The sequence below is a fragment of the Neodiprion pinetum genome, chromosome 7 (genome assembly GCF_021155775.2).
Source record: "Neodiprion pinetum isolate iyNeoPine1 chromosome 7, iyNeoPine1.2, whole genome shotgun sequence".
NCBI classification, from domain to species: domain Eukaryota; kingdom Metazoa; phylum Arthropoda; class Insecta; order Hymenoptera; family Diprionidae; genus Neodiprion; species Neodiprion pinetum.
In genome coordinates, this window is record NC_060238.1 from 4,494,836 (window position 1) to 4,598,947 (window position 104,112).

General features: G+C 36.1%; 6 protein-coding genes and 1 long non-coding RNA gene across 14 annotated transcripts; 3 read left to right on the forward strand and 4 right to left on the reverse strand.

Moving 5' to 3' along the window:
* Positions 1 to 3,514: 3,514 nt before the first annotated feature.
* Positions 3,515 to 8,735, reverse strand: LOC124223305 (F-box/LRR-repeat protein 18-like). The gene is made up of 8 exons (XM_046635127.2): positions 8,581 to 8,735; positions 8,263 to 8,406; positions 7,115 to 7,740; positions 6,595 to 6,818; positions 6,106 to 6,247; positions 5,363 to 5,477; positions 4,243 to 4,716; positions 3,515 to 4,071 (listed from the first exon to the last, which is right to left on the reverse strand). Exons 1-8 carry the CDS (start codon positions 8,589 to 8,591, stop codon positions 3,912 to 3,914), a joined length of 1,896 nt encoding a protein of 631 aa, XP_046491083.1. The 5' UTR covers positions 8,592 to 8,735; the 3' UTR covers positions 3,515 to 3,911.
* Positions 8,736 to 9,625: 890 nt separating this feature from the next.
* On the forward strand, positions 9,626 to 14,927 carry LOC124223624 (biorientation of chromosomes in cell division protein 1-like 1). The gene is made up of 3 exons (XM_046635824.2): positions 9,626 to 9,942; positions 10,375 to 14,225; positions 14,764 to 14,927. Exons 1-3 carry the CDS (start codon positions 9,808 to 9,810, stop codon positions 14,864 to 14,866), a joined length of 4,089 nt encoding a protein of 1,362 aa, XP_046491780.1. The 5' UTR covers positions 9,626 to 9,807; the 3' UTR covers positions 14,867 to 14,927.
* Positions 14,928 to 21,359: 6,432 nt separating this feature from the next.
* Positions 21,360 to 31,922, forward strand: LOC124223625 (mitoferrin-1). Of its 2 annotated transcripts, XM_046635826.1 has the most exons (6): positions 22,100 to 22,240; positions 22,311 to 22,489; positions 24,833 to 25,115; positions 25,375 to 25,599; positions 25,679 to 25,889; positions 27,439 to 31,922. In XM_046635826.1, the coding sequence occupies exons 3-6, from the start codon at positions 24,839 to 24,841 to the stop codon at positions 27,629 to 27,631; spliced, it is 906 nt and encodes a 301-aa protein (XP_046491782.1). In that variant the 5' UTR covers positions 22,100 to 22,240; positions 22,311 to 22,489; positions 24,833 to 24,838; the 3' UTR covers positions 27,632 to 31,922. The 2 variants fall into 2 exon arrangements, with proteins under 2 accessions (XP_046491781.1, XP_046491782.1); XM_046635825.2 differs by lacking the exon at positions 22,311 to 22,489 and having other exon boundaries at positions 21,360 to 22,240.
* On the reverse strand, positions 21,710 to 23,474 carry LOC138191277 (uncharacterized). Its single transcript, XR_011177686.1, has 2 exons — positions 22,494 to 23,474; positions 21,710 to 22,371 (listed from the first exon to the last, which is right to left on the reverse strand). It is a non-coding gene; the product is annotated as an uncharacterized lncRNA (long non-coding RNA).
* Positions 28,745 to 49,329, reverse strand: mbc (myoblast city). Of its 5 annotated transcripts, none has more exons than XM_046635816.2 (23): positions 49,173 to 49,329; positions 47,798 to 48,039; positions 46,935 to 47,680; positions 46,611 to 46,764; positions 46,286 to 46,456; positions 45,807 to 46,187; positions 45,499 to 45,714; positions 44,556 to 44,878; positions 43,842 to 44,190; positions 42,823 to 42,921; positions 42,328 to 42,518; positions 41,806 to 42,156; positions 41,264 to 41,540; positions 40,903 to 41,150; positions 39,897 to 40,028; positions 39,543 to 39,822; positions 39,225 to 39,448; positions 38,769 to 39,080; positions 38,341 to 38,650; positions 37,969 to 38,078; positions 37,269 to 37,394; positions 35,412 to 35,667; positions 28,745 to 34,936 (listed from the first exon to the last, which is right to left on the reverse strand). In XM_046635816.2, exons 1-23 carry the CDS (start codon positions 49,213 to 49,215, stop codon positions 34,472 to 34,474), a joined length of 6,006 nt encoding a protein of 2,001 aa, XP_046491772.1. In that variant the 5' UTR covers positions 49,216 to 49,329; the 3' UTR covers positions 28,745 to 34,471. The 5 variants fall into 5 exon arrangements, with proteins under 5 accessions (XP_046491772.1, XP_046491775.1, XP_046491776.1 ...); XM_046635822.2 differs by lacking the exon at positions 28,745 to 34,936 and adding an exon at positions 36,182 to 36,211 and having other exon boundaries at positions 35,536 to 35,667; XM_046635819.2 differs by lacking the exon at positions 42,823 to 42,921.
* On the forward strand, positions 32,259 to 33,301 carry LOC124223626 (protein SPMIP1). Its single transcript, XM_046635828.2, has 3 exons — positions 32,259 to 32,528; positions 32,731 to 32,888; positions 32,981 to 33,301. Exons 1-3 carry the CDS (start codon positions 32,259 to 32,261, stop codon positions 33,210 to 33,212), a joined length of 660 nt encoding a protein of 219 aa, XP_046491784.1. The 3' UTR covers positions 33,213 to 33,301.
* A 3,352-nt stretch (positions 49,330 to 52,681) lies between the features above and the next one.
* Positions 52,682 to 90,775, reverse strand: LOC124223299 (probable G-protein coupled receptor No18). 3 transcript variants are annotated; one of them, XM_069137834.1, is made up of 8 exons: positions 90,575 to 90,775; positions 89,067 to 89,372; positions 61,743 to 62,026; positions 60,860 to 60,997; positions 57,693 to 57,805; positions 56,608 to 56,941; positions 55,430 to 55,739; positions 52,682 to 54,328 (listed from the first exon to the last, which is right to left on the reverse strand). In XM_069137834.1, the coding sequence occupies exons 3-8, from the start codon at positions 61,917 to 61,919 to the stop codon at positions 54,153 to 54,155; spliced, it is 1,248 nt and encodes a 415-aa protein (XP_068993935.1). In that variant the 5' UTR covers positions 61,920 to 62,026; positions 89,067 to 89,372; positions 90,575 to 90,775; the 3' UTR covers positions 52,682 to 54,152. The 3 variants fall into 3 exon arrangements, with proteins under 3 accessions (XP_068993935.1, XP_068993936.1, XP_046491077.1); XM_069137835.1 differs by lacking the exon at positions 90,575 to 90,775 and having other exon boundaries at positions 89,228 to 89,466; XM_046635121.2 differs by lacking the exon at positions 90,575 to 90,775 and having other exon boundaries at positions 89,067 to 89,466.
* Between the last annotated feature and the right edge of the window lie 13,337 nt (positions 90,776 to 104,112).

Below are 104,112 nucleotides of genomic sequence, written 5' to 3' on the forward strand. Positions count from 1 at the left end.
TAAGTTTTGACAATATTTGATTAGTGTATTCGATCTGAAACCTCAACCGATACACCGCGTTGTAAAATTCACCCCGAATATAAACGAAACTAGAATGCTATACGAGCGGAACAAATAATGTTCGATCGATCTCCATTTCAGGTAAACACTACATTGTAATTTCAGGCTGCATCATTTAACGGCGGGTGAAAAGATACGAAAAACTAGCGCGACATATCCGAACAGTTGTCTGATAATTTTTTTTTTTCTGCAAGATCGACAGGCCATAAAATTCCGTAAGAGAAACGAAATCAGTAGACGTTGAAAAGATACCTGGCAAGTAAGAATCATATCGATGACGTACCTGTTCATCTTCGTGGAGAGGCAATCGGAACACCTTCGACGTCTGTTCTGTATGTTCGTCTGATGAATGAATACAATTCTGTCCAGTTTAAACCAAGACTGCTGATGTAACCGCAGGTCGTCTCTGTCAGTTGGAACAAGATTCCGTTAGTTTATTGAATCTCCAATGTCAATGGGTGAACCGCGTCGTAAAATTCTCTACAAATTCAAACAAAAATATAATGATAACGTGAGAGATGAACGATGTGCGATCGCTTTCCATTTCAGGTGAACAGTACATCGTAATTTCAGGTTGCATTATTCAACAAGGCGTGCAAAGGTACGGAAAAATTAGCTCGAGGTATCCGAACAGTTGTCTGATAAAACTTTGTCTCCGCAACATCGACTGGCCATAAAAATCCATAAGAAAAACGGTATCATTTGGCCATGAAAATATAACCGGCAAGAAAGAATCATATGGATGACGTACCTGTTTATCTTCACGGAGAGGCATTCGGTACACCTTCGACGTTTGTTCTGTATGCTCGTCTGATGAATGAATACAATTCTGTCCAGTTCAAACCATGACTGCTGTTGTAGCTGCAGGTCGTCTCTGTAAGTTGGAACAAGATTTTGTTAGCGTATTGAATCTCCAATGTCAATGGGTACACCGCGTCGTAAAATTCTCTACAAATTCAAATAAAAATATAATAATAATGTGAGGGATGAACGATGTGCGATCGCTTTCCATCTCAGGTGAACACTACATCGTAATTACAGGTTGCATTATTCAACAAGGCGTGGAAAAGTACGGAAAATTGGCTCGAAGCATCCAAACACTCGTCTGATAAATTTTTTTCTCCACCACAGTACACGCTGTAAAACAGTGGATCGCGAATCGACTGGCCATAAAATTTTGAAAGAAAACTGAACCTATTTCCAAATTCGAAGAAAATCTCGCAGCCTACACCACAATTCTACTTTCAAACAATATTCTGATAAACTTATGCCATCACCAATGAATACAGGCGTCAAAATAGTCTTACTCGATGATAACCGCTATTCGTAACAACCGACGCCAACACTCTTTCTCACTCACGTACGCAAATTGCAACGAATATTCACTTCATTCTTAATATAGTGATTGGTAATTCGCCACTCGATTACTACGTAGATCGTAGCAATTCTCTTCGTGCAAACAAATGTTGGATTGAAACTCACTCAACGGCGACTGCGAATAGAAGTCCCAGAAAATTCGAAGCTCGCGTAGCAACTGTCTGTTCTGAGAATTCGGTGACGGATGACGCTGACGAATTGAGAAGTAGAAATATTTGAGTATCGGACCAATCGGAGACTCGCCTTCTCCCGCCGGTTTCTGATTGGCGGAAATTGAACCCTGCCGCAATGTACCGCACTGTGTTTTTTTTTTCTCGACTTGCCGCTCAAATCGGGCGCAGCCATATTGAGAAAAAATGTGAATGACGCTTTTTACATTTTTCTTGATATATCCGAACGATAAATTGAGTTGTCGTTAATTATATCGATCAAACTGTCAACTAGAAAATTATCACTGTATTTTGCTATTTTCCGACTGATGTCTGATAACTATCCTCCGCGACAGTACACGATGTAAAACAATGGATCGCGAATCGGCTTGCCATAAAATTCCGTAATAAAACTGAACCTACGGAGTAATTCGAAGAAAATCTCACAACCTACACCACAACTCTGCTTTTAAACGATATTTTGATAAACTTACCATAACAGATGAACACAGACGTCAAAATTGTCTGACTCGATAATAAATGCAATTCGTAACAACTGACACCAAAACTTTTTTTCACTCACATACGCGAATTACAACGAATATTTACCATAGTTGTTATATCGTCATTCGTCATTCGCCACTACATTATTTCGTAGATCGTAGCAATTCTTTTAATGCAAGCAAATGTTGGACTGACACTCACTCAACTGCGACTGCGAATAGAAGTCTCAGAAAATTCGAAGCTCGCGTAGCAACTGCTTGTTCCGAGAATTCGGTGACGGTTGACGCTGACGAATCGAGAAGTAGAAATATTTGAATATCAGACCAATCGGAGAGTTGCCTCCTCCCGCCGGTTTCTGATTGGCGGAAATTGAACCCATCCGCGATGCTACTGTGCAGTGTTTTTTTTCTCGACTTGCCGCTCAATTCCGAGCAGCCATATTGAGAAAAAATGAGAATGACGCTTTTTAGATTTTTCTTGCACATATCAGAATGATGAATTAAACGACAAATAACACGAGACGATTTGTTGCCAGCTAAATCCGAACGATACATTGTATTTTGCTATTTTCGAACTACCTATCAAACCAACATTGTATACATCTTGCAAACAATGCTAACAATCACGGCCAACTCCAAACGAAATACGTTCGTAGTTGAATCAGACGGATGAGTATATTACGTGAGGTTGATCGAAATGAGTCTCGTTAATAAATGGATCATCCTGTGCAATATCTAGGCCATTAAACGACCATTTAGAAGTGTCACGACAGCTAATCAGGCCTGTTTCGCCCCGCGAAAAGTAGCAGTCAGAACCTGGTTTTGATCGCGATTCGAATCTTTCATCAGGTTTGATACGATCACACAAAGAGAACCAAACGTACCTTGTAGCAGTGATGGACTCTCCAATGCCAATCTTTCTATTTGCCGGGCTCCGTGATCTTCGGGGTTCGCTGCATGATTAACCATCGAACGCGATCCGCGGATTTAATTTAGGGGTAGAGCCTGGTCACTGCGCTGAGAAGGCCGGCGACTGCAATCCTCCCCCCGCCGTGGCGTACTTTTTTTTGCACTTCTCGGAAGCTCATCACGCCACCGACTAGCAACAGTGTCGGTGTAGCGTCACTTGTTACATCTCCCGCCTAACAATTGCGCAATACGTGACGGTCGCTCAGCAGTGCCCTACACTTACCAACTTGATCGGTCACAATGTTGACAGATTCGTTTTTTTTTTTTTTGTGCACACTATAGTGTACAATTTTGATTTTCGTTTTTTACGATTTTTCCGAGATACACAGCATATTAAATAGTTGTCAAGGATACGAAATAGGAGTAAAATATCCTGAAAAATTGATTACCGCTATTTATTTTGTAGAATTATTCTCACATTTCAAGAAATACGCAAAATTGGAAGAAAAAATTCAATTCCTGAAACATGCCCAAAATATCTCAAAACCGTCGAATAAGTATTTTTTCACTTAAATAAAGGCACTCTGAGTCAATATTTTCATTTTAAAGTGAACAGGTTTAAATCCGACACGCTAGGTAACTTCTGAGAAATGTAAAGAAGCCTTTCTTGTAGATTAACAAAGAAATTGATCATGATTTTTGCAATTAGAAAGAAAAAAAAGAATAGAGAAAATTTTAAGATAACGGAAAAAAACACAGTTATGAAATGGATATAAAGTTAAGATGTTATTTTGGCATTAAATAAATTGACAAGTACCTCTAATTTACTATACAACATCCAAAAATGATTGGTACATTTTTTTCCTGACAACTAATGACAAATAATAATAAAGATATATAATTAAGAATTCCTTCAACTATTTAGGCGGTATAGCGAGTCGACATAGGTGAACGGAAGTAGTAAATCTTTGTGACAGTGATGAAGATCAAAGTTGAGAACGTGATTTTTGCCAGGACCGCTGCATTTAATGACATCAAACTGGAAACTCGGGCGACTTAATTCAACCTTTAAACTGTAAAAAAAAGGATAATATTAGTTCATAAATATACCACATATTATTCAAGCCCATAACTTTAACATTGATAATTGGACTTGTCCCGTCAAATAAATTAATAAATTTAAAAAAATGTATCAAACAGAGTATTTGAATTATATCAAATGTCCAAAAAATTGCTGTCATCACCTCTGTAAAGTCGATTTCAATTCATCACAAGCATCATCAGCCAACCCTTTATATTGGCACACAAACAATACCAGTTCACGAGATCGTATTAACTTTTCAATGAAAGGTATCAAGTTTGGTGACTTTCTTGATCTGCCCAAGCTTTTGAGACAAACTCTTCTGAGCTTGAGATTTTTGGAGAGAGTTTCGAATAAACGAGGTATTTGACACAAGTTGCTCTGTTCAATCGAGAAGTCTTTCAAGTTGTGGCAAAATGTCAGCATTTGCATCAACTCTTTTGTGTAACAGCAGGTTGGTTGCGGCCCCAAATTTACTAGCCTTAATTTCTCTAAATTTTTACACTGTGCGGCTATTTCCACGAGGAAATGACCATTTTTGATCGGGATTTTCACCAGGTGCAAACTTGTAAGGTGTCTCCAACCTGCGATCATGCGAAGCGCGGCCAGATCCCACAATTGTGCGTCCTCTAGTATTCTGAAATTATAACATATATTAGTGAAATGTTCTCATGTATTTCACGTTTATTTTATATAGGTACCAAATTACAATGTAGACTAAAATCAAAATGATAATAAAAGTGAGAATTGTTGAGTACACACGATAAATGCGCCATGTTCCCCATTTGCAGGATCAGAATCAGCGATTTTTTGCCACATGTATAAATGACTTTCGCAAACTGCATTTTTTTTATCTAGGACTTTGATGAAAGTTAAATCATACTTCATCTCTAATAATTCTAATTTCGTTTGACATAAGACAGAATTTATACTGATATGCAACCATTGCCCAAAATGATTGTGGAGTTCAAATGATGTAGATTTCACGATAATATTTTACTAATCCATTCTAATCCAAGATCTCAAAACAGTGTTTCCCTTATAAATTTAAGCGCAGTTGAAAATGATCTAACGTTATTATTGGAATCAGCTTTGTAGTACAGTTTCAAAAAATACCTTTTCACCCTTTGATATTTAGTTCACGAATTCAACTAACGCTCGTGTACAGAATAAAAATGCAAATATCGAAAACGTCAAAATTCATGAGAGTCGAGAAGTGTTATTCATGGTAACATTGGCTACTGCTACTACTTTAAATTATCTGTTTAGTCAACATTAATTACCCAGCATTTATCGTCAATGCTTTTACATTTGGAGTATTTTCCACTATTGCATGGAAACATGAAGTTTCTGGTTCTAAATCCTCGTCCTCAGAATCTTTATATTTTCGCTTCATACCTGTTATCATCAATTTTGATAAGGACCCCAAAGTCGACCATGATGGCATGAAAATAAATTATAAAAAAAGGAGAATATTATTTCTCTAAGTCAAGTTTTCAAGTATCATAGCACTAGCTAAAGTTAACAATGGCATGGTCACAACACTCAGAACTTTTCAGACCATTTAACCCTTTCAGTCACAGAAGCCACTATCAGTAGCACGCTTTTTTTCCTTTGTTGTATAATTTTTTTATATTCCATTCCAATATATTCTGACAAACTGAATCACGTGACTGAAAGTCAAGTCTATGCGGAAAAGTATAAAAAATGGATGCGAATACTAGTGAAATTCATCATTTAAGTCACTGTAAAAGAATCAGGAGATAAATTTCAGCGGTCAATAAGTGAAGTATCTTTGAATCTTTATCTTTACGTTGATAGATCAAACGTGATTCAATCTTTCAATTCATTTCAACTAGTTGAGAAGGAGCATTTTCAATTTGACAAATTACCAGGCTCCTGTAATTGAAGTGTATCATCATTGGAGTATTTTCGAATATAACAAAGATTACTTAAAATTCAGTTTGAAAAAAGCCATGTAAATATTTAAATATAATTATTCACACAATGGAAGTGAGCTACTTACGATTACTTATTATTATGTTGGACAAAACAAGTTCCGTCAAACTTGGAAACATTAATAATACCAAATACAGCTGGGAATTCTGCTCTATGCTCTGGTTCACGTTCATGTAATAAATTGGTTGGCTTGGATTTTCAAGCAAGAGCTGTAATGTTTAGAAGGTTTCAATTACCAAATCATAGTACGAAAAAAATAAAGTGATTCAAGAGATCATGGATGAAAATAATAATTTTTCTTGTCAATGCAAGTAAAAATAATATCTGTTACAGCCAAAGTAGCGGAGGTTTCATTGTGATCGAAAAAAATTACTCAAAATGCGAATAATAAATATTTTTGTGCTGTTGATTACAGTTTTTCACGCAATAGATTGTATTACACAAATTTTACTGGACATCTCTATCAGTCATCATTAAGCCTTTGATTCATTTGCACTACTTTTTGTAATTAATTGACAAGGTTTATTTTCAACGAGTCCGAAACTTATAACTTTACCTTTACATCCTGAATTCTTGGCAAGAACTGATCTGGACCGTTATTTTTAGACAGAAAGCAGTTCCTGTTCAAGATTGTATGTTTGGAAATCCTCATCAATTCCTCCAGTATGGTTTCAAAACTTATGCACTTTTCAACTTTCGACATCGTTCGCACAGTTTCCCAAGCAGAAGCAGTGTGAATAATGTTCTCGCTTAGGTACTTAGAAATTTTAATGTCATTTTCTGTGAAAAACGAAAAGTCATTCAATAGAATCGGATCATGAGTATGTGAGTATGTGTTGGCCTATTTGCCAAATTGGTAGATCACATATCAACAACAAGTTTGTACTTTACAATAAATTTAATTATGAATGTGCAATATTCAAATAATCTTGGATCAATCCTGAACCCCTCTCCTTTGAAATTTCGATTGAATTGATTGTACTTTTCCTGCAGTTCGGAGAACTATTGCCGAGATTTCAAATGAGTTTTCAAGATAGCTCTTGTCGTACATCAAGTACAGTAATTTGGATACGTACCGTAGTAAAAGTAACGCGTGTTTCCGAAATCACCTTTACTAAGCCTTATCCATCGTTCAGGGTTTGGCACCATAGCTAAGATGATTTGTTCAAGACAATCCGTATCACATCCAATACATGCTATTAATCGGAGTTTGTGCATGATTTTTGGTATTCTTAGCCAAATACATTGACATTCAGAGTCTAAAGTAAAGTATGTCTGTACCAAACGGAGTTCTTCCAAATGAATTATTCCGTTGAACGACCTGATGAGGTGCCACTTGTCATTTACATTGCACAATCTTATGGACAAGTGGGTAAGTCTTCTTAATGATTCTACCAATATTACGTGATACAGTATTTCGTTTTTACATTCAGTCGGCCAAGTGATAGATATTTTTTTCAGCCTCTCTAAAGAGTGCAACAGATTGAAAAATTGCTTGCAATCTTGAAATTGAACAGTTGACATGTCGAGTTCGATGAGATTTTTTGCCTCGGAGATACTTTTCAATATCTCCTCTGGCTCTGGGCAGTACATGCCTGCAACATTCAAGCGCCGTATATGTTGACATATCTGTTTGTTGAAGACATATGAGTTCACATCTGATTCTGTTGTGAGATATCCATCTTTGGAGAAGTCTAAATTCCTGAAAATAAAAAAAAATCTTTTAAAACTCACATTCACACAAAACTCATACCTTCTTATTATGTAATATTTACATCTTAGAGATTAAACACATTAAACGTATGTATGGCCAAATATCGAAATCCATGAATCTCAAATGTGCAAGAGGCCTTGACAGCCCCATTCTACACACAATTCTGAACAAAAACACTCCAACACATTTTCATTTGAAACAAAAATAAAGAAATTTCATGGAAAATCGTGATAGCAAATTCGTAGAAATCATGCCATTTCTTAATTTCTGTGTCAAATGAAAATGTATTGAAGTGTTTGTGTTCAGAATTGCGTACAGAATGGAGCCATTAAGCCCTTTTTCGCGTTTGAGATACGTGGGCTTTGATATTTGGAGGTATGTACCTCAACGTTGAAATCGACCATAGCATCCCCTTAGAGTAATGACGACCGATTCAGGTACGCAAATAAACGTACAAGTGATGTAAGAAAAAATATTCTGTAGCCAAAATTGCATGCACATTTTACTCACCTCAACGCCCGTTTGTCATTCAACACAAGTGTATGAAGTCTCCTACAGGAATATGCCAGAGGCAACCTCTCTCGGATATTTAAGCTTGAAATAATTTTCATTAAAATTTCGTCTGGAAGATATAAAATGTTCCAAACTTCCGTCCTGAAAAAAGAAACTAAATAATCATTTCATCAAAGTCGATCAAAAACCTACGCCTAATAGTCACATATTCCGACGTTGAAACAAATGTCATCCACTAATTTTCTAAGATCAATTCTCACACATAAACCGTCGCGAGTGCATTGAATCATTAATCGGCTCTCTTCACGCACATACCTGCAACTCATTTTCACGTCTAAAGTCCGTTTTGGACCGCGTCTAACATTAAAAACAATAATTTCACTCGAGCACGATTACGTTCACATACTCGTCTCGTCACAGGCAGTTATTAGTGCGAAAACCAAACAGAATACCTGCTGAGCTCTGTCTCGCCAATTTCAGACTGGTCACTTTGAAACGAGCCGGTAGCCGATTGTTTTGATCCTTGGCTAACCAATGACAAGACGCTATTTCGGCATAAGCTTTACCGCGAAACGTAGCATTCCAATATTTTAACCAATGGTCTACTTCGACTGGTTGCACTGTTTTACAGGCAGCTGATCACAAGTTTATGGGTTTGTAAACATCTGCGTTATAATTTTGAAGTGAAACTTCTTTAGGTAACTACAGAATGTTATGAAATGCTATGTTTTGAAACCCCCAACATACACCTATCATCGGTCTCTTTCCTTTGAGTGGATCTTGGTACCCCCACTCTTTTGTGCCCTAACACAAAAACTTACAAATTGCATGTTTAATATTTCAAATAAAAACTGAAAATCGCTAATTTTCCCTAACCTCATTTGTGTAATTCTTCTCTTCTCTTTCTCATTCTCTCAGCCTCATTGTTTAAATATAAGCTAATCAAAGAGGCTTTTTTTTTTTGTAACTCACGGTAAATCACTCATAGATTTCAGAAGTTTCACTTCTATTGCGCGTGATTACCACACACATGTTTTTTTATCTGCTTATAAATCTTTAATCAAGGGCTCAAAAAAATTCATATTAAGAAAGCATAGCAATCATTAACAATACAATGTTATTCATCTGTTGAATAAATCATAAAGATTTTCACGTTACTTGTTCACTTTCAACAACTGCAGTGGCCATTCGCTATGATAAACGCGCACTTGATTACCGAGTGCTGCCGGACGGTAAATGCGGATCGGTTACCGACACGCCTCACCATCATAAGGAATACGAAAGTGTTGCTCCCTTTGGGACGTAGGCGTAGTTTCAGCTGAAGGATCAGCATCAGCGGTACCTCTTCTAAGTTCTTTTTAAATCATGGAACTTGGCGAACTTTACGCATGCGTTGCGTTCCATGCCGTACTTTATCATTATAAATAAATATGGCGACAGACTGTTGAATTGTTGTGACACGGTCGAGTGGACGGTGATTTACCGAGGTTAATAAAAGGGTAAAAAGCTTGTTCGAACAGTTGACCGATTAGGAAGGTGACGATGGAGGCGGTGGATATTGGCAGCACTCTTTTGGCCGGAGATCCGCGCTTGGTTGATCACATAGTTGGGGAAGTTAAATCGCAAGGAATTTTCGATCAGTTCCGGAAGGAATGCATCGCTGATGTTGACACAAAGGTTCGTTGCTTGATTCTACGATAAAGTACATCCCCAGCAAAATGCATTCCCATATTCACTGAGTCTTGACCAAGGTGAACAGCGAGTTATTATACAGATTCAACATCAATCATCTACAAGTTTTAATTGTTATCTTTCACTCGGTTTACTCAATCACTCAAAAAGATATGATGGCGAATTTACAGCGGACAAAAATGCGTTTGGCCTGTTGCATCGTTTGCAATATCTTCAAATAAATTGGACTTAATTTTGTAAATAGATGCCGAACACCTAATTAATGATTATGTATGTCAGATTAAAGAATTGCAGAATCGCTGCACCTCGTTGGCTTGTTAAGATGTCACGTTCTCTGTTATTCGTAGTCAATCTGCTACCTCGTACAAAAACTTGTCATGGAGCATGAATAATAAATGTCAATTAACTTTTTTACAGCCAGCGTATCAAAACTTGCGTACCAGGGTCGAAAGTTCCGTCAATACATTTCTGTGCAAGCAAATATGGAAGCCGGACATGAACAAAAATCAACTGCGAGAAAACTTACGAAAGCACATACACGACGCGGCCTACTTGGATGTTGGAGTAGAACGCATCGTCGATCAAGTTGTTAACCCAAAAGTCTATTCGGTATTTATGTCGCAAATCGAAGATGTGGTGCATAAATTTCTTGGGATTGAACGACCCAAAGAACGTGAAAAAAATGGTACAAAAAGCCTCAAGGATTTGCTACCTAAAGATTTGGATCCTGTTTCACCAGAGTCGGACAAGAACAGCTTGAAAGATGTTTCACTCGAATCTGTGGATGCGAACTTGACTGCGACTGTTGTAAGCAACGATCATTTACCACCGAAAGATGCAAATAAAACAGAAATAAATATTCAGAGTAACGAAAATAGCAACGATAAATCGGCAAACGATTGTAACTCGGCGAACAGACAATCTGAAAATTTAAATGATCAATCCGATGGGACTACAAAGAATTCTAACAAAAATCTCTTTTCTTCGAATTTGAACATTTCTGGAAAATCGGATGATAAACCTGAAGAGGAAGAAGAGGATAGTCCGATGTTTGAACCGATAGATATAATGAATTTTAATGAATCTAATGATTCACATTTGTCGGGTATTTCAGAACTTACAAGCCATAGATCACGAAGCCCAGATTTTTCCAATGATTTTTCAAGAGAAAACTTGGACTTTAGTAATCACGACTCTCAACTGAGTAAGGTTTCCTCAGATTCTCGACTGTCAATAGTCACTGATTTCGGTTTGTCCAATCATGCAACGACGCCAATGTTACCCGAAGCTTCGAAGGAGGAGAGCAACAAAGGAAAGTCGGTGGAATCTGTTCACATTAGAAGTAGCAAAGATAATTTCAAAGCAATTCGAGATATTGAATCAAATAAAGGTAACAGCAAGGATGGAAGAAATTTATTGGAAATTATTCAAAGTAAGGAAACGTCGCTGGAACTTCGAGATTGCAAGGATTCAAAAAGTATTAAAGCCTCGATAGATTCCACTGATGCTGGAGTCAAGGATAAAAATGACTCCAAAGATAAATATAAAGACAGCGATGCTAAAAAGACAAAGTCTAGCAAAGATAAGGACGATATCAAGGAATTGAAATCTTATAAGGACCGAGACAAGGATCACAGAAAGAAACAGACTTCGCACAGCAGTTCTAAGCATGAAAAAACCGATAAATATTCGAAAGATAAATACAAGGAAAAGTCTGACAAAAGCCGTGACAGTTTTGAAAAACCCAAAGAGAATTTAGAGAAGGGCAAAGAGGCAGAGAAGCTCAAAGAAGAGAAAAGGGATTCAGACAAAAAAGAAAGCGTTGGAAAGGATTTGAAAGATATTTATAAAGAAAAAATTCGCGAATTAAGAGAGAAAAAAGAGTTGACCGAAAAGGAGAAACTGGCTAAAGATCCCAAAGAGTCTAAATCAACTAGAGATTCTAGAGACAGAAAAGACTCATCAAGAGATCGGCGAGATTCAAGGAGCTCTTCTGCCAAAAACTCTAGTCGTCACGAGGACAAAGCAAGTAAAAATGATGACAAGTCAGTCGTTAAAACAGACAGCAAATCGTCGAGCAAAGGCAACGAACTCAAAGACCCTAAAAGCGAAACAAAGGACAAAGGGAAGCGTGATGACAAATGGCAGTCTAAAGATGGCAAAGAGAGCCGAAGTAAAAGTTACAGTAATGCAAAAAGTGATTCGACAGAAAAGAGCGACAAGTCTGAGGCAAAGAAAGAAGGTAAAAATGATATTCAAACGAAAGATTTGGAGCGAAATGAGCGATCTGATGCAAGGAGAGATTCGAAATTGGAGACAAAAAAAGATTTGAAAACTGAACCACAGAGTAAAGATTGTGAGAAGAATGATCGATTGGAAGCGAAGAAAGACTCGAAGGTCGATTCCCAGAACAAAGAACGAAAGAGGAAAAATGATAAGAAAACAAAAGCAAAAGACGATCATTTCAGTTTGAGGAAGAATCCAAGTGAGCGACGCTCGACTGACCGAGACGGCTCAAATGGATCGAGTAGCAAAAATTCGCAGAAGAGTAGCTCAAGCTCCATTGCCAATTCGGGTAGAACAGGTTCTAGCAGCTTGACTAAAGAATCGGGCGGGACGAGCAATTCTAGCAGCGAAACATCCGATAGTGTAGATATTTCACCGAGCGATGAAATCATGTCCCCGATTGAATCAATGGAAAAGGATAAGGAAAGCGTAAATAGAGTGAAACCTTTGACGATTAAAATAACAAACGAGAATGAAACTAGCCAACCCAACTATTACATCGAATCAGATTTGATGCCTAAAAGAGTAGAACTAGGGCATGCCGAACTGAGTTTACCATTGAAAAAACGTCCGTTACAAACGGATATCTCTGCACCAAATCCGAATGACTTCAAGGTGAAGAAACCAAAGTTTGCAAAGAACTTTCAAGAAGCAAAAAAACTGATGAAAATCAGAAAGAAAATGGAGAAACAGAGAATGAAAGAATACGAAGCAGCCAAAGAGAAATTTCAGATGGCTAATCATTCTGATAAGCCTACAGCATTGCCGGCAACTGATAAAGACAAAGAGTCTCCTATGCTTCCGGACGATGAGAGGGTTCAAATTATAGAGGTCACCGACGACGACTATGAAGAACCTTATCCGGATCTTTCGATGAAAGAAATAAACATCAGTCTTGAACGACAATCTATATCCAGTTTAGAAAATCCGCTAGTCTTTAATCCTGAAGAAAATTTGGCGAATGTTTTGGAAAAGCAATCCACGTTGTCGGAAATGGAGAAATCGATTAGACGTTCGTTAGAAGATATGATATCGGACAGAAAATTAACAGAATTAAAAACGCAGGTGGAAAATAGTAACGATTCAATGGCATCCATGACAAGTGTCCAAAATAAAGCATCCGTCGCAACTGTACACGATGTTGTCGATGTACCAAAACAGAGTGAAACAGGATCTAAGTCCGAAACTACAGTAATCAACTCGGGGAATAAGAGGTCCAGCATTACGAAAGCTGCTTTTGACAGGACAATTAATGATGCATTAGCGAACAATCTAATGGAGATGAAATATACATTTGAAGCCGAAGCAAAGGTCTTGCAGAGTTTGGAATCCAAAAAAGACATAGTAGAAGATTCAGTGAAATCAATAATACATGACGAACAAAAAGGCGATGATGATTGTCTAGGTGTCAGAGTATCTGAAGAACCAATGTCCTCAAATGTATATAACAAATTAAATGCTGACACTACTGATAAAGTTGCATTATCAACGGCGGACGACGAACATAATCATTGTTTGTACTTTGAAGCCGACAACGAGAGAGCTGTGAGATTTTCAAAATTTTTGAAATCCGTCGAGTTTGAGGCCCTAGAAGATAGTAAAGGTCAACAAAATTCTACAGAGTCTCTTGAAAAGATTTTAGAAAGTCTAGGAGGTCAAATCGTTTCGTCATTGCCTAAGACAATGGCGCCGCCCATGCCAAAGCGGAAACAATCGACGAGTCCTTTGATGGATATTATATTGAATAGTTCGAATAATAACAACATTCGTCAGACGATAAAAGAATCGACGCCAGAGGTCGAGTCGAGTCCTTATAAAAAACGAAAGCTGGGCCGTCCTAAGAAACATAGAGCTGTCGCTAACATATGCGCGATCCAAAATTTACCCAATGGAGAGAACTTTGTTATGCCTTTGAGCCCGGAAAGCGACGTGTCTGCCACTAGTGAGAAGAATTTGCTTCATCTCCTAAAAGAGGACAAAAGGTAACGTAAAATGTTTCACAGAAAATCACCAAAGGAACTTTTTGTATACCTTTCGAACTTGCCAACATATCTTCAATAATACTCTTACATCAGTTTTTCCGGTAGAGTGTTTTTGTGTTAACAGCAACGAATTAATCTCTTCAAAAATGATCATTCATATCAATGTAAAGTGGCCTGATTAATCTATTTGGGTCTAAACGAGACAAAAATATAGCCTACTTTTTTTATCAAAATACTATCAAAGCAAAATAAAAATTCAAATAAATTTATATACTTGGCATCGCTAACTTCAATCTCAACAACAAATCTGTATTGATATTGCCGCCATTCGTACAGTGATCTTTGGAAACTGATAGATACTTGTGAAATTTAGAGTTGTGTACATTGAATTCGATTTTCTTGGTCAACAATTGGGTTTTTTTAAAATTTTTTTATCATTACTGCGAACATTTTTTTAATCAATCTCCATTACTCAGTATCCTCTGAAAATTAAATCATAGATAGGTAATTGAAAATAGTGTGATTTGGATGATTGCAGCCGGCAGAGAAGCAGTCAACGTTACTCAAGTGACGACCTTTACAAGCCCAGGCCTTTTTTCTCCAGCTCGTCCAGGCGAAGTAGAAGAACCAACCAGGCATAGCATTCTTTTATAGCACTTAGTGTCAGATGTTAATGAAACGCAATACTCAAGGATAGAGTACAAAATTCAATATCAAAGCGAAAAGACAGAGTGGTTGAAACTGTCCTGGGTGTCCTTCACTTTCATTTCTAAAAGCCACATCTTGATAAAACTACTAGCCACTTTGTGCTATTTTTAGAATCATTTGTGTTGCGCCTCAATTATTTTACGCAAATTTACAGCTTATAGATCACGTTTCATTCTATTGATTTTCTTTTAATTCTTACAACACGATTTACTCTATTCTACTTTACATGAATGAGTACAGATGATAAATGAAATTATCATCGATATCATTCAATTAGTAAAATTACTTACTATCTTTTTGTCAACATCAGTTGAGTGGCTTACCATTGAAGCGATTCAAATCATTTCGAAAATGAGTTACTATAATCTGTCATCCGGTGTATGGACGTTTTTAAATTCTTCAACGCATCCAAACTTTTAATATTAATAATTCGTCTGTGGCAAAGTGAACATTCAATACTAGAAAACCTGATTGATATTCTTATTTTTGTTCTTCGAATCTATAATCTCTGCTTGTACAATCAAGTCGACAATCCAATATTTATTCAGAATTCTACGAAATGTTCTGAGGTGGTCAAATTTTCCAAGGATGCTGGAAACCTTGTCAATTTCAAATATCTTTCCATTTAAATCTTGATCCAAGTGTAACATAGTTCGTTATTAGTCTTCTTGAAGTCACATTTTTCTTTCCTCTTTTTTTTTTTACACATTGACCACAAAATCATACATAACTACCAAAAGTACGCTTTGAGATAACCATTGAGGTACTATTTCTAATCTCGTGTAATAATCGTTGTCAGTTGATATTCAACTCTCTGAAATAAGTTACATTGTCCTCAGAAATTATATTGATCCCAAGGTGATCAGATTGTCTTCAATTTGTTCTTTGTATCGATAGTTCGGAAAATTGAATGCTCTGATAAAGAAAAAAAGAAGATATCCCGAACTTGATAAATTTTGAATTTTCTGCATAATGCTTGATTCCTCAAGCTTTGCCCGATACTCTAACTTTATTGTACATATATGATTCACGATTTAATATTAAAAATAAAAATAGAACAGATTAGACTGAGAAAATTTATTCATAATTCATCATATAAAAATCTAGAGATGCAATAATAACATTGAAATGGATTCATTTTAATGAATCTTCAAATGTAATTAGAATGTATTTAAATCATTATTCTTGTTACTAAAATTTCATAGCAATTAAATATAACTTTCTTTTTTTTCAGAATTATCGAACACTACTTAATCGTTTTGCATTGAAAGTTCCAAGTTTGATATTCCTTCACTAAAGGCCTTTTCATTGTAAATAACTAATGCATGTAAAACAACATTGTACATACATTGTATACTTAAGTGTGTGTGTGTGTGTGCATGAATGTATATACTTATATGTACATATATTTATACATGCATATATATATATATATATATGCATATGTATAAATCATCGCAGTTATAGGTATGTCATATATGTATATACACGTATACATATCCATGTGTTTATACAAACAATGTAAAAGAAAAGAGCTATTATTAGCAATGGTTCTTGACTACTAGAGAGTTTATTTATTGGAAAATTTCATAGGCAAAAATTATAACAACGGGCAAATCAAGTTCTTTGTAACGTATTTAGCGAATATTCGAATATTAGGCGTTATATGGATTACTTACTGCTGTTGTATGATTATTGCATTTTATATAAATAACTAATAATCGTATTTGGAAGATTAATTTATAATTTTCTCCTGATTTCCCAAACCCTATTCACCCGCTGATAACCATATTTTCTTGTGAAGCAACTACGGCAGATCTGTTTCGTTGAACTACTTACATTACAGAGAATTTTTCTCTGCAGACAACCGCAAATGATAATGCTGTTCCTACAATTGCATGAAAGAACCTAATGAGGAGTGTAGGTTTTTAGCGATCATTATGTGGTACAAATAAATAGAAAATGTTGCCGACAAATTGGACAAACCAGGTCACGGCTTATAAGAAGAATAATATTTGTATAAAAATTCTGAAAACAAAAAAAAAAAAAAAACTGGTGCACCGTCTAGATTTGCAACGCGGGTGTAAACACTTGATATCGTCGATGACGAAAAAATTCTTTAAAATTATAACTCTACTTTGTATGAAATATCTGTTAAAAATTGTTTTTTCAGTAAGCGAGACTTTCAAGCAGAAAAGAGAGGAAAAAAAATCGCAAGTATGCACAAAATTGGCAAACAATAAATTTGTGTATATTTTTGTAAAAAATAAAGTAAATATTTAGAAAATGTCGGAAAATTTACTCAACTTTTATGTTGGTCAATGATCACGATTGTAGTAAAGTATGGGGGGGGGGGGGGGGGCAATAATTTTGCAAGCCAACGCGATTTGCTACGCTGTTATATATGTATAATCTAAATTCTAAACAATGATACTTTCTTCGGCAATATTAGTCGTCTGTGTCCCTCGGTAGGTAAAACAGTTTATAAACAAATTGTATAAAATTATATACTCTGAAAACATAATGAACTCGATTCTTGAAATCGACCGCAAAAGGTAAGGTCATTGCACTTACAGGCGCAGTGTACAGTATAACTTGGCAGCAAACTACTAACCATAATGATACTTTTAATGTTAACCTTTCGCAACCTCTGCTCAAGTACATAATCTTTAATTGAATCATAGTGATACGTTGCTTTCAGTAGCTTACGAACTGCAATATATAAATGTAATACGTTTACTGCCGATCGCGGTAAAGGTGTGTGTATATATATATAATAGAGAGAAGTTTACGATAACGATGAAATTGCCACTTCCTATTTGGGTGTAGTTAATAACAGGATACGTCGTTGTGCTATATTGTACGTAAACAACTACACGTCGATCCATACCGATAAACAGGAAATTCAACAAATTATACATAATTCAACAAATATTGCGTAATCGTATATTTTCAGTTGATAGTGCATTTCATTCATACGTTGTACGTAATACTTTTGAACATATCCAACGAGAATGCGAAAAATCTACAGTAATAACCGTCAGTAACTCCCATTTCCGGTATTCCTTAAATCCCCGCAATCTGTTGTAATTCGGCGAAAGCGACGTCAATCAATGCACCAAGAAATTACCGTAATCTACAGGACGTAGTTTGATGCATTAAAATTGTTTCATCATCCTTTAATCGACGTCGTATATTGTACAGAAATAGGTGACATTATTATTTTTACTGTGTAATATACCTATTGTCAGACATTCCATTCTGTTACTGTCATAAATTTGATCGACTTGAAAAATACGTGTAATTTTTTGTTCGGATCGTGACTGACTCTCAGCGAATTTGATATCTCCAAATTTCTTTCTCAAAATTCATTCTTTAAATTGTACTAGATTGAAGTTAGTAAGTTTAATTTTAGTTAGTAATATTGAAACTAAAATGATAGTATTAAAAATATAGAACGACTTTGATATTAGTTTAACTTCCAATATCTGAATACACATTGCTTTTGAAAAATAATAGATTACTCAATTTGATACGATCCTACATTTGTGAAATAATGATTTTTCCTAAAAATCAACCGTTGCCAAACTTCACTCTCTTTATAGATTAACAGGATTTTAAAGGTCATGTTCGATAATCGATTCTGGGAAGTTTGTTTTTGCCTTTTTTCATCCTCGCAGGTATAACACCTAACTTATACCGAGAAATTCCGACCGAAGAAAGTTCCATCTCTACTACGAAGATATTACGTAGTAGAGCCTAGATTTTCGTTTACATCTGTGAGGATTGAATAAAGCGGCTTGTCGCCGTATCAAATACACTCGAAATCTTACATAAGCGTCATACGTGCAAATAACATAATCACCATGGTTTATTAAAAGACATTTCCGTATTATAATTTCACTTGATAATATCAGTTGTAGCCACTGTGAGTTGTCAACACTGGGTGATGAAGTTAGGAAACAAACAAAAAAAAAAAAAAAACAATCGAAAATCATCCTATAACGGTATAATAAATTTGGGGAATTCCTCAATTGTACGTTGATAATACGGCAGCAATCCCTGGGAATGAATCGAATGAGGCCGCTTACACCGTATACACAACGTAGGTTGTGTGACCTTGGATGATTGTCACGGAGGTTAACTTAAATGCATTTTAAATACACTACACGTGATATGTGAATGTAATATTAATACACAAATATTGTCACCGCTTTATTGTATATGAAAATGTACCGCAGTGTATTACAAGACTCCTGATACACTAGTTGTTACAGAGCGTTATCTACCTAACGTTTTTGCATTATATGCACGCCGGTATACGTTGTAGGATTAGGTACATGCAGATATAAGCGTGTGTTTTCATTATACGCAATGTACAATTATCTCGTGACGCGTGTATGTTTAAAAGCGTCCACTAATGACTAACGGAACAATGAGTTTGCATTATTTTCAATTACACTGGTCAACAAAATTTTGTAACAGGGAACGGAACGTGCTTACTAATTTTTAAACATTTATCTATCTTTTTTTTTTTTTTTTTTTCTATCTTAGTTATTCAGTAGAGTGGTTGTGTTTTGTGTTTGCCGAGTTATATGTCAAGTGATTCTTGAATAATGTCAAGGAGTGAAATTACTTTGAAAACTCAACGAAGAAATTGGTAGCATAAAAAAAATGTGACAGAGTGTGAGTTCCTAGTATCTGTTGCGTTGCAACATATTTTTGTTAATAAAAACTGTATTTTTAGAAACGCTAAAACAGAAAAAAAAACTCATATTACAATAAAACTATTCGTATCAAAAATATTCTAACATCATTTCTATTATATTAAACCTTGTTTCTAATATAAACGGTGAAAAATTTTCATATTGCACATAAAAATTGAATCTTTGTTGACCAGTGTTATCGGCTAAATTATATAGCCTTTTCTTCCGAAGGCCATAGAGTAAATTTAGTATTATATGCAGTACAACAGCGTGTCATTCTGATTCAAGATGCATATTCTTCGGGCTTGTGTGCAGTCCAAAAGGATCATGAATCGAGATAAACAAGCTCCGTACAAAAAAATTTACGGGAAAAGTGTTGCGCGGTAAATTTTACACACACATGCGCTGCGGTGCATGTTTTTTTTTTTTTTTTTTTTTTTAAGCATAGATACATATGCAGATCTATAAATAGAACGCTGGCCCGTGCTTATACAATATTCGCGATCGACGAATGTTGCCGTTTACGCTTTCTATGTGAACATCTGATAGTATTAGTAGATCAATATTCCCATTGTACGGAACGCTCGTATTTCAATGAACATCGAACGGTTGGATGAAAAATATTGATCTGTATTTTACGTCAGAATTAACTGACGCGTAAAAGTACGCGTTGGTCAGTTTCAATGTGTGTTTTATTTCATGTTTGTGTGGAATCTGCAATAATGCATATCAAACGCGCTATCTTAATACGTTCGAAGTATCGTATGCAGAAAAAATTACAGAATGCGAGGTTCCAAAGGTGCAATCTAGGATGATGCGGTTGAATTTAACGAATACATCATCTCTCGACAGTGAAAAAATAACATTTGTCATCACAAATCTCAGCTTGTGTATATATTATACATAGGTATCCCCACATGTAGTTTATTATGGCGCTTGTAATTTTTAACCATTATTACTACGGCCTGGATTATCATGCAAATACATATTTTTTTATTTAAATCATTTTCATTCCTCATTTGTTTTGCTACATAAAGTATAATGTTTGGAGGCAGAAAATACAGTTTCGATTTTTCATATTTTTTCCATATTCTAGTTTTTTAAGTCTGTATTATACGTATATATTTCGTAATTTTGAATGAATATTTATCTGGGCTCTAATCATTACTGTTTCAGAGCGGTCACAGTAACTTACAAAATTATATAGTTTGTAATTGAAATCTCTACGAAACGTTAGATCTCAAATCGATTTCGCTTGCAGCTGTTCAGTTATTAGTCGAAAAAATCGATGCATGCAGAATATTACAGTGTGGCAATTAGGTACGATAAATTATAGGCTTGTTGTATTTGGATTGACGTGAAAATATTCTTCTTATTTCAAATCTGTCCTTGTAATTTGTGAAGGATAAAGTATGCATCTGCGAACGAAATTATCATAGTTCAACGAATTTTATCTAAAAATTTCACGACAACACCTTTGATTGAGGAGAGTGAAGTTCGTAACGTTAACGTAACGATTGATTTTTAGGAAGAATCATTATATCGCTGTTGTAGGATCGTTTCAAATTGAGTAAAACAATGATATTAGTTTCAATATTTTGTTACATTTATTTACTAACTTCAATCTGGTTTTAATTAAGCTTTATCGTTTCGAATGCGAGTGTCGAAGTTTGTTAATTTGTGTTCAAAAGATGTTGTTGAACAGAATTATTCGACAAGGTTCACTTCATTAACATATGTTTAATAATTTTTTTCATCGAACGATCGTAATTATATCTGTGATATGTGGATAACTTCATTCTACACAATTTGCCAACCCGTCCCCGACACCGACCACGTGGTGTCATTGGCTACATAATGGCGGTAGAGCGTTATGCTCGAAAATGAACTCTGCGCATGCGCGTATTCACGGAGAAATTCTAACCTAGCTAACATAGTATGCAGCTATAGGAACGCAGTTATCCTAATGAAATGCGAAAAGGTCACAGTATCCGAGGGTTCGAATATGTTTAATTCAATGTTAATTGACCGTTGCGATCCTAACCCGTCCGCGTCATTTTTCAACTAGCATAAAATACAGCGATTAAACCGTACCGAGGTGGGGAACTCGGGGCTTCTCCGTGGAAAGAGACCGTCTGGTTTTCACAACCACAACTAACCGTCTCATTTCTACACGACTAACGCGAGCGGCCGCATGGTGCATGTGCGGAGGAGGCCGAGCTCGCTTTAAAACCGAGCAAGTCGAAATTATCGGCGATAGGGGAAGTGATGAGGCTATCAAGCTCCTCGGATATTCGCCAATAAAGTGTGATCGTTGAGCGTAAGTGCAGTGACTGCAAATACCGAGTGATTTCTCTTCCTCTGACTCTGCCGTTGCCGCTGCTGCTTGCTCTTCTTACACCGTTACCAAACCGTCGAGCAGCGCGATTCGAGGACCGACCGTTTCTCGTTATTCAACCCCTAACCATTCGTCGCCGGTGAATAATGAATGTCGACGAATACGAAAGCCTGCCAACGGGTTCCGTCGCCGTCCACATGACAGCGGGTGCCCTCGCCGGCATTATGGAGCATTGCGTAATGTACCCGTTGGACAGCGTCAAGGTAAACGAATACGGCCTCTATCACATCCTCTCCAACCATCGATTCATTTATTTCTTTTAACTATATTCAGACAGCTAGGCGACTCCTGGATCCGGTCTTCTATCGTCTCGCATCCTCGATACGGCGTGACACTGCAAGGCCACCGAGCATCTCTTGATTTTCTGCTGTCTAATCGGGTCATTCGACAATTGGCCAAAGTGGGGAGAAAATTAATTTCTATTTCTACCATCGAGGAACTACGTCTAAAACGTACCAACTATTCCAAATCTATCGAGATCTCCTTCCGTTTCTCATTGTGCAGCAGTTTTCTTACATAATTACACATTTACTCATTTACTGTCGTGCCGAGAGACAACTAGTCCTCTCTCTCTCTCTCCACCCCCCCTTTCTCTCTCTCTCTCTGTCTCGCTTCTTCAGGCATTCCGTATATTCTATAAATAAACTCTTATTTCCAATTCAAGAGAGACACCTTGGCGTTATACACATCTTTGCACAGAGTCTTCGAGCAATTGTTACATGGGTTTCCGTGCTTCCGTTAAAATCGATAGTTTTCATAAGAATGACACATGGGTTAGTGTTCTGCTTTCGTGTTGACGGAAGTGTCGAAGCAATTGTATTTTCAACTGGACTTAGCCTTCCTCTTTGTAACTGGATACGTTGGCCAGCCTCGATTTCAGTCAATTCTAACAGATTGGATAACTGTGGTAAACAAACAATGCCACAATAAGCAGATTGAGATAGGAAATACAATCCTGCTAGGTATATCTTATCTTCTCTTTTCCCATCACACAAAAGGATGCTCCCCACTCTTTAATATCCACCAATTGTTTCACCACTCTTTTTACTGGCAAATATATTGTTCAACCTATGCAGATGTCCAATGAATATACCTAGGTCAAGTTCAATTGTCAGATGGTCGATCGTTGCATAATCTCACTTACTAAGTATCTTGATTCAGGCTTTGGAATTTACTGCGCTATAATTGTTTGGATACCTCCACCTTCTACTCCCTTGCCGACTATCAATTAGTCAAAATGGGCTCTGCTTGACGCTATCTGATGTGTTACATAACCAACATGATCCAGTCTATTTTTGTCCTTTTTTTCTCCATTCAGCACTGAAACTATGATTAGAGTATTTTTACAGGATGTTATTCAATCAGGAGGATTATCAAAGTTATGCAATTAAGCCTGACGTTGTTGTCATTCAATTTTTGGCTGATACTTGAAATTTTTACATGTAATGTATATCTGTCATAACGTAACCAGCGGTGTTTCACAATCGTTTATTGGGTTACTTTGGTTATGTTCTATCTGTTTACAATTAATATAAGAAATTTACGTCTTTTATTTAAATTGTCATTTATAAACATTAAGCAATTTCTGACTTTCGAGAAAAACAGAAATTTTGCTTTATAAACAACTTCCTTGCGCTCAACGGAGCTTCCTCAAGAACAGAATATTAAATTTACAATATGTTATTTCAATGTGACGCAGTTGCTGCGAAGTTTTGGGTTAATCATTTACACCATTTCAAGAGTTGACCCTTTCAGTGCATTTGACGTGTTATATACGTCAAGAAAAGAACCAATCATCAACTTGTGTAAAGCACACGTGCTGCGTCATTTCACTAAAAACACCATATTGAATCGTGATATTCATGAATTAGATATCATAATATGCATTTCGGTTATCATTCAGGTTCAACAACTGCTCAGCAAAAATTGAGGTTTCAAGTATCGATTTATTTCATAATTTGGAAATCTCCGAACGTCTGAAAACTTTCTGAACTTTCGGTCAGTAAAACAGCTACCCAAGCTGAAGTGAACGCTATTCTCTGGAGACCGATTACGCATTGATAATAATCGGACCGCTTTACCTTATACATTATTCATCAGAATAATACACAGTTGTTTTCGAATGATGAGTGTGACCTTTAAATCTTCGTTCATGCATAAATTGGTAAAAGTGAAAAATATCAGAATCACATTACACAAATTTGTAGCAAATAGCTGCTTGAGAATCGTTTAGTTAGCTGCTGTTACATGCATTGAAAAATCTAATGGAAGAAAACAAGAGCTGGGGGATTCTATCAAACTCACAGATAGAACGCGCGATATCTTCACAATACTGCAAAAATAAACATTATCGGACTACGACTTGGAATACAACTCGACAGATTGTCTCTTGACGAGTGTTTTCTTATTGTTCAATTATCATACGTACGAATCTCAGCTCTCACGAATACCCGGCATCGTTTTTCAATACACAAAGCTTGATTCTGAGTATGTGTCACTTCCATCGCTTTACTGACCCCATACAAATTTTTCTGTGTACCAAGATATTTTTCTATCTATACAGGGAGGGCAGACGATGTGTTTATTTTCCAGATGAGGTATATCGTAGTGTTTATCTACACAAGCGACATACATCACTTGTTGTTGCACGATTCATGTACACTTAGAAAATTGCTGTTTTATAATCCGACCACTTGGCGGACATTGACATGTTCATATTATAAGTGCACAATTTAGACGAGTATATTTGTCGAAAATAATTTAACTATTCTTGGAAAATTATCTGCCTCTTTCAGACAAGAATGCAAGCGTTAACACCCGGCCCAGGTGGAGGTGGCGGAGTTGGCGCGGTTCTGAGTAGAATGGTAAAACAGGAAGGACTTCTGAGGCCAATCAGAGGCATGGGAGCAGTTGTCGTGGGGGCAGGTCCTGCGCACGCCCTTTATTTTTCCTGTTACGAGTGGCTCAAAGATCACATGTTAGGACCGCGATTGCCTCCGCAATTCAATCATCTTGTTTACGGAGCCGCGGGTTGCGTAGCTACAGTTCTTCACGACGGAGTCATGAATCCGGCAGAAGGTAAATTGACGTAATAATAATCCTTCAATTGTCTGTTGCATAAATTTGCGCATAATTGGTATAGAGGGGTCTTCAATGTACTGTACATCTTATTCAGTTGTTAACAATTGCAATTTTCATTCAATGATGTGTCTGATGAAAGATAAAGAATTTAATTTCTTTTCAAACATTTTATTATTAACTAGAAATTAGAAGAAGAAGAAGAAAAGTCTTGTCGTAGTTTCAAAAAATGATAACAGTAAATCTGATAACATTACAGTGGTAAAACAGCGACTTCAAATGTACAACTCGCCCCATAGAAACGTGATCGAATGCTTACGGCATGTTTATAAAACTGAGGGAATTGGAGCTTTTTATCGAAGTTATACAACCCAGTTGGCAATGAACGTACCTTTCCAGAGTATTCACTTCATTGCTTACGAATATGCACAAGCTTGGACAAATCCCGATCACATCTATAATCCTGGAGCTCATATGATTTCAGGTAATGAGATGTTGCGTCGTAATTTCTACGATTCAAGAAAAATATAAAACACCGTCTCATAAGAATTACCTTACTTCAGGTGCTATGGCGGGTGCGATCGCAGCTGCAGCTACGACGCCGTTAGATGTATGTAAGACGTTATTGAACACGCAACAAGGTGGCGCTCAAGTTGAAGGAATGCGAGATGCATTCAGAACAGTTTACAAGTTTGGCGGGTTCCAAGGCTACTTCAGGGGTCTCAACGCTCGCGTACTTTATCAAATGCCAGCAACGGCTATTTGTTGGTCGACGTAAGAAAACTTGTCGTTTTTTCTACTCGTTACTTTAAGTTGTCGAAACTATGAATTGTCTTACATTTTTTTTTTTAACCTTATCTTAAAGTTGAGCGAATCAGATTATGATAATATATGCAATGAAAATCATCGTATGTAAATGTCCACTTTGATATATTGCTCTCTGTCTTTTCAATGTAAAATAACAGAACGTTGACCTGAAATCATGAATGCAAATATCTAGCACATTTTTTTTCATGCTCTAGAGCAAAGAAAGAAAAAAATAAAGAACAGCATGTTTGAATCTGAGATAAACTATACCGAAAAGCAATTAACTCATATCGATCGGTTTAATAGTTTCATTGCGACACAGATCTATTCGGTATCTGGTCAGCGTATCTAGTCAATCAGGAAACGTGCAAAATCTTGAAATTTCAATTGTAGTGTCAATGCTTTACTTTTTTTTTACACACTGGAAATAAGACTTCAATGTCAATTCGCGATGGCAAGTGATATATTTTAATACAATTTGACGCTATCTGGTGTTGTTTTAATACTTATCAGTGCTTAACTCTTTTATTTGCGGCAGGTAAATTTGAATGCCGAGCTATATCTGCATTGCGTTCTGTAGTGCCATGACATTTTTTTTTTTTTTTTTCACCTGAATTTCATCATATGTGACAAGAATTTGATGTAACTATAATACAGCCTGGATATTCAATGAGTCGCTGAATACGCAAAGTTCCTCTGACTACATTACAAAAAGGAAGAGAAAAAAAAAAAAGACAACCGAAGAAGTATCGACTGGCATTATCACCTTTATGCCATCGCATTATTTTACACGCCTGGCTATATCATCGCACAGACTACCTGTTCTTAGAGCAATCACAATATTCTTATCTTCAACTGATAAATCAGTGTTTTTTTGTTATCTTGAATACTCGTTACGTCAGAGATGAGTACTCAAAGTTTTTTTCTAAAGTACCACTCGGAATAACATGAAAACTGAAAAAAAAAAAAAGCTAATGGTCGTAATAAAGTGTGGCAATCGGTGAGCCTGATATCGCCAACTATTTTAATTTGTTGTAATTACAAGTCATGCTGATAAATCCCACCTTTCATTCAGAGATCCTCGTATCTAAAATTTAAATCACAAGTTCTCCTGTCTGAGGAAAATAGATCGTCTTGTGTTTTTTTGTTGCTATTACTGAGATTTTACCAGAAAGCGGGGTTTTAAATTTCTCAGAAGAGTTATTGTTAGTAGCTTCGTCAATGAATTTACTGTCTCTTGCGGTTACGTTGAGTAAGAAATTCTGATATTTGTGTCCTACTTGAGTTCAATGGTTGAATTCAATAATCGATGAATTTTAAATACAAACAACTAAGTGTGAAAAAAAATGTTATTTCTGTGACGCAGAATTTTTTTTCTATATTTCCACTCCTCGAGTTACATGGTAACACTATGGTAGAATCTCAGACGTGAATATACATGAATATTTTATATAATAGTCTCAATGTTACGCACCAATCGTGATTGATTTGTTAAAATTTTATATGAACGTTACAGGTACGAGTTTTTCAAGTACGTGCTGCATGGTAAGCAGGATGATGTTCAGAGTCTGTACGGCGAAGTGGAAAGTATGGAGAGTCAGACGCAATCGCACAGTTCGACCACAAGGCCCAGCAGTTTTCAAGGAGCGAGCGTATATTTCAATAATCAATCTCCCGGCCCAGTTTTGCTAGACGTGACTAGAAGTTAGGTATTCCTCCACAGATCGCACGTTGAAATTGAAACTTTCGTTGGAAAAGTTTAATTGCTGACTTTATACATTTCGAGAGTTTATTATTATCGATTTTAGAACGATATTTTGTTATTCCAACTGTTGATACGATATTATGTATTATGTACAATACGTGTTTAAGCAGAGGATAGAAAGCAAAACAGAGAGTCGAGTGCAGGTCACTGGCTCGACAAAACGGTATCTATCTGTTTTCCACTTAGTAATCGGCATGACTTTGGAGAGCACTTTTTATCACATTACCTATTTACCTAAAATACGACTCGTTAAATGCCAGACAAATGAAATTAGGAGAGAGATTTTAAAGTAATTAGATTTGTTTCTAAAAATTCAAGCTTCGTTAATAAAGGCTTGAAGTTGCTCTGGAGGTTCGTGACAGAAATTTAAACAAAAAATTTTTTAAGGCTACATTTGGAACAAAATATTTATTATTCTGTACAATATGATCAATGTTTTGAGACGTATCGTACCGCTTTTGCCAAGTGCATTTAGTTCTGATACTTTTAACATAGTCTTGGCACAAATGTCATACATGTAATGATTCGATAAAATTTGGTGCAAATGTAGCCTAATTGCGTGTACCCAGGAATAATCTATTTCAGTTTACAGTGCATTTAATAGTTAGAGACCCACTGTTAACGAAATAACGACTGAGAAGAATCATCTTAAGTATTTTTTTTTTCGTTTTTTTTTTTTTTTTTTTCTTCTTGACTTTTCTTTGCTTCATCGCATCAGTATTTACGGAATATGTGAGACATTTTATGACTGCGCGTGAGGTGCTTGTGTAAAAAAAATTCAAATTCCCTTCTCCGATATAAAATGTATTTGTGTGTCACATAACATGAGACTTCATCGACACAAATTTCGTAAATTGAATTAAACGGCCGCAGCAGTTACATACGCGTACCGAAGTATTAATGCGACTTTTTACATTAATTAAGAAAAATTTTTCCATCGATGTCTAAGATTTTTTCATCAGTCATAATTATGTAACGTGACTTATAGTTTTATGTAAATAAAAAGTTGCCGCAGTGGGCATCAATCATGATAATGTGGAAATTTTTTGCTAAACTATTATGCAAAATTAGTTTTAAGATCTCATGTTCAAACTTCATAATCGATTTTTTCCCTAGATAAAAAATTTTCTATGCAGTCGAAACCAATTGTTTTCGAAATGCAGAGTTGTGATCAAATAATTGAATTCTCGACATAGTGTAATTGAATTTCTACTTATTGTTAATAGAGAAAGAAGATTCATCGTATACTCCTCTCGCATATAAATAGTACAAATTTCCAATGAATATTCTCAACGAGCTGGGAAAGTTTGTATTTCTGTGATTTCTTAACACTTCACGTAAAAGATTTGTTTTTATCACAGAGCGAAATAACTGAAATGTAGAAATTAGAGGATAATCTGAGACATCGATTGAAAAATCTAGACTCATTGTCAATTTACATAGAAAGCCGCTGATATACCGTTGATACATGTGAATAAATTCAAAAGGTCTTGGGCACTACGATTATTGATTATTTAATTCTTGTAAATATTAGACACTATTCGTTGTACAGTATTATGATGTAAATTTTGTGAATGTTAGAAATATAAATAACTTAATTGCCTAATTACGAAGTATACTTAAGGTACACTGGCCTAACTTACAGTATACATTTATTTCCTTTGGAAATGTGGTAATTTATGTCCTACTGCATTTCAGTACTGTATTAGATTCTTCCTGTTGTACAGTACTAATCCTCCCATCAAGCTTTGGATTAGCGCATAAGAAAATCGATAATAAAAAAGAAACAAATTTTGCAGGAGGGATCACAGATTTTGCTAATGAAGAAATTTCAATAACAATAAGTAGAATTTACCGATATGCATCGGGTATTAATGGCTGTTTTCCAGTTTGTAAGAACCGAATCCTATTTTTCGTTTAAACAGTTACGTTCCATGTTAACACGGCGATAAATTACGTACAGGGTATTCTGGTTCAATTTAATGCGCCATCAATCTCTACATTATATCATTTTTATTGGTCAGAGTATATTTTGTTACTTTAGTAAATTAGAACAGATTAATCGATCTCATTCTGAAGGACTGCGGATTGTGGTGCATGAAAAAAGCATCGATTTAACTTTAAAAACCATCTTTTGAATTTCTTTAATCTTACGTATTTCAAAATTTTATTACCTGATTCATTTTCCCATACTGTTATAGAAGTTTGGAATAAAAAGCAAATTGTTACAAATATGAAAAATGGAAAGATTGATAGAAAGAAAAGTAGACGAATTTTAAACGTAAAGCATATATAACAACATCAAATACAAAGGTGAGATATTTTTGTTGTTGAACAGATTGCGTTGAGCTCGAATACTCTGCACTTTCCTTTGGTTTAAGAAATGTAAGTACCGATAAGTGTCAGAAAGAAAACATAAGTATTTTCACGACTTGTTAATCACAAACGATGGTAGTCGATAAAATAATTTCGATAACTAACATCAGCTACACTAGTCAACTACATTCTATGAAATAATGGCATTCACCACAGATACATATTGCTTATATTTTTCCGTAACATCGTCTTATTTTATGTAGCGGTATACATAATTCTCAGCAACCTTGCATTTGGAATACAGCCTTGAAAGAAACTGTACAATAAAAAGTTTAGATTAAGAAATCAATTATGATGGGGAGCATGCAGTAATCAGAACTAAGCAAATAGATTTTACTGAAAGAATCAAGACAGCTAATTTTAATGCCATTCTCAGCACAGATACGTAAGGAAATTAAATTTAAGGTATAATTTTCCACTTTCAACTATTTAGGGATGACTTTGGTCATTATTTTTTCAACACCAAACATCACTGACGAAGAATGTGGTACATTACGATTGGGTACGGTATGATTCTGACCCACTTGGTTATACGTTGCTCGTTTTAAACAGACTTAGATTCCGATACGATGAAAAAGTACTCGTAAAGAATAATATCTTTAACATGGTTTCACTGGCTCAGATACTGTATGATTCATCTAATTGAAACGAAAGCTTGGTTTATTTCAGTATTTTAATATTTACTATCATGTTAATACTGAGTCGATTCAGGAGGTACGCTTTACCAAGTTTTGAACTGAAAATCACAAAAAGAGATGATGCAAAATTCTTTTTTTTTTTTTTAGTGAATATCGTGATGGACGAAATATGACCCCGGAAATCAGAGCCCTTTTTTTTTTTCCCTACAAAGAATTTCCCCAACGTTGCTTTCTATGGCTGTGATAACTGAGTCGAACACATATGATGTTGACTTTAAGAGGGAGTAATATCATGTGAAAGCTCACGCTTAATCAAGCCATATTTCGTTTCTTTTTTTTGTTTTTTTATTGTAATAGGAGTAATAATATCTTTGACGGTAAATGATAAATACTAACTTGTATTAGGTAATTTATTTTTTCATTCTATATAGATTCCTCGTTATTCATTGCAATTCAAATTAGACCATTATAACATACATCCGTGAGTATGTTGAAATGGGTGACGAATTTTCATTCTACTTATCATGTAAATATAGGCATGCTCCCACTGATACTTTACCCTGTAAGAATGAGGACGAACTGATATTGTACCAGAATAATAAACAAGCATCATTCATTCACCGAAACGTGGAAAAGAGCAAAGTGCGGAGTGTAATAATAATGTAAATATTTAATATTATACGTATTAAAGAATGACTCAAGGAGAAATAAAACATCATGTTTTCTTTTTATACTTCTAATAATTATGAAAACAATGCGCTGGTGTATTGCTAAAGCCAAAAGATACTGCACGCATATTACAGCGTTTTGAAGAAGCAATTTGTATACGATTCTTAATTTTTATTTCTTCACTCCTCAAGTCTACACTTGTTTTCAATATTAGATAATTTTCCAACTTTGAAGTATCTAATTCAAAATAAATTATTACGTGTTTTTGTCTATATTAGACAAAATAGCAAACCAATATTCGTAAAGGTTTTTTTCATAATCTTTATAAAGATAATTTTTCAAGTATTCACTAAGCATCGCAAACATGACATGTCATGAAATCAAAAAATAGTCGCACAATCGAATAAGGAAACGTTCCCACATTTTTTGACGTTCAGCATCTTTTGCAGTAAATGCAATGGTTTTTTTTTCTGCAAATTTTACATCTTAGTACTCCGTAATTGACAGTTTTAAGTAATAAATTGTGTATTTTTTTTTTTATCTTATCAAGAGCTCGTTTAAAAAAAGTAGATATCAGAACTGAAATTGTAATCAAAGATCAAAAGGGGTTCATGATTCTACTTGACTAAATACATAAATACATTAATTAAACATTAGGTAAACTGCTGAACTTTGTTTTCGTTAATATTATTGACCTGTTTTAAGCTGCGAACAGTTTTTATCCGTTACTATAATTACTCTGCAAAATGTGTGAACTTTATTCAGTCTTTGTGTCTCGTTTATTAAATTTAGCCGATCAATGAGTTACCTGACAATGCAATGAAACGATGACATGAATTCAGATTCGAGTCATTAGAGTGTGATTTGTTTCTTAGTAATGTTTCGTCGATGTTGGTGAAATTTTTTAAAAGTAATATTTATAATAATATTCAATTCACAAAGATGGTTAAAAATTCAAGTGCATGCGACACGCGATGTCAGTTGTTATTCACTGAGGCAATAAACACAGAAAATTCATCCAGACTTAATTGGTTCAGGAAGAACCAACAACGGTTAATCGATAATTTAGGCAGCCAAAAGTTGGTCGGCAAAGCTAAGGCTCAAATAGCTGAACAGGAAGAGAAGCGTCGGAAACGCCTTGAGGCCGAACGTAACAAGGTGAATTGCCTTTGACATCTATTTTAATACCGGTTTTCTGAATATCAAATGAACTACCGTTAATAACAGTGAAATGAATGACAAAGTTCTATATTTTCTGGCTATCAATTTTCACTGGCGTTATTCATCATGTTTAATGAATAAATTATTGTAAAAATCTTGACTAGAAACTGTAAAGAATTGAAATTTTTTCCCAACTTAGAAACAGCAAAAGTTTACTGGACCTCCGAACTGGCGACCCGCCATTGATGGTGCATTGAATTTAGATTATATGAGACCTATAGAGCCCAGCGTATCGAACTTGTTATACGAAAAAGGAATGCCCAGTTATGAAACGAGAAAGAATTATCTCAACGAGAGGTAACAGATATCGAAAGTACAGAATATTCGTAAAAAAAATATCGTTGTTAGCTGGCTTTGACCTTGTTTATTTGGTATTTAAAATTTTTCAGGTATGAAAAGATGTTGGAAGATCGTTATTACTATCTTTATGGTAGCAGCTGGGTTTACGGTTGGCGTTTTAAAGATTTCCCACCCGTGCAAGCTACAAAATTGGGTAAACGTCAAATAATTCAGGCTTCGTTTTACCGTCGAAACGCTTCGAGCTTGCAACGTGATCCAAATTGGTATAAAATTTGCCAAACTGGAAATTCAAAGAATTATAATGACGTTTTAACGTACTGATAAAATACTTTCAAACATAGGACTCGATCGGATAGATTGACATCCGCTAAAGGTATTGAATTAAATGAAAAATTCCGTTTATTTTATTAATGTCAATGATTCGTCAAGTTTATTGTTTCTCGCGAAAATCATATTAATAATAATAATAATAATAATAATAATAATAATAATGCACGAGAACTAACAAGGCTAATAAAAATATAATAGAAATCTCTTAATTTATAAGTTCGCATTTCGCTACTTCGATACAGTCGTACTAATTGTGAAGATTTTCTTACCGACATGGTTAGCGTCTAAAGAAGTAATGTTTTTCTTTATAACAAATCAAAGTACGTTGATTGAACAAGTTTTAACAAACTTTTATTGGGTTGGCACAGAATATTCTAAAATCTAAGTCATCCCGCGTCGGTTTTTATTTTTTGTTCGTTTGGCGAATAATAAAGCGATATGAACAAGTATTTAATGCAATAACTCTTTCTTTGCCGGCATCCGATAATTTTCTACTCGGCGAATGAATAAAGATTGATATGATTTTCCTTCGTTTTAACACAGTGTGTGACGTATGTACGTACGTATAAAATGTGACGCATAATGGTGAACAGAGAAATGACTGACTTCGATATAAAAGTGTTAAAAGTGATAAAAATACTAATTGGTTGGTCCCTAACTGATAGTTTACATAAATACATTACATTGAGCTTAAAAAAATAAAATGGCACTATTCTTGTTTGTGATATCTTATTTTTGCGTGTTATTATTAAAAATTGCATATATATGCATGTATATATGTATATAAACATATATCTATGTATACCTATGTGTATATGGTGATAAAATTTTGGTTATTCAACATTTATATGCATAATTTATGGACTAGTAGTTAAATTTCTTATTTTAAATGCTATTTGTGTAGTAACTTATAGTATTTATGCATATATTTATATATATATGTAAATGTATATGTTTATGCATCTATGTTATAAGCTAGGGAAAACGTGATTTATTATCGATAGATCAGGTCAGTTTGGAACAGTTAAATAATTCTAAAATTATTCGCGATCTCTTTGGTATGATGATGAAATGGTAACCGCTTGACGAGTACGCTAAATTATTCTTAACTCTTTCGATCTTGATACGCTACAACGGTACCTTTTACTAATGTATAACTAATATCCTTCAAACTAAATTCATAATTAAATTAAGGAATGCCAGAGGGATTCAAGATTTGAAAGCGTTAAGCATCTTTAGTCATACCGCTGTCACGCGGTTGACGAATCGTCGGTGGTACTGATGTCTGTGCTCATCATCGAAAGCACAACTGTTTGGATACTGTGCGCAGGCCGTTTAGGTTTAGGTGGCGGAGTGGGCGGAGTCGATTGATTAACAATTGGTTCCGGAGGCGCAGGAGGTTTGCATCTAATTCTCTGACTATTTTGCCGATTGGAATTGCTTGTGATTTCGGATTTGTTATTGTGTATAAGCGTGTCGTCGGGTAAATTGCAATAATCAGCCTCGCGTGTTTTTATTGGTAACGGTGGTGGAGGATCGTCCTCAGAAGCTGTACTGTCCGTAGTTCCCACACTGTCTCTGTTGCCTTTGCCTAATCCGCTAGGATCCAATCCGTTGCCGGTGTTTCTTAGATACTGATGGGACTGGCCAGACCAGCGGTTACTCATTCTGCGTTCTTTTTCTACCTCAGATCTTAGCGGTCGTTTAGGTGTCAGCTGTAATACGTGCAGATCCAATATTAGTCTAATGTCGACTGAAAATTAAACACCACAATGATTCATCGACTTGCTGCGTCTTCAGAATACATGGAAGAATACCTTCTGATAATAGCAAGTTTTTATGAACCACTAACAATAATTTTGTTCAAACATCTATCTCCAGACTTCTTGAGGATTGGTCCTGTAAAATTGTTTACCTTTTGCAGTAGAGTTTGTGAATTTAAACTCCACGACGACTCTTTCAGTTCTGTTAAATTGTCCATTTAGAGTTCAATTGTTAAAAAATTCATATTTCACAGTATCGATCAAAGTAGCTTGTTCAACTGAAGGAATTCAAGTAATTTTCTGACAAATCTTATTCATGTATATTACTTAATTACATCAAATTTTACAAGCCTTGTTACGCCAAGCCTGGCTTATATATTCGCCAATTATCGCTTTATTCCATATGTAAAGAATACTTGGAACTCACCTCTTGCCTCAGCTCAAAAACAGTTGTTATAGTTGATTGTGAATTGGAGGAAGGCAGACTCGTTGGAGGCGTCTGAGCTAGATCAGGCATCGTATACCATTGACTGGTTGGTTGATCGGTCTTGTGCGAGACGGCCGAATCACTCTTGCGGGAACTTCTTCGTTTCGTATCTTTTTTCTTGCTTAATCCAGAATTTGAATTAGCCAATGCTTTGAGCGATGCCGAGGATAAGATGTTGGAACGAATTGAGGTATTTCTGTGAATTTTCAAACAATCGAATTACTCGTCAAATATAAGATTGAAAAAATATTCAGTAGTGCGTCAATTAAATTTCCAACATCAGCATTAACTTGTTACATGCATTCGGGTCTGTAAAATCGAAAGTCTTTGTCCGATTGATTCTTTTCAAGTCGTATGGCAGGCAGTCTGAATTTAATACGCTAGAATACATGATGATCTTAGCAAAAGCAGAAACGATAAAAACACATCTAAATGAGGTTCGTTATCAAATTTGCATAGAGCTCTTATCATTTGAATCAATATTTAATTTCAAACGACCGTTTCATTTAATCACGTGTTTTACATTTAGATCACCTAGTGGTTGCCAAACTTAAGTCTCAAGTTCCATAATCAGAATTTCATTGCGGAGTACAAGAGAGAAAAGAACGAATAGACAAGATTTTACCCAGTATTTGCTTCTAAATTGTTAATCAAAATGTTAATATGGATTTATGCCATCAATTAGCTGCATGCAATATGTTATTATTTACCGTAAAGCGTCTTAGTCGAGGCACTGAGCTCTGTTTTAGGAAAACAGGTAAAAATAATGTTTTATAGACATTTAAACATAATGGAATAATGGTAACTGATTGCCAGTAATGCGAAATGCCGAATACATAAAACAGACAAAAAGAAGAGGAAAAGGTATTACAAATTATATGTTTGATAATATGAAAATAGATGTAACACAATCTCAGACGAATATTGGTGACATTAGAATGACGTGAATACCAATTTAGGTTAATTTGTTTAAAATTCTTTAAAATTCTAATACAATTATTCAGTCCGATAATTTACTTGCGCGAAATGGCAAATAATTTTATTGTCTCTCGAAGCATTCACGCTTGTGCATATATATACACATATATAACAACACATATTCATTTTTCAACTGAGCAAGTATTATATAACAATAATTGAGCAGCGGAAATTTCTCTTATGAAATATAAATATCAGCTTTTGGAATAGTATAAGAATGCAGTAGTTGCAATTGTTTAGATTTGATTAAAGTACAAAAAATCAGTCATGCTCGAAACTTCTTTACCCAAAGATATTGAATCTATTATTACGAAAAAATGTATTCCCACGTTTGATTGCAGTATACAGAAAGAAAGTATTGTTGATTAATGGTAAATTGATGTTGTAGGATAGACGAAAACTGAAAATGCACTTAAAAATATTAAGCTAGGTACGGAGGAAGGAAAGGAGAACGTTGTGCGTGATTTTATCTGGACCTTCAGCAACATTCCTGCAACCAGATTTCACCCAATTGATTTTACTTTGTAGTAACGAACCTTCAAGTGGTTAGTTTCAAGTTGTGAAGCATTAATTCATGTAAACGTATTATGATATTTAACAATATATTCAGCATTCCAGATGTCAGGAAAAAATTGAAAATTTAGAATAAGTTTAAACCATTGATTTGCTTGTAGAAATATTCAACCGAAACTAATTTTGTGATGCTTGTTGATGATTGCAAATAGGTTGAAGGATACGAATTATGTTCGTTGATTACTCTTCTAAAAAAATTTTCCTGACAGTGAAATTGGCAAATTTTATATTGTTAAAGGATTTTACCTTGTTAGACTGACGTTCGTGGTACCAGAGTTTGGTGAACTGTTGTTAAAATTGAACGATGTGAATGACTTGAGTGTTGGAACTTGTGATTTCGTAAGTGAACATACTCTGGAGCGAGTTCCGCCACTAAATTACAAAAGGTTTTTTATGACAAGGATATAAACATCTATTATCTAATAGTCTAGTAACAAATCTCATTCAGGTAAACGTTCACAGTACACTCTCCGTAAGTATTATAAATTTTTAATCTAGACAACTGCCTCTCGATATGCATGTTCACATATCCTAAAGCCAAGTTGATTGAGAGACTCGCTGCCAAATACTACGCGAAAAACAATATCGATAAGTATTTGTTAATTCTCTGTTTCTTGAAATTTCCTCTTAAAGACCTGAGTTTGAAAAAACTCATTGAGAATGTACTGTATCACTAAACGACAATGTATTTGAACGGTTTTCAAACTTTTTTTTAACTCTATCATTGCAAGCAAAAATTCTTGTCCAGTAGTCGTAAAACTATCTGCGGTGTATGAAGGATCTGATGAAAAATACCTTGATAAAAAGGATATATAATAACATTTTAGCAGTGAGATTAGTGGATAACCCATAAACCATTGGTCAGTGATAACATTGAGGTCCAGAGTAAACAAAAAAAATTGTAAGCTAGTGAATGGATTTGAAAAAAATATGCTTCGAAACTCACTCGTTGCTGACAACACTTGCTTCGGATAGTCGATGATTTTCTCCTTTCAAAGTTTGGTGTCTTCTCATTGTTACCGACTGAGTCATAGTCTCAATTTGGAGATCACATGTCTGTATAAAGAAACGGATGAATTGTTATTAAAAAAAAGTTCTCAAGAAGAATATATTGCAGCTCACTAAAATAAAAACTCTTCGATCAATACACACATCGGGTAATTGGGAAATGGCGTTTCTTAGATCATTCATAACGGTTTATAAATCAACAATGAATCCATTATTCATTACTCTCAGGTGAAGAATAGAATTACAATAGATGCATGTTACGGATGCCTGATAATCTGCTCTCCCACCGTTAGCCATGAATTCAACTTACTCTCTTTCCATATTTTCCCTCAACGTGGGCGCGCATAGCTGAAAAACACTGGTCTAATTTCTGGTGGAAAGGTCCCAGTTCAGTTGGCGCCCTGGCCTTGTGTAATTCCAGACCTATGCCAAGTAAGGGAATTTGCTCGGCTATAAGACTCTCGAGTTTCAATAGTTCCGAACTATGATCGGCATGGGAATCCCTGTATTCGGGATTAAGAAAAGCCTTCTCGTAGTTGTCGACACCTCCCATCACCGCTGGATCTAGTACTCCGTTTAGTTTCATGCTTAGGGGATTCAGTGTTAAGGTACTGTCGGCTCTGTAAATATCATTAAGGAAATTCTGAAGTATCGACTATTAAATTGTGTCAGACCTGAACTGACAAACGGAACTAAGTAGTTTTCAAATTTGCTATCAAACAAGTACGAGTAGCGTACCTATATTGAATAATGAGGTCCCTCAGATCCTTGTTTGTCGCTTCCATTGTTTCGATAGCGTTCTGCAACGGACTGACAAGGTATGTTTTACTCGAAGTTACTGGAAACCATCGTAATATTCCTGGCAGAGGATAGCTCGTCACTAGGACTGTCCTCTCGAGCCACAAAGAGGCAAATTCGTTAGCGTTATTCCCGCTATCCTTATCTTTGGCATCTTTTTCTGACGGTGTTGACGAAGATGTTATTGTAGAATTTCTTCTCGGAGCTGGTCTTGAGAATCGAAACCGCTGAACATTGTTTACTCGATGATGCCTAATGATCAGAATGAATTATTTATAAGATCGAGTCGCGTGCGTGGATGGCCATGAAGATTTGAGTACCAACTCAACTTGAATAAATATTTCTACAAGTTTATCTAATTCAATAATCGTTAGGGTAAGTCAGTCTTTGATTTACCTAAGAACCGCTTCAGCCGTTACTGGTTTTCCACTCAAACGATGCTTTTTTTCACTCATTAGAGGTTCAACTTTGTTTATCTGAACGTATTGACTAGCTGATTCGAGTATGTCGTCGCCGGGTGGTGATAATTTGTTCATTTGCTCGGCATTGGGCAGTTGATTCAAAATTCTACTACAAAAATCGCTGAGCCGTTCGTACTCCTTGCCACGGTAGACAAACACCTTAAAATAAATATTAATTAGGTAATGATGAAGTGAGATTCTTGTGCATTGAAGATTCAAACTTTAGAATTGGTAAAAATGATTCAATTATCACCTTGTTTTGTAAAAATGGAGGATGACCGCGTCCATAATAAGCTACTCTGAAGTATTCCGGCTCCGGTCTGAGCTGTTTTACAATGGAATCGTAGAAGCTTGCCATTCTCTTCAATAACACTGACATTTGGGAATAGTCAAATGTTTCTTCCTCGTATTGTTTTGCCAATTCTTTACAGACGTCAAGAGCACACTCCCACATTTTACCTTTGTCGAAATAGTCAATAATATCGTAATAGAGAGCTTCTTTCAATTCTCGATGCGTCTGGCGATTATCATACCTGTAATATTTGAAACACTAATGAATTTCTGCGATAAGATTCACAATTTCTTCATAATCAGAGTGATTTATTACCTCTGAGAACGTAACAAAGGCGGCAGAGGTTGGTCACTCCAATCGAGTAACTGACTGTAGAGTTTCAGGGAATACGCAGCTTCTGTATAGTTGTCGCAGTCCAAATGTAATTCGCAAAGTTTATTCACGTACCTGGTAGTAATTTACAAAACAGAAACTATTCGTTAGACATTTGTATAAAGTTTAATCATAATTGTCATAGATTCTCGAATGGAAATTTTTAACTAATCCTTATCCTTAAGGGAAGTTTTACCAATCTCTTTACCAACAATTATAATTTATTTGGAACATTTGTCAGTTAAAAATTAGCGAGTCCAACTTCTACATAAAGCTAAATGTGTTCCACCCAAATTGTGTACTACATTGCTGTGAAAAAAGTTCATTTAAGTTTTGACTTTTGATACCTTTTTTTCGTTTATATGTAAGCATACAGATTAGAATAAAATGGACGAAATAGACGTCATGACAAATTATTTATTGCAAAGGTGCATTGGAGTGTCTAGAAAAATTATTTTGCTTATTTTCCAGCACATTTATCTCACCAATTGCTGATCCCTGTTCATCGATTGAAAAAAGAGAAGGCAAGTGTGCCATGATAATTTCTAATCCGTTTGAATTTTGAAATCAAGTGTGACCCGATTGATATGATTGCAAAATTAGTAGAAAACAAGGCAATGTGAATACTGTCTTATAATTCATATATAAATAGATGGAGGAATCTTTCGAATGGACGCCCAGTTTATTTCAATTGATCATATCAAGAAACCACGAACTTGATAATATATTCATTGTCATCATCATCGGACACAACGCATATTACATTTCCACATATCCACAGAAGCAAATTCAGGTGAATAACTTGAAGGGAATAGATGTCTTTTTTTCTTTGCTCACCGGTGTACCGGATCAATCCCAACTTCGAATGACTTCGGATTCGAGAAGAATTGATTTGAGAGATTTGGTATATTAACAAGTTTTTGGAATCTGGATAGTGAAATTTACGCACCTGATGTACATTTCCTTCCGATTGATCTCAGAGTAAAAGTCTAAAAGGTTGACTGTACAAAGCATGCGATGTTCCTGAGATTCCGCATGAATGATATCTCTGTATTGCAACAGTCTTTCCATCAATCGAGCAACAATATCAACAAATCGCAAACCCATTTCGCGCATTGTCGAATGATCTTTGCAGAGAGCGGTCATCCTTTGTACCCAAAGTACACGAAACTGTTCGTCACCTCTACCACCTTCTACCTATATAATAATCCGCTAGTATTATATATTAGTAAATTCCACAAGATGCATGTACGAAATTCAAGTAAAAGTTGACTCGTGCATTTTTGGTTTCGAAATATCATATCACATACCAAAATATCTAATTTTGCAATCATCTCGTCTTCGTACTGCGAGAAATTTCCTTTTATATGCGCAGGATCACGTTTAGTATCTCCATAACCTTCGGTTATTCGGGAACTGTAAAATTCGCACTGCATCATGTCGAAAAATATTGGAATAGTAGCTATTCGTAATTCCGTTTCGGGAATCAACGTCATCTCTAATATTGCTCCAACCAACGAAGGAATAAATAGGATTTTGTGTTGTCCCAGGTTGAACCACATCGATCGAATTTCAAACGCTGTTTCCCTGTGTTAGGAAAAAGGAAAACATTTTTCATCAGGGTTAAACATCTAGAATTCAAATGTCTCAAATCTATTATAACATCCATTAATCATATGGAATTGTAATCAGAATGGATGAGCGCTGTTGAATGTTCTGAAGGTTCTTTTTCTTAATTAAAAGTAAACCATATGGTCAAATAAACATCTACTGATATTGTTTAATTTGAACAAGTTCCATTCAGGATTAAACAGTGTAGCGATTTTAGTAGTAATATTAGATAAATACATACCTGCGCATGTCTTTGTAACGTACAACTATACGATTGCGTTTTGTCGGACTGAATGTGTCCAGTTGAAGGGATGGTTGCGTAAGAAATGCAATCGCACAGTGAAAAAAGTTGGACCAAGCTTGTTGCTCAAAGTTCTTGAAGAAATAATCTCTTATTGTTTTCGAAAAAAATCGCAATGATTTCAGAATTATACTATTCTGAAGCATAATCATTTCGGACCAGTCGCTAGGAAATACACTTTTCGATACAAGATCTTTGAACACCAGTAAAATCTCCATGAGAAAATCCAGAAGATCGATCGGAGTCCCAAATTGATTGATGTAAATGTCGTAGTGATGTTCGGTCATTTGTCTGTAAATAAGAATAAAATGATAAATTTGCAATAATACTTTTGCATCTTCGATGAAGACTTACGAAAATATAGTGAAACAGCAATTTAAATATCTAAAATACGTGAAACTGAATCAGAGCATTTCCCATTTCAAATGCTAATTAGACGAAACTAGCTAAAAGCAGATCTACCTGAAAATGGCCAGCATCACGGATACCAAATTTCCCACGAGAGGATTTTCTCTGTCCATTGAAATGACCGTTTGAATGACAGTTCTCAACGCCGTCAACATTATTTCTTTCACATCGGAGACTGTCGAGCCTACGTCGCTTCTAAATGTCAACTCGAGAATGTCAGATAAGATCTTAACGCACAATTCCACCTGAAATCACCGAAATCTGTACCTCACAAGCATCTGTTTACTCGGATCGTGACGAAAAGAATTTTCATTCTACTTAGCAGGTGGATGCTCAAGTAACTCGAAGTTAAACAGTGAGTTGAATTTCTGTACAAAATCAACGTTATTTCCGATATTACAAAATTCAAGCACGTTCATTCTTCTCACACAAGTTTTGATATGTGTAAAAAGGAACGTGATGCTATTATTCCGCACATATTGCATCGTCGAATAATAGTGCATTTTTTTTTGTTTCCAAGCTGAGCCACTCATGTACTTCATAAATTACCTCTTCCGAGTAGCCACGGTGCTGGTTGAGTCGATGTCTGTTCTCGCCGAGCAGCCTGGCTACCTTCGCCACGCTCTTTCCAGGCGTGCCTGACAGTCCCTTTACACGCCAATAACCAAACCCAAACCGAACACAGAAAATAAAACAACCCTGTGTTAGTCGATACTCGACAGTGGATAATACCAGTAATAATAAATAAATTAGTCGCGTTTCTAATAATAATTATTCACTCAAAAGGATTTAATTACGGATACATCTATCCGAATAGAGTCATGCTATAGGAATGGTTTGAACAATGTATTGAGAACGATAACATACTTGAAGAATTAAGAAAGTGCCACAAATCATGCTGCGTACTCTGATGGAAGTTATTCACACAAGACCTCCACCTTGGGTACATGCTGGTATGGTAGTGATTTCGTAACTGTTAACCAACAAGATCACTTTTAACAACAGATGTGAATAATGATGAATGTTAATCGGTATTAAGACAGATATTGTAGATACAATTGTGGTACAAGAGAATAGACGAGCATGGCAGTAGAAGATATCATAGAGAGCTGCGTGGCGAAAGGGTGTCAGGCTGCAGGGCAAGCACATTAAATGATTACAATATAATGATTACAAAATGCATGTAACTAATTAAATAAGCTATGTGAAAACGAAGAATTTGTGACAAGGGTACATGGAATTCGTATTTTTATACATTGAGCGATCTAGCTCAACTCTGCAATTGAATCATTAAATTTATTTCATTCCTTAATACACAATCAGCGAAGCCGTTTGAGTTGAGCTAGAATGCCGAATGTTTGTACAAGACATAATTTTTATCAATTTCAGTTGCACCTTGTGTATTTGACGTGATTGTACGATGGCAGAAATTGACAGTTATATTATCGTCAAGTGATATATATTTTTCACATTCCATTAATAATTATTTGCTCGGATCATATATTTTCATGGCAGTGCTAATAGACGAGTGGTTCGATACGATGACGGTTAAATTCGCAAAATCTTACCTCTTCTTTCGCTTCTAAGAGACTTCTGACCAATATTGTAATAGTGGGCAGGAGTATTGCTCTGCATTCGGGACTCAAGAATAGCGGACTGTGAACTATGTCGTTCACCGTCATCATTTTTTGTTTCGTCAGTCTACCGGGTGGCAGGGTGACTAATAGATCAGTCAATATATTGCTGAGCTGCTTTTTATTGTAAACTTGGAGAATGTGTGGTATCGTGGTTGGTAAATACTTTAGACAAGCACCCTGGACCAAGAGTGTTCCATCAGTTTCGTGACTCATCAAATCGATTATTGATTTTAATAGTTCCGTCAATGACTGAGAAAATTCTTCTTCGTCTTGATTCAACCTTTGAGTGAAAAGGTGAGATATATTTTTATTAGTATGAAAACTTCTTGCATTCTTCAAAAAAGTAATTTGATTATAACAACATTTCAAATCGCGAGTGTCAATCTTTTGCACCGTTTAGCTCTGAACATAAAAACTCATTCGTCTATCGTCAAACTATATTTACATGGTAACGAAATGCGGCTGATCGTGAGCAGCACTGTCGTTACGTGCGAACGAAACCTAAGTATCAAGCAAAACAAAAAATACAATGAATTCTTATTAGAGGCCGGCTCTTAATGTCACAGGAAACTAGAATTCCTTATAGTTCCTTCTGGATTAGTGTTTTTTGGAAATTTAAATTACACAAATCATACTGATACTCACTCAGCGAATAAAAGTCGTGATTTAACAACAAATCTCAAACAGTATTGCAAGCTTTTCATAGTTTTAAGCAATAAATCTCGTTCTTGACCGTCATTATTAGTCGCACTATCTATGCGCTTGCGCAATACTGTGATTAACTTTTTGTAAGCTAAAGTTGCTGAGAAATTTTCAGAAATATACAAGTCGAGGACTGGTTGAAAGTGCTGGTACTTTCTGTCCGAAACCAGCCCAATGATGTACAACAGGCATCCAAAAACCATGTCGTCGTACTCATCACTGTCCGAATTCCTCATTAAAATATTAAACAGCGCATCTAAAACATCCTGCAAGTAGAAGATTACTGTTGTTGTTTTAATGTTGTGTTGTTTTAAAATTTATTCAAATTTCTAACATGAGATGACGCATGAGTCATCACGTGTATCATGTGCCACGTATGTGTGTAAGTTTCAAAGATCAATTCTCCTACTTGATGACGTAAATAGGCAAAATTGATTCATTCATGAATTCATCATTGATCATCAGTTTACCGAGAGGAAAAACGTAACTCAGGAATTGAATGAATGAGGTCATTCTAATGAGAAATATTTGAGTGCACAAGCACCTAAATACTCAAATACTTTGATACAAGAAAGACATATCAATATTTTCCTTGTTTATCTTTGAATACGCTATTTCTGTTGGCCATTCAAATATCAGTCAATCGCTAAGATAACGAATGTATTTTCATTAAAATTACGCTGTTTGAAGAAATATTAATGAAACGGAGCAGAGTGATCCATTTTGGAGTATTTTTTCACATGCTCGTGTAATTTTACACAGCAAAATAATAATGCGAAGATGGTACGAACATGGCAGATTCAGGCACAGTTCAAGTTCGGTAAATGCCAGAAAAACTGGAATTCAGAAGGAGTAGCAGAATTATACAAATGTTATAAAATGCTACCTGTAAGAACTTTACAACTTCTTCACCATCAACTTTCATCAAAGCGGTAAGAGACTCCTTCAAGTCTGTCTGCCGCGATGCCCACTTTAGTAAACCAAGTAGATCGACATTTTGCGTTAGTTTAGTGGAACAAACATTGGTTGAGATTGAGAAGTTATCCTTTGAACTAAGGGTGAACGGCCCTTGCGTCAGCTTCTTTTCGGCATTCAATTCTTCCTGGTGATTATATGGACATGAGGATTGATTTTTCAACATTTACTCATCGATAGAGGTAATTTTCGTCCCGTTTAGAATCGTCTAATTCTTACCAATTCTCCCTGCGTCGATGGTAATTTCAGATAAGTCGCATCCGTTTCTTCATACTTTTTATGGTCCAATTTATAGACTAGTAGCTCATGCTTAATGTCTTGCAGAGTAGTGCCGTTGCGCTGCATCAGTTTTACATAACTCAGAGCAAACGGCTTTTCTGACCTGTCTTTTGCTTCGTTCGAACTACGATGTTTGAAGGTAAACTTCAAGTGAGCGTGTCTGAATTCATCTATGGGTACAGCGATTTTAAACGTTTCAAACCACTTTGGCTTGTCTTCGTGATAGTAGATTACGCTACGATACTCGTCAATGCCTGGGGCTCCTCCTCCCAAAGTCATCACACCAGGTATGGCTACACCTCGTTCGTTACAGACTTTTATCTAAAGAAATAGGAAGTTTCAAGTATCCTGTCTTTTGCCAAAATTTTGTAAATTGTTAATCTGAACTTTTTTCCACAAAAAAACTTCTCCACACTAACCGTTACTTCCACATTTTTGTCAGTAGATTTGGATCCTTTACTGAATTCGCCTGAATTCAAAGTAAGATATAAATCATTCCTGACGTCACCCGGCAAAATAACTTCTGGAAATCCCATTTTACGAGCAATTGCCACGTTTCCAAGTACCAAGTGTGGATTTTCTTCACGCACCTGTAATAATTGGCAAACATAATGTCATTATGGTACATCGTCGCTAGATTCTGAAGACTTTACAAGTAGGTTTTACATTGTTTTTGATATTTTAATGTTTCTGCCGATATGATAAATTATAAAACGATCCCTCTATGCGTAAAAGTTTGCGTACCTGCTTAGTGTCACCTCTCAAAAGTTTTATGCTAACCCAAAGGCCCTGACCGCCTACAGCATTTGAGCTGTTGCCGTTGCCCTTCTGACTGTTCGTATCTTTCTGCCCAAGGATTTTTCGTAATGTACCATCTAGACTCTCTTTCTCACAGCATCTGAAACCAAACAAGAAGAAGCCAACAAAACTTTCTTATCTTTGGAAAACAGAATACAATCGACAGTATTCAGGTTGTATGAATGTGTGATTTAGTTGCCTGCATTATTAAACGGCAGGTATGTGAGAAACTCGAGGCGTCCCATTTGCAGAGGAATAACATTAACTTACTGCAAGAAGGGGATGAAGTGATGCGTTTCCACATCGCCTTCTAGCTTTCCAGCAATGAATAAAGTAACATCCATTGCGGCAACGCCGAAAGGCCGTCTCATGTTTTCAGAGCTCCTTTGCTTTTGATTTTGCTGTAATATGCTGGATCTTCGATGATCTATTTCCTTGGCATACATACTTCCCACGCGAACAGCATAGCAAACCAGGTAAACCTTTTCTCTTGACAAATCACGAGATCCTAGATCGGTGAAAAGCACTCTTAGATTGTGCAATTGATCGATATCTCGTGCCAATCCTTCACGGCTCCAACAAACCACGTAATTTTCTGTTATCGCCTTCATGTCCTTGCCGTCGTAAAGCGTCAAAAGTAGTTCTACATCCTCTGCCATTTTGCAGACAAAATTTCTAACGCTTACAAAAAATATGTGCGAGTACACAGGCAACTGAGACTTCACTGGTTTCTTTTTCAGACTTATTGTCGCCTTTCTTATTCTTTCAGTGGCCGTTTCATGGTGGTAATAAAGTTGGATAGTGCTGGTTTGTTCCGGATTTAAAACGTTTCCATGTTCGTCACGAACGACCATATCCAAGCCCAGCAGCTGGTTTCCTGTGTCTATTTTTGCAGTTGCCAACCTCTTCATGTCTTTTAACTCGTCTACAGTTAAAGTGGCGCTCAGGATTTTACTTCTGTATCCAATCAATTCAAGAATCTGCTCTTGTATTGTACGAAAGTGCGGCGAGTGTGTCTGGGAATAGATATAGAAGAATTATCGTCAAGTATTAATAGAAATATTCCTTGTCTTTATATAAAATTAATGCAGTTTGCGAAATTCCACATTACTATACGGCTGTTCAATACTAACGACGTATAGATGCTTCCAGTGATGTCCCCATTCGCGAAGTACGCTGGTAATTTCGTGCGTGAGTGCCTCCGTGCTGCTAGATATTTTTGATGTGTGCACATAGGACTTTGGAAAGATTCCGCTATTTCCTTTGTATTTACTACAGCCGTAAAACCATTCGTCACACTCTTGTAACATTTGAACTACTTCGCCAACCGTCAGCCGCAACCGATACGGTCCATCTTCATCAAAATTATGGATAGCTACAAGTATATAGTAATTATCATACCATCATGTTGAACATTGTATTTAACATTTAGATCGAGTAATTAAAAAATTTGTAGGAAAGAATTTCTGGTGCTCTGTAATAACTTAAAATGAGTAAATATGATAAATTTTGTCTATCGGTTAAAATTATTTGTGAACAGTCGTAAAACAGAGAATCGAAAGTATTGACAAGCATTTCCTAATTCATAAAAATTCACACTTGAGAAATCAATCATCTGCATTCACTCAATAAAAGATTCAAGCGACGTGAGTTGAAAAATTTTAAAAGAACGCAAGTTTGATGATTTTGATCAATAAATGCTCAACGAATCAACGGGTACTGAAATTTCATTTTTTTGTACAAAATTTGTACACACATATGTGAGTAAGTTGAGAAAATATTAATCTTAACGCAGAGAGAAATTTCAGTCTTTAGGATCTTAGGATCGACAATGAGTGCATTGAGATAAATCGCTCAAGGTGCATTCGTTAAGTGAAAATTTGATTCGATTCGTCGGTCATCTATTTTGTTTAAGGGGTCCGATGAAAAGGACGCGGAATGCAATTTATTATTAGTGCGATTGGTAAATATTAATAATTAGGTACTAAAGTACAATTCCGCATATGAATACGCAAAGTACATAGATGTTTACTTAGGTGTAAGTTATTATTATTCATAATATTTTTTTTATAAACAAGCATTGCACGTGTTGACAGACGAATAAAGGCGAGCATTATCAATATGAATTAGTCTAATGTCGACGTTGGTCGAAATTTGCGACGTTGTATAAACGATAAAAACCTCAAGTGGGGAAACTGATTGTAGTAAAGTTTCATAATCAGATGACAGACGAAATGTAGTTCCACGTCCATAGGACGGCCGATAGAATTTCAATAAATACGTGCGAGTTCGTTAAGATTAATAATGAACAAAAAGAAATTTTTTAAAAACAAAAGAAACACGATTCGACTCATGTGCGAGGCTAAATATGCGAATAAAAATTCATTCATTCATTCCATCGTACTGGGCACCTCCCAGGATACGAAAGCTTTTCCCAGCAAAGTACAGGCTAAACAGTCATTTTCTATATGTATGATAAATTAAGGTGAATAAGAATTGAAACAGTACCAATTCCCTGCAGATCCTTGACTTTTCTCCATATTGACGTCATTTTAAAATATACACCTTCCACATTTATGTACACTAGTTACATCCTAAGTAATTAACATGAACGGGGGGGAGAAAAAAAGAAATACGGTGCGAACTGAGATGTTGTTATTTTATCGCAATATCTAACACAACTGTACCCCCACCCCGGTACGAAACAGGATGCCAGGGATCCACAGGCGTAGCTTACGAGGGAATTGGCTAATTGGAAACGGAAATCGGCAACGCGCATGGTTGGTGGTTACATATCATCATCACTCAATTATTATTCAGCACATAGAATTGCGGAGGCGTGATGCTTATTATTTTCATTACGATTCCGAAGCCTTAGTGATCGGTTTCATGTTGAGCTGGTATTTTGGAACAAGTCCGAAATATAATGACCTAAGAAAATTATAATTCAAATGTGATATTAGGATTCGATTTTCGTTATCAGTTACTCTACAATTTAACATCCTGAAAAATTTATAGCTGCATATGATTACGAAGGTGAACGATTCAACACCTTCGATCATTCCGAGATCAGATACTTTATTCAGGCTTCACGTCACACGTGAGAAGAACCTATTTAAAGTAACGCAAGCAGATCGAAAAGGGCGTCATTCATTCTGACTCATCAGAGCGAAAGGCAAAGCGCAATGTAACGCGTGTTCTCGAACAAACATTTTATGCGATGGTATTAATCTAATCTGGACAGTCGAAGTCCGGTTGAAAGAGCGGATAAAATGTTGCGTACACTTATGCATTGTCACAAACTGACGTCTACAGTTTGTTAATATTCGATGTGCTCTTTGCATTAATTGTACCCTGAAAAGATGCGAGACCGAAATAGTTGCGTTATAAAAAAGCGGACTGATATCTTTAATTCGATATTTGATAAGGTATATCATTTGATCCAAGTACACGTTGGATTGGAATAACGGTTTTTTTCATATTCGTCATCAAAATTAGGAACTTTCGAAAGGAACAGGAAGAGTAGTCCCTTTCACACCAAATTTCAAGCCATTGAGAGACTGTAAAATTAATTTCCCCGTACTCTGCATCGTTGACTGTAGATGCAAGATATAACTTTGAGTTCTTGGAAAAATCGAAAAAATATTTAGGGTAACCCCTTCTGGTTGGTACTGAACTTTGACGAGTCTTGAAACACGTTAGAATTGATTTTCGATGATGCTGAATCGATGGATTTTTTTCGGAAGGAATTGATTTCACGTAGTCTCAATTCGTTGCAGTCAGTGATTGAAATGTTACAGCGAATAGAAGATTGAGCGTGGTGCTGCGCCTAATTAGAGATAACCTGCTTGGTATAACGCCTAACTACAGGCAACCAAGAAATATCTTACAAAAGTACCAAATCAGAGACTACCAAATTTAAACAGTAAAACAAGCACCTAATTATGGGCATTCCGATGGAAAATTTGTCAGATTTCATACGAGTGACACAGGCAATCGATATCGCAAGCAAGCATCGTAATCAATCAGTCCCTGTTTACGTGCTACTTTCTAGAGTCATATATTCCTTGGATACGAAGAGCAGTTTGACCTACGATGAAATTTCTACGATTCGATTGATTCGGACCAAAACTAGCATGTAAGCAACCGATCGCAAGCCTTTCCAGGCAGGCATGCATGGTTCGGATGTTCTCCTGATATCACGGACTTTACGCTGAAATAGAACAAACAGCAGACTGTATTAAAAAATTTGTTTTTCGTATTTGGTCTGTAAATTTTGATGCGTTGCTTTGCAGGGTGTTCGGATTGTGCGCAATCGATTTCTCTCGCAAAATTACGCCGATGTAGTGCATCGAAGCAATTTCTTTCTTTCAATTTTCAGAGCTTGGAAACTTTTACTCCGATTCGGTTAATTCTAATCAAAAGTAGCATGTAAACAAGCGATATCGCACACCCCTTTAAGCAAGCAGGAATGCATGCAGACACGCAGCATCAACATCACAAACAACCAATCAATCAGTCCTCGTTTTTAAGCGACCTCCTCGGTTCAGATGTGCTCCTGATACCACGAACGAACATGAAAGTAGTCGGGTAGATAGAATAAGCATAGGACACACAGATCGATACGCCTAATAGAGAAAAAGAAAAAAGATATGGCATATAATGGAAGAATAAGTTGTTAATAATGTTTAGAAAGGGAAAATTTTTACAAACTATCAAATTCTTTCTTTCCATGCTGAAATGCGGTATTATCAAATTTCAATTCAATTTTTATAATTTATTTTATACTCCGGTCACTGTCCTAAATGCAGAAATTCATATTTTGATGTACTCGTATATTCACAATTGCGAGTCCAATAAGACGTTGACGACTGGCTTCCTGATTTCTGATTCAGACGGTTCTCGGCCGATTTATCCTATAAACCACAAAACACAGAGCTAGCTGTACAATCCCGCTAGCAGATTTGATGTAATCGTAAAGCATCGCATTACCCGTAGGGACCATTCCGACCAACGCGTTCTATCTAATATTATAGAACCCGATCCACGAGAGATAATAACCTCCCGAAACCCTCGTTATGGGGGTCTATCACCACGTAATGTTCCGGTACCTAATTTCTCATTGGTACGTAACGAGCATTTCACCAACTTACGTGCAACTGGTGCCACGCCTCACGGGGTCACCTTTGATATTAAACTGAACAATTTGCACCAAGGCTTATTCTCGGGAGGAATTTAATCCCAGATTTCATATTCCCATAGAACGTAACCGGGGAAAATTTAATGAATTGCGTAAAAATTCCCCCAATACTTGCCTGCGTGTGAAAATGTATGAAACCCCAGCAAAAACATAATTACTTTTCGGTTTAAAATCAGTGAATATGACAACTAGACATATCGAATTAATGGTATAAGTTATCATTGGTGATGGCATCGAAGGACTAGGTACTGAATTTTTACCTCTAAAAACGTATTATTGCGGAAAATTTGCGGCAAACAGTTCCACGGAGATTCGACTAGCATTGAAGCAGCCGAATTCTACGTTTGGCCCGGACCCACGTTCGTAATTTGATCATCCTTCACGAAGAATGTTTTTCATTTAGAACCACTTCCGTAATTGGTAAAAATGACGTTCATTAGCGTTTGCCATTAGTGACATAAATTACAGACTGAGCTCCCCGATGGTTTACTTCACCAAGACGAGTTTGTTGCGTTTTTTTCTTTTTTCTTTTTTTCTTTTACTTTTTGTTCTCATTTACTCCGCAATTTCTTTATCCCACGCAACTAATTGATGGAAGATAATAAAGAAGCAATACATACATACAAGCTTTTAGCGAAATAGCCGTATTTTGACATCGAGTGAACTTTGTCTTCTTGTGTAATTTTCATGATAGTATAATAATGTGGTAACGGATTTTTTCCATTCATACGCTACAATCTACGTGATAAAGTTTGTACTTGTTGGCGAACGGGAAAAAGGACCAAGGGGACAGTGATCGGAATGATTAGAATATCAATCAATTTTAACTAGAATCTTCATTTCGATTAAATAGTTTGAGATAATTAACAGCATACAGTTCTGACTAGATAAAAGTTATGGATAGTTTTAACGAAAATTACCTCTACAACGTCAACGATGAGGCTAATTTATCCGACGCTAAAAGTATAATGTTATGGTAATAATATATTTTCACGTTATTATAATTATAATAATAGTTGTTATTGTTATTATTACCGTTTTTACACAATTGACATCGCTATTATAACAAGATCACGTCTATATTCGTACAATTTTGCACGTCGATCTGGTATAACGTTAAAAAAAAAAAAAAAATATCGACGACTCATTAAGTACATGAGTTCTTGGAATTAGAAAAATTATTAATTGTCTTTATGGAATTTTCAATCACCGTAAGAAAACACGAGTGAATTTGAAAATCGTTGAAACTTTTTTTCACTCCTGAATTGGCGTTATTTGTTGATTGTTACAAGCTTACATATATGTTCTATTCAACTACAAGTTGATATACGCTATATAAACTGCGGGGAATAAAACGATTGAAAAAATGGGTGCTATGTAATAAATCGTTCCACAGATCGCGAAAAATCGCTCGTTTCACTTCCCTGCTGCTCGTAAATCAAATTTTTGAATCGTTTAGATACTGCCGTTACAGACCAGGGGCTATACTTTCATAATTATTTTTTCATTTCAGTGTGTGCATTTGGGCTGATTTCGTAGAAACGTTACATGGGGAATTTAACATCTTCTAAATTCTCCTGCATTTATGCAATTCAAGATACATTTTACTGAAACTCGCCTCGATATAGGGAACTAAGAATACATTTCACAGAAATCCGCCTGAATATATGCAATTCGAAACACGTCGCACTCAAATCCGCCTGCATTTATGCAACTCAGGATACAGCTTAACCAAATCCGCCTGCATTTATGCAATTTAGGATATACGTCACAGTCAAAAATGTCTATTAAACGTACTAAATAGTGTCACAGATCGCGAAAAATCGCACGTTTCACTTCCCAACTGACCGTAAATCAGAGTTTTGAATCCTTTGGATGCCGCCGTTACAGACGAGGGGCGATACTTTTATAATTATTTTTTTCATTTCAGGGTTTGCATGACACTTTTTGCACCGTCACGATGAAAATTAATGTCGTTGACGCCCTTTCGCCACAGAAGGGAACATTTTTCAATATTTCTTACGGACGTTTTATGGATCATCTACGCCCTGCGATTTCTCAACCTGCACGGATGTACGTATACGCGTCGATGTTCCGCTTTTACTTTTCCTTTATCGATGAGAGAGCGCGTGAACGTCAAAGTAATTGATGACAGTACCTACTGTGCGACACCTTCACTATTCCCATCGCGCACAAACCGCACACCCATATATCAGGTCACACTATTAATTTCACCCCAAACCAGATTGACCTGTCCTGCACTTTGTCCGCGTCACGCGTCGTCGACTTTATGTTCTCGAAGCTTCGGTTCTTGCATCGGCCGTTGGCGGTTTTACTCGGCGTTGAACAATCGGTCCGGCTCTTCCTCTGCACAACTTCTGGCAAGTCAAACGCCAGAAAGCCAGTCTGAAGTCGGCCGAGTAGAAGGCGTAGATGAACGGATTTATCGCCGAGTTGATCCACCCTTTAATCAAAGAATTACCGGAAACACCTCAATATATCACATTTTGGAACTTCGCTTTTTATCGAAAATCTAACAGGCTCCAAGTTTGTAATTTTTTGCAGACAGCTTCCAACTGATTAGTATGATAGAGTAATTCGAGGTAAAAGTCTAACGAATCTCTGGAATTTACTCATATTCTTTCCAATCTTCTTTCTCTATTTGAAAATTAACAAAATTAATCAAATTTCTCGCAGATTTTTCATATATATAATATCTGAAGGTTTTTGAGAGTAATTTTTATGTACGATTAATCGATTAATCGTAAAAACCAAAGTAGTCGACTAATCACACAGCAACAATAAATAGAATTAATAAGCCTAGTAGCAAAATTTTCTTTACTTCGAAATCGCGTGACTATTAAAGAGGTTTAGAACTTTTTCAAGTATCTTTATTTGAAACGGAACACCGCGAGACGAAACGATTGATCCTAGTAGGTACATGGCACTAGAGGGCTAAAGCTTTATTGATGTTCTTCGACAGGTTAATCTCCCGGTTGAAGCCCACAGGGATTGACGATGAGCATGGAAAAAATGACGTGCGAACGAACGAAAAAGTGGTAAATCCGCACGTGTATCAGGTATTTCCCTGGATTTCCGGTCAGACATAAATCTGTAGTTCGGATCTGGTTGAAAAAAAAGCGTTCATCGAAAAACAAAACGGCTAACAAGAGTTGGAAAAGATTAATTATAAGGGGGGTAATTACTAGTTTTTTCGAAAATTCCAAGTCAGTATAAAACGTGTAGTAAATTTTATCAAAATATTTCAGCAATATTATCAAACAGTTTTTTTAACGACACTTGTTTCACTCAATTTTTCTAGTTACCGTAACAAATGAAATTTTTCTCAGCGTGAAATTATAGAAAATTTGTTTCTTCAGAAACTTTAGGATAATCCAATCTAATTTGTTGGGATATAATAATGCAAAACACATTGATCGCGTCCTGATGGATCAATTCTATTACGAAAAGTGTTATTTAGCAGCAATTATTAGGAGAAGCGCCGAATGCAATGAATAAAATCATGAATAAAATGAATGAATGTTTGTAAAAATCGTACACGTACCTAACCATGTAAGCGCCGGCATAAGGGTGTTGGGTGGATTAGTGGGCATGAATGGGGTAGCAAGGTAGAGAATGAAAAATGGAAGCCAGCAAGCGACAAAACCACCCACAACAACCGCCAATGTCCCGGCAGTTTTCGTCTCTCTTGCCACCCTGTTGATGCAGCTCTGCTGATGAGTCCTGAAGGTCATCCTTTTCCCGGAGTTCTCAGCTTCCCCTTCGTCGGCTATCTGATCGAAAGGGATGCCTCCACTTTCGAGGGGCGTAGAGCAGCCGGATCGCTTCGATTTCACACTCCGCGAACGCTCTTTCTGCAAGATTACACATTAATTCATCTTAACGTTTACGACGGAAATGTGATGAAAAGTCAAGCTAACTCGATCCGGCGTAATCCATGCATCCGCGTTTCACTCGGTCCAGCGACTTGAGAGGACGTCGATTCGACGGCAAACGGAATGTATCGAAGAGGAATCAATACCGCTTCGTTCGTTTTATTGGGAGGCAGTCGGGCGTTGGGTATTCAAAAAATTTAGGGATCCGTATTATACGATAATGTTTATTTCTCTTCATTATTATAAGCATGCGGAAAATGCTGAAATTGTAAACAAGAGCTTGAATCAGATACTGACTTTCGATTTCGAATCGTTTTAGAAACTTGACAAATATGGTACTTTGATTCGTTTGTCTTTAACTCTGCGACGTATCTTCTCTCATACAATCCCACTAATTGAGACACCAATTTTTTTTTTTAAATCACACTTGTACCGTTTCGAATATTTCATTATTCAATATTTTCCTGACGTTAACAAAAGTATCGAATCGGTTGCCAAAAAAAAAAAAAAAATCTGTATCAGTGAATTTGTTCGGTGATTCTACTAAATTTCTATCACCATCTCAAGGCTGCATATATGAAACTGAACATCGTGACCAAACAATTGTCTTGTCCGTGATTTTTTTTAATTTTTCATATCTAGAAACATGATCGTGTCTTACGAATATTTATATACTGCTTTTTCTACACGACAAATGCTCAGTGTGCGACTACCTCGTGATAAAATTGCCAAGTCATCAGATGATTTTCAAATTACCTGTTCGAGCAGAAAAATCTTGAAGTAAAAATTTTATTAAGGCTGTAAATGACGAAAACCAGCGCCATTATTTCGTTACACGAATCCATACCTGATTAGTAGTTCGTCTGTTTAACGGTTCCGAGCTGGTAGTTTCGAGGTGTCTGTGACGTCTGGCAATGACGCATGATATCCTAGCGTAAACGTAGAGCATGACTAGCATAGGAAGAAAGAATGAACCCATCGCGGAGAATATAACGTAAGAGGTGTCCATGTTGTATGAGCATATTTTTTTATCTATACTCTGGGAGTTGGGGAAGCATCCAAGCATCGGAAGGCTCGCTATAGCGCCAGCGATTAACCAAACGACGATGATCATCGAGCCGGCGAGACGTTTGCTCCTTCGACGTCTGCTGTAGACCAGCGGTTGTGTCACTGCGAGGTACCTTCAAGATTCAATGTTCGTGATATAAATCATTCGATGAAATATATATGTTGCTTGAAAATTCATACCCTTTGATTAATTTCATTACGTTTAGTACTGTCGCGAAATCTTTAGAAATACGACGATAATACCTACTGGAATCGCAAACAAAAGGCTTAGATATGGATTCACAGTTTCAAATCCCTTTGAAACTGTTTAAATCTAGTAGATTTGTTCGATTCTACCCCACGATGAGGCGTTTTATTCGAAAGGTTGTTTTCTACAAAGTTACTGAAACGGATTGTCTTTTTTTTTCACCAACTACATTCAATATTTACCATTTGTTGATTATAGTCTAGGTATATCATTACAATATTAGAAGTAGTCTTTTGAAGAAGACTAGCTGTCATGTATTGAAATCCAAACGAATATTTTTAACATACCGGGTCTAAACGTGAAAACAAGGCACTTTGGTGCCTACAGATAGGCAGCCGGGCGTTACAACATCGCTTTTGAGATAGAAGATTGTAGATCCGGTTGCCTGTTTGTAGGCACCGAGATGGCTTGTTTCCACGTTTAGGTCCGATATTTAAAACGATTCTAAATCAAGTATCGATGTTTAAGCTTCTGTTTAAAATTCCAGTATTTTCTACTTTCGTATTTGTGAACAGATCTTCGTAAATTCCGAGTATAATCATTTGGTAAGTACTCAATCAATAAAATTAATGAGAAGTACGGTTTCTGGCCAATCAACGTCCTAAGTGATTAATTACCTATCGATCGATATGGCGCACAGGGAAAGAATGCTCGCGGTGCACAGAAGAACGTCTAGAGAGACCCATGAATGGCAGAGGATTTCTCCCAGTTCCCAGTGTCCTCCGTTCAGCTGCAAGCATTGCCAGAAAACACGTAACGGGATAATAATTTCAAGTCTGAGCGGCTTTCGGCCTTTCGTTTGATGCTGCGATTCTCTCACGGAGGAAAATCGTGATTCCACTGTTCTCCCTAAATTCTACTCAGTAATATACCTTTGATCACGCGAATCCACTATACGTATCGGCTTATTTCGTGGAAATGTTACACGGGTAATTTATCATCTTCTAGTTACATTTCACCGAAAACCGTTTGCATATCGGAAACCAAGAGTACATGTCAACCACATCCACCTATATTTATGCAATTTAAAAGGCATTTTAACCGAATCCGCCTGCATTTATGCAACTAACAATACATTTCAATCAAATCCGCCTGCATTTATGCAACTAACAATACATGACAACTAAATCCGCCTGCATTTATGCAATTAACAATACATTTCAATCAAATCCGCCTGCATTTATGCAACTATCAATATATGACAACCAAATCCGCCTGCATTTATGCAATCCAGAATACATTCCACCGCAATTTGCTAGAAGTTGGATTACATTTTACACATCGACGTTTGTTCAATATTTTACGATTGGCCTACTCAGTATACAACTTTTATCGAGGTTTGCGTCAAGTTTCTTATTCGCCAACCTCTAACATCGCATATTATAAAAGTAGAAAGTTCTTCGCGTTAATTTGAAACACAATGATTGAGTAATTCAGTTGCTCTGCGCATCTCCGTTGAAAAGACCAAGTATCGGTAGATTGCTCGTGATACATTTCTAGTAAGAAAAAAAAAGAAAAGAATTACAGAGCTTGAAAATTGCCGATGAAAGTTGGCAATAGACGATTAAAATTTAATTTTTGTTTCTCAGTTTCTATAGTTTTTTTTTCTCTTTTAACTGCTTAAATTAGAACATCCACTGGCTGTTCGGTCTAGTATCAAACTACTCTAGCACTCAAGAAAGTTTGGAGAAGTGAGAAAAACAAAGACCATAATTGTAAGATAAAACAAAGTTCCGAAGTGGGCAACAAATTTCGATAAATTTCTCAGCGCGTTAACTTCTACCGATTTATTCGCACTCGTTGAAGCATTTCAGGTATTCGTCCTATTTTCTGCTAATATTATTTGCCCAAAAAAAAAAAAAACAAACAAAAAGTTGAAACTCATTTATCGACGAAATGAACCGCAAGTGTAAATCACGACGCATTTAAAGTTTCAAGTCTAGAGATGAGTTTAATACTGTTTTTGTGGGCAAGACGGTGTTCAGAAAAGTCCGACTTCGGCAATCAAGTTACGTCTGAAGCTGAATCAAGACTGTCTTGAATCTAGAAACGGCCTGTGAATACCGGCCCAAGTGCTAATGATAATTTTATTATACCCTTGGGAAAATTCCACGGAGATGTTTTGTACATACCTCAATAAAATTCAGCAAGGAAATAACGAACGCTTTGAAATATTTATTCCATGCTTTTTCCCGAGGACAATATATTCGAAATCAAACTGTATTCATTGTAACAAACGAATCGTGAATTCAATCGTACTGAATTACGATTAGAAACTATTTCCATCATCGCCGAGCTCACGGGCTATAAAATTATGCATCCAATCGTAGCCAATTCGGCGTATAATCGATCTACGTGACGTGTGTAACGCATGCAATTTTGTATCCAATTACAATTTCTGCGTATCCCAAAATTCTACCTTTGAACAGTGATAAACTTGAAACGCAACTGCAGATCGGAATGAAAAGTCAATGTATCGAATGATTCAACGTCATCGGATCTAGGCGACGAAATTTTTGGATTACAAAATTTCTAAGCGTTGAACTTAGGTTGTACGGTAAGTTTTTTTGAACAAACGACTTTGGGATTCGGTTATGGAATTTTTACTCCAAGGAAAAAAAAAAAAAAAAAAAACAAAACGATGAAATACAAAATTCCTAAATCGGATTCGAGGGCTTTACTTTTTAAGCTCGTCGCTCATTTTGAGTAAGTTAACGACGCGTCCGTGAGTTCTGTAGCCAAAAAATTTCTCGTATACGGTTTAACAGCGCACCTATACACGGAACTTTGTATTCCACTCGAATACAACGCTCATATACCCGCCCAGAGAGGTCAGCATAATTGATGGGGTGGTTTACAAAAAAAAAAAAAACACTGAACCGGGAACGGGGATCCCTGTAGCCCTCTTAAGGGATCCGAGTTCGTTGTAAAAACTGACGGTACTTTATTTTATTTATTTATTTATTTTTTTCTATTCTAATTCTATGGAGCGCGAGAGAACTGAAAGTCGAACGCTTGCAAATCCCTTATATATATATATATATATATAAGTAGGGTAAAAGGTTTCTCGTCACTTTCGAAAATTCATCCAATTTCGGCGAGTACGTAACAGAGAATTTTTTCCTCATTTGCAATAATACTTGATTGTAAAAAATGCAGTGCGTGTTGATGAAATTTGTAAAAGGTAAACCTTCGGATTGCAACTAAAAACAAAAAGAGATATATTTTTACATGGATATCTTGTTTTTCTTTCTTTTTTTTTCACGAAGATAGTAATAAGATTTATATTTTTTTTTTTTTTTGGGGGGGGTAATATTGGTAACGGTAGACGACGTAATTGATTTTGTAAATTATTCAAATTAATGTAAAATTTCAATTAAGAAGATACGAATTCGTAATATCGGAATCCGTCGAGAAGAAAAGGAGCGAGGAAAGTTGGTTGAAAATTGATTGTCATTTAGTTAAAGGTGTATAAATTATTTTCTATATACACAGGGTTTGAAGTTACTGAAAATTCCGGTATACCTTGTATAACTTTTAAGCGATACAACCGACCTGCAAGAACTCAATTCCATCCCGGCGTAGGGATTACAAGTTTTAATTGTGACAAAGTCTTTCAAGTTATAATCCGTTCATTATTCGTAACGAAACGATAATTTGATCATCCGATAACCAGTCGATCAGATTAAAAAATTTTACAGACCAAAAGGTCATTCGGCTTGCGCACTTTGGTACGTATGTACATATTAACAAATAATCATGGGTACAAATAATTATTACATACCTGCAACAAGACGGCCGGTGGCATAACTGCTAATCCAACTAAGAGATCGGCCGCTGCTAAGCTGGATACAAAACAATTTGTAACCGACCTGAGACGTCTCGTCGTAATTACGGCAGCAATAACCAGAGTGTTTCCCACCTTGTAAAAGTGAAAAATTAAATAAACATAAACTAATAGAAATTTTTAGTTCCTGTTACCGCGCGGTCCTTAACTATTTTCATTTTTTACCACAATCGACAAAATGTTATACTTTTTTTTTTTTTCTTTTTTATCACGAGGCCCAAATTTCAAATCAAACCCTCGGTAGACGTGACAAATTTATGCAATATACGTTTTGGCTATTTTCGAATAATATTCTAAAAGATTTCAAATTCTTGTGTCAAACGGTGAGAAATGAACTTCCAAAAACTTTGATCGGTTCCGATTACACTCCAATTATCTTCACGCAATTCGCAACACTTTCAGATTCCCGATGACAAATATTTTCGGCAAAGTTTTCTGGTACTAGAGCAGAGTTCGACGATATAAAGGAACTTTATCGACGTCTCGAGAGATTTATTTCACAAAATACCTCTTGCAAAACCCATCCAGCAAAGTTTCCGAAATATTTTCATCCAAGTTTTCGGTCTCGTTAATTGATTCTGGCAAAATAATTAAAAGACAAGAAAAAAAAAAAAAACTCGAACAGCCCCAAAATACTTTTCAGTCAAATCACTCAAATATCTCTGGTAGTGTTGAAATTGCGTGAAATTAATCAGAATAAAATCATAGATAATCGACAAGTTTTTGAACGAATTTTTCAGACGCAGTGTCAATAAAAAAATTAGTCAATGGCTCGTTGGTTTAACAGTATTTTCCACCTAAATTCAATCACGTAGCTTACAATTGTGACAAATATGAGCACGGAGAATACAGCGGCCTGCAGCAAATCCGTCCAAAGAGGCGTGTATTCGTTCGTGAGATTTTTCCCGCTAGTTGGAACGAAATTATTATTCGTACTGTAGGTTGCAGTTGTCCAGATGGAACCGGATGTGGCCGCCGTTGCTGCCGGGCTTGCCATTTTAAATCTCAACTGTAGGTCGCGTCACGTTTCTGGAGCCCGTAATTTTATCGGGCCGCGTTGAATTTCCTGCGATTGCAGGAACTCGTTCAGGGTTCCTTCATTATCTGGAATGACGAAAAGAGCGCTCGTTATTACTCGAAAATTCTTGTGATAAAATTCACCTCCAAAATATCCGCAAAAAAAAAAAAAAAAAAAAAAAAAAGGAAATCAAGCGAAACTTTTTGTAAGGATGTTCAGTTTTAAATGAGGGCTGATTTTGAGTTGTATTCTACGTATGATGATTTCTTTTTAAATTATACGAAGTTCTTCGCTTGTTTTTCTTTACGCTAATTACCGATATACGAAGAAAGAAGAAACAAGAAGAAGAAGACAAATAAGAGGATCACGAATCACTAAAAGATTAGCATTGGAAAAATTAGTTTAAATTATACTGGAACATTTTTTTTTATGTTTAGTAAACTGATAAACGTGCATTCACAATAATCACACATCACGTCGCAGAGTAAAACAGAAAAAAAGCATATTTACCGAAAAAATTTTACTCGACAGGAAAATTTCTGTTTAAAGACTGTCTTTTTTTCCTTCTTTTTTAATCGATACAGACGACTTTTACGTGGATTCGAACGGTTCGAAATATCGACACGAATATGATCCACTGCAGTTTCGAAAAGACTGAATGAAAAATTATCCTTAATGGTTACGTGCAAGATTATAAGACAGCGGTTTTCAGAAGAAGAGAGAAAATTGCGAGACTTAAACTTGGCCGGAAGTTTATGCGCTGCGGTAAAACTTCGCCGCGATAAAGAAAAATCCTCAAATTGAAAGTCGCATTATACGATACTGGCAGTCTGTGAATAATTTTAACTGCTTCTTCTGGCAAAATTATTGGACTTTTTTCTAGAGGTCATCGAGACATTGAAAAGTTTTCAACATAATTTTCCTGTGTCTTTAAGAGTCAAGTGTGTCATACCGTTTAGACTTGGCTTATCGTTAGAAATATCGTTTTTCTGTCTCCCAAAACTATTGATCTGGTTGTAACGAAATATAGCCTAAAACCTGGCCAGACGTTGTAGTTATTCACAGAAAGAAAAATAATCAAAATCTGTTCGGCAGTTTTGGAGTTATAAGCGAACGTACGAAAAAACGTCAAGTTTCACGTAGAGGGAATTCCGTGCCAAATCGACCAGGACCTGGCCCTCGACCTCTCGGATTTTGTCCATAATTTTTCATATTGTCGTTCCAATATTAAAAAGCAATAAAGTTTTTCTTCACTCGTTTTTCAATAAATTTGTTTTATTCATGATATTTGTAAATTTAGAAAATTTGAAAAAATTATCATACAATTTTTGTCAGATGTAGAAATTTTTAATTGTAGACCCAGACTCGGTTGGCTTTTGAGTCTACTCTTATTTGAGATCTTGAAACAAAAATTTCCAAAATTAGATGCTCAAAGTTTTTTACTCAAATTTTCAAAAGGATCAAACCCTGGTCTATTCTACGTGGAATGCCCTATAGGTAGAGATGCAGTTCGACCCGTCATGGGAATTGAATGATTTTTAATACCCGTTCGATACCTCGAGCAGAAAAAATATCGTCCACCATCACAGCAGTTCACCTCCTGCAGAAATGTAATCTTCATTCAGGAAGAATGAACCCTTAACTCTGATGTTGACTGTTTTTAAATGTCCAATTCGTGCAGGGCAACGACCCAGTCGTTGACTCTAAGTCAAGCGTGCAAACAGGAAAATTGTACAAATTCTGAGCAGGAATATAATCCGGAAAATTCGATCGAGGAAAAATGTTGGTTTTTCTATCTGTCGAACAACTTTGTTTACGTGAAACTGGAAAATGCGCGAATAGAATTATAATGCGAAAATTTTTGTCCCGATTCTTAGATCGACATCCAGGGGAACTTGGATACGTTGCTTTGTATTTTTGCCTTGCTCGGCACACTCCCAGGAGAATTTTACACCCGTCACGCGGCTTACGACGATATGACACGGGAATCCAGAGGGAATATCAACATGAAAGTACAACACCGACAGCGTCACCGTACATCATGTATCTATATATATATATATATATATATTTCTAATGTACATTAGGTGTACACAGAAGGTATCTCGATCAGATTTACGGAATATCGTGACAAACGTTACTGTCGAAGAAGTTCAAAGCTCCTCTCTCTGCCATCGAAATGGAGGAAAGAAAATATAAGCTGCAATAACGGATAAAACCAGTTTGAACATCGACGTTTTTTCCCCGCAATGTAAATTCAACCGCGGCAGTTTTTTGAGTCTACATCATTGCCGGGAGAAATTTCAATAACCGAGGTTATTAAACGGAAAATTTTGTTCTTGGTACAAAGTGAAAACTAGATTTGTATCTGAATAGGTAGACAATCCCATTTCTCAAATGATCCGACGATCGATGAAGTAAAACAGAGTCAGAATATCAGCCGACGTCGAAAATTCTAGAAAAAGGTTTGTGTCTTGGCTAAGTGTCGGTAAGAACTCGGTTTAGGAATCTGTATCCAAAACCGGGTTTGTACGTACCTACTTAAATTAGCTGTAACGGCAGAAAATATAGAATATGTTGGTATTCTTTTTTATCGCGGTTGGCGTAGCGATAAATTAATGTTAAACCCTCGTTGAACTAAAAAAACAAGTAGTCGAATAAACAAACAAATTCAAGTACATCGGTGATAGTTGTGCCGTATCTAAATTCACAAGCTTTCTTACTTGACTTCACATCGTCAGCGTTGGCTTCTATAAAATCGGCTACAGCTGTAGCGTCGTATAATTTCTGCTGCAGGAAGCCCCTTTACCGACCGAGCTAATAACGCTCGATTCAAAAACAAGATGTGCCGATATGTTCGAGTGATATTCGCGGGTTCCGAGAGGCCGTTAACCGGCTCTCGAAGTTCGTTGACAACATTCGGCTTCGTAGCCTGGATCCTGCAGGACCTGGGATATGCGACGAGGAATGGCAAATTCACCGATGGGTCAATACCGGATGACTCTCGTACAGTTTCAGCGCCCAAGGCAACGCCGGGCGAAATTGAGTCTTCATTTTCGCTGACTGCTTCGACTCATCTCTTTTGCAGGGATTTGGCAATACCGGCAAAGTAGCTTCGACACATTTTTGAGTGGGTGTTGACTTTTCTTTTCTTTTTTCTTTCGGTTTTTTTTTTCCCCCCTCTTTCTTCTTTCGTTTCGTTATTCTTTCTACACGGCTTAGGAATCGAAGAGAATCCGATAGTCGATACTTCTATGTACTTCTTTATATCTGCGATACACTCACTCCGCAACTTTTTATTCTTGTGCATTATACGTGACGTTTCCAACTCATAAACCTTTATATATGTATATAAGTGATACGAGATTTGAGTCAACTTTCTATACAATAAGAATACATACTTTTTTTCGCATTTCCACCCCGAAGAGTTTATTCCGTGATATAGATAATTCATTGCCGATCATAGGTGAACCTTTGTATCGATTTTAAACATCTGATCGGTATTGTTTCAACTTAATTTAACTCAGCGTATCTAGTAGAGTGAATGAAAGATTGACGAACACGTAGCGAGCTTTTACTACCTTTCAATCTTACAAGTCGATTGGTTATGGCCAAAATTCGATACTTCAAATCAATTATCTTTGTGTATTTATCGAATTGTTACATCGGTAAGCTACAAAGATTTCTTGAAACATACGGAAATAAAAGATACTGTAATACGTAAAAAAAAAAAAAAAAAAACTTAGACAACGCTTAAAAATTTGTTGAAAATTTGATAGAAGTAGTAAATTTAAAAAAAAAAAATTTCATGCCATTTGTGAACAAAGCATCAATATCTACATTTCTTTACAATCCAAATATATTCTATTATCATTTTTCAGGACAGATCTTCGTAGTTTACAATTACAAAACCAGCTTGATAAATACTCAATGTCCGATTATCTGGTAACAAAATTGACAAAAAGCTCTCGATTTCGGATTCAAATTAACTGTCGAATAAAATCACACAAAAAAACAGTTTCAAATTCGAATCCACTAAATATTTCAAAACAGATTCAAAACCTCCCGCACAAGTTCCCGGGTATCGGGTGATAATTTTACCGGCATTGATAATGATCGGAAAAAATTCTGCGAAGTTGTCAAGCGTTTGGTTGAGCATGTGTGAACAGACTTGTACGCAGATACGCGGTACGAGCTTTCTATACGTGTATATGTACATATCATCGACACTGGTACCGATAATAATAATCATATGTGTAGATGCAGAGCATATTCATTTGAATGGAGCTTTATTCAACATATTCATCCCCGCAACTGAGGGGCTGCATTCGACTGATTACAGATGAATCACGTGCATACGAATCATGCTCTGCATTCGTGTAACGATTATTCGCTTCTCGCTTCAAGAGTTCGTCATGGATTGTCCAGGATTTTTCTTTTTGAATTTATATTTGAATAAATAAATTTTGATTCTATATAACTGCGCGAAGGGAAAAAGGTAAACTTTATAAGTAACGTATGGAGATTATTGTTATATTATTCGATGAATAGAATCAAAATTTATTTATTTAAATATAAAGTCGAAAAAAAAAATAACAAAATTTTTTTCTGTTCACCTGTGGTTGATTATTATTTTTAATATAAAGTGATTTAAATGCGAAACTGAAAATTGTTTCATTGTTATTTACAATAAATATCTGAGGAAATAGAATATTTTACTTAAAATCCAAAATATCGTTCTGGTTTCTACGAACGTTGTTGACACTTTTTTCTGAAAAATCTCTACTCAAAATTGTTGAAAAATACTTAGCAACAGAAAATTTATCTGAACAAAGAACATTCGGTCGTTGATAACTTTGAAAATATTACTTTATCGTTTGCCAAAGTGAGTTAATTTAATCCAATAAAACCGAGACTGACGTGTTACGTTTTTTCCAACAAAAGAAAATAACCGTTTAATCTAATTTCACTCCGAAATTTTCTTATTAATCGGAAATTATTCAAAATACAAAATTCGTGTATCGAAATTAATTTTCATTCTCAACTAGATTAAATTCCCAACATTTAATAAAACATTTCCTTCGTTACTTTCAGTCTTTTCAATCGAAATTTTCACTTCAAATCGTTCGTCCAATAATTCGCCGCTTTTATTTAAGCCCCCTACGAAGTCATTGACTTTTCAATTTCACACCGATACATGAGGAAATAATAAACAAGCTCTCGTAGCTGTTCGCGAACTGTAATTAGCCGTCTCGTGTATCCATTGCACTGATGAAATTGCACTTTCATTGCACGGAGAGACAGGAAGAGAAAAAAGAAAAATTAAGCAAAACAAGAAAAAAAAAAACGGTTCAGGCTGCTATATTTTTCGCTCGCGAATTATCGGGGATGCTGAAATTCTCTTGCCTTTGCTATTCACGGATTATAATTATTATGCCACTGAAGCATGTCGTTGAAATATGTATATATATATATATATATTTTTTTTTATTACATATATATGCGCGAGTTTCAGGTATTTCATTAAATTAATTTCTTGCGTACCTCGCGCTTGTACTTGTATTATATATATACATACAGATTACATATACATATACATGTACGTATAAAACGCACTGGCTAAAAAGATGTGCTAATTTTAACGGATTTCGTTGTACCTTCGTTGCGAAATTTATGGTAATTCAAAAACACACGCGTTTACGAATAAAGTGCGTTAGAAACAAATTTTCACTTATTATTCAACATCTTGTTTACTGTAATAATACAACATGTTTCTTAATTTATTTCGATATTTTCGTAGCGAATTAATTTAATGCGTATTTATTAAACAAATCAAATTTTGAAGTTGCGTGTGGATTGGAAATACTATAAGTTTACGTTATTTTTTTTTTTTTTTATAACTTTGAGAACGAACGGATTCTTATAATTAGATAAAAAAAAATGTCAACTATTTTTTCCATTTTTATTTCGCATAACATTACCGCATTTCAATTTTTGCACCGCTATGCGGTCTTGTGTAATATAATATATGTATGGGAAATTCCATGCGAATTCCCAACCAACGCTTGACCCTCACAATTTTTGACTTTGTTGCAAAAATTTTACTGCAATTGTCCCAACTCTGAAAGAGTATCCTGAATTTTTTTCACATTTTTTATTCAACTGATCGATTGTTTACAAATATTGAGAGTGATTTTGAAAAGGATCTTTTTTAAAATACTGAAAACAAGGTGATAAAAAGTAAAAAGAAGCAGCATGCTTATTAGGATGGTTCTTATATGGGGTCAGAAAATAAAAAATCATGACGGAGCCTGTTAAATCGATTCCAAATGGGGGAAAAACAAAATCCCTAATTTTTTCGGACTTTCATTTAATTTCCCCAGTCACTCTGTTTAAGCGGGAGGTTTCAAATTATTCAAAAATGTGCTCACTCACTATATTTTATACTGAATTTTATTTCAAAGTTATTCGTTGGTAAAAAAAAAATCCATAATCTCGAATATTCAGTGCGATTCGTCCAAAATATGATGGACATTTTTTTGAATAGTTTGAAAATTCCCGCTTAAAGGGTTAAACTAGGGGAATGAAATAAAAATGTGCAAAAAATTAGGGATTTTTTTTTTTTTCTCACTATTTGGAAACGACTTGACACGCTTCATCATGAATTTTTATTTTTATTCGATCCCGATGTAAGGACCACCCTAATTCATATACATGCAAATATGCGATTTCCGCAGTTTCTAGTAGCGGAATTAATTTTCCGGCCGCATTCGGTGATCGATGCTTTCCCCCTTTAGATATGGGAGTAACTATCTACTACCCACGTATCTACATCGCGTAAAGTCGATGACGTTACAAAGCTGCTGCACCTACGATTCGAAACATCGAACGAGGAGATTTCATGACGGGGAGATTATCCCGAGGGATTTTGATCAGCAAAGAGGAACGGCGTTGTTCGTACAATAGAAGGGTTCGTTTGAGAGGCATCATCGCGACGAGTAATATATGGTACAACCCGTGCCAATTAGGAGGGCATTAATAATAAGGGATAGTCGGTATGATAATCCAGACGTGATTCGCATCTCTGATTCGATCATTAATCACCTGCGTGTCGATCAGCAGCGGCTCTGGATTATTATATCAACGCAACGCCGAATCGGGGGGCTTAATTATCGTGAAACTTATAAAGCCGAGGTGAATTACAGGTAAGGTTTCTTAATTTATCCGTTAACTTCGCACAATCGCGAACTTTACCGCGAAACGTTCGTTTCGTTATTCAAGTTGAAGCTTTTTTTTTTTTTTTTTTACCTCATACATTATTTTTAAACATGGAATACGGTTGAAAAAATTTTTCAAACTACGAAGAGGCAAAATGCTTTTTGATAAAATAATACCGAAGCTGCTTGATTTGAATTTTATTAAAATAAACTCTCGTTCGAGTCGAGAAAAAATTAAAGGCCACGAATTTCAAGTGAAGGTAATTAATTTGTAATTTTCATATAGTTTTCCTGCTTCGATGTCAAAACTCGATTATAATTCTTCGATGTCGTTAAAAAATATCTAAAACAAATTTTGCGTCGCAACAATTACCTTTTACAATCAGCGACATTTTTTTTTTTTTTTCTAAACTTTATTCCAGACTGTAACGATTTTTTGACGAATTGTTTTTTTCGATCAGGTGAGCCGATAAACTTATATCAAATGTATATTTTTCGTAACGAGAAAGAAAAAAAAAAACAAGAAAAAAGTACCGATACAACTTGTCAATAATATGACTTTCGATATTTTCGTTGAAAATGAAGGCGTTTAAATATTCGTTCTACACGAAGAAGATTCGGTTTAACTTATCGATTGATTTCAGTGATAATTTCTTTAAACAGTGTAGATATTTCAGAATTACATGTTCTCCGTTCAGACATTGAATCCGATACAAAAAAATCCTTGAAAAATTGAGCGATCAAATATTCTTTCATCCACGTATCCGCGTACGATTGTAAAATCTAGATCGATGGCGGAGAAGAGCTTACAGAAAGGACTGGCGTAAATTTCGAGCTTTTCTATTACGAAAAAGGGCTTTGTACTCTGCAGAGAAGGGGCTTAGATTCGAATTTAATACCTGCGTCCGTCCGCGACACGTTTCACCCTGAGCGTGTATGAATCAGGGTGCCACATGCCGAAGGTAAAAAAAAAAAGGGGAGGGGGAGGGGGAGGGGGGAAAAACGACACGAAAATGAAGAAAGAAATAAGGAAACGAAGAGACAAAGACGGAAAAAAAAAAAAAAAAAAGAGGGAGGAAGGAGAAAATATTGCATATCGTTCGCCGGGATATACGTGAAGAGGACGGTAAAAAATTTTGCGCCGCAATGATATCCAGTCGGAATAATCCTCTGGGGGATGACACGCCTGTCTACCTCGTTGTCTGCTGCTACCATTCCCTTTAGATGCATCAAGGGGGACGAGGGTGATTGTAATGCTGCTCTACATCGTCGTGCGGTGAAAAGAGTGTAACTCGGAGCTGCGAGTAATCCGAGGATTGTGCGATGCAATCCTGTTCTGTACGTGTACGCTGAGAAGAATTTCATTTGCGATAGTAACGAGAAAAATTGGGTGAAAAAAAAACTGTTTGAATATTGTTGGAATTACGAAAAACTAGGCACGCGTAAACATTTTGCGCTATCGTCGATCATTTTTTGGTCATTGCAACGCAAAATCAGTTTCTGAGGTTCGCTCTGATTTTTTAGTTAAACAAGGCTTTAACGTCAATTTATTCTCGCGCGAGCGTTAAATTTTCGCAACGGTTGCGAGAAAATCTAGCAACAGTGATCGTAATGAGAAAGAACAGTAACGGATACTAGATTTTCCGGTAACGGCTAGAAAACTAATTTTCATTTTCTACCTAGAACAATATTTTTCGATCTTGGTAAAAAATGATAATAGTCAAGGACTAAGCGGTAACCGGAAATAAAAATTTCCCTCAGTGTACGTACAATTCATGCAGCGCGAATTGTACACGGCTAGATTTTGACGTTGAAGTTTTTATTTTCGAAAAAAAAACACATAAAAGTTTCGTTCTTTTGACGCTTTCGCGAGCACCGAAAATTCTGTGGAATTGATGCCGTTCACAGAGAATTCGAGGATCACAGGTTGAGGGGTTGAAATTCCGAATTCGAAAAGTTTCGAAAGCGGGTGATTACGAATTTTTTGATGGCTAAAGTTAGGGTAAAAAAAATTCTACTCTCACGAAACATCAACGTTTCGAGTGTTCCGAATCCCGAAGCTCAAAGCTCCGAAAGGGCGAAAATGAGAAAATTTCAACATCTGAAACATGGAAATTCTGAATGATCGAAGATTTTCAGCTCTGTGGATTTCTGGTTCGGTGAAACGTCGCCACTTTGAGCTTTCTTTGTTTTCGATTTTCGATATGTTTACGTTCGGAATCATGGTTATTCTGATTTTTTACTTCGCTCTATCGTAACTTGATTTTTCGAAACCCAAGAGGAAATTATCCGAGTTGTAATTTTGAAATTTTAAAAGTCACTGTGACGAACCATAAACGTTTAAAACACCGAATCTCGAGTGCAAAACAGTTTTTATCAACGAAGACACTGCAAAAATTTGATTTCACTGAAAAAATTCATGCAGTTTGTACGATTTTATAAGCGAAAAATACATCTCGTTTGACTCATGAATTTATTTCTGTACTACAAATCGTTTGAAAATCAGACAGATTTTTCCCTCAGCTTGTCGGATGAGAAAGAAGAAAATCCGGTACGCATAAAAGCGTCATAATTTACGGACGATAAAGTCGCGATGAATCAGCAAGAAGCGAATGCAAATTATTGCTATCTAACACCTAAAACTCACGGACGATTTGCGAAAAATTCAATTACGAAATCAGCAAAAAAAAAAAAAAAAAAAACGACGGATGCAGTCTTAATAATTTACAGATGTTAAACTTGTGATTGAAAAAAAAAAAAAAAACAATTTTGACGAATAAAATCAGCTATTTCTCGCTAGAATGAAACAAGGAATATACATTTTTCGGTAAAAAAAAATATTAGCATAATTATATTTCTATGATGAAAAAAAAATGGTAGAATAATATGAATTTTCAAATTTTTTCAACGTAACGAGAATGTTTCAAGTTAAATTTCAGGTTCCAAAATTTTGTACCGTTATCGTAAAGAGACATTTTTAGTTATAAGTGTTAATAAATTAGTTTCAGTGACGCGTTTGGAACCAAATCGCTTTGCCACATTTTCGTTTAAACAATTTTTGAACCTGACTGTACTACGTCCCATACATTTACAAAGAAATGAGGTCGACTATATAACCGGAAATTTGTAACGACGCACTTCAGAAGCACATTACACAAGTTCGAAAGGAAGTTAAAAAATTTACCCTTCAAGAAAAAAGACAAAACCCCCAACAGGGATATTTCTGTGCTAAATTTGATTTCACGCCTGTCGCTTATGGCTTACCAATGAAATTTGATACCCGGATTTAATGCTTTAAACTACCGTCCTCGTTTCGGGCACATTTTACGACGACTAATCGTCGAATTTAAATTTCCACCTCGCCGCTCGATTCTTCCTCAAACGAATCCCGCAGAGCTTTCGTGACTTGCCTCGGGCAATAATACCGGATTGCCAAACACGGCTGCAGGAGTGAGATGGCCAATTTTTACCATCCGTTTGCCGTATCGTTTCGAAATATGACAAACACGTGTTCAATTTTATCCACACGACAGACCTCAAAGATATCAGGATATTACAATAATTTCAGCGTAACATCAGGACCAACGGCGTAATCGTTCTTGTAATCTGATGCAGATGCTTCGTGTAATTTTTGTAACCGCTTGTAATCCCTCGTAATCGTTCGTCACCTTACAACTCTCTTTGTATCCGTCGTGTTATCTTCACAATCCTTGAAATCATTGTAATATTTGTAATCACTTGTAATCTCTTGGCAATCCGTGAATCTTCGTACAATCCTTGCAGTCTTTTGGTAATCTTTTCTGTCTCTGAAACCTTTGTAATTCTTGTAATCTTTTTACAATCCGTGTGATCTTGGTGTAATCCTTGCGATCTTTTTGGTAATATTTATAATCTTTGCCGTGTCTGGAATTTTTGTAATTATTGTAATCTCTTTACAATTCGTGTAATCCTTGCAATCTTTTTAAGCAATTTTTGTAATCTTCACTGTCTCTGAAATCTTTGTAATTCTTTTAATCTCTTTAGAATCCGTGTGATCTTAGTGCAATCCTTGCGATCTTTTTGGTAATATTTATAATCTTTGCTGTATCTGGAATTTTTTAAATTCTTGTAATTCCTTTACAATTCGTGTCATCTTCGTATAATCCTTGCAATCTTTTTGATAATTTTAGTAATCTTTGCTGTCTCTGAAATCTTTGTGTAATCCTTGCGGTCTTCTCGGTAATATTTGTAATCTTTGCTGTCTTTAGAATTTTTGTGATTCTTGTAATCTCTTCGAAATCCCGGCAATATCTTTGCAATCCAGTTTATCTACGTGTAATCCTTGCAGTGATTGGTAATGCTTGTAATCCTTGTAATCCTCCATGTAATCGTAGTCGGTGTTCGCCACTTTTACACAGCGATTGACCCCTTAATCAAAACGCGTTGAAAAATAATTTTCGGTTTTTCGGTGTAAGAAATGTTTGATGAAATTGTCGATTTCTTTCAGAGTGTACGACTTGTCGGACATTCTTCACATCCGAGTTCACATCTCGTTCGGTTTTGATGTAGATAATTTAAAAATCTAAATTTCAGGGATACGCGTATCTTCTCATCGAAGATTGATAAACCGAAGTCAAACGTTTCGCGGTGAGTTGAAATTATGACAATTTCGGTTTCGGAAGGTAATCACGCAATACGTTCGTATTTCCTCAATTAATCACTGTTGTTGTACACATTCCACAGCGTCGTTTTCATTCCGATGTCGTATAATAATATATGTACGCGGAAATGATAAATTGCCCATCGTCAGTTGAGTGTGGTAAGAGCGTGGATCGCCATCCGTTAGGAAAACGATCGCCGAACAATTTTTCAGAAAGCTGTTCTCGCGAAAAAACAAGCATAACCGAATCTAGTTGAAAAAGGAAAATTCAACGCGTTGTAATTGATCGAACTGTCGCGATAAAATTCTCGGTAAAAAAAAATTTATAACCTTCTCCGCGTATCACGATTTAATCCATAAAATTGCCTGAATTGAAGATTTTTGATTCATTCATTCAAACCCTTTTTATCGTGTGAAATTCTACAAAAATACGATTGCGTTGAGGGACCGAAGAAATTTTCGAGAGATACATTTTCCGCTGAACCGGCTCTTTCGTAATTTATACCTTCCATCCAGTTCGCCAGATTTACCGACCCATGAATAAACGCCCACGTGAAAACTCTCAACTTTTCATCAAGGATCTCAATAACTACATTCGAGAAACTTTGAGCCCCAGTCGAGATTTTGTTATTTGTCTGAGGAGAATACGATACCATTTTTGCCGTTCAAGAAACGGTCCAATTACGCGATCTCCTGAAAGTCGTTATAAAATACAACTGTGTTCAAGATTCCACAGTTGAAATTCGTCGGAAGTTTTTCAAATCGTTTCTTAAATCTAGAGAACAGTTATGTCGCATGTATCAAATTTCGAATCGATGATCTGAAATTTCGACCCCAACTTCGGACTGCGGAATAAGATAATCGACGTGTCCTGAGCAGCTTATTTCGATTCGTCAATCCTTGTTCAAAGGGATTCGAGAAGTTGAAGCTGCCTGAATTGCCCGCAAAAAAAAGACCGCCGGAAATTAGGCTTTACACGAAACTTGGGAAAGGGTTCGACGTGCGTTCTTTAGCAAGAGACGGAGAAAGATCTGCGAACCGCCACATAACCGACACCCTTGCCGAGAACCGCAGACCTATTTCGAGTTGTTCGAGGAGAGTTGGCAAAACTGCACAGAGATCGAGGTAAAAGCATCATGCCCGACAGAAGTCGAGTCTTACGATTAGACTGCGGCTCGAATGGAAGAAAAAAACTTGGAGGCGAGGTAAAACTTCCATTTCCACAGCCTCGAAAGATTTGCAATATATACGTAATTCCTGCGCAGAAAAACTTTTTTTCGGTACGTCACTTTTTTATTCGCGAGATATGCGACGATCGGTTTTAAAGATAAATGAGCCTGCTAAGAAAAAAACGTTTCAAAAATATCCAGAAATGCTAAATTTGGGCCGATAGTTGTGAAGAGAAATAAAACGACGCGACGTCTCTATCAAGCTATCGATAATTTGAGGAAAGGGTTTTGCAATCATAACGATCAAAATTATTAAACTCTGCACTGAGAGAAATTTTTAATTCCGGTTAACGCTCAGTCCTTAACTATTTTTATTTTTTTACCACCATCGAAAAATACAGTTCTAGGTAGAAAATGAAAATTAGTTATCTAGCTGTTACCGGAAACTCATTTTGCTCATTTCTCAGATCCCTGCGAAATGTCTGAGGAACATTCGTGGAATTGTACGTCATAGTATGGTTATAATGCACAAATATAATTATTTACGAACACCTTTTGTACTGTGCTCAAAACACGCGATACTTTCCATCACCACGAAAAAGGAACAAGGACCCTTTAACTCTCAAAAATTTAAGAACAAACCTTGATTCGAACCTCCAACTCCTGAAAATTCAAGTACCAAACTCTAGTTCAAAGTTTTCAGTAAACGATTGAACTTGTTTTGACGCTATTCAATTTATTGTATCCTCCTCTATAGATGTATTATTACAGCAACATTCGAGTGTTCACACTGAATAATCCAAGAACCATTTAGACAGAATTTTGACAATTTTCAATAACATTTGAAAATCAAGCAAAGCAGTTCGACTGTATCTATTCAACGTTCTTACGAATAAAAAAAAACCTTTTAACGAGAGTAGCTTCAAGTTAATATGAATGCAAAGTTCAAAAACTTATAATTACATTGAACAGCACTACCTCTGCAGGATTATAGGAGGTTCTAAACAGACCCTACTTTGAGCCTAAATTCGGTGAATATGGAAATTTTCGACGTTTTTAGCGTCAAACTTGGGGTCTAATATTGCATGGAAGTAGAATTCACTCAACTATCTTAAAGCCGTAGATTAAAGTAGGCGCTAAATTTCGACTCTTGACTGCTCGAGATTTCTTTTACCCAATTTTTTCTTAATATCCCAACTCTTGATTCAGACGTTACATCTCATTCATTCTTAATGCAAAAAAGAGGAGAATCCAATGTAACGAGTTTGGACCTCATCAGGCCAAGGATCGAAAGGATTCAGAATCAAATTAGAACGGTCCAATTTCGAAACTTTTGGAAGCAGCCTTGTTGCCCGGATCTCAAGCTGAAATTCGATCCGTTTCGGGCAACTCGGCTCGAGTACTGAGCGATTTTAATATGTGAAATTGGAGGTCCTAACATGGGTGCGTCGGTATTTGCTACTTGTTCTCTCGAGGCTGCCGGTTTCCCTTCGTTATTGCAACCGCAGGGTTCGGTAGGAATGTTTCACCCGAGGACCCGGGTATGAATGGATGTAAAACCACACTTTGATCAGTCATTTTGAACGGAAGCATTAACAGCTGCATCGTATAAGCCTGTGTTTCAATATTGTTAGCACTGCAATTTGAAAGATACGTTCGCAATTTCCGCACTAAATTATAACGCAAAAAACTAAATTATAAATTATCCAGCAGCATTGCTAATTAAACAAAAAATTTCTCTCAGTGCCCGAGCTGGAATCGATAAACAAGTTTTAAATATTGTGTCAAAATTTCAAGTAGATCGGATAAAAATTGACCGAGGAACCATTTTCTTATTAATTTCAATGAAAAAATTTCAAAACATTCTTGAAACGCAAATTGTTCCAAGTGTATTCGTTAGAAAAAAAAAAAAAAAAAAAAAAAACACTCCTACAAATAGGCATGATTTTGGACCGCCAAGCTGTACCACCACCCTTAATTGGGCACGATTATTAGCGAGTGCAGAAGTAAGGACTCTTTTCCCCCGACGCGTTTAAGCCGAATAGAAAAATCGCTTTCTTCGCCTTCGAATAACGCCAAACGGTCCATCATCCCTTCTTATGGTTGGCTATTCCCGCGACCCCTGAGAACTCCTTCCCGCCCGACTGGATACGGGTAAAAAGCTCCGATTGATACGTCGGATGTTAGCCAGCTGCAGGCAAAGAAAATCCCACCTCGTAGCAATGTTCAATAATGTTCTTATAGCCTCGGATTATCAACGCGACTGATCCTTAACGATGTAATGGCTATACATTGATCCAGTCTTGTATTTGCGAGATGATTGATAATCCGATACATCAAGTGTGACATTTTCTTGGACCGACTCTCAAACTTGTGATTACAAAGAAGTTGGCATGGTTGAAATAGCTCCAAAAGCAGTACCAGTTCATCACTGTTGACTCTATATCGTATCGGAAATTCTTTGGAGTTCCCACGGTCCAAATGCGAAATGAAGGACAACACAACCTGAGAATCAAATAAAATCAGGTTAAAGTCACTTCTCTTTCGCAAACATAATTTCTCAATATTTGATCAGAATCAGCTGCATGGAGGTTATCCCCGTGTTCGCAGTTAACCCTCTGCTCAAACTCTGATTACGTAAACTTTTCCTATACATTTCGAGAAAACACGGTCAGTATCTACACCTCAAGAACAATAACTGTAAGCCTTGTGCGTACGATGAATATACAAAGGTCCAGATGGCGAACCATCGAAGTTGGAAGCATAACCTCTTGGTATGCGCGAGACGTTGAGTTTGAAGCCTAAGAAATAGGTGTTTCTCTTTTAAAAGGGGGCTGGCACAGGCAGCGTCTGAGAAGCTGCCCGACGTGTCTTGAGTCAACAAATTTTATCTAAACAAATAGTCACTCTCGGAAATGGCAGTCTCCTTTATATTTATTGGAGGTATAGTATTTTTTTTTTTTTTTTTTAACCTATATTATACCGTTTCGAATTGGTTCGGCAAAAAAGATTCCGGCTATATGTGTAGGTGTAACACCCGTACGCCTATACCGGGAAAATCTCTGGAAACTTGAAAATCAACCGCGCATGCGTCAAATAATTAAATCTTATTGGTCGGCAAAACCTTCACGCAGCGATATTCTTGTCCGCGATGCAGGCCGGCCAACGTACGAAAAATGTGTACGTTTTAATTTTCAAAGAGCATAAGCATTGAATTCCAACCGTTCTTTGAAGAATCAACTTTCCGACCCGACAACAAACGCTTCCCAAACCTTTCCGAGTCGCTACCTCAATTATTTGAGATTCTAACCTCGAAAATTTGTATCAACTGCATCGCCGGCAGAAACAGTTTGACAGCTGAAAACTCGGGTTGGCTAGCCTGAAACGAAGAGCCGATAAAACTCGCGCATGCGCGTTTGATTTTCAAGTTTCACGAGATTCTCCCGGTATGGAGATATACGGTATCATGGTCGAGTACAAATTACGTCTATGTATCCTGCAGCCCACGTACTCGTAACATCGGCAAATACGAGGCTCAACGGATTTTTTTTATACATGCAGCCCGATCGTATAACCGCTTATCTCGGATTCGGGGAAACTCCGACGTTGTTACGAGGCTCTGGAGCTGAACCCGTATTTGTTACCCTACCGCCAAAGCTCATTTGGCTCTGTACGATCTGTTACGACCTGTAGTTAACCGTGCGAAGTTCACGCGAACCCCGAATTAATACCGCCGCAAAATTTCTGTACTTGTATATATAGACGCCCGGCTGTTGAATTATCGACGATTCGATATTCACTCGAACAAATCTCTCACGTGAAATGATTGTTTTCAGACTCGAATGAATCGCTCATTCTTTCGAGTCCCGTCCTCTGTGATAAATACTCATTTCATTCTATTGAAGGTATTTTCGGGTTAAGGTTTTTTAGTACTCCTACCCTTACCGACCGAGTAAACTCGCCCTTTTTCTTTCCACATTAAATAAGCAAACGAACGGAAAGGGTTCAAATTTCGATTTTTCACAATATTTCATTGCGTATCTTGAATAAAATCAGATTATTTTAGATCTCAGATGGTGTGAGCTTATTTTGACCCCGGTTTGAAGCGGAAGGGTTGACGTATCACATATTGTAGCTACGATAAGAGTTATTATCGTCGTATTAGATATATATTAGAAATCTGATCAGAAACCAAATTTGGCGTGATCTGATATGACGCTTACTATTTCGTGGTATCTTTTTATTTCCCAGATAGATGATTCCTCGTGGTATAAGTCGAAGCAGCTTCTTTACGAATAAGGATATAATAAATTTCCACCGAAATCACGATATTCAGCTGATTCGGTTTTAATTTCATGAGATGATGAATGTCTTTTAAGCAGTATGAATGAGAAAAGTCAAATCTTGTTAAACCGAACAGAGCTTTGGAGAATAAAATTGTACATAATATATATATGTATATATATATATATATATATGAAACTGAAACATATAATGTATATATATATATATATATAAGTATTGTAATTCACGTCTGAGCGAAGAAGGAGACTCGTTTTCTAATTGAGGGTGAAAATGCTGTTTTCACCATTTTCCTGCCGGTGGTTTGGCCTGACAGCATCAGATCTGTTATATTGTCAAGTGGCAAAAGCCCTCCTTCTCCCCCCTCCAAAATTCCGCTCGATTCTTTCTCTCCGTAGCCGAGGCAGACGACGAATTGGATACGAGATAACACGAAACTCCGAATATTCTGCGCTTTCCAACCGACTCGCAACAATTTCGCATTCCTGTTAATGAGACGTGGAAAGGACTTTTTCACACCTAATTCCCCTCCCCATGTTTTCTACAAATGAACCAACAACAAACAGCTCTCTCTCTCTTTCTCTCTCTCTCTCTCCCTCTCCTCAGACTCGTTCTACACAACACGCTTTGTTTTCTTTGTTTGCGTAGCCGCGACAACTCCGTTGGGATTTAGAGATAGGATGCAAGAACACTCCACTCGATTATTATTACTCACACATGTGAATTTCCAAAATTTATACCATCGTCACGACGAGGAGATAATTTTTATTTTTGTGCTTCAAGCGTCGTTCGGTTTATTTATTCATTTATTTTCTTTTTTCTTTCTCTTTATCTCTATCTGTTTCTATTTCTCTCTCGCCTTACTGGCAGACTGATATATGAGACTCAATATATACAGACTTTCAATGCCTTTTCACAGCTACGATATTGATCTCAAGAAGAATGAGTTAATCCTCCCCGTGTCGAAGGAATATAAAAGAATGAAAGTATCATGTATTTATCGTTCGAAGGGACGGATTTTCCCGACTTCCGTAAACTTTTCACTCGGTGGTATTTTCGGGTCGAAAAGTTATTAGTTTCGAAACGAAATTTATTCGCTCTACAGGGTGTTTCCAAGTAAACACCGCGGTATGTTGGGTTGCCTATTTCTGAGGGGAATAAATATCGGTAAAACAGAACTACCGAGTCAGGATCACTTGGGTCAAGTCAAGTCGTACGAAAACTTTATCGTGACTCCGGAATGAAATCACTGAACGCTTCAGCATAGTTTACAAAAAAATGAAATAACTGCTTGACCAAATTCACACAACCTGGCAACACGAGTAGTTCAATATGACTCGCGTGAACTTTAAAAGAGCTACTTGCCGATAATTCGGTACGTCTGTTTTACCGATATTTGGTCCCCTTAGCAGCAGGCAACTAAACATACTGCGTTATTTGCGAAAAGGAATTTACGAAAGCGAAAAAATTACCTTCCACGTTATACGTAACATTATCATGGTATTATCACGTGCTTTACTTGAATGCTTGGAAATAAATAATATTCGTATTCTTTACAATCAGGTGGGAATAAGAGTGGAATATACTTGAGGGAAAGAAAAAAGAAAAAAAAAGAAAAGAAAAAACAACGTTTTGAATGATTCACGCGAAGGGAAAGCCGTCGAGAGTCACACAATGGATAATGAAACACGTGGACGAGATTACGTGAGCACGCAATGAAATCGGTTCAATTATACTGTCGAAACACTGCACATGGTGAAAACCCAGGGGATTACGGGTCAAATTGCAAATTATTGTTCACCCCAAATGGTTATATTCTCACGGTTGTTCATTGTGTTATCAAATGTCTTTATTCGCAAGTTGTGAAATTATTTTTTACATAAAATATGAAATTAAATATCTATGCTCAACATTTTTTTTTTTTTTTTTTGTGTTCAAATGATTCGAAACAAATCAGAGCGATATCGTCAACTTTTACGTATGACTTCAGTATTTTCTGCTTTCATATTTTTAAAGAAATTTTTTCACATCCTTCGAATATATAAACTTGATAGCTGAAAAAACGTACGACTGTATCGTGATAAAATGAACAAAATGCATTGACTTCCAACCAAGCAACCTCTTTGAAATTTTTTTTTTTACACGAGGTATATTATAATGTAACCTACCTCGTTTCATTTTTACTACATATGGAAAAAGAAGATCCCTTTTGCAAAAAAGAGTCAGAGAAACTCGAGATTCGGGCTTATGAACCACCGGAATAAAGCTACCAGAATACATAAATAAATAACGCAGACAACCCCGGTGAATATATTTCTCTCAATTATTTACGTCTTCTGCAATTTTCACGTATATCCTAATAATTCCAAATTTCCAGAACTCAGTGAAATTTTTCAGAAATACTCCCAAATTCTTTCTATACATAACTTGTTCATTAAATTGCTCAGATTTCTTTCAAGAATTTTTGGTTGATCGTAGATTAAAAAAAAGAATAAAAAAAAATATATATATATAAGATAAATAAAATTTTAAATTCCAGAGAAAACTTCAACATTTTTTTTTACGAATAATTTCAGGGAAAAATTGTGTGTGTGTGTTTTTGTTTTGTTGTACTGAACAATTCTCATTTTTCATTTGTGCAAAAATTTTCGTATACCAGCTGCTATGAAGATTTTCGTTTCGGGTTCGAATCATTCTGGCTTGAACCTTTATTCCGAGTTGCTTGTTTTCGGCTACGTTTCCATCACATTTTTATACATATGCACGGACGAGTGTTCCGACGGTCTTCCATACGCCCCATAATACACGTAACGTCTACAATATTACTGAACACATTGCTTCTGCAAGGATAAGGGAGCCATAAAGAACTTAAGCTCCTGCTTTACGATTGCATGTTGTAAAAATAATGGGTGAGAGAGATAACTGACGCTCGATGCTGCGATTATTTTGGGATTTCGGAGATGTTTATTAATATTTCAAATTCAAAAAACACGTAACGATATTTTCGAATGGAAATTTTTTATAAAAATTATAGGAACAGATACAAATTATATGATAAATATAATCATCGAATTTGGATTAATCTGAAAGAAATTAAAGATAAGAATAGTTCGATTGGAATTTCTATTTTTTTTTTTTTTTTTTCTCACTTTTATCTTCGACGACCCGTTTGAATCGAAGTTTTATCGCAAACTATGCTAATGCAGGTTTAATTTCTTTCTTTCTTTCTTTCTATCTATCTCTCTGTGCGTTTGCATTCAAGTGGCGCAGGACCAAAAAAAAAAAGGAGTAAAATGAGGACACAGTGAAACGGGAAAAATGAGAAATATGGGTAATTACGATACATATCTCTCCGGTTTGTACAATATTTCACGTACGGATTTCAGATTGCAAATCTTCCACTCGGATGAGGATATAAAAAAGCTGACCGTATTTTTTTTTTTGTTTCTCTTTTTCCGTCTGCAGGAACTGAATACGAAACAAAAAATAAAAATAAATAACGATTCATCGTCGCGAAATTCGTACGTCACGAATATAGAAGATGAATTTTTAGAAACAAACGATTGGACTAATCTGAGAAAAGAATTTTGTCGATGTTTATAGACAATAACAACAGAAAATTGCCAAGTATGAGTTTTTTTTTTTTTTTTTTGTTTAGCTTTCAACACCAGACGATGTATTTAAACGAACTCATCTTCAAGCTACTAGAACTTTATATCAATTTTTTTGTGTATTTAGAAAACTTTTCAACATGTTTCTTTGCGGATTTTTCCTATTTCTGACAGTATACTAATGCGTTTTCAATATTCGAGAGTCATTATTGCGATATAATGTACATTATTATTGTTAGAAACAAGTTGATTGAAAAAAATTGTGAAATTTCAAGGAATATTTCATTTTCGAGAAAGTTATATACATGTTTTACATGAATTATAAATTTTTTGGGATCGCTGATTGCGCATCTGATATCGAATATAAAAAAATTCAAGGTGGCAGATCCGATATGGCGGACAAAAATTTCAAATTCCATCGAATCCGGAGAAAAAAGTCTGTCCAGAAATTTTTGGGATCGCTGATTACGAATCTGCAATCAGATTTAAAAAATTTGGTATCGTGAATCCAATCAGCGGCCCTGAAATCCCTTGCATAGAAGTTGTAGACCGTATTCGATCAAATTAGAAATTTTTGTCCGCCATATTGACTCCACCATCTTAAATTTTCAAAATCCAATTTAAGATTCGTAATAAGCGTCCCAAAAAAAAAAAACCCTGGAATATTATCTTGTTATAAAATCAGACTCGGCGCACAATAACTCTGTGTGACTCAAAGGGTTGGTTTAGGTTAGCTACTAAAATTTCTTTTTTTTTTTTTTCCAACGATTCTGAGATGGCAAAGAGCTTACACATCAAGCAGGCGCGCATTCATGCACGGCATGGCATAGAGAGAGAGAGAGAGAGAGAGAATTAAGAGCGCGAGGAGGTGAAGAAAATTAATACTTGCGAGAGTGGTGCTAGATTATCGTTAAAAACTGTATTACATTTTCCCTAGACGGAGCGAGTGTAAGAAGCGAAGAGAATTTGAAAAATAATGAAAAAAAAAAAAAATATTGAAAAAGCTACAAAAAAGTTTCGCAGTATCAAGCTATCGATAAAAAGAATGTGATTAGCATAAATGTATATGCATGTAATACATATATATTGCGTGTATAATGTACATATCTACAGACTGTTTCAGGTAAAAAAAAAAAAAACAGGAAGAGCTAAAAAAAAAAAAATATACGGCCTTTTTTTAAATCCTTCCGCACGCGGCTGAAACTTGTACGCCTTGTGGCTTGAGAGCGAAAAGAATTTCACACACACAGGTAGCATTAATTGAATTTATTTTCCCCAAGTAGCCAACGCGCACATTTTTCTAACTGGTATAACTTAAATAAGTCGAGCTTGCAGCGCGTGGATACAGAGAAAATCGTTTGAAAAGAAAAATAAATTACTAAAAAAAAAACAAAAATTTTTACTTTTTGCCCAACGTATATGGGGGGGGGTAATTAAAACCCTCGAACGCGATTATCGAGTGGTGGGAAAAAAACATATATATATATATAACGCATACGTGGATATATAGATACCTACTCGTATATATTGCGAAATTAGATTAGCTTATTTTAAGTGAAGGTTTTGTAATTTTTTAGGGCAGAAAATTATCTGCGATATTTTCAAATCGAGGCAAATATACAGAGTGACCCGTTTTAAACTATACACTCAAATACATCGAAGACTATATAAACTTTAAACAGTGATTAATTATTACTGACAACTGTACAGATTTTTAACGTTTAATCAAATCGATTCAATAATGGTATAATAAAAGGGCATCGAATCAGCTTGATTACTACGGAGTTTCAAACGATTCCAGAAAGCAGCGTAACGGTCTTGAATTTAATTTTTCTTTAACGCTAATTGAAATTTGAAATATCATTTTATGGATGCTCGTCGCGTATTTATCATCGATGGAAAAAAGGAGGAGCCGAGAAGCTAATCTATCGAGATTCGTAGTTTTCTCACGCGCTTCGGTTAACTTAATTTCCAAGTATCGTGATACGCCTTTCCTCTGTCACTATCTTCCAATTAATTTCTATTTTTACCTCCCTCGGGATATCCACAAAGAAAATCAGCCACACTTCGGGCTGAATTACAGCATCGAGAAACAATTAAGGAATCGTGTTGCGTCGGTGTAGATAAAGCGAAGCGAGTTTCATTGGTATTCAAAAATTGTCTCGTGGAGGTAAAACTTTATCTGATATCTCGACGCGAAAGTGTTTGAAAAAGTGAATCAAGTCTGATTCGTTCTTTACTTTCTCACGAGGTTTAAACACTTTTGTACATATTTTCAACGGACAACGTTTTAAAAGAATCTTAATAAATGATTGTCAATTTCTTAATTCAGGTGGAAAAAAATTTCTAATAAATCTTTCTTTCCAGTGTGACAAAAAAAAGAAAAATTGCACCGAGAGAAATTTTTAGTTCCGGTTACCGCTCAGTCCTTAACTATTTACATTTTTTTACCACAATCTTTGCTGTAACAAATGAAATTTTTTCTCAGTGTGAGATCGAAATAAAAAATTTTTCTTCATTGATAAAACTCTTTCAATATTGTTCAAGATTGTTTCACACATTTCTTAAACAATTGTTTTCTACAGTGGATAAATATCCAAATATTTACTACTTAATATTCGTCGATACCTACAGTTTTATTATTTTTTAATTCAGAATTCCACATTTATCTTTCACATATCTATGCAACTGTGCACGTATGCTTTCAGGACTTGTATGTATTCAAGAATATAATACAACGAATCAATCTGAATCCGACTCCGCATCTCTGGCCACCAGGGACCCTTGCCTCTTGGCGAATCAATTCAATTCTATTGTATTCACATCTCTCTCTCTCTCTCTCTCTCTCTCTGTATGAGGTATAATCTACAACCTAAACAACATGAATAAATTTTCATGGGACCAAAATTTGGGAGAAGAGAAAATTTGATATGACACGAAGGTAGAAAGTTAAAAGAAACTAGAATTCTATTAAGACGATTGAAATAAAAGTTCGGAAATTGTTGTAATCATATTTATAGTTGTCAAAATTGTATTTCTTTCAATCATAATTGCTACGTAACATATTTTTCTTTCGGTTCACTGAATTTTTTAAGCAACGAAATAATGCTTGAAAATTGATTTTTTTTTTTATACGCAATAGTTGAGATACAGTTGTAAAAAAAGAACAGTAAAAAACGCTTTTAGATTATCTGAATACGTTTATAAAGACTGACGCAAATTTTCATTTTCTACAAAGAACTTTATTTTTCCGCTCGTGATGGGGAAAATCACAATGTTTCGGAACACTATAACTGTAAGAAATTTCTCTCGGTGATAAGGAAGTTTCTCTTTTTATCGAAGAATCTAATCTGAACTTCCGACTCGTTGCAGCCGTTTTTCGTTCTTTGCTAAAAGAAAGGAAAGTAAAAATGGCAAAAAAGAAAAAGAATTTATGTACGATCTGAAAGTTCAATTAAGTAGTTCGGAATGTAGAAACTTGCCTCTCGATTTCTGTAATCCTAGAACCAAGCGCGTGCAACTTTCTATGAAAACAAACCAGCCAGTTACCGCTAAATTGATATAACGTCAAATTCGCGATCCTTTATCGCGCCAAGGTCCCAAGGTGTTTCCTGTGTCTTCATTTATCAAAGTTATGGGGCGCAAAGTTTACCCATTTCGCCTACAACATTATTACAATATCAGAGATGCATCACCGTCTTCAATTTTCATCGTATTAAAACGCTTTCCGCTATACATTCACTACTGTAAAAGTTCAATCGTTTGAAAAATATCTTATTTCACGGATGAAAAAAATGATCCGTGAAACGTCGATGAAACAGAAAAAAAGAATAAATAAATAAATAAAAAAAAAATCCATCAACAGACGGAAAAATGTGAATACGAATTAAGTATCATACTAATTTTCACAAAAATTTGAAATTCCAGTCGAGCTTCTGTATAATTGAAATATTTAGCAGTATGTTCGTATACAAGTTTTAAAATATTCTAAATTTTATATTATAATATTGTAAAAAACTGTTGTGTAAAGGATTTGGGTAAACGGTATTACGAATACGGCGGTATTTTTTTTGTTTTTTTTTTTTTTTTTTACAGCGACAATCAAAATTTTCGCACCGACTGTATAATGATGATATTTTATAATATACGGAAATACGTTTCACGACTTTTCCTACCAAATGAAATCATGTATGAGAGAGTCAGAGAATATTGCGGGGGACGATGCCCGACAATCATACTTGAATCGTATATGAGAATCCACTTCTTTATAAAACGTAAATGGGATTTTCTCGAAATATATGTAAAAATTGAGGGTAGTAAGCTTTTATGGCTGAATGCTTGATCCCAAATACTTTTGGTAATACGATTTTCGATACGGAGGCGAATCAACCTCAAATTTCATTCTAATGAATTTATTTATTACGCATCGTATGACAATCGATTGACCGAGTAAGCAAAAAAATTTTCCTTTTCTGTCCTGCGGTAAAAAAAAAAAAAAATAGAGATATTTAATAAAAGATCATCAAGTATCATTCAAATTTACATATAATGTTAGTTCTGTAACTGTTATTTACAGTTTAATTTTTAAGTAACTGCAATATATTCCGTAATAAATTACGCGCCTTTGAATGTTGTGTAATTTTCTTTTTTTCACACGTTTCGAGGACGTTTCTTTTTTTTTTTTTTCTCAGTGCACGGTTGAAAAATCTGCGTAGAAAATGACTCCAAAATTTCGGTCGAGCAAGCTTCAGTTCAATAGAAACGTACTGTCATTTGTCGTTTATTATACGAGAAGCAAAAAGCGTTGTCAGGGTTTCGAAAGTGTAACTTGGGGGAGCTTAAAACCCGATATAACGGAATGAGATATTACGATCCCCGGTCGTTATTTGCAATATTTGTAAGTCAAATGCCCGCCGGCCTCGTAAATTATCGTTTCTTTTTTTCGATAAAGATAATAATAATTATTGGATGTAATTTAAGGTCCGTGTGTAAATCGAGAGAGCGAAATATCTACTTTTCTTTATTATTCGATACTTAATTATTGTCAAGTTTTTCCACAATCGGTAGATATTGTTTATGGGTACAAAATGAAAGTCAGTTTTATGCCTGTAACTGGAAAATTTGCTACGCCTCGTTGTTCTTGTTTTTTTTTTCTTTTTTCATTATAATCACGGTCAAGATATTTTCCTGTAAGTATTTCGATAATCGGATTCGTTTTTGATCTTTCTTTTTATCAGATATTTCGTAAGATCGTATTGATCGTTTGTAATTGTAAACTGTTATTCGATTTTGAAAATTTTATAAATCAGAAGAGTTATGCCCGGCTTCAGACTAACGTATAATTACGTCAGATTGTCCAATAGTTATACGTAACAATGAAACTCACTTAAGCACCTGTAAATTTTGTGCATTAAATTCTTGAATTAAAAGAGTCAAAAAAATTGCCACCATACCTACATATTATCTACCAATTTCGACGAAAAAGTAAACAAGGAATTTCATTTGTCAACGAACTTATTTGGCTAAGAAAAAATTTAATAAACTAAACTGCGAAAACAAATTTAATTCTGCAATAACCAGAAAATTTACTATATTAAAAGTTACAATTACCCTAAACAGTAACTTGTGCCACATATTTTTATATAACACGAACAATACCCAAACCGTTATAATAATAATTTTGCCAATTTTGCCATAACATTGTAGAGAAACGAAATTAGTTTCCCACGACATATTTAGACGGCAAGAAACGAAAAGTTAAAAAAGATCGAGAAATAAGTTTCAGTTTGGATTGTAAAAAACTTTTCTACCAAACATAAATAATTTTGTATTAACGCAATACTGCATATTTCTGCTTTTCTTCGACTTTCACGGTCCGCAAGTACCCGAATTTTTCAATCTAGAAAATCAACTCGGTAATCTTTTTTTCAGAAAACTTAATACCCTACAAGAGCATGCCTTGAAATTTTTTTTTATCGCAAACGCTTCAATTGTTACAGCATTTTTAATGAAAAAAAATAATTTTTTTTTGCGCGTTATTTAAATGAGAAATTTCAAATCGCCAGTGAAACCTTTTAAAATTGATCTAAAAATCTTTCCGAACGGGAGAATTTTTTTTTCGACAGATCAGTTTTTTGGCTCACCCTCATATGTATATTATATACATATATATATACAAATATACTTACAAAAATTATTCACGTCGTCCCGCGATCCGAAAGTCTGTCGAGGATTTTTTCGCCGTTATCTCTTTCGCCCTTGCATGCAGAAACATTTTGATCGGAGCCGAAGCGCGGGATAATAACCGAGGGTGTTTTTCGGCTGCTCTTGGCAGCTGTGATTTACTTACGATCTGCTGAACCCTCGGAGCATCTTCTATGTATCAGTGATATATACCGTCTTTATTATCGGTACACACCGAATGCGGGAATGCGATCCAAACTCTACCCGATAAATTCCTTCCAGTCACCCCCACGATGGATCGTGCATTATATCTACGAGTAATGTTTTCAGCCCTTTTCAAACTCGGTAGTGAATTGTAGTAACAGTGGTGGAAATCGATGTGGTAAACACGCCGAGTATGAAGATATATTTTTACGAACGGTTAGTTAAATATACATATATATATATATATACATGTATATTAGGCTGATTCAAAAAAAACGGCTAATTTTTTTTTTTCAAAATCCTCACATAAAAACTTCCGAGAAGGTGTGAAAAGACGCCTGTAAAAAGCAGAGCCCTTAATATTATTATTAAGAGGTCGCGCATCGGGAATTTCTATTTCCCGTTTAAATAACACAGGAATAAATTTTTTTAAATTTTGCAATTTCGTATTTTTGCAACGGCTCATTGAATTAGCGGACCAAAGCATATTTTTGTAGGAAATTTGACGCTCTACAAAAAAAGTCCTCACAAAGTTTTCGATAGTCACACTCCTTCAAAAGTTATTCGAGGTCAAAGTTGAACTTACAAAAAAATTCAATGTTTTTTTTTTTTCGATGATGCTATGAATCTTTTCTCATTATTTTGTTATAAAGATATATTTAATAAATATATCTTACTCTAATTGGGCTTTTTCAATCATTAATTTTCCCATCAAGTCAATATAAAGTTACCTTACAAAAATGCGATGTTAAATAATAAACATGTTATCATGGAGAATCCATAACTGATGCACTTGACTATTTAAAAATGTAATTGTTCCGAAATCTATCCTCTTTATAACAAAATAATGAGAAAAGATTCATAGTATCATCGAAAAAAAAAAAACATTGAATTTTTTTGTAAGTTCAACTTTGACCTCGAATAACTTTGGAAGGAGTGTGACTATCGAAAACTTTGTAAGGACTTTTTTTGTAGAGCGTCAAATTTCCTACAACAACGTGCTTTGGTTTGCTAATTCAATAAGCCGTTGCAAAAATACGAAATTGCAAAATTTAAAAAAATTTATTCCCGTGTTATTTAAACGGGAAATAGAAATTCCCGATGCGCGACCTCTTAATAATAATATTAAGGGCTCTGCTTTTTACAGGCGTCTTTTCACACCTTCTCGAAAGTTTTTATGTGAGGATTTTGAAAAAAAAAAATTAGCCATTTTTTTTGAATCAGCCTAATGTATATGTATACGTATGTATATCACACCATAAATTCACTGCCCTACAAAATTTCACCCCCCGATTGCAAATAAATTTACCCCATCGATTTGTCGTGTTAATTTTTTCTTCATCTTTCAACGGTCGAGAGAACGATACGAGATAGGTTACCAAAAAAAACCTAAGGTATTTTCAAAAATGCATGGTGGGGGAGAGGGTTGATTTTTCAAAAAGATTTTCTTTCGATTTTTTTATGTTTTTTTTTCCTCTCGTTTACTCTGAATTTTCTGTTATAATCGTTCTTTTTTAAATTTGCAAAGTGGAAGGAGAGGCGCGCAAACATACGAGGAAAAAAAAAAAAAAAGAAGAATTGATTTTGAGGATTTTGATCGGCTTCGAGGGTGAGAATTTGAATATTTGAAAACGGTGCGTGGCCTCGATTTCAAAAAAAAAAAACGACGTTACGATCGTGGTAAGAATCGATTTAGAACGGTGACGTCCTCTCGCGGCGAGAGTCACGCGCCGACTGAACATCCCCCAGAAAGACAGAAACAACCCCCTGGTGGACCGGCTGGCATTATTCGCCTTGCGTTTTACGCGTACGATACGAATATATCTGCGCGATTGTGATGACGCTGCTGCTCGCATCGCGGTTCACGTGTAAATTAGGGTGGGTTTTATTTTCAAGCTTTTTTGAAATTTCGCAATCACAAGGAAGGGATATCTCAGATTCGATTTATTTTATAATACGTTATAGCAGACTAAAAACTAAGCGACAGGTATTATTTATTTTTTTTTTTTTTTTATCTGCCATTAAACACTTTAACGGGGTGTAACCACCATCCGAACTAATGCGTGTCAAGGGGTGATTTTGCAGAAATTGAGTAGGTGTCGATTTTTGACTAACCAACTTCTCAAAATTCTCACGAGCTTTCTTCTGTTTCTGAAAATCACATCGATCGTTACACGTTGAACATTTACAAGAATGGAACGTGTAAACAATCTTGCAATAATACAAGCATGAAATTTTAACAATCAACAATGATTGAACTGTAAATTTTGTGTTTGAATGAATTAGAAAAAACTTTTAAATCAATTTTGAGCTCCTTCCTTTCCTATTCCGAATTTATAACTATACAATTACACACGTCAACAGACCGATACTTTTGTCTATAATGTAATAAATTTATACATCGCTATATGTTCGACCATAAAACTGGTTTGATATACGTATAAAAAATAAATTTTATAACGTACAAGATTTACAAAATGACATACGAATCATATAATGTTTTGATGGTGTTTCTTTTGTTCGGTCGAAGAAGAGGCTTGAGACGACTGTGAAAGAGGAAGCGATTGTCTGGGCGAATAAGAATCCAAGATCCTTTCGAGGTTTTGCAGTTTCCTCAGCTCGTCCTGAATGTGGTTAAGATAATCCCACCGCAGTAATTTCAAATGCCTTACGTATTCGGGCGCGTTGCAATTTTGGGCGTAAGTTATACTGCAGCAGTCACCCTGAAGAGCCCGCGCTATTTCAACGCAAATTTCTTTCTCCGACTGACTCGGACGTGCGACGCTTTCCACCTAATCAGATAAAATTAATAAGCCCGAGAGAGTTCTTGATTTAATTAATCTTATCTAGGCGTGTCTGGTCTGCATGCGTGTTTGCATAGTGTGAGCTGTATATAGCTGTACAGGGTGTTTGCGAATAAACACATCGGTATGTTGGGTTGCCTACCGCCGAGGGAAACAAATATCGGTAATACAGATCTACCGAGTTATCGGTAGGTCGCATGTTTAAGGAGGCATTTATGGCAAAAAAAAAAAAAATCGGATTTCAGTTTTTTTTTTTGCATTTTCATCCCTTCTCTAAATGAGCCCGTATCGATTTTGGCTCCAAACAAATTTTTGAAGGTCGAAGACCGTTAATTTTGATGAGCCTGCGTACTGCAATTATTTGACAATTTAAAGTCTGAACGTATTTTTCTTTACTTTTGATTTTTCAAACGTGCGTGCAAGGTTTCTCCCACAGTGTCTGACCACTTCGCCTGAAATTTTTACATAGAACAGAGCTTAGTCGAAATTCTCACCTGGTAGTGAGATACCTTAAATTTTATGTTGAAAAACGGTTCATTTTTTGTCATCATTGAAAAATATGATGTGTTTTCTTTCAAAATAAATCTGTTGAAAAGATCCTATGAAAATTTGTGGACACTTACAAGTAGATTGTGACGGAAAAATCCGTATGCTATACTACAAATATTCAACTAAGAAACCTTACGCGCGATGAAGTTTCACCGTTTTACACTCTATTAAATTTTCACTCTGTGCATCCCTGATACATTTAAATGAGTATCTAATGGGACAAATCTACCCTAAAAGATGTAAGAAATGCATACCTAAAATCTATAAAAAAAATTAACTGAAATACTTAAAGTCCTCGATTGATTGTGTGTCTCGACTAAAGTGATAACGACTCGGTAGATCTGTTTTACCGATATTTGTTCGCCTTACTGTTAAGCAACCCAACATACTGCGATATTTACTTGAAAAGACCCTGTATAGATATCCAGCGGACTGTTTTTCATTGTACGCACGTTTCGGTTTCGGGAAATATGTAATTAAGCGAGATATTCCCAGAATTACGATGTATCATATGGAGGAGGAGGAGGAGGAGGAGTGAATACTGTGAAGCGCAGTGGTTGTTTCCAACGATGATAAGTGCGGTACTTGATATACATGTACATACATACGCAACATGTAGTCACAGCCGTTTCTTGCGAAGTCCTTTTTTGTTTACTTACACGGAGAAAGAGAGAGAGTGAGAGAGAGAGAAAGAGGAGAGAGAGAGAACTCGCGTAACAGAATTTACCACCACGCGTCTGGAATGTATCAGTTAATGCGAAAATTCATCATGTGTCACAATTGTAATAAGATTTATAGCGAGTCCCGCTGTATTATTTCGACCCTCATTTGTCTTCGTGTACTTTTTAGCGATTCGCGTAAATTGTATTATACAGAGAATGTTATTTAAGCTGTATATTCGCATCCAAATGAAACTCGCCCCGCTCAATGAGGTGCTAGTCATTTATACTATGTGGGGAATGTAAATCAGGTTTAGAACATATATCGTAGCTGTATCGTTTATCGTAAAAAAATAAAATCGTCGAGACAGAAAATTATAAAACAAATGTCCGAGGCTACCCTACTGCATAAAGGTGATCAAGTTGAACTTGATAGAGATTCGTTTGATTTAAACAATATCAATATCCTCAGAGAGATTACGATTTTGTCGATGTCTTTAAATTCGAATGTGTTAAATTGTGTCTAAATTAGTGAAACTTGCAATAAAAAAAACTCACAAAAAAAAATCGCATTCGAGTTGGGTACAGCAGACATAAAATGCTCTAAAATCGATGCTGATATTTTTATTGAACATAGTAATCAGTGTCCACTGCAATTTCTCAAAGCAACGATTTATTTTTTTTTTTGCAAAAACTTGTTCCTGCGGCGAAATATTCATATAACGAAACTGCAGTAAAAACGTGTGTATTTTAAATGGCAAACCTTACAACCCTTGCGCAAGGGTTTGGACTTCAATTTATTAATTTCGAATCAATTTGGAAGGCGACCAAGTAAAAAATTAAAAACCACTCTAATCTATAGCAATTGTAGCATCAAATTTGGTATAATCAAATCCAGTTTTGCATCAGGATAGTTTACAACGATAATCCACCCCAACCAGTAGTCAAAATCCAAATCCCTGATCCGCAACGACGAAATTGATCAACAAACCTTTCTCTCTTCGATAGCAGTGCCGAGTTCCCTGCTCAAAGCTCTGTCGATCAGATCAACGATGTAGCTTTTGCTGGCATGTAAGTCAAGGTCACCCCCAGCATAGACCAACTTCTTTGTACTCCCAGGTGTAGTTTTGTTGCTCTGAGATAGACCAGTCCTAGTTTCGTTAGCCTCAATGACCTGCCCATCGTTGTTCTTGGAGGTCCGAGTTGTCCGAGTTGCGAGGCACCTACCGTAGGTAGGATCAGGGTATAAAATATCCTTGAGATCCCGGGACAAGCTGGATTCTCGAGATTGGATCTTGCCGTAATCCTCAGGGCCGATTAAATTCTCCCCTGATTCCTCATCGTTGCCTTGAGTAATCAGGGACGTCGACTTGCGCTGCACGTTACCACCATCAGCCCCATGATCGCCCGAAGGACTCCTACTCCTGGCGTCCTGGTTCCCGATGACCTCGCAATTCTGCGTTGTGGCCGGAAGTTTACTCGGCAGAAAACTAACCCTACGTTTCAGTTGGTCTCCGTCCTCACCGGGACGTCTTTTCTCCCACTGTGTATCAGCACCCTTCTCCATCTCGAATTGGCGGACTTCTTTGCTGAGCTCGTTAAGCTCTCTATTGTCCTTCTCCAACTGCCTTCGCTGCTCCTCGTCCTCAAGGTCCATCTCCTTCGACCCGACCTCGTCCTCCTTCTGGATCGAGACTCCCACTGATCGTCCCTTCGGGGTATTGTAGTCCCGGAAATACCGAAGCACGGCGTCGCTGTCCAGGTCCGTAACCTCGTGGTTACTCTGATCAACTCTGCTCCTTTCGACTCGACGATTTGGCCTTTGTCGGAGACTCTTGATGGGAGTTTGATACTTGGCACAGGCTGCCCGGGTCGTTTCCTCGTTCGCCAAACCCGAGCTCATCAGGTCGTGATAAAGGACATTGAGCATCTGGTCCTGCTCGCTTTTCCGCTGTTGACGAACCGCCAGGCTACTCATCGGCTTCTTCGGATGAAGTCGGACGCAGTTTTTCACACCCTGCACAGAGTTGGTTGTCGGTCTTCCGCTCGGTTGCTGGATCACAGGACCTCCGAATTCCCGGGGGTCACGGGCAAGTTCCTCGAACCTCGCAAGGACCTCGTCCATGTCTTCGACTCCCCTGTGAAATTTCAAATTTTCGTGTACGATATTGATATGATCGTTATTCACTGTTTGGACAGCACGAAACTGAAAGTTGTCGAAAAGGTGTCGAAACGAAATGTCTAACCAAAGAGTAGAAACAAAACTGAATATCGTCAAGATCACGTCTAGATGACGTCTTTTAACCCATTTTATTTTTTTTTTATTTTGACATCTAAAAGTCCTCATGTACATCTTGTCGAACTAAAGATATCCAAGTTATCTTTTCCATGTCGACAAATAGATCATACATACATCAATTCGTCGACATTCAGTTTTGTGCTGTCTGAAGATGATAAACGTCCTCATTTTTTACGTCCAAAAGTTACCAAGAACGTCTTTTGGAAATCATCGAGCTATATTTTGGCCGTCATAAAATGAGACGTCGGTCATATTCCGGAGATATTGTCGATAACTTTCAGTTTTTTCCTGCCTACAGGGGTATTATTTATAAGCTGTTGGATTCAAAGGTTGGATGTCTTAAAAATATCTTTTCCATGACAGCTCAGAGACGTCGGATAACGTTAAATTCATCGTTTTATCGATATGTTCTTTTGGCCCATTTCTTTGATGAAAATGTTTAAAGACGTCTTTTCGGATTATAGGATGTATTTCAGACATCTCTGATACTTCGGAGAGTTCTGAGTCGGGTGTTGTTACCTCAATCCGCCGGACGATGATCTGACGACGTCGGGAGGACAAAGACAAGAGGGACAGTGCTGCGGGATTTTAGGGTTTCCTGGTTTCCTTTTCCGACACCTTGCGCAGTTGTTATTTATGCGTGGCTGACTTTGGTGTTCTCGGCGAACTGGAGCCCGCGGTGCCTGACGATGCCGGCTGTTTCTACTGTACAACTCCATGCAACTGCAGTCCGTTGTATCAGACTCCTGTAAAACCTGACGAAGGAATGTGAGAATCAAAAGATTCGAATAAAGTAAATATGCGTACATCCAGCAGTGACCTTTGCGCCAATGATTATAACAAGGACAGAGGGGCAGAAAATTTGTTGGAAAAAAAATTCCACGACGTTTCCAAAGTTTTCCAGAACCTAAAACCTACACTAAAAAGATTTCCCCTTTCAAATATGCACATTTCACTACGTACGTGCAGACTACAGAAAAATTTCACGACTGCCGTGATTACGAAAAAAGCAATTATATGTAATCATCTGTAATCATCGGTGATCTTTTTTTTTCTTTTAAACGTCAAATAATTTATACCAAAGTATACTGCATACTCTTTTTGTCTAGCTGAAAACGGGAAGCGAAATGAGAACATTAAATGCTTTGCTAACAGCAGTCTTTACTCCAAATTCGGTCGTTGTATGCTCTAAATATTACAGACATTTTTGGTGCATGTTGTTATTATTATTAATATTATTTCTTTTTTTCCTGTAATCACAATAACTACGATATTATTGAAAAGATTACAATTGGGAAAATTACTGTTTGATTGCAAACGTTTTTTTTTATGATTACGCAATGACTACTCGAGTGGCTAACCCCTTGTAATATTATAATAAACACGAATGGAATAAGCATAGAAGAATTAGAATCCGAATACAACGTTGTAGAAAAAAAAAAAATTTCCCAATTTGATGACACCTTAGCTTTTTTTTTTTTTTAGAATTCTATTGTCACATAGTATGTATCACTATGTATCATTTGCACAATTAACACTGCTGGACATTTTCCAAACGGTTTCTTTTTTTCTTTACTCTCTTTTCTTAACTTTGGATTCATTGTCAGACCGTGCGAAAGTTGTGACACAAGAGATTGCCGCATTTAAAATGATATTTTGAATAGCAGTATTTTTTCCTCCTACTTCTTTCGCGTACACACACACACACACACAAACTATGGGTTTTATCATACGTCGAAGAGTGAAGGAGTAAACATAATAATCTGTATATATATGTACTTACATATGTTTGTATAACCTAGTGTCAACATTCGCACAAGTTATTTCTTTCAAGTTGAGAAAACTCGTTTGATGGTTTTGGTGTAAGGAAAGCTCATAGTAAAAGGAAAACTTTGACCCCATATTGCATGCATTTAGATGAAAAGCAATCAGCTGGATGGATCTCATGAATATATTTGCAAAGAAAAGAGAAAAAGAAAGAAAAAAAAAAAAAAAACACGTTCTTCTCGTGTAAGACAAGATCAGAATTGTGATAAAAGACACAATGTTTGCATTAGGGTGCTTCAAAAAAAAAAAAAAAAAAAGAAAGAAATATGCTCCTTGCTTCCTACCGAAAAAAGTCTCGTATTATTTTCTGATAAATTCACTCGCTTAAAAGTTATTTAAGGACCTTAAATACCTTTACGTGTTGAATAATTTTTGAACGAGTAAATTTTATTGGAAAATAATAACAGACCAGGTCTGAAAGAAGAAAAAAAGACAGGTTTTTTTTTTTTGAAACACCCTAGTTTACATATGTATAAAGAAATAAATTGAAGCAGATTATTTAGAATGTACAAGATAGGGCAAGTTTGAAGTTGACTAAGGAGAATATCGAAAAGCCTCAACAGCTGGTGCGTCTCTCAAACGATAAATTAAAGATTGATTACATACGGTTGAGAAACTAACCGGTTCGCCAGAGTTTCGAATCATATTATTTACAAAGCCACCGCCTCCAGGATAAACTTTTGCTTGTAACTTCTCGTGCGGAGATATTTCGGATGTTTGATGACGAACGGCATGAAATTACGTTCATATTATACGCATGGCAGGGTTTTCTTTTCCCGAAGATATTATATTATATTTTGCACATATATATTACAATATTTGAACCGATTAATATAATAAATGTCGTGTAAAAAAATCGCGGATCTATAAGTTAAACAAGATGTCACTGTGATTCGCTGTTTTTGAAGAAGTTGAACATCGTTACAAAGATTCGATACTCGATTAGTAAAATTATGATAATTATAGCTTTGTTCGTAAGTGCTTTACACTCTTAAAAATTCTAGAGAAATTCTTATAACTCAAGGGTTGTAAGTTTTCATGAACGTTATATACATATATGTCCATACTTGACGTTTTTCAATCTCATTTGAATAAATATTGAATGCAATGTTCGAGTGTTCGCAAAGTGTAAATTGAACTGAATACGTTTCCGACGGTATGCTTTGAATTTTTATGCGAATTTATCCCCCCCCCCCGCCCCGCGAATACGACGGAGGTCACGTATTTATATTGTATATTTTTTTTTTCATGCTCCTCACACGTCACACTAACTCAATGATATAAATATGGAATTTAAAAAATTGAAACACAGATCAGTGAGCAATGTTAATAATTTCGCGTCGACTCACACAATTCGTCAATTAATCACAATTCGAGTTCAATTATTTAACGTGAAAAGTTGTTGAACAGTAATTACCGAAGCCTCGAAAATTCTGTAAATGTGCGCAATGGAAATAATCAACTAACGGAGGCAGTGCAAGTTCGATTTTAATTAAACTTGGCGGGACTGTCGAAGGGGTGAAAACAATCGTAGCAATTTTTTTTCATTACATCGTTTGAATGCCGCCCTATTTTGCGGGTAATATCAACCCCCTGAAATGACGTTTGTTTCCTTTTTTATACGCCCGAAGTAAATGAGGGGCGATTTAACTTTTTTATCCGATTGATCGCAGTTGTTACAAATATCGAGTAATCGCAAAAATGATCTTTTTTTCGCATGTGTTAATTTACCCTCGATGACGTAGTGAAAGCGAAAACACGGTTATATTTGTTACATCACAATGTTGGCTTTTCTATTTTGCATCTCAACGGCATTGCCGTGAGGTTAGAATCGACTTTCGTTACCCCGAAAAGCATTGGACAAGAAGACAAGAAGATTGTTTTTCTAGATTTTACTTTGGCGAAAATCTCGATTCACCCGCGTTGGAAGGGTTAATCTATTTATATAGTCGATTCTCTTGGGAGTTGTAAAAATATTTTCAACGGTGGGAGAAAAAATACGTCTCTGACATTAAAGTGAAGCATTTCAGAGTTTTTCAATTCCCCCTTAATATATACGACACCTACTAATATTGTTTATACCTATTCCTTATGCTCTATTTATTTTTTATCTACATAACTGCATTTTTGATATGTAAGAATTTACGCTTCACAATTTTTACAAAGCCGGAATTTTCAAACTGCTTCACAGCGTAGCTGGATAATACATAAATATACGTTAAATATTATAGATTCGGTAAAATAGTTTTCTGCAATTACCTTCCTCAGAATTTTAGCATCCCCTACGTATCTTCAGAGCAATCCCTCCAAATTGTATATCCATATATCGTCGGTCGTCGAGTAACCACGTTCTACACTTCCATTCGTGTTATCCTGAAAAATCAAATTCAATTTTTTTATCTCCAAAACGTCGTATAAAGCTAAAAAATATTTTCTGTCTTCTAATTAACCTCCAATGTCGTTATCGTGTTTGATATTTGATCCTCGCAAATCTTTCGTCCAAAAATTTGTTCTCAACGTTGTTTTTTGGTCCTTATAAAATCGTGTCTAATACATCATTACTTAATATTTGCCTGTGCTTCGTCTTTGAAATTAGGCTATTTTTAAAAACGGTTATTAAAACCAGTTCACGGAGAGAAATTTTTATATCCGGTTAGCGCTCGGTCCTTAATTATTTTCATTTTTTACCGCAATCGAAAAATATTGTTCTAGGTAGAAAATGAATATTAGTTTTCTAACCGTTACCGGAAAGTCTAGTTTCCGTTGCTATTCTTTCTCATTACGATCACTGTTGCTAGATTTTCTTGCAACCGTTGCGAAAATTTAATGCTCCTGCAAGAATCAATTGACGTTAAAGCCTTGTTTGACTAAAAAAGTAGAGTAAACCTCACAAACTGATTTTGCGTTGCAATAACCAAAAAAGGATCGACAATAGCGCAAAATTTTTTACGTTAAGAAAACACACTATATTAAAATGTTTTTCGATGTACGATATCGTCTTGAACAAAACGGAAAAGTGTTTGCTCTTCTTTCGCAAAAAAATAATAAAAATTATAAAAAACACGAATCAGCACACTCCTTATATTCTGAATTCGTAAAACCGTTACAGAATTTTTTGACTGAAGATACATAAAGACTGATAGCCTTGTCGGACTTTATATGATCGAAAATTAACGAGATAAATTCATAGCCAAGCGACGCCCTCTGAGTTTTAACTTGCACGCGAAACTCAATCCGGCAAGCGGTCGGTACGTAAAGACGACAAGAACCGATGTTATCATCGCTCGCCGTGTGTGCCCAGATAATGCAGAGTCGAATATGGTTACAGCTATGAAATGACGAACGGTAACAGACTGAAATTTTCGTGCAACCCCGTATGGACGCCGAATACTTTTCAACTACGCAAATTCATTTGGGCCAAATTCAGCGATGTCGATCCAACTCCATCGGATCGACAAGAGATGGAGATATATAGTTGTTCCTATATGTACCTCATGTAATTTCTGTACATATGTTTATTAGCGCTATAATGAGTTAAATTTACGCGCGAATAAAATTGTCATTCAAAAAACTACGATATTTTAGTATTTCACCGGTGAAAATAAGTTCGCCTACGCTCGTTTCCACACCACCGCAAGCGGTAGAGCACCCGGCGCGTTTTTTTTTTTTACGTGGTATCCCCGGTAGGCCTACTCCACGGAGAATAGTTGCAAGATCGATATTACGTTCTTCGAAAAATTGCAGATGACTTTTTTTCACATGTTAATTATGGTAAAAAAACTACAGCTGAATAAATTTTACTACACTTTTTGATCACGACGATTCTGAACTACATCGCTAAGTCTATGCATCGGTAGAAGCAAGATGACTGACGTTAATTTTTCAGTATAGTCAATAAAACTCGGTTACCTGAAACAGATGAAAGTATAATTAGTGACATATGCCGACACAGACAAAAATACACTTAGCTTAGATGAGTAAAAAATATAATCAACGAAAAAAGAGACAAATTAATTAGTTGAAACGGACAAAAGATTTGATTAACTGAAAGAGACGGAAAGTTTGATTAGCTGAAACATTTTAAAAGTTTGATTAGCTGAAACATTTTAAAAGTTTGATTAGCTGAAACAGACAAAAGGTTTGATTAGCTGAAACAGACAGAAAGTTTGATTGGCTGAAAGAGACGGAACGTTTGATTACCTGAAAGAGAAAAAAAAGTTTTATTAACTGAAACAGACTAAGGCATGGTTAGCACAATCACATAAGTTTACACAGTGAGAAAAAATGGGTCGAGTCCGACATGATATTCGCTTTAATAGTCGTTGCTTCGATTATTAATTGTATGGATGAATGAAAGAAGATTCTAAATTTTTTGAATCGACGTCTCTTTCCGCTTTGAGTTATCAAAGTGAATATCATTTTCGACTGAACATTCTATAGTTTTGAGTGCATTTGTTAAAAAAAATTGATTTTGTTGCCCTGAAACAGAGAGTAATGCGATCAGTTAAACGATTATTTCTGTAAATGTCAGATATTATTTCATAAATATTTACGCCAAGATTTTCTACTATCAGTGTACACTACCGAGATTTTTGTTCCTGCGCGTTGAGCGGCGGTTTTCAAAGGCCGCGCTCTCTCTCATAACTGAAAGGTATCAAGTCCACGCGCAAAAGGCAGCGTTGAACTTGAAAACTTTATTATTCGTCAAAAAATTGACCGAAGAGCCGAAAAATCAGCACATCGAAAGTGCGTAACTCTTTTGTATACTGTTTGTAAAATCGACGCGCCAAAATCAGCGTCCAATTCTCTTGATTAATCTACGCGCAATAAGACGCGACAGATCAAACCGTCAAAAAATTTGTATTATCTGAGACTTGTCCCAAAAATTCTGTAGAAACCCAATCCACATCTGCATCTTTTTGAATTTGATACATTACTATGCGGATTGTTGTTCTCAGATTACAAATCGAATCGAAATCGGGAGGGAGGTTGGAAAGCATGCATTATTGTGTGGCGTGACGGTCGGCGTTCCTCTTCGACGCGAAGTCTTCGAGCTCAGAATCTCTCCCCATCCAGCGTACCACGGAACGCGATGGATGGTCCAGAGACGCGTTTTGCCCATTCAGACGATCACAGAGATTAATTGAATGGAATAGTGATCGGCAATGGCTGAATAATTGTATTGAATAACGATTGGAGATTGTCTGAAGATTGACAAGAAATGGAAAATTCAATCTAGTTAATATTCAAATGCTTAAAATCGGTCGAGCGACTCGAATACCGAATCTTTTGGGAAATAAATTTCTGTGATCGTTTGACGCTGTGGATTGCAAAAGTTAGCAACATCGCGGTACATCGCGACCTTCCTACCCTTCACTGTTTCCCAACGAAACCACCCAACGGAAAAGAGAGACTCTCACACACACATGCATAAAGCCCGCGACGGATCCCAAAACGTCCACCTATACCTGCCCGGTTACCTATATTCGATCTAAACGATTCTCCATTCTTTCCAACACACGTCATTCTTCGTCATTCGCGCCGTGGTCACTGACTTACATTTTCGTTGTTTACCTGTCGGGAGCAAAATGTTTTTGTATCGTAGTCTGCCTACTCGGAATACAGCATTGCGGTTGTTTTCCGCCAACCCTAATATCGTATGTATTATTTTAGCAAATGTTGGCAGACTATCGGTACATCAACCTTTTGTAAAATTGATTAAAAACATCCTGTATGCCAATTAGCATTTTTCTAAGCGAGCTAAGAAAGAAAAGCATTTGATCGATACTTGTTGAATGTTAAAAGATTGAAAATGACATGTAATACAAGATGCAATTTGATTACGTTACGTTATGCCAGACTTTGGAATTTTATCGATTTAACAATAATGTGGATAATTGAATACGTTAAAACCTCAGGTGAACCCACCGCTTGAACGACATCATCGGTAAATTCAAACGTAGATTATTACATCAATTGCAAAACGCAATTCGATCTCGCGAGTGCCGAGTAAGCGATGGTTACCTGTCGCGATGCTCATTCCACTTTTAGCAACGTGTAAAATTTCTAACTTCAAGTAAGCTACGGTTATTTAATTGCGAAAAAAAATTATTCGACTGAAAGTCAAGCACGTTGCGATAGCGAATGAGCCTATCCATGCAGCTAAGAAATCGATGATTTGTGTAAAAATTGTTACCGTCACGCCACGTGACAGGGGAATACCAGGGAAATACCCGTAACCTAAATACGTGCAAACTCACCACGTTGCCGAGACATAGAAAAGTTACTCGGAAGTCTCTGCTTAAATCTGTGAAAAAGAAAACAAAACGCTTGAATTAATTTAGTAAATCGGCTTTTTCAGTCTTCAAATTAATTATCACTGTTGTTTAGTTTCATATTTATGCATTCCATGTTATGCAAGAACAAAATTTCGGCTTTAAATGCGCCAACTTGAATTATCTATCGATAATTAAAGTAAGTATCGTTACCTCGACTTTGGGCTGCTCCAAACTTTCACACGTAACAGTTCTTGTAGCATCTCTCAGGTTGATTGGCGAAGCGACGCACTTTTCACATAATTCAGACCTTCACTAACCTTTTATAACCCAAAAATCCGCACCTCACTAACACTCGATTCTACACTCACTTCTCGTACTGTAGCTGTCTGTTTGAAACGACTGAATAAACTTGCTAACGATGTAACTGCGCA

What these genes read in the sequence shown, in the direction of transcription:
- LOC124223305 (XM_046635127.2), bottom strand. An exon ending in CAAGAATTCAGGATGTAAAG is followed by an intron (nt 6,248 to 6,594) that starts GTAAAGTTATAA and finishes TAAACATTACAG; the next exon opens with CTCTTGCTTGAAAATCCAAG. An exon ending in GCATTGACGATAAATGCTGG is followed by an intron (nt 4,717 to 5,362) that starts GTAATTAATGTT and finishes TTATAATTTCAG; the next exon opens with AATACTAGAGGACGCACAAT.
- LOC124223624 (XM_046635824.2), top strand. Translation starts at nt 9,808, where the DNA reads ATGGAGGCGGTGGATATTGGCAGCACTCTTTTGGCCGGAGATCCGCGC. An exon ending in TCGCTGATGTTGACACAAAG is followed by an intron (nt 9,943 to 10,374) that starts GTTCGTTGCTTG and finishes ACTTTTTTACAG; the next exon opens with CCAGCGTATCAAAACTTGCG. An exon ending in CTCCTAAAAGAGGACAAAAG is followed by an intron (nt 14,226 to 14,763) that starts GTAACGTAAAAT and finishes GGATGATTGCAG; the next exon opens with CCGGCAGAGAAGCAGTCAAC.
- LOC124223625 (XM_046635825.2), top strand. Translation starts at nt 22,124, where the DNA reads ATGAATGTCGACGAATACGAAAGCCTGCCAACGGGTTCCGTCGCCGTC. An exon ending in AGTCATGAATCCGGCAGAAG is followed by an intron (nt 25,116 to 25,374) that starts GTAAATTGACGT and finishes ATAACATTACAG; the next exon opens with TGGTAAAACAGCGACTTCAA. An exon ending in TGGAGCTCATATGATTTCAG is followed by an intron (nt 25,600 to 25,678) that starts GTAATGAGATGT and finishes ACCTTACTTCAG; the next exon opens with GTGCTATGGCGGGTGCGATC.
- LOC124223626 (XM_046635828.2), top strand. Translation starts at nt 32,259, where the DNA reads ATGTTGGTGAAATTTTTTAAAAGTAATATTTATAATAATATTCAATTC. An exon ending in TTGAGGCCGAACGTAACAAG is followed by an intron (nt 32,529 to 32,730) that starts GTGAATTGCCTT and finishes TTCCCAACTTAG; the next exon opens with AAACAGCAAAAGTTTACTGG. An exon ending in AAGAATTATCTCAACGAGAG is followed by an intron (nt 32,889 to 32,980) that starts GTAACAGATATC and finishes AAAATTTTTCAG; the next exon opens with GTATGAAAAGATGTTGGAAG.
- mbc (XM_046635816.2), bottom strand. Translation starts at nt 49,215, where the DNA reads ATGACGTCAATATGGAGAAAAGTCAAGGATCTGCAGGGAATTG. An exon ending in TGAGAGGTGACACTAAGCAG is followed by an intron (nt 46,457 to 46,610) that starts GTACGCAAACTT and finishes CAATTATTACAG; the next exon opens with GTGCGTGAAGAAAATCCACA. An exon ending in ACAAAAATGTGGAAGTAACG is followed by an intron (nt 46,188 to 46,285) that starts GTTAGTGTGGAG and finishes CTATTTCTTTAG; the next exon opens with ATAAAAGTCTGTAACGAACG.
- LOC124223299 (XM_069137834.1), bottom strand. Translation starts at nt 61,919, where the DNA reads ATGGCAAGCCCGGCAGCAACGGCGGCCACATCCGGTTCCATCTGGACA. An exon ending in TGCTCATATTTGTCACAATT is followed by an intron (nt 60,998 to 61,742) that starts GTAAGCTACGTG and finishes CACTTTTACAAG; the next exon opens with GTGGGAAACACTCTGGTTAT. An exon ending in CACCGGCCGTCTTGTTGCAG is followed by an intron (nt 57,806 to 60,859) that starts GTATGTAATAAT and finishes CAATGCTTGCAG; the next exon opens with CTGAACGGAGGACACTGGGA.